General features: G+C 40.1%; 9 protein-coding genes across 9 annotated transcripts; 7 read left to right on the top strand and 2 right to left on the bottom strand.

The window, feature by feature from the left end:
- Nucleotides 1-1,554: 1,554 nt before the first annotated feature.
- Nucleotides 1,555-6,187, top strand: LOC307137079 (serine/threonine-protein kinase pim-2-like; the record flags this gene model as incomplete). The annotated part of the gene is made up of 7 exons (XM_079834559.1): nucleotides 1,555-1,894; nucleotides 2,156-2,377; nucleotides 2,895-3,040; nucleotides 3,207-3,585; nucleotides 3,812-3,988; nucleotides 4,171-4,259; nucleotides 4,506-6,187. 7 exons carry the CDS (start codon nucleotides 1,555-1,557, stop codon nucleotides 4,515-4,517), a joined length of 1,365 nt encoding a protein of 454 aa, XP_079690685.1. The 3' UTR covers nucleotides 4,518-6,187.
- A 10,959-nt stretch (nucleotides 6,188-17,146) lies between these two features.
- LOC307137078 (serine/threonine-protein kinase pim-2-like) lies at nucleotides 17,147-21,854 on the top strand (the record flags this gene model as incomplete). Its single annotated transcript, XM_079834558.1, has 7 exons — nucleotides 17,147-17,486; nucleotides 17,748-17,969; nucleotides 18,486-18,631; nucleotides 18,798-19,176; nucleotides 19,401-19,577; nucleotides 19,760-19,848; nucleotides 20,095-21,854. The coding sequence occupies 7 exons, from the start codon at nucleotides 17,147-17,149 to the stop codon at nucleotides 20,104-20,106; spliced, it is 1,365 nt and encodes a 454-aa protein (XP_079690684.1). The 3' UTR covers nucleotides 20,107-21,854.
- A 15,829-nt stretch (nucleotides 21,855-37,683) lies between these two features.
- On the top strand, nucleotides 37,684-45,706 carry LOC307137077 (uncharacterized protein; the record flags this gene model as incomplete). The annotated part of the gene is made up of 4 exons (XM_079834557.1): nucleotides 37,684-37,770; nucleotides 45,286-45,397; nucleotides 45,506-45,539; nucleotides 45,625-45,706. Coding segments are annotated over 4 exons (315 nt in total), but the record flags the coding sequence as incomplete, so codon positions are not given.
- A 1,992-nt stretch (nucleotides 45,707-47,698) lies between these two features.
- On the top strand, nucleotides 47,699-51,724 carry LOC307137076 (serine/threonine-protein kinase pim-2-like; the record flags this gene model as incomplete). Its single annotated transcript, XM_079834556.1, has 7 exons — nucleotides 47,699-48,038; nucleotides 48,300-48,521; nucleotides 49,038-49,183; nucleotides 49,350-49,728; nucleotides 49,953-50,129; nucleotides 50,312-50,400; nucleotides 50,647-51,724. The coding sequence occupies 7 exons, from the start codon at nucleotides 47,699-47,701 to the stop codon at nucleotides 50,656-50,658; spliced, it is 1,365 nt and encodes a 454-aa protein (XP_079690682.1). The 3' UTR covers nucleotides 50,659-51,724.
- Nucleotides 51,725-52,403: 679 nt separating this feature from the next.
- On the bottom strand, nucleotides 52,404-66,084 carry fam53c (family with sequence similarity 53 member C). The gene is made up of 5 exons (XM_079834687.1): nucleotides 65,786-66,084; nucleotides 57,539-57,744; nucleotides 57,348-57,405; nucleotides 54,835-55,679; nucleotides 52,404-54,061 (listed from the first exon to the last, which is right to left on the bottom strand). Exons 3-5 carry the CDS (start codon nucleotides 57,352-57,354, stop codon nucleotides 53,789-53,791), a joined length of 1,125 nt encoding a protein of 374 aa, XP_079690813.1. The 5' UTR covers nucleotides 57,355-57,405; nucleotides 57,539-57,744; nucleotides 65,786-66,084; the 3' UTR covers nucleotides 52,404-53,788.
- A 1,698-nt stretch (nucleotides 66,085-67,782) lies between these two features.
- slbp2 (stem-loop binding protein 2) lies at nucleotides 67,783-70,182 on the bottom strand (the record flags this gene model as incomplete). The annotated part of the gene is made up of 8 exons (XM_079834555.1): nucleotides 67,783-67,959; nucleotides 68,142-68,289; nucleotides 68,362-68,529; nucleotides 68,639-68,785; nucleotides 68,946-69,029; nucleotides 69,156-69,224; nucleotides 69,329-69,457; nucleotides 70,178-70,182. The coding sequence occupies 8 exons, from the start codon at nucleotides 70,180-70,182 to the stop codon at nucleotides 67,783-67,785; spliced, it is 927 nt and encodes a 308-aa protein (XP_079690681.1).
- On the top strand, nucleotides 70,175-73,887 carry zmat2 (zinc finger, matrin-type 2). The gene is made up of 6 exons (XM_079834858.1): nucleotides 70,175-70,212; nucleotides 70,620-70,710; nucleotides 70,932-71,055; nucleotides 72,427-72,500; nucleotides 72,801-72,946; nucleotides 73,199-73,887. The coding sequence occupies exons 1-6, from the start codon at nucleotides 70,195-70,197 to the stop codon at nucleotides 73,340-73,342; spliced, it is 597 nt and encodes a 198-aa protein (XP_079690984.1). The 5' UTR covers nucleotides 70,175-70,194; the 3' UTR covers nucleotides 73,343-73,887.
- A 5,739-nt stretch (nucleotides 73,888-79,626) lies between these two features.
- On the top strand, nucleotides 79,627-92,966 carry lcp2a (lymphocyte cytosolic protein 2a). The gene is made up of 21 exons (XM_079834857.1): nucleotides 79,627-80,001; nucleotides 80,316-80,378; nucleotides 81,987-82,033; nucleotides 82,721-82,792; nucleotides 83,565-83,602; nucleotides 83,689-83,729; nucleotides 83,818-84,010; nucleotides 84,093-84,190; nucleotides 84,287-84,332; nucleotides 86,206-86,274; nucleotides 86,406-86,434; nucleotides 86,735-86,754; nucleotides 89,224-89,358; nucleotides 89,436-89,457; nucleotides 89,576-89,588; nucleotides 89,710-89,803; nucleotides 89,938-89,978; nucleotides 90,068-90,135; nucleotides 91,698-91,772; nucleotides 91,874-92,023; nucleotides 92,109-92,966. The coding sequence occupies exons 1-21, from the start codon at nucleotides 79,867-79,869 to the stop codon at nucleotides 92,232-92,234; spliced, it is 1,575 nt and encodes a 524-aa protein (XP_079690983.1). The 5' UTR covers nucleotides 79,627-79,866; the 3' UTR covers nucleotides 92,235-92,966.
- Nucleotides 92,967-94,451: 1,485 nt separating this feature from the next.
- Nucleotides 94,452-96,212, top strand: foxi3a (forkhead box I3a). The gene is made up of 2 exons (XM_079835051.1): nucleotides 94,452-95,111; nucleotides 95,220-96,212. The coding sequence occupies exons 1-2, from the start codon at nucleotides 94,559-94,561 to the stop codon at nucleotides 95,741-95,743; spliced, it is 1,077 nt and encodes a 358-aa protein (XP_079691177.1). The 5' UTR covers nucleotides 94,452-94,558; the 3' UTR covers nucleotides 95,744-96,212.
- The last annotated feature ends 13,492 nt before the right edge of the window (nucleotides 96,213-109,704 follow it).

The raw sequence follows: 109,704 nt of genomic DNA, 5'->3' as shown, positions 1-109,704 counted from the left end.
TCTGTGGTGAATAAAATTGCTTATAAATCTCTCAATATGCGATGTTATTGGCATTTTTTGGAATAAATCTTTTTATCAACTTGTTTTCTTTCAATTAGGACAGGTTTTGTATTTCTTTTTGTAACAATAGGCCTAATTGTGAACTTTTTCACTCAAACACTGAGGTGCATAAGCTCAGATCACTGAGACCTATGCTCAGTCAAAAAGAAATAGAAAATCTGTGAAGGAATCAAGTTGGCAAAAAGATTTAACCCAATATTTGGTGATAATATAATTGAGAGATTTACAAGTAAAAGGCTGGCCATTTTTGAACGGGAACACCAAATTAGGTAGCCTAATGCATTTTCAACACAGCACAAGGGTTTATTGTATTTGAGTTAGCTGCCCTTTCAACCGCTGTGCCACTGCATGCAGTTATGATCTGCATTGTAAGAGTACTTTTCACCACATGATGGCATACTTTCCTCAATTTACATTATAATGGCTTTTAGTCAGTTTTTGTAGGGGAGAGCCACAAACAGCCCGGAGGATCAATGATGAAGAGTATCCAGAAAGCTTTGAAACATTAAATGTTAATTATTTACCAAAACCAAAATGAGTAAAGATGTCGCAAGGGCAATATCTCACTAACTATAAGACTTTGAGACAAAAAGTTCAATTAGACAAATTACTTTCTTTAGTAGTGGTTTCATATGTTGGTTTCAAACACTAAAACATAAAAGGATAATAACTAACACTGGTGGTGGATGAGGGGAGACCACCGATATGATTGCAAAACACTTCTTGTATACAGTAGCCTAGTAAAAAGCGCTATAGGTTAATGCCTCATTCATTCATTCTATAATTCCAAATAGGCTATCATTATATTTTTATAATGGCTTTTGGGTAAATACATCCTGGAATGCATTCATACAAGAGTACATTTTTGTGTTTTACATGTCATTCGGTGGCCTCAAAAAGTATTTGCTGAGTTCAGCCACACTTAAAATGTATGCCATTGCATTATCTGCAAACAGATTCTCATTGTTCCCAGAAACTAACTTCACTTCTCTGAGCCATTCATTCTTGCATTTACTTTTAACCAATTAGTGAATGTGTAAAGTCAAGATCACACAAGTTTCCTATTGAGTGTCTACATCCGTGGGCAAATATTTTGGGAGCCATTGCACAAATTAAACATGCCTTAATGCTTCCTAGCTATACAAAATTATTAGGCCTACATTAAAAGTTGTGCCCTATTAAACGTTTAAAATGAAACCTGTAATAATAATATTAGGCCTAATAACAACATATTAATTTATGCAATAAGGCCTATTATACATTTTGAATCACACAAAGATTAATAAATAAAAAATGGTGAAACAATATATGAAAATATGAAATTTTAAAAAGTGATGTTCGGAGGCGAGAATAGAATAGAACGAATAGAACGTTGGCGCGGGACTATATAAAGCATGAAATTCACCTGTTCACTTTGTAGCGAGTAAGGAGTTGTGTTATCAGCAGTGTTCACCGTGTGTTTGCAGTTGTTGATAGCGTTTTATCGTGTTCATTATGGGACAGCGACAATTTCGTAAAGTGAACCCGGAGGGAGGAGGTGAGTGTGTGCACGGGGTAAATCCCTGTACGCCACTGACACCCACCGACCACAAGGCGGAGCACCATCCTCGTCCTGACGAGACGCCTGTGGTTACCGGTGAGGGAGACGGGCAGGAGAGAGGGGAGGACAAGACAAAGAAGAAGAGGCAGAAAAAGAGGAGGTTTCGAAAGTTTGTTGCCTCTTTATTTTGTTTGTCTCGTCCCGAATCCACCAACGCTCAGGGTGAGCAGCAGGTGGAGCAGGGTGAGGTGGAAGAGGACACTGATGAACCCCCATCCAGGAGCTGTACTGATGGTAAATGACAAGCAAAACATCAAAAAGTCTCTTTATCATTTACACACAATATTTATATATGCCTTATTACAATCATAAATACAAATGCAGATCAATGACTTATTTTCCAAGACATGTGATAAATAGATGAACCATAGTTTGAAGATTAATCTGTCAAGAAACCAAATGATTCTCCAAAATGAAAAGGGCATATGTATGTGTATCAATATTTTATTGATATTATTTGATTAAAACAAGTTTTTGGTTGATATTCCTCTTTAGGTCAGACTTCTCTAGTACAGGACGTCATATATACTGCAGAGGACAATGATCATCAGGAACCTCCTTCCAGTAGTCCTGAAGTCTCCCCTGCTACTGCCGAGGACCAGCAAGTGGAGGACCTCCGGCCTCAAGATCAGGACAGTCTAGCCGGTCTGTCAGTGGGTGAGATTTCACCACATCTGCTGAGACAGCTGGACTGTGATGAGATCATGAGGATCGAGGGTGAGTTTACTGTCATAACCCAAAATAAAACACGCACAATATATTATTTAAGGTGTATATGTATAAACGAAAGTTTATGTTTTAAATAATGCAGCTGTAACATTTCTTTTAGTTTTTTTCCCCCAAACGTACCCATTAAGCACAGCCAGACTTTTTGCATTTAATGATGTAGCCTACATCTTAATTGAAATGCTTTTGTCATTTAAAATAAATAAATAAATAAAATATTATTGTGTGAGAGATTAATATTTTATTTTAACATAACTTATTGTACTGAAACCAATACCCTGTGCACTAAAATGTCTCAATGTAGACTTTGGTGAGCTTAATAGGTACGTTTACCCTATTTCTCAATTAATATTTGATTAAAAGTCATTCAAAGTATATTAATTATATGAGAATTAGAAACAATGTTCAAATATTTTTAACAGCATTTAGAATAAATATGCCACACTGTAGCACACTGCTTTATTAAACAATACAAAAATAAAAAATAATTATAATGATTTTTTAATAGACCACATTTTCTGGAAATACACTATCGGCAAGAAGATGGGGAAAGGAGGATTCGCCACTGTTTTTAAAGGGATCCGTTGTAAGGATGGCCTTCAGGTTGCTGTGAAAGTCACAGCAAAGACAAAGAACACGCCTTACATCCACCTTGTAAGTAGACTGCGCTGTCTATATCATCTCCTCTTAATCACTGTTTGCAATTTATAATATTTTAGATGAATGTAAATCACAAATATTTCAATAGATAAACAGACTCAAAATCCTCATTTGAGAAACCACTTCCATCTGAGTATCATGAAAATTGTCTGTCTTCTAGCCTGACCATCCCAGACCAGTTCCTCTTGAGGTGGCCCTGACAGCCAAGGCCAATGAAGGCCCCAGCTGTCACCACATCATAAAGCTACTGGACTGGCAGGACCGTCCCAACGAGTACGTCATGGTCTTGGAGCGCCCATTGTCCTGCATGAACATGCACCGTTTTTGGAAGCATCACGGCAGACTCTTCAGCGAGGTGTTGGCACGTCATTTTATGTGTCAGGTGATTGGCGCTGCTGCCGTCTGCTGCTCCCGGGGGGTCTTCCACCGGGACATCAAGATGCCGAACCTCCTGGTCAACACGAAGACCCTGGAGGTCAAGTTAATTGATTTCGGCTGTGGGGACCTCCTGAAAGCCTCATCCTACGAAACTTACTCTGGTATGTATCTTTCAAACTTATAGTTAGGGACTTAAACTCAAGTGTCCAGTTACACCATGTCTTAATCAGATGAGACACAGCGAGATATTAACAATGCACTAACAACATTCTCAGCATAAAATTTTTTTTTTGTTGACTAAAATTAAATGCCATTTCAGTCAGAGTAAAGTAAAAAAACATGCAGTGGTAAAGCAAACTTTGACACGTGACAAACTCTTTCCTCCAGGAACCAGAAGGTACTGCCCTCCGGAGTACTTTGAGAAGGGCGAGTACCATGGGAAGGAGGCAACAGTGTGGTCGCTGGGGGTGCTGCTGTTTGCCATGATAACCAGCACATTCCCGGATAGCAGCAATATAAATCTGATGGATGCTGGTGTCTGGTTCCAGCCGGGCTTCTCAGATGGTGAGAATTTCATTACAACACAGAAGGACAATGGAACTCTTAAACATGTAAAAGAGAGAAAACAGTGGCTTTATAGAATATGTTCTTATGGATGATGCAGGATTCTCCCGCAGTTTTACAGCTTAGAGAACAAGTGTAAAGTTGAAGGTAATAATAAGACATCTCTCCATCTTTCTGCACAGATTGCTGCAGTTTTATCCGGGGTTGCCTGAAGAGCAAGCCAGAGCAGAGGCTTCATCTGGACGAGATGCTCTCCCAGAACTGGTTCAAGGTACTGAGTCTAAGAGAAGTTAAATGAGTTTGAAGATATATTGACATTCTCTTGTTGTTGTTGTTGTTTTTTCTTGTCTTTTTGTTTGTTGGGATTGATTATCTGAATATAGAAATCAGCTTCCTTTCAATACCTGCTTCAACTGCTTCATATAGTCAATCCTCATCCATTGCAGATGACAAGTTGTATTTGTATACCTTATGAAAAATGTTTGTCTAATTTGTACAATTTCTAATTATGTTTCAGATCCCCGTGTAGGTCATGAAGAGGGTCAGCCTTGCGTCTGGCGGGCTGACATCAGTGGCCACTTCATCCCTCCAGCCTTAGCGCCTTGCGGGGCTGGCAGGCCTTGGTTGCGTCTGGCGCCTTGGCTTGAGGCAGTAGGTCTAGCGTCTTGCGGATCTACTCGTCTAGGGATATGTACATATTGTAAATAGTTCGTTTAGTTTAAGTTAGTCTTTCCATCCCTCCAGCCTTAGCGTCTTGCGGGGCTGGCAGGCCTTGGTTGCGTCTGGCGCCTTGGCTTGAGGCAGTAGTTCTAGCGTCTTGCGGAACTACTCGTCTAGGGATGTGTATATATTGTAAATAGTTCGTTTAGTTTAAGTTAGTTAAGTTAGCCTTTCCATCCCTCCAGCCTTAGCGTCTTGTGGGGCTGGCAGGCCTTGGTTGCGTCTGGCGCCTTGGCTTGAGGCAGTAGTCTAGCGTCTTGCGGATCTACTCGCCTAGGGATGTGTTTGGCAAATGGTTTATTTAGTTTTAGTTAAGTTAGTTATGTACTACACCATCCAATCATATTTTAGTAATGGAGTCACACTCAGCTGTCCAGAGGTCCCTGTCAAGCCGTCTCACAAGTTCCTTGCACTGCCACCTTAGAGGTTCCTGTTCCTTGCATCCGGTGTTCCAGAGATCCGTCAGGGATGCATCAGATTTCACTCATGGCCACAGAGCTCACTTTCTCCCCCGCCTTGGGCACAGAAATCCTGTCGGGCCACTCCAGAAATGCCAGTGAAGGCCATAAGGTTCCTGTCACTGCTGCTCCAGAATCTTCTGAGGCCCCACAGAGATTCCTGACTTGAAAGTCCCAGGACACCCTTTTCACCAACCAGAGCTGGTGTCTAAGGCTGCTCCAGTCCCAGAGCTCCTCTCTGAACCTCCCTGGTCACAGAGATTCCTCCCAAAGCCGCTCTGGTTAAAGAAGTTTTTGACTTGACTGCATCAGAAGATCCTTTCACGGCCCCAGTGTTTTTGTCACTGGTGTGATTGCTCCAGGAAAATAGTATACCTGTGTGCCACATTAAACCACAATGTTTGTGAAAATAATCACAAAATGTGTTCTTTTATTGGGAAAACTTATAATAATATAATAATAATGTGAATTATTCCGATTATGCTTCAGTTCTACAGAGGTTAAGTATCTAATTTTACCAGTTTGACCAGGTAAATAATAATACCAGATAAGTAACATCTCAAAGAGGAGTTATACTATGTGACCCTCCATTAACTATTTGAAGCTCAAAGTATCAGCGTGTGATAACAGTCAAATTTGAGTAAAAACAGGATTTGAAAAGGAAATAAAACTGGGTTGGTGGCCGATATGTTTATAAGAAACTACAACCAAATCAACATACAAAACGACCCAATTTTCCATATGTTGTAATCACTATGATCACAATGTGTAATTGCTTTTAAGTGCTCATTGTTTCGCTAACCGTATGATCTGTATTATCTTTGAACTGTACAGTTGTGGTAAATGGACATTACTTTGACACAGTCACCTCTGAGAACAGATTACTCTTAATTGTAACGTAGAAACATGCATTTTCTGTAAAGCTGCTTTAAAACAATTTGCATTGTAAAAAGCGCAATGTGAACTGAAAAATATGTGATATCACTGAAACTGTAGACTAAAGACTTACAAACCGTCCACTGCACTTTACGTTCCTATTGTTACTGCGTAACAACCTGTAATAAACCTTGCACATTATACCTCTTTATATATACATATTATATATTTTATGTTAACCACTTATTTTTAAGTCTACAGTTTATCTCACTTATCATATCCACATATTTTTTTATATTTTTATTTTTATCTTATTTCCTATTTTTATCTTTTACTTGATTTATTTATAATTCTACTTATGTTAATACTTTTTATTCTAATTTTATTCTATTTCTATTTTAATTTCTTGTAACTGTTATTTGCACTGTCCATGGAGCGGACCTGTTTACATTTCACTGCCAGTTGTATATTGTGTATATAACTGTGTATGTGACAAATAAAACTCTTGAATCTTGAATCTTGAATCTTGAAAATCTAAACAAAGGGTTTCAACTTGCATGCCATACAACGTACCTCAGTGGGAAATTTACCGTCAAAAGGCATGTGACATTCCATTTTATAACGTGATGTTTTATTAACAAAGTTCGGGAGGAGCACGTTCAGATAATTGACACAAGTGGAGAGCACTCAGCTAATCAACAAGAGGTATATATACGCAGCAGTCTTACCTCCATTCGTTGACAGTCTAACAGCATCCCTCCACCACCCTTTCTCCACACTTTTAGTTCGAACCACTTACATACACTGGGGGTACTCTAGGTTCGGGCCAAATACGCATTAAAATTTACTCTCCATAAATGATATGCAAGTGTGAACTCGTGAACCAGGAGGATATTTTCACTCAGTTGCATTTATGTTATATTGCCATTGTGCAAATAAACAGCAAAGATTAATTTTAAATGAGGGAGAATGCAACAAAATCTTGCATCTTGAAAAAAATCCTATAATTTTGCTATCGTTATGTTAATTATTCCAGTTTTACACAACTCATTCGGCTTAGTATGTCAACTCGCTGTAATTTCAAATAATTTCAATCACTGTCAGATCAGTCCAGAGGAGCAGATTCATCATTACCTGACATTTCCTGGCAGAATGTCACTCGTGTGCAATCTGGGGCTATGGTGAGTTACTGGTGCTCAAACACAGTATATGAAACATGGACATTATTCTTACGGTACTCAATCTATCTAATCAATTAATCTATCTATACAAAAGTTAATCATTTTATTCAGCAAGGATGCATTAAATCAATTAAAAATTACAGTAAAGACATTTGTTGTAACTGGGGTGGCTATAATGATGAGCAAATTGATGTTTTATAAACAAATTTCGGGAGGAACACATTCAGGAAATTAAAACTGTTAAGTGGAGCAGACCCAGATAATTAAACCTAATTGAACACAAGAGGAGCTCATTAAAAAAAAATCAACGATAGGAGGTGTATATAGACAGCCGATTTACCTTCCTGTCGTTGACTGTTTCTTAGCATGGACTTCTACAGGCGCAGAGATGTTTGGGGCTGGGCCCACAGGTCTCCTCTCAGCCTCTCAGCTCATTCCTCCTCCAGTTCCTAATCCTTTGCATTTTCAGTGGCCTCCAGCTCCCACCGCAGATGCTAGCGCGAGCTTGCTAGCGGTCCAAGCTCCAAGTTATCAACAATTTACTAACACTCATTCTTTTCAGTGGCCTGCAGCTCCAGCAAACGCAGGGCTACCTCTACCAGCAGCACAAGAGCATACGTCTCAGATGCATCCTTCTCTTTCTCATGCCCCTAACATTTTTTCCTTCCAAGCTCCAGACGCAGCCCCGGTTCCTCTCTCTTCCAACCGCCAACTGCAAACTAAATCTTCATTCTCTCTCCTCACAGCAACACCGATGCCTGTCCCAGCTAACGCTGTTTCCTCTGAGCTGCCTCCAGTGGCCCAAAACAGGGCACAGATCCTGGCAGGTTTGGACATTGATTTGTCATCACTCTCTCTGTTTCCTGTGTCAGACATAAACCGTCAAATAGACTGCGGGGACTTTTCAGTCACTTTAAAAAAAACCCAACCCACATTCATCCCGCTTACTTTCTTTTCCTGAATTTTCGATTGCTTTTTTCCGTTTCACGGACATCATATGTTCAGTTTTCCCCCAAAGGCGCCGCGAGCTGAATGATTATCTGGCAATCATAGCCGAGCTCGCGCTGTCCTATGGAGGAGGTCATTTTTACACATACCACAAACTCTTCTCTGAGAAGTGTGCCGTGCGGCTAACCCAGTGGAACCAGTGCGCTTACTGGGTCGCTCTCGACACGGACCTCCACAGCAGGATGTTCTAGGCTGCAGGAATATTTCGCGTGCAGTCGGCAGGTCTATAGCACATGCTACTGTGTTATGTTCTAAGATTAACCCTTCCCTTCCCTGCCCGGTTGTGATAGGAAGTTTGGTTCTTTTCCGCGAACCGGTTCTTTCGGACAGTTCGTCCAATGAACCGGATCAAAATCGGTTCACCAGTTCTTTTGCGCTCAAACGTAATGACGTCATTTCACAAGGACGTAATTACGTCATGTCTATTGCGGGCTGGATAAACACACTTTACACATTAAAATATATAAAGTCAGTAATCATAACATCAGTCAGATAAAATATCATCATAATCTGATAGTTTATTACAAAGTTTTACACCTAAAGCATCCAAACAAATGCAGTGTTGCAAACGATCTTTACAGTTATAAAATCAATAAATCAGTTTTCATCAGTGCAGAAACCACGATCCACTTACTATGTTTTTGTAATTAAATAAATACGGTTCGCCAGATTTTCTTCTCCTTCATGTCGGAGTCGTTTCACAGACACGCGCTCATATCAGCTGATGTTCGTTCGGTTCAGAGAGACTCGCCGTGCAGTCAGTCGCTCAGTATCATCAGCTCATTGGTTCTCAATCGGACATGTCCGAAATAAACAGTTCTCGGTTCAGTGTACTGCTGATCCGAAAACCGCAGCAACCGATTCTTGACTCAACAACGAGAACGAAATTGAGATTCGAGAACCGCTAGAGCGATTCAAAAGGAGTCGCTTGCTTCACCTTTGCTGTAGTTTGATTAGGCTCCATCATTTTTATCTTTATCACCTTGTTTACAAATTAAATACAATGGAGTCCTAACAAAGTTAGGCAGAGTGTTCTTCTAAATTAAAACCTATTATAAGAGACAGTCAAGCTGCATATGGTAACTTAACCTCTGTCTAAAACTGCTTTGCACCTTGTTTTTGCTATCATTATTTAATTATTTTGGATAAAGCACTATAACTTTTTCATTTACAAACAACAGGCAATACCTGTTAAATATAGTGTGTAAGACAATTACAGTGTGTAAGTGCACTTTTCCAGCAATTGTTCTTTTTAATATGTGTGTATTATTTGAACTGTGAATGTGTCCTCAATAAATAAATAAAAATAAAATAAATAAATACTTCAATCATAAATAGTCAATCACATCCTCATACAGTGATAAGATGAACTTGAAATGATGAAAACATATTTCCACAATGTGTTAGAAATTCTACTTCGCCGTTCGGTTGTAAAAGCAGCCCCAAGATTTTCGACATACTATCGAGAAAATGGATCGGATCATTCTCATCGCACCTACTTTTCTAGGTGACTCCCACCGTTCTAAACACAAACTCCTATCACTGCTAGGTCACTTAAATTTCGCAATGCGCATCATTCCGCAAGGCCGCCCTTTCATCTCACATCTTCTCTCACTTGCATCTTCGGTTCACGCGCTGGAGGACCAAATTCCAATAACCACGGCGTGTCGCGACAAACTTAGGCTATGGATAACATTCCTAAACCAGTGGAACGGCTTGTCTTTTCTATAACAATCTCGTTTCTTCCCCTGTTGACATCCAACTTTTCACAGACGCAGCCTCTTCAATCGGCTTTGGGGGATTCTATCAAGGACGCTGGTTCGCGTCTCCATGGCCACCACAGTTCCAAGATATGCTACAGTCCTCAGCTCTGTTTGAGCTTTACCCTCTTGTAGTCGCGGCTTTTTGTGGGGGAAAGAATGGATGGCTAGTAGCATATTTGTGCACTGCGATAACGAGGCAACAGTCCAGTGCATTAATAAAGGCCGCTCTCATTCACCTGCTCTAATGCCCTTTCTAAGACGTCTCATCTGGATCTCTGCTTGTGATCAATTTATTATTACTGCAAAACATGTCCCAGGGTCCGAAAACCTAATTGCTGACTCTCTGTCTCGTTTTCTGTTTCAGAAATTCAGGACATTGGCTCCAGAGGCGGATATTTTCCCAACTCCAGTACCTCACTATTCAGAACTGATATTTCCATAAATCACCCGCTAAAACCCCTCTTGGATGCATCACTCAACAGTATCCTCCAAGCAGTTTCCCCCAGAACAATCCAATCATATGTGACAGCTTGGAGATGTTTTAAAGCTTTCCACTTCTCATATAGCTTGCAGTTCCCTGATTTTTCTCTCCTCTCAATTACCTCTTTTATCTCCTATCTCAACAATATTAAGAGTTTCCAAGTTGAGTCCATCAAAGGCTACCTGAGCGGTGTTCAATTTTTCCACAAATTAATTTATGGCACTTCATCTCCGGAGATCAAAAACTCCCAAACCTCCCTCCTGATCAAAGGAATTCAGCGATCACAACCCACCCGCCCTGACAGTAGACAACCCATAACTCTAGATTTACTCACAAAATGCATTCATACCCTTCGTACAGGATATCAACCCCTTGACACAGCCCGCACTCTGGATACCATGTTTATCTTGGCTTTCTTAGGCTTTCTTAGATGCTCAGAAATCGCAATCACCTCCAAATTCGACCACAAAGTCCACCCCACTGTTTCAGACTTATCAGTACTTGACGATGAAACCATATCATACTTAATCAAGCGAAGCAAGACAGACCAAGTTAAAAAAGGCCATTTAGTCTACATTTTCAACATCTCCTCCCCAATTCAACCATTCCAAACTGTTCTTGCATACCTCCAAATGAGGAGATTTCAGGCTAAATCTCTGTCTGAACCCCTCTTTGTAGACTCCTCTAACAAACCCATCACACGATTCTGGTTCCAAAAGCAGCTCAAATCTGTTCTCCAGCAAACAGGCATCTCAGCGCAAAACTTTTCTAGCCACTCCTTCCGCATTGGGGCGGCAACAACTGCAGCGCAAAAAGGACTCTCCCAGCAGCAGATCCAAGCTCTCGGGAGATGGTCTTCTCACGCTTTTCAAAGCTACATTAGGACCGACCGATACCACACCAAGAAAGCTTACCAAACCCTTATTAAATAACAACCCTTATAAAAACCCTATCCTATCTTTCTCTTTTTTCCATCTAGCGAGGCTCACCTGTTCAACACAGCGAGTCTTGATCTCCTGTCGAACACTGCAAGAGTTCTCCTGGATAGTGGCTATTTCCTTTTCCCTATTTTTCATCTGGCGAGGCTCACTCATCCGACACTTTGAGCTGATTTCCGTCGGATGCGTGGAAGCCTTCCAGGCCAGCTTCCATCTTTTTCTTTCCCTGACTAGCGAGGATGCCTTTCCGATGCCTTGAGAATTGTTCTCCCATCGGATGCCGCGAGGACCCTCCAAGTCGCTATCAATCTTTTTCTCTTTCTATCCAACGAGGCTTGCTTGTCCGATACCGTGAGTATTGATCTCCTTTCGGACACCACAGAGCTCTCCAGGTCTATGTCTATCCATTTTGCCTTCCGCCGCCCAGCGAGGCTACCCGAAACCGCGAGTATTGATAACCTTTCGGATGCTGCAAAAGCTCTCCTGGGCGAACTTGCATGCTTTACCCTCCACCTGTCCGCCAGCGAAGCTTACCCATCTGATACAGCGAGTATTGAGCTCCCATCTGATGTCGGCGAGAGCTTTCTGGCCGGGTGTTCCAATTCTCCTTTACCGTGCCGTCAGCCGATAGGACCCACTCCCCTGAAGCCAGAAAATGCTCCTGGTGGAGGCTGGGTGGGCCCCCTCGGTCAGTCGTTTCTTTTTAAATTGTGTCGCCCCGTCTATCGGTCAGTAGGGCTCACCTGTCTGTCGTCACGAGTATTGATCTCCCCGCCAGATGCGGCCTGAGCCTTCCCGACCGGCCGTTTCAAACAACGCGCCCTCCGTTTACAGCCAGTAGGGTGTCCCTCTGGTTGGGCGGAATAAATCATGTGCTCCTCTTTTTCGACCGGTAGGGCTTTTATTCCCCGTCCAATACAGCGAGCATTGGCCTCCCATTGGATGACGCAAAGGCCTTCCCGATCGGTCACCCCAAATTCTGTCTGCTCCACACTTACCAGCCAGTAGGGCCCGTTCCGCCAGGTGCTATGAGCTCCCGTCAGAGGCAACACGGGTCCTCACGGCCAGGTAGTTCCTGACCATGCTGCTTCTCATTTGTTGGCCGGTAGGGTTTTTCCATCTGATACAGCGAGCATTGGCCTCCCATTGGATGTTGTAAAAGCCTTCCCGACCAGTTGCCGCTCCTCATTATCGGCCGGTAGGGTTTTTCCATCTGATACAGTGAGCATTGGCCTCCCATTGGATGTTGTAAAAGCCTTCCCGACCAGTCGTTCCAAACCATGCTGCTCCTCATTTTCGGCCGGTAGGTTTTTTTTTCATCTGATACAGTGAGCATTGGCCTCCCATTGGATGTCGTAAAAGCGGGGGGGGGGGGGGGGGTTGGTTGGTGGCTGTCCTCTGTTTTTGCATTTTGGGGGGTACTCTGGGTTCGGGCAAAATTCCGAGCCCGGAGCCCTCCCCCGGACAGCACGCCAAATACGCATTATATTTACTCTATTTAATTTGATGTAAGTGTGAACTCGTGAAAGAGCCTTTGATGAATAAATCCACAATGGAAAACTCAGAAGATCGCAGGAGAATAAACCCAACCACATTAAGACATTGTCAATACCAGGCAGGGAACAAAGGAAATCTCAGGGCTTAAAAACATGTGGAGTAATCAGGGAGAACAGAAACAAACCCGGAAAAGTGCGTTCCTAAACTGACAACAGTCCAACAGAGCAGGGAGGGTGGGGGCTCTGGAGGTGTATGAGGGGCTGGCAAAGATCATGAAACAAGTTGGTGGCAGGAGAAACCAGGGGGAGGAGCCAGGAGCAAGTGTAGTCATGCAGGGGAGGGAGGAGCCATGGTGGAGTCTTGGTTGACAAACAAGCGGCAACCTCCCGCAGTTTCTTTTGAAGCCAATATGGAAGTGGCATATACTGCAATTCATCGACTAGCCGCTAGGGACAGGCTCCAGAAGGGAGCAGAATCTCATTGAGCCCCATGTTAAAATGGCCAACTTTACAGCAGATTAAAACATGTTTTCAGCCTGGTACAAATTGTGGTTTTGGTCTATACGGCTCATTTTGCCCTTCATGACAACTGTGAGGGGGGTGAATTTTTTTTATAACTCATTCGTTTACATTATATAAAGCCTTAAAGTTCTGCATAATTAAGGGCGTGGCCACTTCGAGTGACAGGTGGATAGCCATTTATCTGCTGTCTGTTAGTCATCGCGTCACTTCAGCTCCGCCCACGTCCCGCCCTTTTGCCCATTTTCTGTTATCCGGGAGTGACGCGCGATGACGCGTTGTCAAGATGGCAACAGCCATCTCGTTCATACTTTACGCTTCAGAACGGCTCATCAGAATCCTATGGGTGACGTCACGGACACTACGTCCATATTTTTTTACAGTCTATGTTGACAACACAGACCCAGGTAGAGCTGAAGAGCCGATGAGCCGCTGCGACATTGATGGCCCTGGAGACCGAGGCCTAGCTGCAACGACGAGAGTCCGAGGTGGAGCCAGGGTGCCAGAGGACTGAGGCGTAGCCTGTGGGACTGAGGTGGAGCTGGAGGGAAACGGAGCAGAAGGGATAGAGAGACGAGCGCAGTGGACAGCTCAGAAAGTCTGTGGAGCTGGCAGAGAGACGTCTGACCAAGGCAGAGCCAGAGGGATGCGGGAGGCTGGCCAGATTCTACATGTAGCTCAGGTTCCGTGGGTATGGTTTGCTCAGTCCTCTTAGCTGGCTCATGAATTGCGGCAGGCTCAGGCTCACTGTCTGTTGTGGGCTCAGGCATTCGCTCCATGCAGTGGTGGGCTGGACTCTGAATCTGGAGTGGGGCTTGTGATCTGTTATTCCCCATCATCCACTCCACAAACGCGGTGGATTTCCCCCAAGGACTGACACCGGGCAGGCCTGCTTTGGTTTCTGCATTCAAGCTGGTAAAATAAAAGGTGCGGAGAGCTGTCCGGAAAATCTGTTTAGCACGGCAGTTGTAGGAATCCTCGGGTGTGGTCCTCAAGAGATTGCTGCTCTTACTCCAGGCAGAGCAGCTGGACAGCTAGTATGTCCATAACTACTCAATTTGTGGGTCTGGCATTCTGTAACAGTGGTGGCTACAAGCCTACGATGATGCGCAGAACAAAGTAGATGAAAACAAATGAGTCTTTAATTAATAAATCCACAATGGAAAACTTAGTAGATTGCAGGAAAATAAACACAACCACATTAACTAAGTCATTGTCAATACCAGACAGGGAACAAAGGAACATTTTTAACTGAATTTAAACCATGTAACTTAAAATGATGAAACCCTTCTGACTTTGTGATTTAAAGATGGAAGAGCCGATCTCTCGGATCACACTACAGATAAACATCCCGGTGCTGTCTCTGTCTCTCAGTCTGCTACTGCTCCTCTTGGGAGCACTGGCCCTTTTGACCTTCAAACGTACGTATAGCTATGAATCTACAAAACATTTGTTTAATGACATTCCTATGAAGAGTTAGTTAAATTGCGATGTACATCATACAAGGAAATATGTATTTTCTGATTCAGGTGGCGTTTATGGGAAAGCATTTGACAGTGGGTGGTAAGTATGTGATTCACTTCGAGAATACTATAATGCTCTTTGAAATGCAGTGTAATCACAATGATTGCTGTGTTTTGAACTTCAGTTTCTCAAAGGAGCCCCGACACATTATATATGAAATACGCACAAGAAGACCAGTGGAGGAGAACATCTACACCCTGGAATAGAAAACAAAAACCACCTGATTCTCGTCGTTACTCATATACAAATTGGGTTACACAGTCTTGAATATTATTCAGTTTTTGTTTTGAGAAAGGGATTGTTCAATCACAAATTAGTGGAACTGGTGGTCACATTCTCAAAATGTGTATTTTGTAAGTGCCGGTAGATAATGACAACTTTCATTTTTGTATAAAGTATCCCTTTAAGTATGAAAAATGTTTTTTGTTCCTTCACATATAACATTTCAAATAATAATAAAAAAATACATCTGGAATATTTACTAGTGATTTTGTTCATTTGTTGTTGTTGTCACATTGGATTTAAACTTAATGACTTTGCTCACACAGGGAGGGTATAACAACTTCCAAAAAATAATCTTTTTTAGGGTGGGGGCTGGATGGTTTGACCTTGTTACATCTGTGGTGAATAAAATTGCTTATAAATCTCTCAATATGCTATGTTATTGGCATTTTTTGGAATAAATCTTTTTATCAACTTGTTTTCTTTCAATTAGGACAGGTTTTGTATTTCTTTTTGTAACAATAGGCCTAATTGTGAACTTTTTCACTCAAACACTGAGGTGCATAAGCTCAGATCACTGAAACCTATGCTCAGTCAAAAAGAAATAGAAAATCTGTGAAGGAATCAAGTTGGCAAAAAGATTTAACCCAATATTTGGTGATAATATAATTGAGAGATTTACAAGTAAAAGGCTGGCCATTTTTGAACGGGAACACCAAATTAGGTAGCCTAATGCATTTTCAACACAGCACAAGGGTTTATTGTATTTGAGTTAGCTGCCCTTTCAACCGCTGTGCCACTGCATGCAGTTATGATCTGCATTGTAAGAGTACTTTTCACCACATGATGGCATACTTTCCTCAATTTACATTATAATGGCTTTTAGTCAGTTTTTGTAGGGAAGAGCCACAAACAGCCCGGAGGATCAATGATGAAGAGTATCCAGAAAGCTTTGAAACATTAAATGTTAATTATTTACCAAAACCAAAATGAGTAAAGATGTCGCAAGGGCAATATCTCACTAACTATCAGACTTTGAGACAAAAAGTTCAATTAGACAAATTACTTTCTAGTTTCTAGTTTTTTTAGTAGTGGTTTCATATGTTGGTTTCAAACACTAAAACATAAAAGGATAATAACTAACACTGGTGGTGGATGAGGGGAGACCACCGATATGATTGCAAAACACTTCTTGTATACAGTAGCCTAGTAAAAAGCGCTATAGGTTAATGCCTCATTCATTCATTCTATAATTCCAAATAGGCTATCATTATATTTTTATAATGGCTTTTGGGTAAATACATCCTGGAATGCATTCATACAAGAGTACATTTTTGTGTTTTACATGTCATTCGGTGGCCTCAAAAAGTATTTGCTGAGTTCAGCCACACTTAAAATGTATGCCATTGCATTATCTGCAAACAGATTCTCATTGTTCCCAGAAACTAACTTCACTTCTCTGAGCCATTCATTCTTGCATTTACTTTTAACCAATTAGTGAATGTGTAAAGTCAAGATCACACAAGTTTCCTATTGAGTGTCTACATCCGTGGGCAAATATTTTGGGAGCCATTGCACAAATTAAACATGCCTTAATGCTTCCTAGCTATACAAAATTATTAGGCCTACATTAAAAGTTGTGCCCTATTAAACGTTTAAAATGAAACCTGTAATAATAATATTAGGCCTAATAACAACAATAACAACATATTAATTTATGCAATAAGGCCTATTATACATTTTGAATCACACAAAGATTAATAAATAAAAAATGGTGAAACAATATATGAAAATATGAAATTTTAAAAAGTGATGTTCGGAGGCGAGAATAGAATAGAACGAATAGAACGTTGGCGCGGGACTATATAAAGCATGAAATTCACCTGTTCACTTTGTAGCGAGTAAGGAGTTGTGTTATCAGCAGTGTTCACCGTGTGTTTGCAGTTGTTGATAGCGTTTTATCGTGTTCATTATGGGACAGCGACAATTTCGTAAAGTGAACCCGGAGGGAGGAGGTGAGTGTGTGCACGGGGTAAATCCCTGTACGCCACTGACACCCACCGACCACAAGGCGGAGCACCATCCTCGTCCTGACGAGACGCCTGTGGTTACCGGTGAGGGAGACGGGCAGGAGAGAGGGGAGGACAAGACAAAGAAGAAGAGGCAGAAAAAGAGGAGGTTTCGAAAGTTTGTTTCCTCTTTATTTTGTTTGTCTCGTCCCGAATCCACCAACGCTCAGGGTGAGCAGCAGGTGGAGCAGGGTGAGGTGGAAGAGGACACTGATGAACCCCCATCCAGGAGCTGTACTGATGGTAAATGACAAGCAAAACATCAAAAAGTCTCTTTATCATTTACACACAATATTTATATATGCCTTATTACAATCATAAATACAAATGCAGATCAATGACTTATTTTCCAAGACATGTGATAAATAGATGAACCATAGTTTGAAGATTAATCTGTCAAGAAACCAAATGATTCTCCAAAATGAAAAGGGCATATGTATGTGTATCAATATTTTATTGATATTATTTGATTAAAACAAGCTTTTGGTTGATATTCCTCTTTAGGTCAGACTTCTCTAGTACAGGACGTCATATATACTGCAGAGGACAATGATCATCAGGAACCTCCTTTCAGTAGTCCTGAAGTCTCCCCTGCTACTGCCGAGGACCAGCAAGTGGAGGACCTCCGGCCTCAAGATCAGGACAGTCTAGCCGGTCTGTCAGTGGGTGAGATTTCACCACATCTGCTGAGACAGCTGGACTGTGATGAGATCATGAGGATCGAGGGTGAGTTTACTGTCATAACCCAAAATAAAACACGCACAATATATTATTTAAGGTGTATATGTATAAACGAAAGTTTATGTTTTAAATAATGCAGCTGTAACATTTCTTTTAGTTTTTTCCCCCAAACGTACCCATTAAGCACAGCCAGACTTTTTGCATTTAATGATGTAGCCTACATCTTAATTGAAATGCTTTTGTCATTTAAAATAAATAAATAAATAAAATATTATTGTGTGAGAGATTAATATTTTATTTTAACATAACTTATTGTACTGAAACCAATACCCTGTGCACTAAAATGTCTCAATGTAGACTTTGGTGAGCTTAATAGGTACGTTTACCCTATTTCTCAATTAATATTTGATTAAAAGTCATTCAAAGTATATTAATTATATGAGAATTAGAAACAATGTTCAAATATTTTTAACAGCATTTAGAATAAATATGCCACACTGTAGCACACTGCTTTATTAAACAATACAAAAATAAAAAATAATTATAATGATTTTTTAATAGACCACATTTTCTGGAAATACACTATCGGCAAGAAGATGGGGAAAGGAGGATTCGCCACTGTTTTTAAAGGGATCCGTTGTAAGGATGGCCTTCAGGTTGCTGTGAAAGTCACAGCAAAGACAAAGAACACGCCTTACATCCACCTTGTAAGTAGACTGCGCTGTCTATATCATCTCCTCTTAATCACTGTTTGCAATTTATAATATTTTAGATGAATGTAAATCACAAATATTTCAATAGATAAACAGACTCAAAATCCTCATTTGAGAAACCACTTCCATCTGAGTATCATGAAAATTGTCTGTCTTCTAGCCTGACCATCCCAGACCAGTTCCTCTTGAGGTGGCCCTGACAGCCAAGGCCAATGAAGGCCCCAGCTGTCACCACATCATAAAGCTACTGGACTGGCAGGACCGTCCCAACGAGTACGTCATGGTCTTGGAGCGCCCATTGTCCTGCATGAACATGCACCGTTTTTGGAAGCATCACGGCAGACTCTTCAGCGAGGTGTTGGCACGTCATTTTATGTGTCAGGTGATTGGCGCTGCTGCCGTCTGCTGCTCCCGGGGGGTCTTCCACCGGGACATCAAGATGCCGAACCTCCTGGTCAACACGAAGACCCTGGAGGTCAAGTTAATTGATTTCGGCTGTGGGGACCTCCTGAAAGCCTCATCCTACGAAACTTACTCTGGTATGTATCTTTCAAACTTATAGTTAGGGACTTAAACTCAAGTGTCCAGTTACACCATGTCTTAATCAGATGAGACACAGCGAGATATTAACAATGCACTAACAACATTCTCAGCATAAAATTGTTTTTGTTGACTAAAATTAAATGCCATTTCAGTCAGAGTAAAGTAAAAAAACATGCAGTGGTAAAGCAAACTTTGACACGTGACAAACTCTTTCCTCCAGGAACCAGAAGGTACTGCCCTCCGGAGTACTTTGAGAAGGGCGAGTACCATGGGAAGGAGGCAACAGTGTGGTCGCTGGGGGTGCTGCTGTTTGCCATGATAACCAGCACATTCCCGGATAGCAGCAATATAAATCTGATGGATGCTGGTGTCTGGTTCCAGCCGGGCTTCTCAGATGGTGAGAATTTCATTACAACACAGAAGGACAATGGAACTCTTAAACATGTAAAAGAGAGAAAACAGTGGCTTTATAGAATATGTTCTTATGGATGATGCAGGATTCTCCCGCAGTTTTACAGCTTAGAGAACAAGTGTAAAGTTGAAGGTAATAATAAGACATCTCTCCATCTTTCTGCACAGATTGCTGCAGTTTTATCCGGGGTTGCCTGAAGAGCGAGCCAGAGCAGAGGCTTCATCTGGACGAGATGCTCTCCCAGAACTGGTTCAAGGTACTGAGTCTAAGAGAAGTTAAATGAGTTTGAAGATATATTGACATTCTCTTGTTGTTGTTGTTGTTTTTTCTTGTCTTTTTGTTTGTTGGGATTGATTATCTGAATATAGAAATCAGCTTCCTTTCAATACCTGCTTCAACTGCTTCATATAGTCAATCCTCATCCATTGCAGATGACAAGTTGTATTTGTATACCTTATGAAAAATGTTTGTCTAATTTGTACAATTTCTAATTATGTTTCAGATCCCCGTGTAGGTCATGAAGAGGGTCAGCCTTGCGTCTGGCGGGCTGACATCAGTGGCCACTTCATCCCTCCAGCCTTAGCGCCTTGCGGGGCTGGCAGGCCTTGGTTGCGTCTGGCGCCTTGGCTTGAGGCAGTAGGTCTAGCGTCTTGCGGATCTACTCGTCTAGGGATATGTACATATTGTAAATAGTTCGTTTAGTTTAAGTTAGTCTTTCCATCCCTCCAGCCTTAGCGTCTTGCGGGGCTGGCAGGCCTTGGTTGCGTCTGGCGCCTTGGCTTGAGGCAGTAGGTCTAGCGTCTTGCGGATCTACTCGTCTAGGGATATGTACATATTGTAAATAGTTCGTTTAGTTTAAGTTAGTCTTTCCATCCCTCCAGCCTTAGCGCCTTGCGGGGCTGGCAGGCCTTGGTTGCGTCTGGCGCCTTGGCTTGAGGCAGTAGTTCTAGCGTCTTGCGGAACTACTCGTCTAGGGATGTGTATATATTGTAAATAGTTCGTTTAGTTTAAGTTAGTTAAGTTAGCCTTTCCATCCCTCCAGCCTTAGCGTCTTGTGGGGCTGGCAGGCCTTGGTTGCGTCTGGCGCCTTGGCTTGAGGCAGTAGTCTAGCGTCTTGCGGATCTACTCGCCTAGGGATGTGTTTGGCAAATGGTTTATTTAGTTTTAGTTAAGTTAGTTATGTACTACACCATCCAATCATATTTTAGTAATGGAGTCACACTCAGCTGTCCAGAGGTCCCTGTCAAGCCGTCTCACAAGTTCCTTGCACTGCCACCTTAGAGGTTCCTGTTCCTTGCATCCGGTGTTCCAGAGATCCGTCAGGGATGCATCAGATTTCACTCATGGCCACAGAGCTCACTTTCTCCCCCGCCTTGGGCACAGAAATCCTGTCGGGCCACTCCAGAAATGCCAGTGAAGGCCATAAGGTTCCTGTCACTGCTGCTCCAGAATCTTCTGAGGCCCCACAGAGATTCCTGACTTGAAAGTCCCAGGACACCCTTTTCACCAACCAGAGCTGGTGTCTAAGGCTGCTCCAGTCCCAGAGCTCCTCTCTGAACCTCCCTGGTCACAGAGATTCCTCCCAAAGCCGCTCTGGTTAAAGAAGTTTTTGACTTGACTGCATCAGAAGATCCTTTCACGGCCCCAGTGTTTTTGTCACTGGTGTGATTGCTCCAGGAAAATAGTATACTTGTGTGCCACATTAAACCACAATGTTTGTGAAAATAATCACAAAATGTGTTATTTTATTGGGAAAACTTATAATAATATAATAATAATGTGAATTATTCCGATTATGCTTCAGTTCTACAGAGGTTAAGTATCTAATTTTACCAGTTTGACCAGGTAAATAATAATACCAGATAAGTAACATCTCAAAGAGGAGTTATACTATGTGACCCTCCATTAACTATTTGAAGCTCAAAGTATCAGCGTGTGATAACAGTCAAATTTGAGTAAAAACAGGATTTGAAAAGGAAATAAAACTGGGTTGGTGGCCGATATGTTTATAAGAAACTACAACCAAATCAACATACAAAACGACCCAATTTTCCATATGTTGTAATCACTATGATCACAATGTGTAATTGCTTTTAAGTGCTCATTGTTTCGCTAACCGTATGATCTGTATTATCTTTGAACTGTACAGTTGTGGTAAATGGACATTACTTTGACACAGTCACCTCTGAGAACAGATTACTCTTAATTGTAACGTAGAAACATGCATTTTCTGTAAAGCTGCTTTAAAACAATTTGCATTGTAAAAAGCGCAATGTGAACTGAAAAATATGTGATATCACTGAAACTGTAGACTAAAGACTTACAAACCGTCCACTAAACAAAGGGTTTCAACTTGCATGCCATACAACGTACCTCAGTGGGAAATTTACCGTCAAAAGGCATGTGACATTCCATTTTATAACGTGATGTTTTATTAACAAAGTTCGGGAGGAGCACGTTCAGATAATTGACACAAGTGGAGAGCACTCAGCTAATCAACAAGAGGTATATATACGCAGCAGTCTTACCTCCATTCGTTGACAGTCTAACAGCATCCCTCCACCACCCTTTCTCCACACTTTTAGTTCGAACCACTTACATACACTGGGGGTACTCTAGGTTCGGGCCAAATACGCATTAAAATTTACTCTCCATAAATGATATGCAAGTGTGAACTCGTGAACCAGGAGGATATTTTCACTCAGTTGCATTTATGTTATATTGCCATTGTGCAAATAAACAGCAAAGATTAATTTTAAATGAGGGAGAATGCAACAAAATCTTGCATCTTGAAAAAAATCCTATAATTTTGCTATCGTTATGTTAATTATTCCAGTTTTACACAACTCATTCGGCTTAGTATGTCAACTCGCTGTAATTTCAAATAATTTCAATCACTGTCAGATCAGTCCAGAGGAGCAGATTCATCATTACCTGACATTTCCTGGCAGAATGTCACTCGTGTGCAATCTGGGGCTATGGTGAGTTACTGGTGCTCAAACACAGTATATGAAACATGGACATTATTCTTACGGTACTCAATCTATCTAATCAATTAATCTATCTATACAAAAGTTAATCATTTTATTCAGCAAGGATGCATTAAATCAATTAAAAATTACAGTAAAGACATTTGTTGTAACTGGGGTGGCTATAATGATGAGCAAATTGATGTTTTATAAACAAATTTCGGGAGGAACACATTCAGGAAATTAAAACTGTTAAGTGGAGCAGACCCAGATAATTAAACCTAATTGAACACAAGAGGAGCTCATTAAAAAAAAATCAACGATAGGAGGTGTATATAGACAGCCGATTTACCTTCCTGTCGTTGACTGTTTCTTAGCATGGACTTCTACAGGCGCAGAGATGTTTGGGGCTGGGCCCACAGGTCTCCTCTCAGCCTCTCAGCTCATTCCTCCTCCAGTTCCTAATCCTTTGCATTTTCAGTGGCCTCCAGCTCCCACCGCAGATGCTAGCGCGAGCTTGCTAGCGGTCCAAGCTCCAAGTTATCAACAATTTACTAACACTCATTCTTTTCAGTGGCCTGCAGCTCCAGCAAACGCAGGGCTACCTCTACCAGCAGCACAAGAGCATACGTCTCAGATGCATCCTTCTCTTTCTCATGCCCCTAACATTTTTTCCTTCCAAGCTCCAGACGCAGCCCCGGTTCCTCTCTCTTCCAACCGCCAACTGCAAACTAAATCTTCATTCTCTCTCCTCACAGCAACACCGATGCCTGTCCCAGCTAACGCTGTTTCCTCTGAGCTGCCTCCAGTGGCCCAAAACAGGGCACAGATCCTGGCAGGTTTGGACATTGATTTGTCATCACTCTCTCTGTTTCCTGTGTCAGACATAAACCGTCAAATAGACTGCGGGGACTTTTCAGTCACTTTAAAAAAAACCCAACCCACATTCATCCCGCTTACTTTCTTTTCCTGAATTTTCGATTGCTTTTTTCCGTTTCACGGACATCATATGTTCAGTTTTCCCCCAAAGGCGCCGCGAGCTGAATGATTATCTGGCAATCATAGCCGAGCTCGCGTTGTCCTATGGAGGAGGTCATTTTTACACATACCACAAACTCTTCTCTGAGAAGTGTGCCGTGCGGCTAACCCAGTGGAACCAGTGCGCTTACTGGGTCGCTCTCGACACGGACCTCCACAGCAGGATGTTCTAGGCTGCAGGAATATTTCGCGTGCAGTCGGCAGGTCTATAGCACATGCTACTGTGTTATGTTCTAAGATTAACCCTTCCCTTCCCTGCCCGGTTGTGATAGGAAGTTTGGTTCTTTTCCGCGAACCGGTTCTTTCGGACAGTTCGTCCAATGAACCGGATCAAAATCGGTTCACCAGTTCTTTTGCGCTCAAACGTAATGACGTCATTTCACAAGGACGTAATTACGTCATGTCTATTGCGGGCTGGATAAACACACTTTACACATTAAAATATATAAAGTCAGTAATCATAACATCAGTCAGATAAAATATCATCATAATCTGATAGTTTATTACAAAGTTTTACACCTAAAGCATCCAAACAAATGCAGTGTTGCAAACGATCTTTACAGTTATAAAATCAATAAATCAGTTTTCATCAGTGCAGAAACCACGATCCACTTACTATGTTTTTGTAATTAAATAAATACGGTTCGCCAGATTTTCTTCTCCTTCATGTCGGAGTCGTTTCACAGACACGCGCTCATATCAGCTGATGTTCGTTCGGTTCAGAGAGACTCGCCGTGCAGTCAGTCGCTCAGTATCATCAGCTCATTGGTTCTCAATCGGACATGTCCGAAATAAACAGTTCTCGGTTCAGTGTACTGCTGATCCGAAAACCGCAGCAACCGATTCTTGACTCAACAACGAGAACGAAATTGAGATTCGAGAACCGCTAGAGCGATTCAAAAGGAGTCGCTTGCTTCACCTTTGCTGTAGTTTGATTAGGCTCCATCATTTTTATCTTTATCACCTTGTTTACAAATTAAATACAATGGAGTCCTAACAAAGTTAGGCAGAGTGTTCTTCTAAATTAAAACCTATTATAAGAGACAGTCAAGCTGCATATGGTAACTTAACCTCTGTCTAAAACTGCTTTGCACCTTGTTTTTGCTATCATTATTTAATTATTTTGGATAAAGCACTATAACTTTTTCATTTACAAACAACAGGCAATACCTGTTAAATATAGTGTGTAAGACAATTACAGTGTGTAAGTGCACTTTTCCAGCAATTGTTCTTTTTAATATGTGTGTATTATTTGAACTGTGAATGTGTCCTCAATAAATAAATAAAAATAAAATAAATAAATACTTCAATCATAAATAGTCAATCACATCCTCATACAGTGATAAGATGAACTTGAAATGATGAAAACATATTTCCACAATGTGTTAGAAATTCTACTTCGCCGTTCGGTTGTAAAAGCAGCCCCAAGATTTTCGACATACTATCGAGAAAATGGATCGGATAATTCTCATCGCACCTACTTTTCTAGGTGACTCCCACCGTTCTAAACACAAACTCCTATCACTGCTAGGTCACTTAAATTTCGCAATGCGCATCATTCCGCAAGGCCGCCCTTTCATCTCACATCTTCTCTCACTTGCATCTTCGGTTCACGCGCTGGAGGACCAAATTCCAATAACCACGGCGTGTCGCGACAAACTTAGGCTATGGATAACATTCCTAAACCAGTGGAACGGCTTGTCTTTTCTATAACAATCTCGTTTCTTCCCCTGTTGACATCCAACTTTTCACAGACGCAGCCTCTTCAATCGGCTTTGGGGGATTCTATCAAGGACGCTGGTTCGCGTCTCCATGGCCACCACAGTTCCAAGATATGCTACAGTCCTCAGCTCTGTTTGAGCTTTACCCTCTTGTAGTCGCGGCTTTTTGTGGGGGAAAGAATGGATGGCTAGTAGCATATTTGTGCACTGCGATAACGAGGCAACAGTCCAGTGCATTAATAAAGGCCGCTCTCATTCACCTGCTCTAATGCCCTTTCTAAGACGTCTCATCTGGATCTCTGCTTGTGATCAATTTATTATTACTGCAAAACATGTCCCAGGGTCCGAAAACCTAATTGCTGACTCTCTGTCTCGTTTTCTGTTTCAGAAATTCAGGACATTGGCTCCAGAGGCGGATATTTTCCCAACTCCAGTACCTCACTATTCAGAACTGATATTTCCATAAATCACCCGCTAAAACCCCTCTTGGATGCATCACTCAACAGTATCCTCCAAGCAGTTTCCCCCAGAACAATCCAATCATATGTGACAGCTTGGAGATGTTTTAAAGCTTTCCACTTCTCATATAGCTTGCAGTTCCCTGATTTTTCTCTCCTCTCAATTACCTCTTTTATCTCCTATCTCAACAATATTAAGAGTTTCCAAGTTGAGTCCATCAAAGGCTACCTGAGCGGTGTTCAATTTTTCCACAAATTAATTTATGGCACTTCATCTCCGGAGATCAAAAACTCCCAAACCTCCCTCCTGATCAAAGGAATTCAGCGATCACAACCCACCCGCCCTGACAGTAGACAACCCATAACTCTAGATTTACTCACAAAATGCATTCATACCCTTCGTACAGGATATCAACCCCTTGACACAGCCCGCACTCTGGATACCATGTTTATCTTGGCTTTCTTAGGCTTTCTTAGATGCTCAGAAATCGCAATCACCTCCAAATTCGACCACAAAGTCCACCCCACTGTTTCAGACTTATCAGTACTTGACGATGAAACCATATCATACTTAATCAAGCGAAGCAAGACAGACCAAGTTAAAAAAGGCCATTTAGTCTACATTTTCAACATCTCCTCCCCAATTCAACCATTCCAAACTGTTCTTGCATACCTCCAAATGAGGAGATTTCAGGCTAAATCTCTGTCTGAACCCCTCTTTGTAGACTCCTCTAACAAACCCATCACACGATTCTGGTTCCAAAAGCAGCTCAAATCTGTTCTCCAGCAAACAGGCATCTCAGCGCAAAACTTTTCTAGCCACTCCTTCCGCATTGGGGCGGCAACAACTGCAGCGCAAAAAGGACTCTCCCAGCAGCAGATCCAAGCTCTCGGGAGATGGTCTTCTCACGCTTTTCAAAGCTACATTAGGACCGACCGATACCACACCAAGAAAGCTTACCAAACCCTTATTAAATAACAACCCTTATAAAAACCCTATCCTATCTTTCTCTTTTTTCCATCTAGCGAGGCTCACCTGTTCAACACAGCGAGTCTTGATCTCCTGTCGAACACTGCAAGAGTTCTCCTGGATAGTGGCTATTTCCTTTTCCCTATTTTTCATCTGGCGAGGCTCACTCATCCGACACTTTGAGCTGATTTCCGTCGGATGCGTGGAAGCCTTCCAGGCCAGCTTCCATCTTTTTCTTTCCCTGACTAGCGAGGATGCCTTTCCGATGCCTTGAGAATTGTTCTCCCATCGGATGCCGCGAGGACCCTCCAAGTCGCTATCAATCTTTTTCTCTTTCTATCCAACGAGGCTTGCTTGTCCGATACCGTGAGTATTGATCTCCTTTCGGACACCACAGAGCTCTCCAGGTCTATGTCTATCCATTTTGCCTTCCGCCGCCCAGCGAGGCTACCCGAAACCGCGAGTATTGATAACCTTTCGGATGCTGCAAAAGCTCTCCTGGGCGAACTTGCATGCTTTACCCTCCACCTGTCCGCCAGCGAAGCTTACCCATCTGATACAGCGAGTATTGAGCTCCCATCTGATGTCGGCGAGAGCTTTCTGGCCGGGTGTTCCAATTCTCCTTTACCGTGCCGTCAGCCGATAGGACCCACTCCCCTGAAGCCAGAAAATGCTCCTGGTGGAGGCTGGGTGGGCCCCCTCGGTCAGTCGTTTCTTTTTAAATTGTGTCGCCCCGTCTATCGGTCAGTAGGGCTCACCTGTCTGTCGTCACGAGTATTGATCTCCCCGCCAGATGCGGCCTGAGCCTTCCCGACCGGCCGTTTCAAACAACGCGCCCTCCGTTTACAGCCAGTAGGGTGTCCCTCTGGTTGGGCGGAATAAATCATGTGCTCCTCTTTTTCGACCGGTAGGGCTTTTATTCCCCGTCCAATACAGCGAGCATTGGCCTCCCATTGGATGACGCAAAGGCCTTCCCGATCGGTCACCCCAAATTCTGTCTGCTCCACACTTACCAGCCAGTAGGGCCCGTTCCGCCAGGTGCTATGAGCTCCCGTCAGAGGCAACACGGGTCCTCACGGCCAGGTAGTTCCTGACCATGCTGCTTCTCATTTGTTGGCCGGTAGGGTTTTTCCATCTGATACAGCGAGCATTGGCCTCCCATTGGATGTTGTAAAAGCCTTCCCGACCAGTTGCCGCTCCTCATTATCGGCCGGTAGGGTTTTTCCATCTGATACAGTGAGCATTGGCCTCCCATTGGATGTTGTAAAAGCCTTCCCGACCAGTCGTTCCAAACCATGCTGCTCCTCATTTTCGGCCGGTAGGTTTTTTTTTCATCTGATACAGTGAGCATTGGCCTCCCATTGGATGTCGTAAAAGCGGGGGGGGGGGGGGGGTTGGTTGGTGGCTGTCCTCTGTTTTTGCATTTTGGGGGGTACTCTGGGTTCGGGCAAAATTCCGAGCCCGGAGCCCTCCCCCGGACAGCACGCCAAATACGCATTATATTTACTCTATTTAATTTGATGTAAGTGTGAACTCGTGAAAGAGCCTTTGATGAATAAATCCACAATGGAAAACTCAGAAGATCGCAGGAGAATAAACCCAACCACATTAAGACATTGTCAATACCAGGCAGGGAACAAAGGAAATCTCAGGGCTTAAAAACATGTGGAGTAATCAGGGAGAACAGAAACAAACCCGGAAAAGTGCGTTCCTAAACTGACAACAGTCCAACAGAGCAGGGAGGGTGGGGGCTCTGGAGGTGTATGAGGGGCTGGCAAAGATCATGAAACAAGTTGGTGGCAGGAGAAACCAGGGGGAGGAGCCAGGAGCAAGTGTAGTCATGCAGGGGAGGGAGGAGCCATGGTGGAGTCTTGGTTGACAAACAAGCGGCAACCTCCCGCAGTTTCTTTTGAAGCCAATATGGAAGTGGCATATACTGCAATTCATCGACTAGCCGCTAGGGACAGGCTCCAGAAGGGAGCAGAATCTCATTGAGCCCCATGTTAAAATGGCCAACTTTACAGCAGATTAAAACATGTTTTCAGCCTGGTACAAATTGTGGTTTTGGTCTATACGGCTCATTTTGCCCTTCATGACAACTGTGAGGGGGGTGAATTTTTTTTATAACTCATTCGTTTACATTATATAAAGCCTTAAAGTTCTGCATAATTAAGGGCGTGGCCACTTCGAGTGACAGGTGGATAGCCATTTATCTGCTGTCTGTTAGTCATCGCGTCACTTCAGCTCCGCCCACGTCCCGCCCTTTTGCCCATTTTCTGTTATCCGGGAGTGACGCGCGATGACGCGTTGTCAAGATGGCAACAGCCATCTCGTTCATACTTTACGCTTCAGAACGGCTCATCAGAATCCTATGGGTGACGTCACGGACACTACGTCCATATTTTTTTACAGTCTATGTTGACAACACAGACCCAGGTAGAGCTGAAGAGCCGATGAGCCGCTGCGACATTGATGGCCCTGGAGACCGAGGCCTAGCTGCAACGACGAGAGTCCGAGGTGGAGCCAGGGTGCCAGAGGACTGAGGCGTAGCCTGTGGGACTGAGGTGGAGCTGGAGGGAAACGGAGCAGAAGGGATAGAGAGACGAGCGCAGTGGACAGCTCAGAAAGTCTGTGGAGCTGGCAGAGAGACGTCTGACCAAGGCAGAGCCAGAGGGATGCGGGAGGCTGGCCAGATTCTACATGTAGCTCAGGTTCCGTGGGTATGGTTTGCTCAGTCCTCTTAGCTGGCTCATGAATTGCGGCAGGCTCAGGCTCACTGTCTGTTGTGGGCTCAGGCATTCGCTCCATGCAGTGGTGGGCTGGACTCTGAATCTGGAGTGGGGCTTGTGATCTGTTATTCCCCATCATCCACTCCACAAACGCGGTGGATTTCCCCCAAGGACTGACACCGGGCAGGCCTGCTTTGGTTTCTGCATTCAAGCTGGTAAAATAAAAGGTGCGGAGAGCTGTCCGGAAAATCTGTTTAGCACGGCAGTTGTAGGAATCCTCGGGTGTGGTCCTCAAGAGATTGCTGCTCTTACTCCAGGCAGAGCAGCTGGACAGCTAGTATGTCCATAACTACTCAATTTGTGGGTCTGGCATTCTGTAACAGTGGTGGCTACAAGCCTACGATGATGCGCAGAACAAAGTAGATGAAAACAAATGAGTCTTTAATTAATAAATCCACAATGGAAAACTTAGTAGATTGCAGGAAAATAAACACAACCACATTAACTAAGTCATTGTCAATACCAGACAGGGAACAAAGGAACATTTTTAACTGAATTTAAACCATGTAACTTAAAATGATGAAACCCTTCTGACTTTGTGATTTAAAGATGGAAGAGCCGATCTCTCGGATCACACTACAGATAAACATCCCGGTGCTGTCTCTGTCTCTCAGTCTGCTACTGCTCCTCTTGGGAGCACTGGCCCTTTTGACCTTCAAACGTACGTATAGCTATGAATCTACAAAACATTTGTTTAATGACATTCCTATGAAGAGTTAGTTAAATTGCGATGTACATCATACAAGGAAATATGTATTTTCTGATTCAGGTGGCGTTTATGGGAAAGCATTTGACAGTGGGTGGTAAGTATGTGATTCACTTCGAGAATACTATAATGCTCTTTGAAATGCAGTGTAATCACAATGATTGCTGTGTTTTGAACTTCAGTTTCTCAAAGGAGCCCCGACACATTATATATGAAATACGCACAAGAAGACCAGTGGAGGAGAACATCTACACCCTGGAATAGAAAACAAAAACCACCTGATTCTCGTCGTTACTCATATACAAATTGGGTTACACAGTCTTGAATATTATTCAGTTTTTGTTTTGAGAAAGGGATTGTTCAATCACAAATTAGTGGAACTGGTGGTCACATTCTCAAAATGTGTATTTTGTAAGTGCCGGTAGATAATGACAACTTTCATTTTTGTATAAAGTATCCCTTTAAGTATGAAAAATGTTTTTTGTTCCTTCACATATAACATTTCAAATAATAATAAAAAAATACATCTGGAATATTTACTAGTGATTTTGTTCATTTGTTGTTGTTGTCACATTGGATTTAAACTTAATGACTTTGCTCACACAGGGAGGGTATAACAACTTCCAAAAAATAATCTTTTTTAGGGTGGGGGCTGGATGGTTTGACCTTGTTACATCTGTGGTGAATAAAATTGCTTATAAATCTCTCAATATGCTATGTTATTGGCATTTTTTGGAATAAATCTTTTTATCAACTTGTTTTCTTTCAATTAGGACAGGTTTTGTATTTCTTTTTGTAACAATAGGCCTAATTGTGAACTTTTTCACTCAAACACTGAGGTGCATAAGCTCAGATCACTGAAACCTATGCTCAGTCAAAAAGAAATAGAAAATCTGTGAAGGAATCAAGTTGGCAAAAAGATTTAACCCAATATTTGGTGATAATATAATTGAGAGATTTACAAGTAAAAGGCTGGCCATTTTTGAACGGGAACACCAAATTAGGTAGCCTAATGCATTTTCAACACAGCACAAGGGTTTATTGTATTTGAGTTAGCTGCCCTTTCAACCGCTGTGCCACTGCATGCAGTTATGATCTGCATTGTAAGAGTACTTTTCACCACATGATGGCATACTTTCCTCAATTTACATTATAATGGCTTTTAGTCAGTTTTTGTAGGGAAGAGCCACAAACAGCCCGGAGGATCAATGATGAAGAGTATCCAGAAAGCTTTGAAACATTAAATGTTAATTATTTACCAAAACCAAAATGAGTAAAGATGTCGCAAGGGCAATATCTCACTAACTATCAGACTTTGAGACAAAAAGTTCAATTAGACAAATTACTTTCTAGTTTCTAGTTTTTTTAGTAGTGGTTTCATATGTTGGTTTCAAACACTAAAACATAAAAGGATAATAACTAACACTGGTGGTGGATGAGGGGAGACCACCGATATGATTGCAAAACACTTCTTGTATACAGTAGCCTAGTAAAAAGCGCTATAGGTTAATGCCTCATTCATTCATTCTATAATTCCAAATAGGCTATCATTATATTTTTATAATGGCTTTTGGGTAAATACATCCTGGAATGCATTCATACAAGAGTACATTTTTGTGTTTTACATGTCATTCGGTGGCCTCAAAAAGTATTTGCTGAGTTCAGCCACACTTAAAATGTATGCCATTGCATTATCTGCAAACAGATTCTCATTGTTCCCAGAAACTAACTTCACTTCTCTGAGCCATTCATTCTTGCATTTACTTTTAACCAATTAGTGAATGTGTAAAGTCAAGATCACACAAGTTTCCTATTGAGTGTCTACATCCGTGGGCAAATATTTTGGGAGCCATTGCACAAATTAAACATGCCTTAATGCTTCCTAGCTATACAAAATTATTAGGCCTACATTAAAAGTTGTGCCCTATTAAACGTTTAAAATGAAACCTGTAATAATAATATTAGGCCTAATAACAACAATAACAACATATTAATTTATGCAATAAGGCCTATTATACATTTTGAATCACACAAAGATTAATAAATAAAAAATGGTGAAACAATATATGAAAATATGAAATTTTAAAAAGTGATGTTCGGAGGCGAGAATAGAATAGAACGAATAGAACGTTGGCGCGGGACTATATAAAGCATGAAATTCACCTGTTCACTTTGTAGCGAGTAAGGAGTTGTGTTATCAGCAGTGTTCACCGTGTGTTTGCAGTTGTTGATAGCGTTTTATCGTGTTCATTATGGGACAGCGACAATTTCGTAAAGTGAACCCGGAGGGAGGAGGTGAGTGTGTGCACGGGGTAAATCCCTGTACGCCACTGACACCCACCGACCACAAGGCGGAGCACCATCCTCGTCCTGACGAGACGCCTGTGGTTACCGGTGAGGGAGACGGGCAGGAGAGAGGGGAGGACAAGACAAAGAAGAAGAGGCAGAAAAAGAGGAGGTTTCGAAAGTTTGTTTCCTCTTTATTTTGTTTGTCTCGTCCCGAATCCACCAACGCTCAGGGTGAGCAGCAGGTGGAGCAGGGTGAGGTGGAAGAGGACACTGATGAACCCCCATCCAGGAGCTGTACTGATGGTAAATGACAAGCAAAACATCAAAAAGTCTCTTTATCATTTACACACAATATTTATATATGCCTTATTACAATCATAAATACAAATGCAGATCAATGACTTATTTTCCAAGACATGTGATAAATAGATGAACCATAGTTTGAAGATTAATCTGTCAAGAAACCAAATGATTCTCCAAAATGAAAAGGGCATATGTATGTGTATCAATATTTTATTGATATTATTTGATTAAAACAAGCTTTTGGTTGATATTCCTCTTTAGGTCAGACTTCTCTAGTACAGGACGTCATATATACTGCAGAGGACAATGATCATCAGGAACCTCCTTCCAGTAGTCCTGAAGTCTCCCCTGCTACTGCCGAGGACCAGCAAGTGGAGGACCTCCGGCCTCAAGATCAGGACAGTCTAGCCGGTCTGTCAGTGGGTGAGATTTCACCACATCTGCTGAGACAGCTGGACTGTGATGAGATCATGAGGATCGAGGGTGAGTTTACTGTCATAACCCAAAATAAAACACGCACAATATATTATTTAAGGTGTATATGTATAAACGAAAGTTTATGTTTTAAATAATGCAGCTGTAACATTTCTTTTAGTTTTTTCCCCCAAACGTACCCATTAAGCACAGCCAGACTTTTTGCATTTAATGATGTAGCCTACATCTTAATTGAAATGCTTTTGTCATTTAAAATAAATAAATAAATAAAATATTATTGTGTGAGAGATTAATATTTTATTTTAACATAACTTATTGTACTGAAACCAATACCCTGTGCACTAAAATGTCTCAATGTAGACTTTGGTGAGCTTAATAGGTACGTTTACCCTATTTCTCAATTAATATTTGATTAAAAGTCATTCAAAGTATATTAATTATATGAGAATTAGAAACAATGTTCAAATATTTTTAACAGCATTTAGAATAAATATGCCACACTGTAGCACACTGCTTTATTAAACAATACAAAAATAAAAAATAATTATAATGATTTTTTAATAGACCACATTTTCTGGAAATACACTATCGGCAAGAAGATGGGGAAAGGAGGATTCGCCACTGTTTTTAAAGGGATCCGTTGTAAGGATGGCCTTCAGGTTGCTGTGAAAGTCACAGCAAAGACAAAGAACACGCCTTACATCCACCTTGTAAGTAGACTGCGCTGTCTATATCATCTCCTCTTAATCACTGTTTGCAATTTATAACATTTTAGATGAATGTAAATCACAAATATTTCAATAGATAAACAGACTCAAAATCCTCATTTGAGAAACCACTTCCATCTGAGTATCATGAAAATTGTCTGTCTTCTAGCCTGACCATCCCAGACCAGTTCCTCTTGAGGTGGCCCTGACAGCCAAGGCCAATGAAGGCCCCAGCTGTCGCCACATCATAAAGCTACTGGACTGGCAGGACCGTCCCAACGAGTACGTCATGGTCTTGGAGCGCCCATTGTCCTGCATGAACATGCACCGTTTTTGGAAGCATCACGGCAGACTCTTCAGCGAGGTGTTGGCACGTCATTTTATGTGTCAGGTGATTGGCGCTGCTGCCGTCTGCTGCTCCCGGGGGGTCTTCCACCGGGACATCAAGATGCCGAACCTCCTGGTCAACACGAAGACCCTGGAGGTCAAGTTAATTGATTTCGGCTGTGGGGACCTCCTGAAAGCCTCATCCTACGAAACTTACTCTGGTATGTATCTTTCAAACTTATAGTTAGGGACTTAAACTCAAGTGTCCAGTTACACCATGTCTTAATCAGATGAGACACAGCGAGATATTAACAATGCACTAACAACATTCTCAGCATAAAATTGTTTTTGTTGACTAAAATTAAATGCCATTTCAGTCAGAGTAAAGTAAAAAAACATGCAGTGGTAAAGCAAACTTTGACACGTGACAAACTCTTTCCTCCAGGAACCAGAAGGTACTGCCCTCCGGAGTACTTTGAGAAGGGCGAGTACCATGGGAAGGAGGCAACAGTGTGGTCGCTGGGGGTGCTGCTGTTTGCCATGATAACCAGCACATTCCCGGATAGCAGCAATATAAATCTGATGGATGCTGGTGTCTGGTTCCAGCCGGGCTTCTCAGATGGTGAGAATTTCATTACAACACAGAAGGACAATGGAACTCTTAAACATGTAAAAGAGAGAAAACAGTGGCTTTATAGAATATGTTCTTATGGATGATGCAGGATTCTCCCGCAGTTTTACAGCTTAGAGAACAAGTGTAAAGTTGAAGGTAATAATAAGACATCTCTCCATCTTTCTGCACAGATTGCTGCAGTTTTATCCGGGGTTGCCTGAAGAGCGAGCCAGAGCAGAGGCTTCATCTGGACGAGATGCTCTCCCAGAACTGGTTCAAGGTACTGAGTCTAAGAGAAGTTAAATGAGTTTGAAGATATATTGACATTCTCTTGTTGTTGTTGTTGTTTTTTCTTGTCTTTTTGTTTGTTGGGATTGATTATCTGAATATAGAAATCAGCTTCCTTTCAATACCTGCTTCAACTGCTTCATATAGTCAATCCTCATCCATTGCAGATGACAAGTTGTATTTGTATACCTTATGAAAAATGTTTGTCTAATTTGTACAATTTCTAATTATGTTTCAGATCCCCGTGTAGGTCATGAAGAGGGTCAGCCTTGCGTCTGGCGGGCTGACATCAGTGGCCACTTCATCCCTCCAGCCTTAGCGCCTTGCGGGGCTGGCAGGCCTTGGTTGCGTCTGGCGCCTTGGCTTGAGGCAGTAGGTCTAGCGTCTTGCGGATCTACTCGTCTAGGGATATGTACATATTGTAAATAGTTCGTTTAGTTTAAGTTAGTCTTTCCATCCCTCCAGCCTTAGCATCTTGCGGGGCTGGCAGGCCTTGGTTGCGTCTGGCGCCTTGGCTTGAGGCAGTAGTTCTAGCGTCTTGCGGAACTACTCGTCTAGGGATGTGTATATATTGTAAATAGTTCGTTTAGTTTAAGTTAGTTAAGTTAGCCTTTCCATCCCTCCAGCCTTAGCGTCTTGTGGGGCTGGCAGGCCTTGGTTGCGTCTGGCGCCTTGGCTTGAGGCAGTAGTCTAGCGTCTTGCGGATCTACTCGCCTAGGGATGTGTTTGGCAAATGGTTTATTTAGTTTTAGTTAAGTTAGTTATGTACTACACCATCCAATCATATTTTAGTAATGGAGTCACACTCAGCTGTCCAGAGGTCCCTGTCAAGCCGTCTCACAAGTTCCTTGCACTGCCACCTTAGAGGTTCCTGTTCCTTGCATCCGGTGTTCCAGAGATCCGTCAGGGATGCATCAGATTTCACTCATGGCCACAGAGCTCACTTTCTCCCCCGCCTTGGGCACAGAAATCCTGTCGGGCCACTCCAGAAATGCCAGTGAAGGCCATAAGGTTCCTGTCACTGCTGCTCCAGAATCTTCTGAGGCCCCACAGAGATTCCTGACTTGAAAGTCCCAGGACACCCTTTTCACCAACCAGAGCTGGTGTCTAAGGCTGCTCCAGTCCCAGAGCTCCTCTCTGAACCTCCCTGGTCACAGAGATTCCTCCCAAAGCCGCTCTGGTTAAAGAAGTTTTTGACTTGACTGCATCAGAAGATCCTTTCACGGCCCCAGTGTTTTTGTCACTGGTGTGATTGCTCCAGGAAAATAGTATACCTGTGTGCCACATTAAACCACAGTGTTTGTGAAAATAATCACAAAATGTGTTCTTTTATTGGGAAAACTTATAATAATATAATAATAATGTGAATTATTCCGATTATGCTTCAGTTCTACAGAGGTTAAGTATCTAATTTTACCAGTTTGACCAGGTAAATAATAATACCAGATAAGTAACATCTCAAAGAGGAGTTATACTATGTGACCCTCCATTAACTATTTGAAGCTCAAAGTATCAGCGTGTGATAACAGTCAAATTTGAGTAAAAACAGGATTTGAAAAGGAAATAAAACTGGGTTGGTGGCCGATATGTTTATAAGAAACTACAACCAAATCAACATACAAAACGACCCAATTTTCCATATGTTGTAATCACTATGATCACAATGTGTAATTGCTTTTAAGTGCTCATTGTTTCGCTAACCGTATGATCTGTATTATCTTTGAACTGTACAGTTGTGGTAAATGGACATTACTTTGACACAGTCACCTCTGAGAACAGATTACTCTTAATTGTAACGTAGAAACATGCATTTTCTGTAAAGCTGCTTTAAAACAATTTGCATTGTAAAAAGCGCAATGTGAACTGAAAAATATGTGATATCACTGAAACTGTAGACTAAAGACTTACAAACCGTCCACTAAACAAAGGGTTTCAACTTGCATGCCATACAACGTACCTCAGTGGGAAATTTACCGTCAAAAGGCATGTGACATTCCATTTTATAACGTGATGTTTTATTAACAAAGTTCGGGAGGAGCACGTTCAGATAATTGACACAAGTGGAGAGCACTCAGCTAATCAACAAGAGGTATATATACGCAGCAGTCTTACCTCCATTCGTTGACAGTCTAACAGCATCCCTCCACCACCCTTTCTCCACACTTTTAGTTCGAACCACTTACATACACTGGGGGTACTCTAGGTTCGGGCCAAATACGCATTAAAATTTACTCTCCATAAATGATATGCAAGTGTGAACTCGTGAACCAGGAGGATATTTTCACTCAGTTGCATTTATGTTATATTGCCATTGTGCAAATAAACAGCAAAGATTAATTTTAAATGAGGGAGAATGCAACAAAATCTTGCATCTTGAAAAAAATCCTATAATTTTGCTATCGTTATGTTAATTATTCCAGTTTTACACAACTCATTCGGCTTAGTATGTCAACTCGCTGTAATTTCAAATAATTTCAATCACTGTCAGATCAGTCCAGAGGAGCAGATTCATCATTACCTGACATTTCCTGGCAGAATGTCACTCGTGTGCAATCTGGGGCTATGGTGAGTTACTGGTGCTCAAACACAGTATATGAAACATGGACATTATTCTTACGGTACTCAATCTATCTAATCAATTAATCTATCTATACAAAAGTTAATCATTTTATTCAGCAAGGATGCATTAAATCAATTAAAAATTACAGTAAAGACATTTGTTGTAACTGGGGTGGCTATAATGATGAGCAAATTGATGTTTTATAAACAAATTTCGGGAGGAACACATTCAGGAAATTAAAACTGTTAAGTGGAGCAGACCCAGATAATTAAACCTAATTGAACACAAGAGGAGCTCATTAAAAAAAAATCAACGATAGGAGGTGTATATAGACAGCCGATTTACCTTCCTGTCGTTGACTGTTTCTTAGCATGGACTTCTACAGGCGCAGAGATGTTTGGGGCTGGGCCCACAGGTCTCCTCTCAGCCTCTCAGCTCATTCCTCCTCCAGTTCCTAATCCTTTGCATTTTCAGTGGCCTCCAGCTCCCACCGCAGATGCTAGCGCGAGCTTGCTAGCGGTCCAAGCTCCAAGTTATCAACAATTTACTAACACTCATTCTTTTCAGTGGCCTGCAGCTCCAGCAAACGCAGGGCTACCTCTACCAGCAGCACAAGAGCATACGTCTCAGATGCATCCTTCTCTTTCTCATGCCCCTAACATTTTTTCCTTCCAAGCTCCAGACGCAGCCCCGGTTCCTCTCTCTTCCAACCGCCAACTGCAAACTAAATCTTCATTCTCTCTCCTCACAGCAACACCGATGCCTGTCCCAGCTAACGCTGTTTCCTCTGAGCTGCCTCCAGTGGCCCAAAACAGGGCACAGATCCTGGCAGGTTTGGACATTGATTTGTCATCACTCTCTCTGTTTCCTGTGTCAGACATAAACCGTCAAATAGACTGCGGGGACTTTTCAGTCACTTTAAAAAAAAACCAACCCACATTCATCCCGCTTACTTTCTTTTCCTGAATTTTCGATTGCTTTTTTCCGTTTCACGGACATCATATGTTCAGTTTTCCCCCAAAGGCGCCGCGAGCTGAATGATTATCTGGCAATCATAGCCGAGCTCGCGCTGTCCTATGGAGGAGGTCATTTTTACACATACCACAAACTCTTCTCTGAGAAGTGTGCCGTGCGGCTAACCCAGTGGAACCAGTGCGCTTACTGGGTCGCTCTCGACACGGACCTCCACAGCAGGATGTTCTAGGCTGCAGGAATATTTCGCGTGCAGTCGGCAGGTCTATAGCACATGCTACTGTGTTATGTTCTAAGATTAACCCTTCCCTTCCCTGCCCGGTTGTGATAGGAAGTTTGGTTCTTTTCCGCGAACCGGTTCTTTCGGACAGTTCGTCCAATGAACCGGATCAAAATCGGTTCACCAGTTCTTTTGCGCTCAAACGTAATGACGTCATTTCACAAGGACGTAATTACGTCATGTCTATTGCGGGCTGGATAAACACACTTTACACATTAAAATATATAAAGTCAGTAATCATAACATCAGTCAGATAAAATATCATCATAATCTGATAGTTTATTACAAAGTTTTACACCTAAAGCATCCAAACAAATGCAGTGTTGCAAACGATCTTTACAGTTATAAAATCAATAAATCAGTTTTCATCAGTGCAGAAACCACGATCCACTTACTATGTTTTTGTAATTAAATAAATACGGTTCGCCAGATTTTCTTCTCCTTCATGTCGGAGTCGTTTCACAGACACGCGCTCATATCAGCTGATGTTCGTTCGGTTCAGAGAGACTCGCCGTGCAGTCAGTCGCTCAGTATCATCAGCTCATTGGTTCTCAATCGGACATGTCCGAAATAAACAGTTCTCGGTTCAGTGTACTGCTGATCCGAAAACCGCAGCAACCGATTCTTGACTCAACAACGAGAACGAAATTGAGATTCGAGAACCGCTAGAGCGATTCAAAAGGAGTCGCTTGCTTCACCTTTGCTGTAGTTTGATTAGGCTCCATCATTTTTATCTTTATCACCTTGTTTACAAATTAAATACAATGGAGTCCTAACAAAGTTAGGCAGAGTGTTCTTCTAAATTAAAACCTATTATAAGAGACAGTCAAGCTGCATATGGTAACTTAACCTCTGTCTAAAACTGCTTTGCACCTTGTTTTTGCTATCATTATTTAATTATTTTGGATAAAGCACTATAACTTTTTCATTTACAAACAACAGGCAATACCTGTTAAATATAGTGTGTAAGACAATTACAGTGTGTAAGTGCACTTTTCCAGCAATTGTTCTTTTTAATATGTGTGTATTATTTGAACTGTGAATGTGTCCTCAATAAATAAATAAAAATAAAATAAATAAATACTTCAATCATAAATAGTCAATCACATCCTCATACAGTGATAAGATGAACTTGAAATGATGAAAACATATTTCCACAATGTGTTAGAAATTCTACTTCGCCGTTCGGTTGTAAAAGCAGCCCCAAGATTTTCGACATACTATCGAGAAAATGGATCGGATCATTCTCATCGCACCTACTTTTCTAGGTGACTCCCACCGTTCTAAACACAAACTCCTATCACTGCTAGGTCACTTAAATTTCGCAATGCGCATCATTCCGCAAGGCCGCCCTTTCATCTCACATCTTCTCTCACTTGCATCTTCGGTTCACGCGCTGGAGGACCAAATTCCAATAACCACGGCGTGTCGCGACAAACTTAGGCTATGGATAACATTCCTAAACCAGTGGAACGGCTTGTCTTTTCTATAACAATCTCGTTTCTTCCCCTGTTGACATCCAACTTTTCACAGACGCAGCCTCTTCAATCGGCTTTGGGGGATTCTATCAAGGACGCTGGTTCGCGTCTCCATGGCCACCACAGTTCCAAGATATGCTACAGTCCTCAGCTCTGTTTGAGCTTTACCCTCTTGTAGTCGCGGCTTTTTGTGGGGGAAAGAATGGATGGCTAGTAGCATATTTGTGCACTGCGATAACGAGGCAACAGTCCAGTGCATTAATAAAGGCCGCTCTCATTCACCTGCTCTAATGCCCTTTCTAAGACGTCTCATCTGGATCTCTGCTTGTGATCAATTTATTATTACTGCAAAACATGTCCCAGGGTCCGAAAACCTAATTGCTGACTCTCTGTCTCGTTTTCTGTTTCAGAAATTCAGGACATTGGCTCCAGAGGCGGATATTTTCCCAACTCCAGTACCTCACTATTCAGAACTGATATTTCCATAAATCACCCGCTAAAACCCCTCTTGGATGCATCACTCAACAGTATCCTCCAAGCAGTTTCCCCCAGAACAATCCAATCATATGTGACAGCTTGGAGATGTTTTAAAGCTTTCCACTTCTCATATAGCTTGCAGTTCCCTGATTTTTCTCTCCTCTCAATTACCTCTTTTATCTCCTATCTCAACAATATTAAGAGTTTCCAAGTTGAGTCCATCAAAGGCTACCTGAGCGGTGTTCAATTTTTCCACAAATTAATTTATGGCACTTCATCTCCGGAGATCAAAAACTCCCAAACCTCCCTCCTGATCAAAGGAATTCAGCGATCACAACCCACCCGCCCTGACAGTAGACAACCCATAACTCTAGATTTACTCACAAAATGCATTCATACCCTTCGTACAGGATATCAACCCCTTGACACAGCCCGCACTCTGGATACCATGTTTATCTTGGCTTTCTTAGGCTTTCTTAGATGCTCAGAAATCGCAATCACCTCCAAATTCGACCACAAAGTCCACCCCACTGTTTCAGACTTATCAGTACTTGACGATGAAACCATATCATACTTAATCAAGCGAAGCAAGACAGACCAAGTTAAAAAAGGCCATTTAGTCTACATTTTCAACATCTCCTCCCCAATTCAACCATTCCAAACTGTTCTTGCATACCTCCAAATGAGGAGATTTCAGGCTAAATCTCTGTCTGAACCCCTCTTTGTAGACTCCTCTAACAAACCCATCACACGATTCTGGTTCCAAAAGCAGCTCAAATCTGTTCTCCAGCAAACAGGCATCTCAGCGCAAAACTTTTCTAGCCACTCCTTCCGCATTGGGGCGGCAACAACTGCAGCGCAAAAAGGACTCTCCCAGCAGCAGATCCAAGCTCTCGGGAGATGGTCTTCTCACGCTTTTCAAAGCTACATTAGGACCGACCGATACCACACCAAGAAAGCTTACCAAACCCTTATTAAATAACAACCCTTATAAAAACCCTATCCTATCTTTCTCTTTTTTCCATCTAGCGAGGCTCACCTGTTCAACACAGCGAGTCTTGATCTCCTGTCGAACACTGCAAGAGTTCTCCTGGATAGTGGCTATTTCCTTTTCCCTATTTTTCATCTGGCGAGGCTCACTCATCCGACACTTTGAGCTGATTTCCGTCGGATGCGTGGAAGCCTTCCAGGCCAGCTTCCATCTTTTTCTTTCCCTGACTAGCGAGGATGCCTTTCCGATGCCTTGAGAATTGTTCTCCCATCGGATGCCGCGAGGACCCTCCAAGTCGCTATCAATCTTTTTCTCTTTCTATCCAACGAGGCTTGCTTGTCCGATACCGTGAGTATTGATCTCCTTTCGGACACCACAGAGCTCTCCAGGTCTATGTCTATCCATTTTGCCTTCCGCCGCCCAGCGAGGCTACCCGAAACCGCGAGTATTGATAACCTTTCGGATGCTGCAAAAGCTCTCCTGGGCGAACTTGCATGCTTTACCCTCCACCTGTCCGCCAGCGAAGCTTACCCATCTGATACAGCGAGTATTGAGCTCCCATCTGATGTCGGCGAGAGCTTTCTGGCCGGGTGTTCCAATTCTCCTTTACCGTGCCGTCAGCCGATAGGACCCACTCCCCTGAAGCCAGAAAATGCTCCTGGTGGAGGCTGGGTGGGCCCCCTCGGTCAGTCGTTTCTTTTTAAATTGTGTCGCCCCGTCTATCGGTCAGTAGGGCTCACCTGTCTGTCGTCACGAGTATTGATCTCCCCGCCAGATGCGGCCTGAGCCTTCCCGACCGGCCGTTTCAAACAACGCGCCCTCCGTTTACAGCCAGTAGGGTGTCCCTCTGGTTGGGCGGAATAAATCATGTGCTCCTCTTTTTCGACCGGTAGGGCTTTTATTCCCCGTCCAATACAGCGAGCATTGGCCTCCCATTGGATGACGCAAAGGCCTTCCCGATCGGTCACCCCAAATTCTGTCTGCTCCACACTTACCAGCCAGTAGGGCCCGTTCCGCCAGGTGCTATGAGCTCCCGTCAGAGGCAACACGGGTCCTCACGGCCAGGTAGTTCCTGACCATGCTGCTTCTCATTTGTTGGCCGGTAGGGTTTTTCCATCTGATACAGCGAGCATTGGCCTCCCATTGGATGTTGTAAAAGCCTTCCCGACCAGTTGCCGCTCCTCATTATCGGCCGGTAGGGTTTTTCCATCTGATACAGTGAGCATTGGCCTCCCATTGGATGTTGTAAAAGCCTTCCCGACCAGTCGTTCCAAACCATGCTGCTCCTCATTTTCGGCCGGTAGGTTTTTTTTTCATCTGATACAGTGAGCATTGGCCTCCCATTGGATGTCGTAAAAGCGGGGGGGGGGGGGGGGGGTTGGTTGGTGGCTGTCCTCTGTTTTTGCATTTTGGGGGGTACTCTGGGTTCGGGCAAAATTCCGAGCCCGGAGCCCTCCCCCGGACAGCACGCCAAATACGCATTATATTTACTCTATTTAATTTGATGTAAGTGTGAACTCGTGAAAGAGCCTTTGATGAATAAATCCACAATGGAAAACTCAGAAGATCGCAGGAGAATAAACCCAACCACATTAAGACATTGTCAATACCAGGCAGGGAACAAAGGAAATCTCAGGGCTTAAAAACATGTGGAGTAATCAGGGAGAACAGAAACAAACCCGGAAAAGTGCGTTCCTAAACTGACAACAGTCCAACAGAGCAGGGAGGGTGGGGGCTCTGGAGGTGTATGAGGGGCTGGCAAAGATCATGAAACAAGTTGGTGGCAGGAGAAACCAGGGGGAGGAGCCAGGAGCAAGTGTAGTCATGCAGGGGAGGGAGGAGCCATGGTGGAGTCTTGGTTGACAAACAAGCGGCAACCTCCCGCAGTTTCTTTTGAAGCCAATATGGAAGTGGCATATACTGCAATTCATCGACTAGCCGCTAGGGACAGGCTCCAGAAGGGAGCAGAATCTCATTGAGCCCCATGTTAAAATGGCCAACTTTACAGCAGATTAAAACATGTTTTCAGCCTGGTACAAATTGTGGTTTTGGTCTATACGGCTCATTTTGCCCTTCATGACAACTGTGAGGGGGGTGAATTTTTTTTATAACTCATTCGTTTACATTATATAAAGCCTTAAAGTTCTGCATAATTAAGGGCGTGGCCACTTCGAGTGACAGGTGGATAGCCATTTATCTGCTGTCTGTTAGTCATCGCGTCACTTCAGCTCCGCCCACGTCCCGCCCTTTTGCCCATTTTCTGTTATCCGGGAGTGACGCGCGATGACGCGTTGTCAAGATGGCAACAGCCATCTCGTTCATACTTTACGCTTCAGAACGGCTCATCAGAATCCTATGGGTGACGTCACGGACACTACGTCCATATTTTTTTACAGTCTATGTTGACAACACAGACCCAGGTAGAGCTGAAGAGCCGATGAGCCGCTGCGACATTGATGGCCCTGGAGACCGAGGCCTAGCTGCAACGACGAGAGTCCGAGGTGGAGCCAGGGTGCCAGAGGACTGAGGCGTAGCCTGTGGGACTGAGGTGGAGCTGGAGGGAAACGGAGCAGAAGGGATAGAGAGACGAGCGCAGTGGACAGCTCAGAAAGTCTGTGGAGCTGGCAGAGAGACGTCTGACCAAGGCAGAGCCAGAGGGATGCGGGAGCCTGGCCAGATTCTACATGTAGCTCAGGTTCCGTGGGTATGGTTTGCTCAGTCCTCTTAGCTGGCTCATGAATTGCGGCAGGCTCAGGCTCACTGTCTGTTGTGGGCTCAGGCATTCGCTCCATGCAGTGGTGGGCTGGACTCTGAATCTGGAGTGGGGCTTGTGATCTGTTATTCCCCATCATCCACTCCACAAACGCGGTGGATTTCCCCCAAGGACTGACACCGGGCAGGCCTGCTTTGGTTTCTGCATTCAAGCTGGTAAAATAAAAGGTGCGGAGAGCTGTCCGGAAAATCTGTTTAGCACGGCAGTTGTAGGAATCCTCGGGTGTGGTCCTCAAGAGATTGCTGCTCTTACTCCAGGCAGAGCAGCTGGACAGCTAGTATGTCCATAACTACTCAATTTGTGGGTCTGGCATTCTGTAACAGTGGTGGCTACAAGCCTACGATGATGCGCAGAACAAAGTAGATGAAAACAAATGAGTCTTTAATTAATAAATCCACAATGGAAAACTTAGTAGATTGCAGGAAAATAAACACAACCACATTAACTAAGTCATTGTCAATACCAGACAGGGAACAAAGGAACATTTTTAACTGAATTTAAACCATGTAACTTAAAATGATGAAACCCTTCTGACTTTGTGATTTAAAGATGGAAGAGCCGATCTCTCGGATCACACTACAGATAAACATCCCGGTGCTGTCTCTGTCTCTCAGTCTGCTACTGCTCCTCTTGGGAGCACTGGCCCTTTTGACCTTCAAACGTACGTATAGCTATGAATCTACAAAACATTTGTTTAATGACATTCCTATGATGAGTTAGTTAAATTGCGATGTACATCATACAAGGAAATATGTATTTTCTGATTCAGGTGGCGTTTATGGGAAAGCATTTGACAGTGGGTGGTAAGTATGTGATTCACTTCGAGAATACTATAATGCTCTTTGAAATGCAGTGTAATCACAATGATTGCTGTGTTTTGAACTTCAGTTTCTCAAAGGAGCCCCGACACATTATATATGAAATACGCACAAGAAGACCAGTGGAGGAGAACATCTACACCCTGGAATAGAAAACAAAAACCACCTGATTCTCGTCGTTACTCATATACAAATTGGGTTACACAGTCTTGAATATTATTCAGTTTTTGTTTTGAGAAAGGGATTGTTCAATCACAAATTAGTGGAACTGGTGGTCACATTCTCAAAATGTGTATTTTGTAAGTGCCGGTAGATAATGACAACTTTCATTTTTGTATAAAGTATCCCTTTAAGTATGAAAAATGTTTTTTGTTCCTTCACATATAACATTTCAAATAATAATAAAAAAATACATCTGGAATATTTACTAGTGATTTTGTTCATTTGTTTGTTGTTGTTGTCACATTGGATTTAAACTTAATGACTTTGCTCACACAGGGAGGGTATAACAACTTCCAAAAAATAATCTTTTTTAGGGTGGGGGCTGGATGGTTTGACCTTGTTACATCTGTGGTGAATAAAATTGCTTATAAATCTCTCAATATGCTATGTTATTGGCATTTTTTGGAATAAATCTTTTTATCAACTTGTTTTCTTTCAATTAGGACAGGTTTTGTATTTCTTTTTGTAACAATAGGCCTAATTGTGAACTTTTTCACTCAAACACTGAGGTGCATAAGCTCAGATCACTGAGACCTATGCTCAGTCAAAAAGAAATAGAAAATCTGTGAAGGAATCAAGTTGGCAAAAAGATTTAACCCAATATTTGGTGATAATATAATTGAGAGATTTACAAGTAAAAGGCTGGCCATTTTTGAACGGGAACACCAAATTAGGTAGCCTAATGCATTTTCAACACAGCACAAGGGTTTATTGTATTTGAGTTAGCTGCCCTTTCAACCGCTGTGCCACTGCATGCAGTTATGATCTGCATTGTAAGAGTACTTTTCACCACATGATGGCATACTTTCCTCAATTTACATTATAATGGCTTTTAGTCAGTTTTTGTAGGGAAGAGCCACAAACAGCCCGGAGGATCAATGATGAAGAGTATCCAGAAAGCTTTGAAACATTAAATGTTAATTATTTACCAAAACCAAAATGAGTAAAGATGTCGCAAGGGCAATATCTCACTAACTATCAGACTTTGAGACAAAAAGTTCAATTAGACAAATTACTTTCTAGTTTCTAGTTTTTTTAGTAGTGGTTTCATATGTTGGTTTCAAACACTAAAACATAAAAGGATAATAACTAACACTGGTGGTGGATGAGGGGAGACCACCGATATGATTGCAAAACACTTCTTGTATACAGTAGCCTAGTAAAAAGCGCTATAGGTTAATGCCTCATTCATTCATTCTATAATTCCAAATAGGCTATCATTATATTTTTATAATGGCTTTTGGGTAAATACATCCTGGAATGCATTCATACAAGAGTACATTTTTGTGTTTTACATGTCATTCGGTGGCCTCAAAAAGTATTTGCTGAGTTCAGCCACACTTAAAATGTATGCCATTGCATTATCTGCAAACAGATTCTCATTGTTCCCAGAAACTAACTTCACTTCTCTGAGCCATTCATTCTTGCATTTACTTTTAACCAATTAGTGAATGTGTAAAGTCAAGATCACACAAGTTTCCTATTGAGTGTCTACATCCGTGGGCAAATATTTTGGGAGCCATTGCACAAATTAAACATGCCTTAATGCTTCCTAGCTATACAAAATTATTAGGCCTACATTAAAAGTTGTGCCCTATTAAACGTTTAAAATGAAACCTGTAATAATAATATTAGGCCTAATAACAACAATAACAACATATTAATTTATGCAATAAGGCCTATTATACATTTTGAATCACACAAAGATTAATAAATAAAAAATGGTGAAACAATATATGAAAATATGAAATTTTAAAAAGTGATGTTCGGAGGCGAGAATAGAATAGAACGAATAGAACGTTGGCGCGGGACTATATAAAGCATGAAATTCACCTGTTCACTTTGTAGCGAGTAAGGAGTTGTGTTATCAGCAGTGTTCACCGTGTGTTTGCAGTTGTTGATAGCGTTTTATCGTGTTCATTATGGGACAGCGACAATTTCGTAAAGTGAACCCGGAGGGAGGAGGTGAGTGTGTGCACGGGGTAAATCCCTGTACGCCACTGACACCCACCGACCACAAGGCGGAGCACCATCCTCGTCCTGACGAGACGCCTGTGGTTACCGGTGAGGGAGACGGGCAGGAGAGAGGGGAGGACAAGACAAAGAAGAAGAGGCAGAAAAAGAGGAGGTTTCGAAAGTTTGTTTCCTCTTTATTTTGTTTGTCTCGTCCCGAATCCACCAACGCTCAGGGTGAGCAGCAGGTGGAGCAGGGTGAGGTGGAAGAGGACACTGATGAACCCCCATCCAGGAGCTGTACTGATGGTAAATGACAAGCAAAACATCAAAAAGTCTCTTTATCATTTACACACAATATTTATATATGCCTTATTACAATCATAAATACAAATGCAGATCAATGACTTATTTTCCAAGACATGTGATAAATAGATGAACCATAGTTTGAAGATTAATCTGTCAAGAAACCAAATGATTCTCCAAAATGAAAAGGGCATATGTATGTGTATCAATATTTTATTGATATTATTTGATTAAAACAAGCTTTTGGTTGATATTCCTCTTTAGGTCAGACTTCTCTAGTACAGGACGTCATATATACTGCAGAGGACAATGATCATCAGGAACCTCCTTCCAGTAGTCCTGAAGTCTCCCCTGCTACTGCCGAGGACCAGCAAGTGGAGGACCTCCGGCCTCAAGATCAGGACAGTCTAGCCGGTCTGTCAGTGGGTGAGATTTCACCACATCTGCTGAGACAGCTGGACTGTGATGAGATCATGAGGATCGAGGGTGAGTTTACTGTCATAACCCAAAATAAAACACGCACAATATATTATTTAAGGTGTATATGTATAAACGAAAGTTTATGTTTTAAATAATGCAGCTGTAACATTTCTTTTAGTTTTTTCCCCCAAACGTACCCATTAAGCACAGCCAGACTTTTTGCATTTAATGATGTAGCCTACATCTTAATTGAAATGCTTTTGTCATTTAAAATAAATAAATAAATAAAATATTATTGTGTGAGAGATTAATATTTTATTTTAACATAACTTATTGTACTGAAACCAATACCCTGTGCACTAAAATGTCTCAATGTAGACTTTGGTGAGCTTAATAGGTACGTTTACCCTATTTCTCAATTAATATTTGATTAAAAGTCATTCAAAGTATATTAATTATATGAGAATTAGAAACAATGTTCAAATATTTTTAACAGCATTTAGAATAAATATGCCACACTGTAGCACACTGCTTTATTAAACAATACAAAAATAAAAAATAATTATAATGATTTTTTAATAGACCACATTTTCTGGAAATACACTATCGGCAAGAAGATGGGGAAAGGAGGATTCGCCACTGTTTTTAAAGGGATCCGTTGTAAGGATGGCCTTCAGGTTGCTGTGAAAGTCACAGCAAAGACAAAGAACACGCCTTACATCCACCTTGTAAGTAGACTGCGCTGTCTATATCATCTCCTCTTAATCACTGTTTGCAATTTATAACATTTTAGATGAATGTAAATCACAAATATTTCAATAGATAAACAGACTCAAAATCCTCATTTGAGAAACCACTTCCATCTGAGTATCATGAAAATTGTCTGTCTTCTAGCCTGACCATCCCAGACCAGTTCCTCTTGAGGTGGCCCTGACAGCCAAGGCCAATGAAGGCCCCAGCTGTCGCCACATCATAAAGCTACTGGACTGGCAGGACCGTCCCAACGAGTACGTCATGGTCTTGGAGCGCCCATTGTCCTGCATGAACATGCACCGTTTTTGGAAGCATCACGGCAGACTCTTCAGCGAGGTGTTGGCACGTCATTTTATGTGTCAGGTGATTGGCGCTGCTGCCGTCTGCTGCTCCCGGGGGGTCTTCCACCGGGACATCAAGATGCCGAACCTCCTGGTCAACACGAAGACCCTGGAGGTCAAGTTAATTGATTTCGGCTGTGGGGACCTCCTGAAAGCCTCATCCTACGAAACTTACTCTGGTATGTATCTTTCAAACTTATAGTTAGGGACTTAAACTCAAGTGTCCAGTTACACCATGTCTTAATCAGATGAGACACAGCGAGATATTAACAATGCACTAACAACATTCTCAGCATAAAATTGTTTTTGTTGACTAAAATTAAATGCCATTTCAGTCAGAGTAAAGTAAAAAAACATGCAGTGGTAAAGCAAACTTTGACACGTGACAAACTCTTTCCTCCAGGAACCAGAAGGTACTGCCCTCCGGAGTACTTTGAGAAGGGCGAGTACCATGGGAAGGAGGCAACAGTGTGGTCGCTGGGGGTGCTGCTGTTTGCCATGATAACCAGCACATTCCCGGATAGCAGCAATATAAATCTGATGGATGCTGGTGTCTGGTTCCAGCCGGGCTTCTCAGATGGTGAGAATTTCATTACAACACAGAAGGACAATGGAACTCTTAAACATGTAAAAGAGAGAAAACAGTGGCTTTATAGAATATGTTCTTATGGATGATGCAGGATTCTCCCGCAGTTTTACAGCTTAGAGAACAAGTGTAAAGTTGAAGGTAATAATAAGACATCTCTCCATCTTTCTGCACAGATTGCTGCAGTTTTATCCGGGGTTGCCTGAAGAGCAAGCCAGAGCAGAGGCTTCATCTGGACGAGATGCTCTCCCAGAACTGGTTCAAGGTACTGAGTCTAAGAGAAGTTAAATGAGTTTGAAGATATATTGACATTCTCTTGTTGTTGTTGTTGTTTTTTCTTGTCTTTTTGTTTGTTGGGATTGATTATCTGAATATAGAAATCAGCTTCCTTTCAATACCTGCTTCAACTGCTTCATATAGTCAATCCTCATCCATTGCAGATGACAAGTTGTATTTGTATACCTTATGAAAAATGTTTGTCTAATTTGTACAATTTCTAATTATGTTTCAGATCCCCGTGTAGGTCATGAAGAGGGTCAGCCTTGCGTCTGGCGGGCTGACATCAGTGGCCACTTCATCCCTCCAGCCTTAGCGCCTTGCGGGGCTGGCAGGCCTTGGTTGCGTCTGGCGCCTTGGCTTGAGGCAGTAGGTCTAGCGTCTTGCGGATCTACTCGTCTAGGGATATGTACATATTGTAAATAGTTCGTTTAGTTTAAGTTAGTCTTTCCATCCCTCCAGCCTTAGCGTCTTGCGGGGCTGGCAGGCCTTGGTTGCGTCTGGCGCCTTGGCTTGAGGCAGTAGTTCTAGCGTCTTGCGGAACTACTCGTCTAGGGATGTGTATATATTGTAAATAGTTCGTTTAGTTTAAGTTAGTTAAGTTAGCCTTTCCATCCCTCCAGCCTTAGCGTCTTGTGGGGCTGGCAGGCCTTGGTTGCGTCTGGCGCCTTGGCTTGAGGCAGTAGTCTAGCGTCTTGCGGATCTACTCGCCTAGGGATGTGTTTGGCAAATGGTTTATTTAGTTTTAGTTAAGTTAGTTATGTACTACACCATCCAATCATATTTTAGTAATGGAGTCACACTCAGCTGTCCAGAGGTCCCTGTCAAGCCGTCTCACAAGTTCCTTGCACTGCCACCTTAGAGGTTCCTGTTCCTTGCATCCGGTGTTCCAGAGATCCGTCAGGGATGCATCAGATTTCACTCATGGCCACAGAGCTCACTTTCTCCCCCGCCTTGGGCACAGAAATCCTGTCGGGCCACTCCAGAAATGCCAGTGAAGGCCATAAGGTTCCTGTCACTGCTGCTCCAGAATCTTCTGAGGCCCCACAGAGATTCCTGACTTGAAAGTCCCAGGACACCCTTTTCACCAACCAGAGCTGGTGTCTAAGGCTGCTCCAGTCCCAGAGCTCCTCTCTGAACCTCCCTGGTCACAGAGATTCCTCCCAAAGCCGCTCTGGTTAAAGAAGTTTTTGACTTGACTGCATCAGAAGATCCTTTCACGGCCCCAGTGTTTTTGTCACTGGTGTGATTGCTCCAGGAAAATAGTATACCTGTGTGCCACATTAAACCACAGTGTTTGTGAAAATAATCACAAAATGTGTTATTTTATTGGGAAAACTTATAATAATATAATAATAATGTGAATTATTCCGATTATGCTTCAGTTCTACAGAGGTTAAGTATCTAATTTTACCAGTTTGACCAGGTAAATAATAATACCAGATAAGTAACATCTCAAAGAGGAGTTATACTATGTGACCCTCCATTAACTATTTGAAGCTCAAAGTATCAGCGTGTGATAACAGTCAAATTTGAGTAAAAACAGGATTTGAAAAGGAAATAAAACTGGGTTGGTGGCCGATATGTTTATAAGAAACTACAACCAAATCAACATACAAAACGACCCAATTTTCCATATGTTGTAATCACTATGATCACAATGTGTAATTGCTTTTAAGTGCTCATTGTTTCGCTAACCGTATGATCTGTATTATCTTTGAACTGTACAGTTGTGGTAAATGGACATTACTTTGACACAGTCACCTCTGAGAACAGATTACTCTTAATTGTAACGTAGAAACATGCATTTTCTGTAAAGCTGCTTTAAAACAATTTGCATTGTAAAAAGCGCAATGTGAACTGAAAAATATGTGATATCACTGAAACTGTAGACTAAAGACTTACAAACCGTCCACTAAACAAAGGGTTTCAACTTGCATGCCATACAACGTACCTCAGTGGGAAATTTACCGTCAAAAGGCATGTGACATTCCATTTTATAACGTGATGTTTTATTAACAAAGTTCGGGAGGAGCACGTTCAGATAATTGACACAAGTGGAGAGCACTCAGCTAATCAACAAGAGGTATATATACGCAGCAGTCTTACCTCCATTCGTTGACAGTCTAACAGCATCCCTCCACCACCCTTTCTCCACACTTTTAGTTCGAACCACTTACATACACTGGGGGTACTCTAGGTTCGGGCCAAATACGCATTAAAATTTACTCTCCATAAATGATATGCAAGTGTGAACTCGTGAACCAGGAGGATATTTTCACTCAGTTGCATTTATGTTATATTGCCATTGTGCAAATAAACAGCAAAGATTAATTTTAAATGAGGGAGAATGCAACAAAATCTTGCATCTTGAAAAAAATCCTATAATTTTGCTATCGTTATGTTAATTATTCCAGTTTTACACAACTCATTCGGCTTAGTATGTCAACTCGCTGTAATTTCAAATAAACTTTATTTTTACATAAACTGAGTCTGAATTGATCACACATACAATAAAAAAAAAATCTCTAAATGACAGAAATAGCCTGTCTCCAACCTTCAAGCTACCATCTTTACACAACTTATTTGAACAAATACTCGCTGTACAATACAGTATAACAATGTGCCTTCAGAATACAGTGGTTGCTTTCATTGTTTCTTTCTAAATGTCCCAAATACAGTGCATTAATAAATGTATACACATTTCAGTTTAGAGGAATGCATTGTACAGATAAAAAAAAAAAAAAGAGTCTGCAGAAAAAAAAGAAGAAAAAAAAACAGAACAACAGCTACAGTACACAATTAATTTCCTTGAGGAATCTTTTGATTAAGAGGAAGAAAAAAAACAGGCATCTTAAGGCTTATGTTGAATTAGATGGACCTTCGTCAGGAAGTATAAAGGTCTGCAGAGTAAATACTGCTATGTCATACTGCCCTTTTATATTTCAACTGAACAAAACACTGATATTTATAACCGTCATCCAAGAAAGTCTATTCTTACTATCAAAACAAGTCGAGAGGAAAGACGAGAAAAGAAAGAAGCGGGAAGCTGTTCGCCTCCGGTTCTGTTCTGTCCATTTGAAGATGAATTCTAAGAGGACGTCCGATACACATAAAACCTTTTTGAAATATTTGCATCCTTCAGACTGTCTCAGCAACTCATTCTGGAATGTACAATGTTGATGGGTCAGCGTCTGTGACTGCCTGCATATGATAGTAGTCGGCATGTCTTCATTAATGGGCGTCTACGCCTGCGCGCCTCGTGCGAGGGCAGCAGGGTTCCTGAGAGGCCTGCCAGTGTAAGGTAGCAGGTGGTGCAGAGCTGAATGCTGGCGGTGGAGGTGAGGGGGGGAAAGGAGATCTTCCCCGGATAACTTTCAGTTCTCCTCAATGAGAGTGATATCTAGTTCAGTACAATCCCTTTCAAACACACTAGTTTGTCCTCCGTCACGCTCTTCAGGGTCCTCCTCTTCTCTCTCCTCCTCCTCGTCACTTTCACTTAACGGCCCAATACTTGTCCTACCCAGGCCTTCAGCTGGTGAACATGAGCCTCTGAAGTCTCCAAAAAAAGGCTCAAGGCCCATACAGACGTCACCCCCACAGGCCAATCTGCCACGTTCCATATAACTAAGAGGGTCTGTGCTTCGAGTCTGAAAATTAAGGGATAAATAACAATGTTACTTCAGTTTAGTGACAGCAAAACATAAGTGTAAATTCTAAGATTGCCCCGCTACCTTTTGGGACACAATCATATATTGTTAAGAGTTTTAGGTTCCATGCACGGATGCCATATGTTGTTTCTGCTGTGAGCTGAACTAACGCTTACATTAGTGAAGACCCATTAATTATTTCTTGTGCTTTTTCAGGTAGGTCTATTTCATTTGTGTCTTTGTTCTACAGTAGTTTGTTTTCTTTGCTCTAAGCTTGACTTTTTTAGTATTAGGTTTTTTTAAATTATATTGAAAATGGTCATAAAAATTATGATATTGAAAATGTTATAACTTTTGTATATGCCTATCATAAAAAACAAAAATAACTATATTATGACACAAAATTACTCATGTTGTGATATAAGATTTTGGCCATATCACCCACCCCTATAAGCTACAATAGCTAGCTAGCACACACCTTTTAATAAAGATTACTGGGCATATGTTACAGCACCCAATTAAGCCAAGCTGATAAGGCTTATAATATTTTTAAACGAAACAATTTGTCAGTTGAAGTCGATTCTGTAAGGTCTGAATTTAGAGCTTGGGAACAGGAGTTACACGCTATTTGCAGTCACATTTTGTAATGTCTCTTTTTCTGTACAGTCTCCTTTTCCTCCTCAGAAAAAACATTCCTGTCAGACGTGCCATTTCAAAATCAGATATTTTAGTAACAGTAGCTGTAGTAACTGTAAGCAATAGCTAACGCATACCTGTGTCATTTTGGCGAAGTCTAGCACAGGCCGTGCGCATGGTCTGTCCGGGTCCCTGCGGCGCTTTAGGCCAGGTTTGAGCAGGAGAAGGTCGCAGGGCTGAGAATGGCACCGTGGAAGTTGAGGAGGAAGAGCACGGCGCACCGAAGACGGAGTGCTGCAGGCGGACGAGGGCGAGGCCGGCACCGCCGGAGGGTGAGACGTGATTTGTGGGGGCACCGGAGGTGGCGGCAGGAACTGGGCGGCAGCTTCTCGGATGAGGACAGGAGAGAGGGAAAAGCGCCTCTGTGGCGGAGGCGGCGGGTGGAGCGGCGAGGGAGAAGAGGAGCATGAGGATGGCGAGGGGAAGAAGCAGCAGCAGGCGCCGCCTCCGGCACCGTCACTCGGGTCCCAGGGGAAAGTCCACGGCAGTGGGGAATCTGGGGAGAGGGCCAGGCTGAAAAAGGTGGGGCTGGAAGAAGAATGCAGCGAGGAGTTTAACGAGGAGCTGGGGGCACGCAGTGGACACGGCCCCCCCGCGCCCCCTCCACTGTGGCATCGCCGGTTCACTGGTGTCCAGACCTTGGAGGCGCTTGGCCGCCAGGTGTACCGGCAGCGTGAAAGGTCCTCTGGTACAGACAGCGAACGACAGTGGCGTTTGGGGGGTGGCGGGGGGGGAGGGGGAGGCCCGGGAAAAGACAGGTCCGTCACAGAGGTGCTAGGGGCGAGCGGACGGTTCAGGGCATCCCCCTCCGGCAGGTGGCTTTCTGGAGGACCCAGGGGCACGGGGCCGGGGGGGAAGCTGGAGCTGAGCACCCCCTGCAGGCTGGCCTTCGAAGGAGGGCAGAGCTGCCAGTAACTGCTCTCTGAAAGAGATCAGAAATGGTTGTATGAGTGAATACACTTCTGCGCTCCTCAGCATCACTTTACAGCTAGACATTATTACGACATAAAATACATCAGTAATACCCCCTTATCAATTTTTAAACACTTTTACTTGTCTTAAAGCTACACTGTGTAACTTTTTTTGTTTATTCTTAGCTAAAAACACTTAGTTCTTTCAAAAATATGTGCTCATTAATGTATATTTACTTCTTTCAAGTAATAAAGTATTCTCGTAAGTTTATAATATGCCATTGAAAATACATACGGGTGAGGGGTTCAAATGCGGGTCGCCATGTTGCCCCTCCATCTTGAAAGTACATTAGCCAAAGAGGGACATACCCGTAAATTCAAGCTTCGCCTTTCGCGTTTTAACACTCTATGGCACCGAGGTCGAACTGGAAGCCATGTTAATATTGGACTAAATCGGCCACCGTAGGAGTTAAAACGAAATCGGAATTGAGAGGAACAGAAACTAATATTCACTGGATGGTCATATACATTTTCACCGCTAGATGGGAGAAAATATCACACAGTGTAGCAGTGTGGCAGATTGCTACCATGTAGCTAAATGGTACTACAGTACTATCATTACACCGTACAGGTAAACTCATTTACTTACTGGTCTGCTTTTACAGCCTCATTGTGTTTATACGTGTGCTCTTGCAAACTATTCCAACTTTCAGGGTAGAATGTTTTTTAAGTAAAGACTGAAAAAGTGTCGGAAGCTTAATGGTGGTGACGTTGAAGTCACGAGACAGTGGTGTATTGTGTTTATATGCTACGTTGAGCTTTTTTACTTCTGGGAACTGTATTTGGATTTCAAAACACATAAAGGTTGTGCTCATTTGTGAAGTATAGCATATTGTATGGCATATTTGTATAGCAAAATCTCAACCTGCACCTTTTACTGCAGTATGGTAAATGTTTTCTACTATGTTTATGCATGTTTTAACATGTACACAATACACACCATACATTTGATATGCATTTGTATAATGATGTTGTGACTTCCTGTATATTGTTCAAACGTGATTTTTTTTTTTCTCTTATGCTCACAAGGCTGTAGTTATTTGATCAAATATACAACCAAAACAACAATATTGGACTGTTTTCCATTTTAATATATTGTAAAATTGTATTTATTCCTGTGATGTCAAAGCTGAATTTTCAGCATCATTACGTCAGTCTTCAGTGTCACATGATCCTTCAGAAGTCATTCTAATATGCCGATTTGCTGCTCAAAAAACATTTCTTATTATTATTAATGTTGAAATATCAATGTTTATGTTATAAAATGCTTAAAATATTTGTGGAAACCAAAAAAAAATTCTTCAGGATACTTAGAAAATGCATTTATTTTGTAACAATGTAAGTCTTGACTGTCAATTTTGATATGAAAGTAATGTTTTTCCACAAAAAAAAAAGTACTGATCCCAAACGTTTTTATGCTGTAATTACAAGGTTCACCATACATTTGTGCAAGCTATTCTTTAGAAAACCAATGAATGTTATATTTATGGTTTTTATACGTTTGTTACGTTCACTTGAAACTCTTGAATAACCAAGAAACTGCACTTCAAATTAAGGAGCTATTCAAAGTGATAGATCAATGCTCCAGATACTCAAGAGAGGTCAAATAAGTTACATACCAGGCATCAATCCATCTGTGGGCCGGCTGGTTTCGGGGCTCTGACAATGAAGTAGAGACTGAAAGAAGGAGAAGGAAAAAAAAAAGAGGAATTGCATTAACAGGCAGATATTCTGAAGAGCTTGACAGAACCTACACATCTTAAATGTGAATTAAATCATATTGTGCTGAGATCTAAAACACAAGCTTTACCAGTTTGCTGTCCAGTGGTCGTTGTTGATGCTGGGACAACGTTGTTGATTAACATTTAACGAAACCATGGCATGGCAAATTGGAGGAGGAAGGAAAGGTGGGATAAGAGGCTGATGTGCACTAGATAAAACTGAAGCACTGTCCACCAAACATCCAGGACACGCTGCTCGCTCGGTCTTACTCAGGAACCATGATGACGTCCTCACCTGGGTCACAGAAGTCAGATAAATAATTAGATATGCTTATGATAAAATAAATAACATACAATATTATTCACGTTTATTTTGTTAAAAACATTACGATTGTATTTCCTTACGACCATTTCCTTATACCCTTTAAAATTAGATGGCTTTTTCTTCAGATGCTTTTAAATTACAGTATGTTGCCATGAACAGGAAAATGTGATTCCTCATGATTATGACCAAAGTCCCTATCGAGGAAAGTCTGTTTACACAACGGCCATATTTGCAACGCCTCCGGGCAGCTATTTCGGACATACAGACCAAGTCCCATCTATTTGAATGGAGGAATTCTGGAATCTCACAATGAAATAACATATTTCAAATCAGCAACAAAATCTGACATGAACAGTCCCATAAATGTTGTTTCTTATGCTCAAATAGAGTTAAAAAGCTTTTTTAGGCTAAACAAGCCAATGAGCATTTGCAGTCATAAGCGCAAGGAAAGTGGTCGTTTCTAAACTTGTGGGTGTTTATAAACCATGCAATGAAAATGATCCCTAAACCCTACCTACACTGTGACGTGGGCAATTCAGGTAACGCAGTGAAAAATGCCCTCTGTTTATAGCCTTGCCCACTGATCTAGTAACTCCTATTACTATCCTGCAGAGACCTATACTTGAGGAGAGTCTTAGGTTTCTATGGGAACCGGAGTGACTTTACCAATCAGCGATTGGCTCTTTTACTTTAGAAGGCAGGACTATTCCACCATATTGCACTTTGCAGTTTTGTCCATTCATAAGAAATAGGAGTGAACTGTCTTTCTATATCTATAGTCTTTGTTACGACCCCTAAAATAAATAAATAAAAATAAAATAAATAAAATGTATCTGAAAGCTAAATGACAGATTTTGTTGTTCAGGACAATTAGGATGTGCCGGTGAACTTGACAATCACCCCACCGCTATGATAGAGCACCACAATTTGTTTAGTATGCAAATGCTGTTTTAAGTGAATATTACGACACGTGTGAAGCACAAAGTTTTGTTTACAAAAGAAATATGTTTTAATTAACGCAATTAAATGTTACATTGCAGCCATGGAAACATTTGGATTTGTGCAGCATGAGAGGTACACAAGCCCATAAATGTAAGCCATTTGTCGGCTTTGTATTCGGTTTTGCGATCTGGTTTCCCCATTTTCCACAAATGTAACAATATTCCACTGGACATGGAATCGCTTTTCGCAAATCTTTGCTTACGTCTTCGCTCACAGGATTATAATATAAATGTTTCTTTCTTTCGTTCAATTTGAATTACTACACTGCAATCCTTTACTGTGGTTAAGTATAAAAACGCTGGAGATGAGATTCCTTTTTACTTGTAAAACAATTTGTGCTTGTTATTAGACTTGGTAAGGCACGTCGGCTTTATTTGTAAAGCACACTTCACACACGTCGAAGACATCAAGATATTAGACTACTTCCAGTGATATTCTGAGGTGGGCATTCAATGGACAATTTACTATCCCATGAGAGGATTTATGAATGGCAGTGCAGCACAACTGCTGGTAGGTCGGAATTCCGAATTTCATTCATACTACCCAAAGTACATTCAAAATCGATTTGACTCAGTATGCGATTTCGGACGCAGTGATGGTCTCTCAAAGCACAGAGCAGCAAATATGAGACATTTATCTTTGTGGGGAAATATAAAACAGATGTTTTTTTATTGTAATCCTTAACTTTTAGGGGTGTGACAAGATCTCATGCCACAAGATCTTGCGAGACTAAACAGTGACGAGATTTCTCGAACGAGGTAAAAAACGCTGTCTCGTGTCATATTGTCATGACCTGGTCATGACGGAGTGTGAGGGTGAAGTTAGGATAGAATATGCCAACGCTACGTTTACATTACACCTCCACTCTAGTTTTTCTTTTTATAGAAATAAAAACTTTAATTTAATTCAGGTGGATAACAGTCGCTTCAATGCCATCAGCTCATCCAACACAAGCTGTTTGCGTCGTACATAGTGCGCAGCACTGATCACGTAACGAGAAGACATTGAGTGTGTGTTATGAGTGTGTGTTACATGATAGTGGACTGGACCGTGGTGGAGGATTTGTTGCGCAGCAGAAGCGTCAGACTTATATTTTAAAATGTGCATTCAGCACCACCACAATTCGCCGTGAAATTGAAAGCAAAAGTAAATGGGAGCACGCATTCAAACGCGATTTCAATACGTTACCACTGTTTGCACTTTGACCATTGAGTACTTTGATTATGGTATTATGGTTATTGTTTGCACTTAATGATCACTGATCAATTTGTGGGAAGGAGTTCTGTTAATAGGTCAAAATAACCTCATGTGCTAAGGTCTGAAGAGACAATCAAACAAGAAAGAAGCCAGTCAGTTGAGTTTTTGGCAAAACCTTTACAGTGCTTGTTGTCTTTTACTGCATATGATAATTCATACTCAGAAAGTAGAACTGAAATTACATTCTTTACAAGATGATGAGTTAAAACATTTCAAATGCACCTGCAAATAATTTTTTCTAGTCATGCATTTCATCAGTGAGGATTTCTTAAAAATGCTATGTAAAAATCTCGTCTTGTCTCATTCTCTTAGACCCAATATAGTCTCGTCTCGTGAGATAAGTGTCTCGTCACACCCCTACTAACTTATATTATTTAGGTTACCATAATTTACTGATATTGATTTCAATGTTTTGCAGGCTGTAGTGTGTTTTTTCACTGATGGAAGTGCGAAAATAAACATGCACGTTTGTTACGAAATGGATGTTTGAGCCTCATTTATAATTTTTTATTTCAAAATGCATTTTATTTAGGTCTGCTGGTAGTTGGTCCATAACCACCAACCGTGGTGGTAAGAAAAAACTTGCACCATCACAGCCCTAAGGAAAATACAAAATGGTGGAACATGAAAAATGTTTAAACAAAAGTTGATAGTAAATGTTCCACAATTGCAGGGTCTCGTGCCAGTCTCTCAAGTTACTTAGCAGCTGAAAGTGTAAAGAATATTACAATTAGCAAAACTACAACGTATTCCTGATCTACTCTGAAAGAAAATGCTTTTACATTTCGTCGTGTCCCATTCAAAAATGATAAATCTAGAGTTGTAACACTTTGTCACGTTTGCAAGGAAGAGTATAAATCCTTGATAAGAGCCCTTCCTGTGCAACTAAATTTTGCAAAAGCACACACAGAAAAAAATGTATTCCTTAATTTTATTTTAGGTTAAAATGGAGTCTTTCCCTGATTAAATATATTTAAAAGGCTTTACCAACAGCAAAAGACGCTAAATGGAATAATCAAACAGCACTAGCCATCTCCTTCCTGAAAAATCATTAAACACACCATGAGTCCGGAATGAAATGGAAAAAAAAAAAAACTATACTTTCACCTTCATTACTTTCATAGTACAAACAGTCCCCTTTATAAAGCAGGTATGAGCCATCTTCATTAACTATGCATTGCCTACAGTGAGTGCACATATAATATTCCCTTTGATTAATAAGTCCTTAATACTAAATTGCTGACATCACACTTTTACACTGAAACAAACCAGGAATTTCTGGTGACTGACTTGCATGCATTTTAATTTAACAAAACAACACTGGAAAATATGCTCGCAAAAGAAATTATACCCAAAAAAAGAATTTTCCTCTTCAGATTTCTATAAATTGTAATACTGGCTTTATAGGGCATTCATGCTAATGTGTGTGAGACACATAAAGGAACAGAATATGACCGCATTTTTTATCATTATTTGAATATTCTTGTGCTAAACTCAAGTTATATTTCTCTTTTGAAGTATTGTCAGATTCTATTTTAATTAGACAAAAGTGATTGAAGTTCTCGCTTTCTAAAGGCGCTAAGGACTGTAACCCTGCAGGGCACAGGCCCAGTCTGCTAGTGGTCTCCCATTACAGCACACATGAATAGGGGCTGCTTGGTGACAGGTGTCTGGGAAAGCTGCACAGTCAAGGAACCGGCTGTTCCTCTGGCCTGATGCCACTGTGGGAACTCCTAAGAACACATCCTTCCCTGTCTGTGCTCACTGGGACACGAAGCATTAAAAACCCATCGTCCAACATGACTGTACTGATGTACAGATACTAGTGCATGTTATTAATAAGTAGGGCTAAGTAGGGCTGTGCAATTAATCGAATTTCGATTTCGATTTCGATTTTGCCTCCCAACGATCACCAAAATAGTACAATCGAGAAAAAACGATTATTTTGCCTTGCGTTCTGAATGAAACGCGCACGCGCTCATCCGCCCCTCCCGAAGCCACAAACTTTCTCAGATCGGGAGTCTCGTGTGCAGAATTTAAAAACTCGGCGCGAGTAAAGATGGCAGAAGGAGGGCAGTTACAGCAGCGTTTGGGGAGCAAAAAAGGCAAAACCAACTCCGTTGTCTGGGAACAGTTTGGCTTCGAGGAATCAGACGACGAGCAGAAACATGCTACGTGCAAGATTTGCTACATGGTAGTGGCTGCAACGCAAGGGAACATCACGAATTTGTTTTACCACTTGAAAATTAAACACAGAGTGACCTATGACAATCTAATAAAGAAACAAAAACTGACGAGAGCAGGGGTGCCGTGTAAACGTCCTTTTTTCCCCTCATATTTTTCAAATAATTCTCTCTTTGTAAACTTTGTTCAATGCATGCGAGTGCTGCCGTATGTTTGAATATGACCAGTCGTTTTCACCGTCGTCACCCGGGTTTTGTGCCAGAAGACGCGAATGAGAAGCCGCGCGCGCTGTGAGAAAATGTGTCTCTGTCCACTCATCCGAGAGCGCGCACACGTCTCACAGCGCGCAAATATTGAGTTCTCTTTCAAGTCTTGCTCTTGAACGGACAAACTCACACAAAACGTATGTCAACATGTCCATCTTGATGAGTATCCTAGCAGACATAGTCTGTATATGCCTTAAGTGAACTTTATACAGTCGAGAAAGACGACGCATATCCGATCCGGATTGAATAGCTTTTGTAAGTTTAATAGGATTCATCTTTAATTTATGCACTCAAATATGCAATGCTACCTTACATTTGATACATTTCTGTACCTGAAAACTAATGTTAGACGTACCTGAAAAGCATATCTAGCCGAACCATATTGTTGATCTTATTTATTTGTGATTATCATTTTTATGTGAATACTTTTATACTTTGATTTGAATATATGTTATATTATTTATTTTAATAGTTCAAAAAGTACAACAAATGTTACAATTTCAATTGAATTGTTGAAAGGTGTATTTTTAATAAATACAACACATTCCCAAAGTCATGTGAAATAATCGTGTTACATAATCGTGATTTCAATTTTGACCAAAATAATCGTGATTATGATTTTTTCCATAATCGAGCAGCCCTAGGGCTAAGTAAAAAATCCTAAGTATTGATACTGCAGTCGTTTTCAGTTGATGAATCAACAGGACATTGTAACGCGCCTCCCATACAATAAATCGCAATAAGCTTTGAGACGTTTGATATGAAAGTCTCAGATTTCAAATTCCGTCCATTTTATTAAGAAATTTAAACAATAAATACCATTTTGGCACTCTTTAATGGGGCATAACAGATCGCCACCTCAGATCAAGCGAAGCGAGAAGTGCACATGAACTGATCATCTCTTCAGCTGTACTACTAGTTACAGCAGGAAATAAACATGAATGAACATCAGCAGATATCACGAAACCCATATCACGTCTCATGAAATCTCATTTCATTTAATCTAATTTCAACAGCGGAAATACGTCAATAAAACAGCTTGTAACAATATCACGTTATATTTACCTCAGAAAAGCCATTCAATGACTAAACTCGTTATTCGGGTAAAAAAATTAATTTAAAAAAAAAGACTATCTAGAGGAGCATTTTGCTAAATATATGCACCATATCACACATTCATAATATTTTTTTTTTTACTGTTCTTCAGTATTTAATGTTTGTTTTTAAAAAAATCCATCAAGTTATGACAGCCACCATTTAAATGTTGATGAATTGGAGTAGAAACATTATTATGTCATTATAAAGTTAGTATTACGACTATTATTATTTAGAAAATTCATTGAGTGTAATTTAAATGTTGATATACAACTCAGTTAATATTAACCTTCAATAGTCTATAATAATGTTGTAACAACTGACTCCCTGATTAGTTTTTAGTTTTTCTTGAGAAAATTTGCCATGTACTGTATCTGATATACAGCTCTGGAAAAAAAAACATTGAGAAATCAATGTTTAAGGGTTACTTCACCCAAAAATGAAAATTGGCCCATGATTTACTCACCCTCAAGTCATCCTAGGTGTATATGACATTCTTCTTTCAGACGAACACAATCAGGGTTATATTAAAAATGTCCTGGTTCTTCCAAGCTTTATAATGGAAGTGACTGTTGGGTCATTTTTGAAGTCCATAAAGTGCATCTGTCCGTCATAAAACTCGCAGTTCAAAATGCTTACGCTACGTCTGACGACACTGCACACCAGTTACGCTCGTCAGATGTAGCGAAAGCATTTTGAACTGCGAGAGGCGCTACACCTTTCCCGTACGTTGAATACGGAAGGCGATTCACCAGAAGCTAGATAATTAACTTTATAAAGTTTTAAATATGGATGTTTTTCTTACACAAACGCATCGCTTCAGAAAGGCCTTTATTAACACCCACCCCAAAGCCGTGTGGAGCAGTTTTATGATGGACAGATGCACTTGTATGGACTTCAATAATGAACCAACAGTCAGTGCCATATAAAGCTTAGAAGAGACAGGACATTTTTTATATAACTCTGATTGTATTTGTCTGAAAATGTAAGAATGTAAAACAAATGAAGAATGTAATATACACCTAGGATGACTTGAGGGTTAGTAAATCATGGGCTGTAATTTTCATTTTTGGGTGAACTATCTCTTTAAGTGGTCTCTTAATTTGAGCTGTATATCGAATTGAATCGAGGAAATTTGTGTCAGTACCAATCCTATTAATAGGTCCTTAATACTTTTTTAACTGGGGTCCGGGGACGAAAATGAGTACTAGGGATGTCTGTGGAAAAAAAGTGTAAACAAAAACAGTGTAAATAAATGAAGAAACGTCGCTAGTAGTGACGTATCATGGTGGTCACGAGGATAGTCGGGTTCGGTTCTGCCGTTGCCTTGGTAACGCGCAGAGCGGTCGCGGCTGATGGAGGGGGGAGGGGGAGCCTGCCTGTCATCTCCATTATAAGCACATTAAGCGTGACATGTAGCACAACATATCATTCGTCTACGCTTCAATTCATTTGCAGAAATAAAAAATATGTGTGTATATATAAATGTATACATTTCATGTATACGCATCGCCATGAACAAAATAGAATAAAATCGCGCTGAAGGTCGGGGTAGGCCACTGGGTTACATTACTGAAGCGTGAGGTTTGCACGGGGCATTAGCCAAGTTTAGCCATTCTGAGCATGCATACACATTAAGAGTATATTGATTTTTGCACGCCGAAGGCAAGCGAATGAATCGAGACTATAAATAAGCATTGGTCGACATTAGGAAACAGAAAGCGGTTTCATATCGCGTGCACCGGTTGTACTCTATTTGCAGTTTGCTTGATTTTGCAGCTTACGCTAGCGTATAACACATTAAAACCCCAAACTCTAATTCTAGATTTCGCATTTTATAAAACCCCATTCATTTCATGATGATTAAAAATAACATGTTACATGTCAAGCCAATCAGGAACAGCCGAGCCGGGCTATAGCTAACGCGGAGCTGTAAACAGGCCTATTAAAGAAATAAAGGTTTAGACTGTCTTTCCGTTTCATACGGTACGTTCTGTTCGCCAATCTGCAAAAGCAAATTACTGCATTCCTGCCATGTGCTGCAGATTTGTTTACACGCGTTTATGAAATGCAATTCTGCCCCACGAGCCAATTTCTAGCTGTTAAGCCATGCACAATGAGCCTGACTGCAGCAAAACTACATATTATATGAAGAATACAACATTTCAACGAGGATGCACTGATGATTTTCGACGATAATGGCTTACCTTGAATCAACCGTGAGCAGTCGATAAAACCCCAGGCCTTGTATGTTGCTCGCAACCGAGAGATTCAGCCAAATCGGTACAACAAGCTAAAGCTGGTCGGCTTGCTTGTCTAATACACTGTCCCCCCTTTGGCCTGGAAATATACCTGTATACAATTCTCGACTGCTCGGTTTAACAAAAACATATCGTTAAAATAACATGCTGGGTCATACGCGAAGACCGATAGATGATTTAAAGGATCGTGTAGAATTGTGGATTGGTCTGCATTTGCACGCTTGGTCGATACAGACTGTCTTCTCAACGTCGCCCACTAGGGAAAATAAGTGCGTCCCTTCTATGGAGGAATTTGTAAATAACATTCAGGGCATACGGTCTCGGGTTCAGCTTACAACTGCTTTCAGACAAACGCCTGCAAGGAGCTGTATGAGAACTAGCAAATATTATTAGATGAATAAATGGACGATATAAAGCTCGGAGGTGCCAAACAATACAGACTCGACTCTCTTTGGACTGAGCCGAACCTGAGAATAATACGACTCTCGGAATTATGGGAATTGTAGTGAACTCTATAAAGGGATTTTCATTATTTGTGAATACTCCCCATCTAATTGAAGGCTTATTTGCAGGAAGGATATGCAATATCCTGAAAATAAAATTTATATCAGATTATTCACAAGATAAAATGGCAAACTATTACAGGCCTAAGATAGTCGCCATGAAGTGTTCAACTAACTTCGACATTAACAACTAAGTGCTAACATACCCACTCAAAATTGCATTGCTCATGTAGGGCCTAATAGTTTTTGCTTAAAAAGGTGCAATTATTTGAGCAAAGATACTTTAAGATGTGAGATTAAGGGGCCGTTTACACATGGTTTTAAATTCAAACGTATAAATCCTGAAAACGCAAACTTTTGAAAGCAGGTTTCAGCGTGCAAGTTTTAGAAAACGATACCGTTATAGTCTCCGTGTAAACTACAAAAACACAAATTTGTGAAAACGGTGACATTTGCATGCACATCACGTGTTCAGCCTATACGTTAAGTGTCATTTACAAATTGACCACCAACTACTGGCCTGGCAGCATAATACAATGTTTTTAGTCATTTTCGCGATGTCTTTGTGAGAATGGGGATAGTTTTGACAATGGTGTCGTTTGTATGAGAAATCTAAAATGAAAAACTCTAATTTTTAGTTAATTGTCGTCATGTAAACATACCCTTAAAATGGATAAAAGCATAACTATTCTAACAAGAGAGGTATAAGTTACGCTTTCAAATAAAGAGAACATTGTGCAGTAGAACCTTAAAAGGATAGTTCACCCAAAAATGAAAATTCTGTCATTTACGTTTGTAACCAAGCAGATCTCACTTTAACTACCATAGTACTTTTTTCCTACTATGGTAGTGAGATCTGCTTGGTTACAAACATTCTTTCAAATATCTTCCTTTGTGTACAGCGGAACAAAGAAATATACAGGTTTGAAACAATTTAAGGGGCGAGTACATTAGAATTCTCATTTTTGGGTGAACTACCCTTTTAAAATGGTCTGTAGAAAGTGTAGCAAACTAGTTAGTGACATATGCAGAGTCCGCTATTGCCAGTCCACATCTTTATTAGTTTTGCTTTCATTCATAGGAGGTCCACACAAAAAATAAAATAAATAAAACTTCTAAACTTCCTGTTTTTAGAAAAACAGTGACGTGACAAACAGGAGGGAAATGTAGTGTTAAGAACAAAATGAACCTGTGCTTTAGAAGGACGAGATTAAATAAATGGAAATTAGAAAGTGAGGAACAAAGTAGCAATAACAGGTACTTGGAAGTGTACAACATTTAAACATTCATCTAAAGAGGATGCCTTGATTACAAAATACATTGTGCACTACATACTGAACTAGGAGACAGTGATTCTAAAGTGTAATTCTAACATCTAACACTGCTGGTATAAGCTTTGCACCTGATCTGTGCAGACCATTCACATGATTTGACGAGACACTACGTAAATCTCCAGAAAGGCTCTTCATGCAGCAGAGGCGCCTGGTTTCGGTTGTGGTCAGTCTCAAGGAGAAATCGCAACCATCCTAGGACGTTTTCCTGTGCTGTTAGGTGACTACTAAAGGTATAGCCCAATCCAAGCTGAGAGGTTTGGCTCTGGTGGCATGGGACTCCAATCTGGACAGAATAATCCCAATTAGCACTGAAACCATCTGTACTTTACAAACAGACATTGTCTCTTTAAACATACTTTGACTTCTTACATTTGCAGAGAGGTGCAGCGTATTAGACACAGAAGACACTTACACAAAATTAGACATTGAGTATTCCACTTCAAATACTGAATATTTAGGTCTGACCTGAGAAGCATTAGAAGACACCCAAGGACCATCGGTTGAGAGCTCAGAAGGTTGGGAAAAAATAGAGTCTACCGACATTTCCCACTTTGTGCCCTCCTTGTCGCTGGCTTCGCACAGCTCTGTATTCATCTCCTCAAGTAAGCTCTGCCTAAGGAGTCAAAACTTGCAAATTAATAGAATCAGATAAAATAAAACATTTCAAATGTATTTGAAGACTCACAACTGATCAACAGGGTCTTGTCCTTCCATGTTTTTCTGGGAGGCAGATGGTGGGTCCCATGCATGAAGCGCTCGCCGCCAGAGCCGGACTTGCATATCCCAAGATCTGCGACTATATTTACGGTATTTGTTTGGAGTGGAAGGATGAATCCCTGGGACACGTAAACGCCTGGACAATGAAACGACATAATACCCAGAAAGGTTAGTTACGCTTTCAATACAATCACGAGAAATGGAAATTACCAGTTTGCAACTTAATAACTTCCACAAATTCTCACTTTGGAACCTGATCCTCATAGTTCTGGTAGCCACAGGTATTCTTCCCATACTGAATCTGTTTTTGCCTGCGCTTCAAAACTGCCTCATTAGTCTCGAAATGTGACGGGTCAGCATTGTGGGGGCACCACTGTACCCCTGATGGTGACCTAGAGAATGAGTTTTGGTCATTTAATCAGCCAAATAAACAGATACTTATAAATTAGTAGTAAAGTTTCTCTATTAAAAACTGTGCGTGTATATATAAAGAAGTTACATATAAATATATTTGTTACTTATACTAACTACACTAAGAGATATTTGCCAGACCTCCTGATCCCATCTACATCTTCTGTTCCAACAGCAACACTAGCTGTAGACATCTTCAGGATGCACCGCTCAAGTATGGAGGACCTGAAAAGGGAAGAAACAAGTTAAATGCCACGCTTTAAAATAGTGGTATGAGACAAAACTTCCACACTAAAACAGCCACCATAATCCCACACACACACACACACAACTAAAAATGGCTTAACAGACCTGCGAGGCTTTTGAACAGCTGAAGTCTTTTCTCCATTATGTGAAGCTGACTGTGGGGTTTTAGAGCAGCTAGGAGGGGATTTCACAGTTCACAAAACAACATTAGTCACTTTTGCAATTTGTAGCAAAAACTTAAGAGAACTTACCATGTTCCTCAATCTATAGATATTTACCTGACAAGACTATCATACACTGTACTGCAGCCTGGGAGAAGCCAAGGTTCTGGGCTACATGGAAGAGAGTGTGTTTTAGTCTTTAAGTCTTGGGCAACGTCTGTGGGCCACAAGTGAAGGGGCAGACCTCTAAAATACAAAACAGAGAAAATACAGCGTCCCCATATACGCTACAGAAACACATGATTATATTTTAAAATGAACAAGCAGAATTTTGAACACATACAACCGCGACTCAAAGGGGCTTTGAAGAAGGCTTTCTATGCGTGTTGTCATGATTTTGGCTACAGCCACACAACACACAGCGTTTGACAAAGCTTTTTATCAGCGACAGGTGTACAGGGGGCGGGGCTGTACAAATGAGACAGGTAAGGCTAGTAATCATTTAAAAAAAATAATCTGAATAAATTATTCATAATATCATAATGTAATAACGCGTTCGTATGCAAAATAATTGCGCTTTTATTATTAAAATGCCTAGTGTACAGTTTCTGTTCGTTCCCAAGGATCAAATTGTCAGTTTTCTCTGTTTTGAAACATACCTTAAAGTCTTCATAACAACAGCAACACACAACTATGGAAAATGCTCAGCTTTTTCGCAAATAAAAACAAACAGTTAATTTAACTTTTGTAGCGGTATGTATATGGAGTAAGCTGTCACAATCGAACCAGCAAATGTAAACAGTAAAACAATTCGTAAAAAAGGGTGAAAACGTTAAACTGAATAAAATATAAAACGTGTTTAGCCAACGATTATTGTAATTAATGTTTTTCTTTCCTTTTTGTCAGTGACAGACACTTTTGAAATAGCACAGCAGCACTAGTTTACGACAGCCACGCACTCTTTACGGCATCACGATAGCAAAATGGCGTCTGGCAGTGGGGTGAGAAATTTGCTACTTGTTTTGATTTCTTTCTTTGTTTAGAATTGCAACCTATCCGCGTTCTTTTGACATAATTTATGCGGGAATTCGGTTCTTAAACTCATATCTTTAAAAGTGTATAACGTTGTATACTGTAGTAGAAGATCAAAACTATCCGTGGAAGATTAAAACTATCCGTGACGCCAGATGGTTTTGTTTTGTCATTACACTAACAAAAACATAGATGTATTTTGATTATTAGAGGTTTTGTAATCTAACATCTCTAGTATTTTTGGTCAAACTATCAATATGGTCGTGTGGGTTTTTATTAATATTCGATCTTGTGCACAACTATGCGGTTGAATGAATACAGCTGATATTATTCCCTTGCTTAACATGTTTATAATATCTTCTGCTTGCTTTTGTAGTCTAAGAATGATTTTCGACGCAAATGGGACAAAGATGAATACGAACAGCTGGCACAGAAACGAATCACGGAAGAGAGAGATAAAAAAGATGGTAAGCAAATACAACGTTGTTACCTTTCAACATTTATTCAGGTTTATTGGGACACTTTTTCCAAGTCATCTCAATGGCAAAAAGTGTCCCAATAAACCCTGAGTTTGTGAAGTACAGAGTCAAATATACCCAGATACTGAAATGATCACGTTATGATTTAATCCAATTAAATAGTTTATGGCAGTATTTCCAATGTCATCCTTTGTTTTTTCATTCTCCAGGCAAGCCTGTGCCCCCCGTCAAACGGGAGCTTCTCCGCCACAGAGATTATAAAGTGGATCTGGAGTCAAAACTGGGGAAGACCATTGTCATCACAAAGACCACACCACAGGCTGAGATGGGAGGGTGGGTATCTGCTGTACAATTGACTGTAGAATGACAATGTCAATATGAGTTCATGAAAAAGTGATCACTGGCTATTTTTCCATCCATTGGATAAAATTGGAATATTGCGTGAAACATTTGAGAATAAAGCAGTTTCGATTCCCCATGTTTCGAAAAGAACAAAATCGTCACTTCATGGGAAATCAGTGCAAAATATCTGCAATCGGTGAATGGCATAAATTACTTGCACCTCAGAGTGCGCAGATGAAACGAGGGTTTTTTATGCACAATTTTCAACATTTTGCACATCTTGGTGTTTCCGTGCAGCATTTTATGCAATATAACAAGATTTACATAAAAATAGGTTGATGGAAACCATAGCTGTGTTGAAACAGGTTGCCCAGATTGTTGTTTTTTTTTCATTGGCTGGGCATTCTGCTATTTCTGTTGCTGTGCAACAGCGCCAGCCCACTTTTTCAGCGGGGTTGGTTCCGGAAGTATTTTTTCCATTCATTTTTCCCATAGGGATTTCAAAAAAGTCTTAATTAAAGGTGCGGTGTGTGAATTTTAGCGGCATCTGGCAGTGAGGTTGTGAATTGCAATCACCAACCGCTCACCCTGCCCTTTCGAAGCACATAGAGAAGCTACGGGAGCAGACACAGGACAAAGATGTCATCATCAGGGACCACAGAGATTGACTAGCACTCTGTAGAGAAGTTTGTCCATTTAGGGCCACTGTAGAAACATGATGCAAAATGGTGATTTCACTGTAAGGGGACCCGCAGTGTATGTAGATAGAAATGGCTCATTCTAAGGTAATAAAAACATAACGGTTCATTATGTAAGCTCTTTAAACACCACTGAAAACATAGTTATGTATATTATATGGCATTTCTGTCAATAGATTCTCATATATACTACACACTGCACCTTCTAAAAAATATATATTTTTAAGATTATTGCAAAATGCGAATATATTTTGAGAGTGTAGGAGACCGGCTTGATTACGTCATTTGCAGTGCTTCATGGGAGTGGGCAGAGCTAAAAAAAATATATATTTTGTGTTTTTCTTGTTTGGACTTGCTGATTGGTGGAATTTTCTGTACAGCATCATGGGAAATGTAGTTTTTCACCACAAATTCAGCTGTTTAACACAATCATGTTAAATCTAAGCTGAAATAATGTGGGCTGACAGCTTCAACAGAAGCAAATACTATCGATTAACAACCTCGTAGCTCACAGCAGGGCTGTCTTTAAAGGTTAATAAGTCATCATTAAAAAAATCAATTTCCCTATGGAGAATTAATGGAGTTTTTACTTCTGGAACCCAACTGTTGCACTCTTGTGTATTTGTCAATTAATAATATTTGTCAACATTTGTTTTTCTCTCAGGTACTACTGCAATGTGTGCGATTGTGTAGTAAAAGATTCCATAAACTTCTTAGATCATATTAATGGTAAAAAACGTAAGTATTGATGTCTTTGTTCTTTTCTTGTATTTTATACAGCTTCACTGAATGCAATATGTAAATTCCTATTTGTACTCTGCACCTGTACAAATCCCTATATGCAATATTTAAATGAATATTTATACTATCTGTACGTACTTAATGTATCTTTGTATACATTTTTTATTATTATTCTGTACATGTTACCCTTTTAATTCCTTGTCTAGCTGTTGTATTTCTGTAGAAGTCAAAGTCTTTGTAAGCACACTTGGCCAGTAACATTTTCTAATTCAGTACATTTATTTTGCCAATTCATAGATCAGAGAAACCTGGGGATGTCCATGCGTGTAGAGCGTTCTTCACTGGACCAAGTTAAAAAACGCTTTGAAGTGAACAAGAAAAAGATGGAGGAAAAGCAGAAGGAGTATGATTTTGAGGAACGAATGAAGGAGTTGCGAGAGGAGGTCAGTGTTGAAACTGAATCATCATTTAATTTACTGACAGGTGACATGCAAATAAGTGTCTTGAAATCCGGTGCATCTTAACTCATGATTATGAAATTGCGAAATGCATGTTTTCTGTAACTTATGTTGGTAACTGGTAACCATAAACCCAAGACCAAATTTCAACTTTTTTTTCTGGCAAGAGTATATCAGTACGTACTTTGAATTTATAACTTGTTGTCCTGTATTGTTGTTTTTTATTCTGTTGTTAAGGAGGAGAAAGCAAAAGCCTACAGAAAAGAGAAACAAAAGGAAAAGAAAAGAAAGGCAGAAGAAGACCTCAACTTTGAAGATGACGACGAAATGGCTGCTGTGATGGGATTCTCAGGTTTTGGATCCTCGAAAAAAGGCCACTGATCACTAGTTTCAAAAGTTTTCTCACCAAGGCCTTCTCTGAATGGGTTTCCCTGAATTGTATGAACATTTTCAAGAACTTCAATATTCCTTCACTGGACTAGACAGCTTTTTATTACACACTCTGTTAAATCCTCCAGATTGATTCAACACAAGGTAAAAACCTATAGTAGGTTAACCTGTTTTTGGCCCTTCATCATAGAACATCAACTCCATCACTCTAAATTAATCTTTGTTATAATAATTCAGTTTTTGTTGTAAGTTCATTGTGTAAATAGGGCTGCATTATGCATATATGTTTTTATGAGTTGTGTCTGAAGTAACCATTTTACCCTTTCCGCACAATGAAACGGAAAAAGTTAAAATTAAAACATCACCTTTTTTTGAAGTCAAGACTTCATGCTTCCATTCTTTAATGTCTTTGTAGAGTCTGTGTAGGGAAGTGCGTTGCTTTAAAAAAAAAATTATTATAAGGAGAATGATAGATTGTGATTTGTGGTTATTTTACATTAAAACTTTGTCTAACAATCATAAAAAATGGTAATGTTACAAAAAGTGTGTGTGTATGTTAGTTAGTTAATACTGGTCAAAAGTTTGGAAATATTACTATTTTTAATGTTTTTGAAAGAAGTCTTTTATGCTCCTGTCTAGTCTCTTATCAAGCCTGCATTAATTTGATCAAAAATACAGAAAAAAACAAGTTTATTGTACAGTAATATTGTAAAATATTACAATTTAAAATAATGGTTTTCTATTTTAATATACTTTAAAATATATATATATATATTTTGTGATGCAAAGCTGAATTTTCTGCATCATTACTCCAATCTTCGGTATCCCATGATCCTTCAGAAATCATTCTAATATGCTGATTTGATACTCGGTTATTATCAATCAAAGAATCCCAGAGTCTTGTATCATGGGTTATAAAAAATATTAAGCAGCACAACTGTTTCCAACATTGATAATAAATCAGCATATTAGAATGATCTCTAAAGGACCATGTGACACTGAAGACTGGAGTAATGGCATTATTTTAAATTGTAATACTTATTTTTAAAAACACTGAAAATAGTAATGTTTCCAAACTTTTAACCAGTTATATATACACTCACCTAAAGGATTATTAGGAACACCATACTAATACTGTGTTTGACCCCCTTTCGCCTTCAGAACTGCCTTAATTCTACGTGGCATTGATTCAACAAGGTGCTGAAAGCATTCTTTAGAAATGTTGGCCCATATTGATAGGATAGCATCTTGCAGTTGATGGAGATTTGTGAGATTAGATTAGATTAGATTAGATTCAACTTTATTGTCATTACACAAGTACAAGTACAAGGCAACGAAATGCAGTTTAGGTCTAACCAGAAGTGCAATAGCAGCAAGTGCAGGATATACAACGTTTGCATAAGTGCAGGACATGGATATGTACTGAATATATATAAATATATCTATAAATAGAGAGATGGTACAGTCATATGTACAGTCAATAATATACAGATGGTTATTACTATAAACAGAATTTACAGGTGGAAATGTACTATGAATATAATATAATATACAGATGGCTATTACTATAAACAGAATTTTACAGATAGAGGTATACAATGATATGTTAGGCTAAAATGAGGAATATGGCAGTGGATTAAGGTAGTGCAATAAATTATGGACAAAAGCTATCCGAAAAAAAGTGTAAAAGTGCAGTGGAAAGTGATTGCATATTACAGTTAGAAGTACGGTGCAAAATACAAATGTAAACAGTTGGTACTGTAAATAACAGTCGGCAGTGCAAATGAGCATCATCCAGTTACGGTGTGGTAGTGCAAAATGCATAAGTAAACAGTTGTTACTGTAATAAACAGTCGGTAGTGCAAATAACAAAGTGAAGGCAGATGTGAGGTAGGAGAGTTATCAGTATATGAGGGAAGTAGATCAACGGGGGTTTGAGTTCAGTAAGGAGACAGCTCTGGGGAAAAAACTGTTCTTTAGTCTCCTGGTCCTGGTCCGGTGGATCCTGAAACGCCTGCCGGAGGGCAGGAGAGAAAACAGTCTGTGGGCTGGGTGAGAGGAATCCTTGAGGATGCTGCGAGCTCGATGCAGGCAGCGTTTCCTCTGGATGTGCTCGATGGCAGGCAGTGGAGTCCCTGTGATGCGCTGGGCAGTTTTCACCACCCGCTGCAGTGCCTTGCGCTCCGCAACAGAGCAGCTCCCATACCACACTGCCACACAGTTGGTCAGGATGCTTTCTATTGCGCAGCGATAGAAGTTCACCAGGATAGCCGAGGAGAGCTGATTCTTCCTCAGTGTCCTCAGGAAGAAGAGGCGCTGGTGAGCCTTCTTGACCAAGCTGGAGGTGTTGGTCGTCCACGACATGTCCGCCGAGATGTGGATCCCCAGGAACTTGAAACTGGAGACACGTTCAACAGCCATTCCATTGATGTGGATGGTGTTGTGTGTGCCTCTTGACTCCTTCCTGAAGTCCACGATGAGCTCCTTCGTTTTGGTGGTGTTGAGGAGCAGGTTATTTTCTGTACACCATGTGGCCAGGTGCTGGATCTCCTCCCTATAGGCAGTCTCATCGTTGTTGCTGATGAGCCCAATCACCGTAGTGTCGTCCGCAAACTTGATGATAGAATTAGATCCATACACAGGCTTGCAGTCGGCGGTGAAGAGGGAGTAGAGAAACGGACTTAGCACACAGCCCTGTGGTACACCAGTGTTAAGAGTGATGGATGTGGAGCAGGTGAATCCTGAACGAACATTCTGGGGTCTGTCAGTTAGGAAGTCCAAAATCCAGTTGCACATTGAAGTGTTGATGCCCAGGTCTCCAAGTTTGGCGATTAACTTGGATGGGATGACAGTGTTGAATGCTGAGCTGAAGTCAACAAACAGCATACGTGCGTAAGTGTTTTTATTGTCCAGGTGAGTGAGCACAGAGTGCAGTGCCATGGAAACGGCATCCTCTGTGCTCCTATTGCTGCGGTAGGCAAACTGGTGCGAGTCCAATGTGGATGGTAGAGAGTCTTTTAGGTGTTCCAGGACCAGCCGCTCAAAGCACTTCATGACGATGGGTGTGAGTGCTACAGGGCGGAAGTCATTAGGGCACCTCGGGTTAGAGTGTTTTGGCACTGGCACAATGGAAGTGCGTTTAAAGCATGAAGGTACAGCTGCTTGGGCAAGAGACAGGTTGAAAATGTACATCCAGGACACGAAGCTCCCGTTCCACCACATCCCAAAGATGCTCTATTGGGTTGAGATCTGGTGACTGTGGGGGCCATTTTAGTACAGTGAACTCATTGTCATGTTCAAGAAACCAATTTGAAATGATTCGAGCTTTGTGACATGGTGCATTATCCTGCTGGAAGTAGCCGTCAGAGGATGGGTACATGGTGGTCATAAAGGGATGGACATGGTCAGAAACAATGCTCAGGTAGGCCGTGGCATTTAAACGATGCCCAATTGGCACTGAGGGGCCTAAAGTGTACCAAGAAAGCATCCCCCACACCATTACACCACCACCACCAGCCTGCACAGTGGTAACAAGGCATGATGGATCCATGTTCTCATTCTGTTTACGCCAAATTCTCTACCATCTGAATGTCTCAACAGAAATCGAGACTCATCAGACCAGGCAACATTTTTCCAGTCTTCAACTGTCCAATTTTGGTGAGCTCGTGCAAATTGTAGCCTCTTTTTACTATTTGTAGTGGAGATGAGTGGTACCCGGTGGGGTCTTCTGCTGTTGTAGCTCATCCGCCTCAAGGGGAAATTAAAATAGAAATAGAATAATACTTTTTATTCTAATTTTATTCTATTTCTATTTTAATTTCCCCTTGTGTTCTTGTAACTGTTATTTGCACTGTCCATGGAGCGGACCTGTTTACATTTCACTGCCAGTTGTATATTGTGTATATAACTGTGTATGTGACAAATAAAACTCTTGAATCTTGAATCTTGAATCAAGGTTGTGCGTGTTGTGGCTTCACAAATGCTTTGCTGCATACCTCGATTGTAACGAGTGGTTATTTCAGTCAAAGTTGCTCTTCTATCAGCTTGAATCAGTCGGCCCATTCTCCTCTGACCTCTAGCATCAACAAGGCATTTATGCCCACAGGACTGCCGCATACGGGATGTTTTTCCCTTTTCACACCATTCTTTGTAAACCCTAGAAATGGTTGTGCGTGAAAATCCCAGTAACTGAGCAGATTGTGAAATACTCAGACCGGCCCGTCTGGCACCAACAACCATGCCACGCTCAAAATTGCTTAAATCACCTTTCTTTCCCATTCTGAAATTCAGTTTGAAGTTCAGGAGATTGTCTTGACCAGGACCACACCCTAAATGCATTGAAGCAACTGCCATGTGATTGGTTGATTAGATAATTGCATTAATGAGAAATTGAACAAGTGTTCCTAATAATCCTTTAGGTGAGTGTATATAATATACTTGCATACACTTCTTTTGTAACAGCAATTTGTTTTTATGATATCAGCAGAATATTAATTAACCTTATGTAAGCAAACACAGTACATTTCAAGTAGATGCATTCATACATTAAATACATTTAAGAGGATCTGTAAATACTGTTATTAACAATTAAACACAATAATAATTCTGGGGACTAATTACCAAAACTAAAGTGAAGGAAAAGTTTTATATTGATTTATATAGTAAATCACCACCTGATGGGGCTATTGGGTCCCATGAATTTACTATTGCAAGTGGGGGAAAAAAAACTTAAATCAACAGTCAGCATTTGACATTCAAAATGATGTCTCGTAGACCTTGTCAATGAAAAATATATCTTGTCAATTTAAAAGATAAATATTCCAACAAAGACCAAAATGTCTATTCATAAAGGGAAGCAGCTCAGCTGTGTGGCCTTATAGTTCAGATTCAGAGACATAAGGTGACGTGGCCAAAGGCTTCAGGCCTTTCATTTGCCTATAAATGCAACATTGCCATTGTGCACAGTTAAAGAGGAAATATTGCATGTCAGTTTTATCAGAAATGAGGAAAAACTGAGCACCAATGACGGGTTTGTGATCTCAAAGACAAACGTGAGACCATAGACTGTCACTGAGTTATAAACAATCTTAACCATCAGTCACAAAATGCTCAAATAATTTAAAATCAGCAATAATGGCCAAAAGAAAGAGTGTCTAAAGAGCCATTGCAAATGATAGTTTCCACTAAAATAAATTCAAGTTAGGTTACAGCTGAATTCAGCGTGGGAGAACCTTTAAACATCACTGACGTATAAACAACAGAATGACATTACCTCGAATCAAGAACCCAAAAAGATTTTAATACACCCACTTTACCAGCCTCTACTGCCTAAGCAGCCAGGAAATGGAAATAACTGTGTGACAAGGCAGGGGTATTGTATGTGTTTGGTTGTATGACATCAAATGAATGTAATATAACTATCTGAACATCCGTTTACAGGTTTGTGAATCAAATACACATTACAGCTTCATCAAAGTAGATATTCAGTGATGGAAGAGAGATTTACGGAGATATTTCCATGAAAGACCCAAGAACAGGAGCAACTGAAAGCTTGCAACTCATAGTTTCCAGCTGTGGGTGTTAAATGCAGTTCAGGGACTGAACCAGACATCTTGTTTGCAGGTCACAATCAGCAAAAAAAAAAAAAAACGTTCTTTTTGCAAATTAGGTATTTCGTAATTTCCCACAAAACAATTTGGGTGCTTATTTTGAAATGAAGCTTACAAAACTTGCGCAATTTAACCGGTATTCTTAAAAAAAAAAGTGCAATTGTCAAAAAAAAAAAGATGGTATACATTTATGGTTAAATTAATATGATACAAATAGCTGGTAATTATCAATCAAAATGCACATGTCATTTGTGTTGTAAACTTAGCTGTCCATGTGCATGTGTTATCATTTCTGCTTGCAAATTAAGCAGTCATGATAGCAAGTGTACTGCTCATACAGTGATTTTGCACTGTGACCGGCAAAGGTTCATTGTTTAAAAAGTTTAAATTGTTAAAAGTTATTTATCAAAATTCCAAACCATATTTTTTTAATCAAATGACGTGGAACAGGCCGGTTTAAAAAAAACATGAGGCCAAATAAATAACATTGTTTGGTAGTGTCCAAATATTTATAGTCTAGCCTACATCAATCTGAGTGGGTGAGGATGAATTATGATATATATAAAGAAATATCTTGTTTTTTTCATGAAGGGGCTGTACTTCCCCTATTTGTCACAACAATCATTAACAGGAAGTCTATGGGGAAGTGGATGTCATTCTTTCTTTTCATACAGCGCTCAGGCGAATCCGGGGTGTTGGGTTTTTAGTATTTTTTGAAAATGTTGGTAGAATTTTAGTAATAGTAAATCTTCCCCGCCTACATTTGAAACTATCAAATTGTCTATTTTTTGTTGTTTTTTCTTTGATTGATTTTTCTTGATTTGACACCAGTCTCCTCGTGTTCTCGGTGGGCATAGCGTCAGACACAGTGTGAACTCGCTGTGAGAGTGGCACATTTTTTTTTCAATGCTTAAAGACATCTTAGATTTGATATTCATAAGCAAGTGTAGTACATTTGGAATAATGAGTTTTGACAGTATTCCATCCAAATCGGAGGTTCTGAGCTGGGATTCACAACGGTTAGCAGACTTTCTGAGGAAAGTAAGTTGCTTTCTCTTTTCATCTTTCAATGTCAAATCACATGAATTGAAATTGAAAAAGATATATATCTGTTGTAATCGACGCATTATTAAAATGTTTATTCTATAGACCGTAAGCACACATTTAATGCCATTTAAAAATTGATAAATGGGAGAAGTAGAAGTAGCACCAATGAAACTAAAATAGCATTGAATGTACTTTTATAGACTTATATTTGATATTAAATATTTAATTTGTTTATTCATAGGAGATATGTGTATATGTGTGCGATCCTGTATATTCAACTGACATCATTTCCTTTTCATTATCTTTAGCGGAATCTAACTGGATGTGATAAGGTCATAACACGACATAACATCAGTGGACAAAGGTTCCTGGTATGTACCATTTAGAATTCGGACACTGGTTTTGCTGAGTCACAACCTAACTTTTGCATTAGAAAACAGAAATAACCATTTTCAGCCTTTTTTCTACACTTTTCAGTGTTTTTAAAAATAAGTATTACAATTTAAAATAATGCCATTACTCCAGTCTTCAGTGTCACATGGTCCTTTAGAGATCATTCTAATATGCGTCATAATTTTGTATATCATCAAAATTTCGTACATTTCTCGTCCTATGCAGTGTGATTTTATTTTATGTGTTTTTTTTTTTTTAACTATTTGTAAAATTGTGTAAATAGTTATGTTCTTTAAGGAGCCCAAACCAAAATTTCCCTTTACAAGTTTGTGGTCTGACTCAATGTGGCATCATTGTTTCCCTTGATCCAACAATTCAGGAACTGCTGTTATTAGAATCTAAAACTACCAAGAAATGTTAGAACTCATAATCACTCAAGAGTTAAATAATTTATATATATCGATTATGGAACAGGTATAGTTCATTTATGTAAGTGACAATAGCAAAATAAAGTAAACTGTGACATACTATACCCAAAAAGTCTTCTAAAAAATTGATAAAAATTTGAACTATTCGAAATTTTTCAGAAACTTTGACCTGACCATGTTTCGCTTAAGTGTTTTTTCTTTAATTGCTAATGCTACCTTTTACACCACAGACTGAACAAAAGTTAGCATTGCTTGGTACTTGTTTGACCTAAACTGGTATTATCTAATTGTGTACTTAAATTTAACAGCTGACAGCTGATTGGTCGATTGTTAAACCATTACATACCTTCATCAAAGTTATCTGACATTATTAAGATTAATTTGTTCTGACACAGTTCTTGTCCTATTTTATTACCATTTTCTAAACTATAGAGTGTGTGTGAGTGTGTGAGTGTGTGTGTGTGTGTGTGTGTGTGTGTGTGTGTGTGTGTGTGTGTGTGTGTGTGTGTGTGTGTGTGTGTGTGTGTGTGTGTGTGTGTGTGTGTGTGTGTGTGTGTGTGTGTGTGTGTGTGTGTGTGTGTGTGGACTGGTAATCATCACGTTATGGGGACAAGATGTCCCCACAAAGATAGCAATATCCGAAATCCTCATCCTTGTGGGGACATTTTTAGGTCCCCATGAGGAAAACATCTTATAAATCAGACTAAGTGATGTTTTTTGAAAATGTAAAATTGCAGAATGTCTCCTGTGAGGGTTAGGTTTAGGGGTAGGGGCAGTGTAGGGGGATAGAATATACGGTATGTACAGTATAAAAACCATTACGCCTATGGAAAGTCCCCATAAAACATGAAAACCCAACATGTGTGTGTGTGTGTGTGTGTGTGTGTGTGTGTGTGTGTGTGTGTGTGTGTGTGTGTGTGTGTGTGTGTGTGTGTGTGTGTGTGTGTGTGTGTGTATATATATATATATACACTGTATACACACACACACACATAGTATACATATATTAAGCAAACAAAAACTATATGTTTGATGTGATTAATCAATGTGACAGCACTAATATATATATATATATATATATATATATATATATATATATATATATATATATATATATATATATAATATAAATAAAATCAGGCTGTATTTTTATTTTAGAGTATGACTGAAAATGACCTTCAAAAGTTCCCCAAGCTTCATGCGCCGTAAGTACTGACTGTGTATTTTTTTCTGCTTATTTTGTGTGTGTTTGTTTGTTTTTCTTAGTCTGGGTAAATCGCTAATACTTTAGACAACTTTAGAATTTATTTGGCATAAAGTGTAATTTATCATATCCACAGTATTCAAAGACACTATTTCTTTATTTAAAAATGTATTGTGCAGTAAGTAAAAGTATTGTACAGATTAACAGTGCACAAACAGGTAGAAACGTGCAAGAACACCATCGATGACATAGTGACTTAGAGGAAACACTGCACAGGAAAGATAAACCAGAGAAGCAGATGTGGCAGGAACCATCGCGTTGATGCAGAAATTCTTTTGTAAAGCATGTTTGGTGCTAAATGTTTGAAGCCCCCCACACCTCAATAAAACTTAAATAAGCAGATGTTATTGATTTTTCCCCTAATTTTTGCATTAGATACATCACAGTGACTTCATGGTAATATGATTGTTGTTAATTTAGTAAGCAGTGTCAAGTGCACAGAAAATAGGCCAGAAAAATTATGTTTCTGTTACCACATCCTGCCTGCCTGAGCTGAACTCTCAGACATTATACATAACGCAATAATTACATGCTGTTCTTACACATAAAATGCCTACTAATCAATAACATGCCAGCAGTGTTAGTTACACTTTGAGGATTTGAAACTGGTGTTTCCTAATATTTGCAGGCTTATCTCCAAGATTTGTCAGGAAATCAACAAAGAGAAGAAAAGATTCTTTTCACCGATTCCAGCAATAAGGCCAGTACTCTACCATATACTCTACTGTTAAAAGTTTGGGGTTATGTTTAATGTTTTTGAAGTCTCTTATACGCTCACCAAGGCTGCATTTATTTGATCAAAAACAGTGAAAACAGAAATATTATTACAATTTAGACTAACTGTTTTCTATTTTAATATATTTTAAAATGTAATTTATTGCTGTGATGTCAAAGCTAATTTTTCAGCATCATTACTCCAGTCTTCGTTGTCACATGATCCTTCAGAAATCATATTAATATGCTGATTTGCTTCTCAAGAAACATTTAACATCAATTTTGAAAGCAGTTGTGCTGCCTACATTTTTTTCCAGGTTTCTTTTATGAATAGAAATTTCAAAAGAACAGCATTTTTAAAAATAGAAATAATTTTGCAACATTATAAATGTCTTTTATTGTTTTGATCAATTTAATGCATCCTTGCTGAATAAACATATTTTTTTTTAATGGGTTAGTTCACATAAAATGTATCATTATGTCATCATTTACTCACTCTCATGTGGTTCCAAACCCTTTCTTCTGCTGAACATAAAAGGAGAATGTTATTTGAGAAACTCTTTTTTTTTTTGCTTTTACATTGAAAGTCAAAGGGGACCTCATTGACTTTCATTATGTACAAAGAAAAAACAATAACTGATACATTTTTTTAAATAAAAAGTCTTTCAGGTTTGGAACCACATGAGGGTGAATAAATGACCATATAGTGCATCTACTGTCAGTATATGCGACTAATTATCCTTATTGATTTTTAACAGGCCATCACAACCAGTTCCCAGCTTCCCACAACCAGCAGGTATGATTTAAAGTAGAATATATCCAATGCTACAAGTTTGCTTTTAAAGACATTGTCTAGAAGTTGCCTGCTCTTACTATTTTCAGTTGACCAATATGAGGATCAAGCGTGGGACCCTGAAGAGTTTGTAAGTCTCTTATTTGTGTCTTAAAGTGTTTTGAAGTGATCAGCATCACATCTGACAGGCAGAACGCATATATTCTTTCCTCATTAAGGACAGTGAAGACGACTACGAGGATCCTACCGAGGATAATAATTCAGAAGATGGTGATGCTAGCGGTGGAGACTATGAGTCCCCGGAGGAGGGGTCAGACAGTGATAATGGCTATGAGCCTCCTCCATGTGAGCCTAAAGAAGACGCGGCCCAGATCTGTCCCGCTAAACCCATGGAAAACAGTGATTATATTGGTACGCAAAAGTGGACACTTTTCCATCCTATTGCTGTCTCAGTCCTTTGGAAAAGTCATGATGGGATTCCTTGATTTATCAGATAATAACCGCACACGTGGAGTGAGCAGAAGCCAACCGCCTGTGCCTCCGGAGCGCCCGGGCCCCGGACCCTCTCTCCCTCCTGTGGAGCGGCAAAATGTGAGTCCTTCCTATTTCCAAATATTATGTGTCCCACTTTATCTCTAATTTAAATTTTTTGAATCTTCTTTGCAATAAACTCTTTATATTCTGTAGGTTGGACTACATCTGAGAGAAGAGCGGCCCCTAAAAAGACCCCCAGGTAAAGCCCAAAGTATGCTTAATTTTTTTTATGCACACAGTAGAAAGCACAGCCTTGAAAAGTATACTTCTTTTGACTCCTACGTGTACACAGGCATGCATATGCGCAGTTTTGAGCACTCTCTCTCGCAATGAGTTACAACCCATGTAAATACTGCAAAAAAATGTAATGCGCATGTGCGACCTGGTCATACAAAGTACAACAAATCCGGCAGTGTGCGTATAGTACAGTACAGTACACGCATACTCCTCTGATGACAAAATGTGCACTGACCATCGCATACGCGTCAAGAGTGAAGTATACTTTGGGCTTAAGAGAGTATATTTATTCTCAGTGAAAGCTAATCTGGGTGTGATGCAGGGACGTCGTTAGGCCTATTTTAGGGGGGGCTGAAGCTACCCCAAAATGTTCCTAAGCCCCCCTAAATGATAATAAGAACAACAATAACAATTTGATTTATCAATAACCGTATCATTCATATTTAGACGCAACAAATGATATATATCCAGCTACAAAAAAATAGCAGAAAAGTCGGAAGTTGGACAGAAGTACAAAGAGTCGTTGTGCTATCAAGATGATGCACCGCGTCTCGTTGCATTGGTGTGAACTGTGGCAGCTTTCAGAGCGTTGCAGACCGGAGCACTACTGCAAGTAAACGTAACGTAAAACGTAAACTAGGTGGGTTGTCGTTAACTGAAATAAAAATAAAAACGAGGCATTACAAATAAACGATAACTAACCAAAACTGTAATGTGTGTTTGGCCAAACTAACTAAAATAAAATTATAGATTAAATGTCCTTAGTTTTCGTCTTTATCAATGTTTTTCATAGAGCAAATAACGTTCAGCTGCATTTCCTTTCCCTGCGGCTCTCACTCACGCTCTCTCTAAAACACACGCGCGCCCCCCACACACACACACACACACACACACACACACAGCCCCTCCCTTCCGTGCACACCGGCGTCTTCATGAACGAGTGTTCGACGTTGAAAGCAAGTTCGCGAAAGGTTGATATCTCGTGAACACCTTTACACAATCACACATTAAAAAGTGGTATAAAAATATTTTTAATTCAGAATATAATTTTGTCAGTGTGTTAATGTCGACCCGAGAAGCGATTGCTACTTTAGAAAGTTAACTAGTCGCAAGTTTGAGGTAAAATGCACTTGGGTTGTCGATGTCAAAACACTATAAGCTGTGATTCAAATATTAAATAATTTTATGTTTTCTGCTTCATGAGTGTGTGTGTGTGTGTGTGTGTCAGATGAGTAGGCTATTGTATAAGGTAAATTTAGTATAGGGTGTGAAAATTGTACAGCTGTGGTATTTGTATAGGTTTAGCTCAATTTAGGTTCAGGTTTAGCTGTATATTTGTATTTTGGCTCAAAAATGGGTTGAATACATGCGGCTCTGTGTAATTAAATAGCATTCTGTGGACAACTTATCTTATATAGAGAGGAATTAGATATAGTATGCTATTACTTTATCATACATTTACATGAGCAGACAGATACCATTTAAGTCATTGCTTATAGTAACTCATCAGGAGCAAAGTCTGACCTAATAAAATTCCCCCATGCAGCTTTGATTTGTCTAAAAGCTAACATTACACTAACTTTTCTTTAACAGAGTAGAAATGGAAGAAGAGGATATGTCTGTCACGTTTTACTTGTTAACATCTTGGTTTTCTTGACTGGTTGTTAAGTGTAGCTCTAGATGTGATTGCAAAGATTTTGCAAACGCAAGTTACAAATACCCTGGGGGCTAAGCCCCCCCCCCTGTCTTCCAATCCTAGTGATGTCCCTGGTGTGATGTTATTGAATTTATCCCCCTTTTCTATATGTGATTTCTACCGTCCCGTGTTCCTGTAGCACCTGCTGTAGACCGCAGCAAAAAGCCAGGAACTCTGGACCGAAGCCACCCTCCTCCACCTGTAGCAGGTCACTGCCACTCACACACTTATTTCTTAGTGCTTTAAAGCAAATCATAAAGGCTAAAAGGTCTTTGACTATTTCTTTCTAATAAAGGGTTGTATGCTTTATCAACCTTTAAACTATTTGTGTCTTCACAGGTGGAAGGGGCACTAGCTCGCTTGACAGAGTAAGTTTGATTTGTCTGATGTTTTATGAATCAATAAACATATCATTATTAGGTATATTAATCAATAAATATTTAGCATCATATATATATAATTAGAATTATTATTACTAACAACATAATAATTAATGCCAATGATGTTATTATTATTCCACTATATGCTTGAAATATAAATTACCTTTACCCCCTAAAATATAGTCTATTTCAAAGTTCCATTTTGACTAAAAACAATAATTTTATATTTTAATATCTCTGTGATAAATGGTTCTGTGATGGTTCTCTAATCATTTATTTTTTCTGCAGGCTGTCCTACCGCCAAGAAGGTACAGTGATTTAATTTAGTTAACTTTTGTTTAATAGTACTGCATGTGCAGCTTTAGTATGACAATATTTAGTGTCATAATTGACTATTTATTAATAGTAACTACTATTTATCTCTTATTGGTTTGTTTACTTTATAGCATGATCACAATGAAATTACTGAATGACATCAATTACATCTGTGTACATAGAATATGCTACATTTATATTTATATAAATGTATAGGTATTTAGACATTTTATTATACATTTACATACATGTATATGTATACATTTATACATATACATGCATAGGTATTATGTATTTATAGGTCATACGGCATGTTCCATCTTTTGTTGATCCTGGAACAACATTCCTGTCCAAAAACATAGTCTTAAAGGGATAGTTCACCCAAAAATGAAAATTTGATGTTTTTCTGCTTACCCCCAGGGCATCCAAGATGTAGGTGTCTTTGTTTCTTCAGTAGAACACAAATGAAGATTTTTAACTCCAACCGTTGCCGTCTGTCAGTCGTATAATGCATGTGAATGGGGTCCAATTCTATTAGAGTAAAAAAAACATGCACAGACAACTTCAAATTAAACCCTGCGTCTCATGACGACACATTGATGTCTTAAGACACGAAACGATCGGTTTCTGCAAGAAACCGAACGGTATTTATGCTATTATTTCACCTATTATCAGACGAATGTCATCAGCTCTCCAGACCGCCATAACTTCCTGCGAATAAGGTCAAAATACCGGCACGATCATAGAAATATATACGTAGATTTCTCATTCGACCGATCCGCGCAGGCACTAATGAGGCATCTATGTATATATCTATGACAGCGCCAGTATTTTGACCTAATTCACAGGAAGTTATGGCGGTCTGGAGAGCTGATGACATTCATCTGATAATAGGTGAAATAATAGCATAAATACTGCTTGGTTTCTCGCAGAAACCGATCGTTTCGTGTCTTAAGACATCAATGTGTCATCACGAGACGCAGGGCTTAATTTGAAGTTGTCTGTGCATGTTTTTTTAATAGAATTGGACCCCATAGACATGCATTATACGACTATCACACTGCAACTGTTGGAGTTAAAAATCTTAATTTGTTTTCTACTGAAGAAACAAAGACACCTACATCTTGGATGCCTTTGGGGTAAGCAGAAAAACGTAACATTTTCGTTTTTGGATGAACTATCCCTTTTACCCTATCTCTACCCCTAAATCTAACCCTGCCCATAATTTATCCCTAAAATCAGAGGGAAATGATAGATGTATAAGAATGGGTAGAAGTGTCTAACCCAGGGGTCTCAAACTCGCGGCCCGCAGGATGATATTTTGTGGCCCCCTTCTTGATATCAAAGTTTAGTGTTAGTGCGGCCTGCGCGTTGCTCTGAAAAGCACCTTTTTGCTGAGTCGTTGCGTGTGCAGCGCTTGCCACTTGCCACGCTTGCTGCCTCCTTTGTGTGTATGTGTGTGTGTGAGAGGGAGAGAGAGAGGGAGAGAGAGAGAGAGAGTTGGCTCGCCCCTCCCTCATGCAGTATAATTGGTTGACACCGCTTGATTGACAGGAACAGACGAACGAAGCTGATCACACAGTTGAAACGAAAGTGGTCTAACAGCGTTTGTCAATGTCAAAATGATTGAGATGGCCAATCAAATCAAAGTAGGCGGAGTTTACATTCTCTTTTGGCTCGTGCACACTGCGCAGTCTTCACACACAGACGAGTGCGTCAATCTATCGCTTAATGCCGTTGCTGAGAAAGACTCTATTGTTTCCGGTGAAATCACAAAACAAAATGCAAACGTGTCCATGGTCTTATTATACAATCATTGATGAACATCTTTGATTATAATGAAGAAAAACTACATGAGAGCGGATTAGAAGCCGGAACCTTTGACACGGTGGACAAAAATTCTACCACCAGACCACTAGGGAATTTGAACATTTTCGCGGATCTATGTATTTATTCACTCACTCATGCGAAGAATATCGGGACTATTATTTAAAATAAAATTAAAATCATTCATTATTTCATATTACATGATTTAATTTCTATAGGCTATATTTAGTTCAAATTCAGAGGAACAGTTCATGTTCAGAAGAAAGATTCATGTTGAAGAACTGTTAATAATAAAGATTGAGAAGATTGGATCAGTTGTGCTACTTTTTTTTGGAATACTTGAAACACTTTTTATGTGTAATACTTGATGCGGCCCAGCCTGACCCAGAGTCTACCTCCAGCAGTCCCCAGGTAAAATGAGTTTGAGACCCCTGGTCTAACCCTTGTTTTAAGCCTAAACGTGTCCCTCAAATCTGATTGGTTGATTGGAATGTTGTTCCAGGAACATGTTCTACTTGCTGAAATCACATTCATAGCAGCGGTCAGGGCAATTACTATAAATCTCTGTTATGTCATTAAAGTATGATAGGTTTGTTATCCATTTTTCAGGATGTCATATGCTTTTTATCCTACAGCATTAATGCTGCTCCTCTCAGACTCCCTGCAGTGGAGTTGCCAGGAGACCCAATAAGGATTCCCAAACCCTCACTTCCTCCACCAGGGGTGCGCAGAAGTGCCTCCTCAGTTACGCCAGGCTACTCTCAAAACAGGTCAGGTTCAAGAATTTAAAGCTACACCATTCTATTCACAGAGCTGCCAATGTAACCTGTATTTCTTTTTCCAACAGGAATCTTGACCACAGAAACGAGGTAATCACAATAAGCACGCACGCACACACACACACACACACACACACACACACACACACGTAGGCCTAATCGTTTTGCAATTCACTCACTTAATGTTACTGTTTTTTCTCTTCAACAGTTTCACGATGACAGTAAGTCATTTTCTTATTTTGTGTATTTGCATATTTTGATAAGAGAGCCAGCTTTAACACCAATAAATAATTAGTAAAGAAAGCACAAAAGCCCAATGTTTGAATACTCACGGTTTTACAGCTGCCAGGCACAGCTCCAACACATTTCCACTGCACGCCAGGAATCCTTCACCAAGACCACCAGGAACCCACGGACAGGCCTTTCAAACAGACAAGTGTGTATTCAATTGAGAACACTGCTGTGGGTGGTCAGATTTGATATTACTTAAGAACATGCTGCCAAATTAATACTGAAAAAAGTGCAGATCCTCCATTATATTTGACTATTTTTCTGTCCCATTTCACACAGTGTTAGCCCCAGCCGATCACTACCAGCAAAACTGCAGGAGGGTAAGCACGCATTACACTAGTTTGATTTGTCTTACTATATTTAGTCAATGAAAATAACTAATTACACCCGTTATGTTGTATAATAAAAGCAATGAACGATCACCGGAGAAGTGCGAGAGCAGTGCCACCACAACAAACAGACATGGGCGGCATGCAGGTACAGTACTTTGAAATGCTTCAGCTGCTGACTAGGGTTGCCAGGTCAGCACAAACTGATTCTTGAGATAAGGGACAAAACATGTCCTAAACACAAAAGCCCTATTTATGTTCAAAAGTAAGAATTTCAACAAAATAAAAATACTTAAAAAGATAAATCTAAAGGAAATTTGTATACTAGGGGCATTCATTGCTTATGCTTTAATTATTTAACTATACTTAAAACATATGTAGGTTAACCTGTCCTCAGCATGAGGTCAAAGTGTAAAACTTATAATTCTGAATAAATCAGGCAGTGTCATGGGCAGCTTTAACACTGAAGACTTCCCTATGTATAGGACAAATAGTCCTGGAAGTTATAATTTTTTTTATATTTTAAACAAGCAATATTGAAGTTTCTGCGGCCACAGCTTTAACATGTCAACTCCGTCACCGCAAATTAATTTGAAATTAATTTTTCAAATTAATGATGTCTGATGGTTGACAAGTGCTCTCAAAAAGTCTGTATAATGTGATTTAATATTTTTGCATATGCATATGAGGAATTCTTCTAATGTTGTTTCATTATTCTATTTACATATATAGATACTGTATATTTAGCCCCAGCTGGACCTTTGTCAACACTGTCAGTATTTAAGGTTTTTGTTCATTTTGAAAGAAATTTGTTATTCTTTGTTCAGTTTATTGTGTAAAAATGTTAAAACATCATTGAATTGGTAATATATAAGAGAATGTACTATTTTATGACTTAGCTCCTTTACTGAATACCAATATTACATAACTGAAGACTTTACACTGTTTTTGGATGGATTCCATTAAATCTGCATGCTTTTTTGTGCGTCTGACGGAGTTGACACAAATTAAGTAATGAAGTGAATCAATGTTCATTTTTAGAAGGGAAAAAAAAAAAACATTTTCATAAAAACCTGTTCCCTTACATGGTTCATTGCATCAGTGCACCAAAAAACAACCTGCCCAACTGTTAATCAAAACCAGCCCAATCCAGGATCCCCCAGTAAAAATATAGACTCAAAAAACTACCCACGGCAACAGAGTAAAAGTAGCCCAATTTTTGGCAACAAAAAATTAACTTGGCAACACTGCTGCTGACGAACAATCACACCACTACAGACCAACCAGAAGAGGGCGCCCTTGTATTTCCGTTGAGCTGCTCCATGAATGACTGAGTCTACTTTCACTGGGGGAAAAAAAACTATTTTGAAACGATTTTCACTCAGAAATTGCTTGTAAATTTCACAAATAATTACAAAGAAAGGTATGTAACACTGAATTAAACATGAATTTAACAGTAACACGAACAAAAGTATTTTCTTGTAAAACGTAGGCTACTCCAGGAATTCAAAACATTCCTTTTTTTTTAGTTTATAGTGTATTTTTACTTCTCCAAGGTGCCAGTGGCTTTATTACAGTGTAGGCTAGTTATAACAGCCTGTTCGATGCCACATTTTACTCATGTCACTATTAGGTCTTTTGTGAAATGTTTAAAAGGCAAACATTTCTCATTAGTCGTGCCCTAATATCTCATTGTTTCTCCATTTATAGGACATGGATCCAGCTTGGTATATGGGTCAGATCACCCGCGGTGAGGCAGAGAGCTGTCTGAGAAGAGTTAACAGGGTGAGGCTTTGTGCTCTTAACCTCTCATTGAAATTGTATAATAAAAATGTCATTCTCAGGTTAAAAAAAGGTAATTTGTTGAAATGTTGCCCCCTTGTTAGGATGGGACGTTCCTTGTGCGAGACAGCTCAAATCGATCCTCTAACCAGCCTTACACACTCGTGGTCCTGTACCAGGACAAAGTTTACAATATTCAGATCCGCAGACTCCGAGATGGCTTCATGCTAGGCACTGGGATGAAAGCCTCAGAGGTAACTGTTGTTGTTTTGTATGTCTTCAATCATAGCTACATGCTTAATGAGCAACGCTTGTAACACTGTTCATTGTCTTTGGCAGACTTTTGAGCGGGTCGCCGACATTATTAACCAGCACAAACACATGCCGCTCCTTCTTATTGATGCTAAGAACCGAGAATCAGGCCAACAGAACCAGTGTGCTCTGATTTATCCAGCTCGATATTAAACATGTATTCTACATGACTAATTCACAGTAACTACTTTTGCTTTTTCATTTCATGATTGCATTTTTTTTTTCCCTAACTCAACTTCTTCAAATCAACACAATTCATAACTGTCAAAAACTCTCAGGTGTGTGTAAAAATGTCTCTGATGGTCTATAAAATATTGTAAAGTTTTTAAATGCATAGCTGCACATTGCATAGTACTGAACATATGTCCATATAAACTAAAAGAGTAGCCTACTTTATCAATATTTTTTTCACCGTTATAGTTATTTCTCCAACTAATCAGTCTGGTTACTTTTTAGTTTGAAATTTTCCAGGATGTCCCGTTTAGTTGTTGTTAAATTAGTGTGATCATGAAATATGAAATGTATATTGACAAGACAATAAAGATTATAATTCTACAAGTGTGAGGAACTCATTGAGGATTAATGGCACTGTCAACAAGGATTCGTGTTTGGGCGTTTCTTTCTGTGAAATCTTTCTGTTCACCTGCCATTAATAATTTGAAGACTCAAGGTGAAGTGCAGGACACAGTTTCCCCTAAATGATCTCACGTCTATCAAACTGTCTCCGAGTTTACAACACATCGGTGTACAAAAGGGGATTCGGTTACATTACTTAGGAATGAAACCTCAAAACAACAGGTTACAATAATAATGCTGTTTGGGGAAGACTGTCGGATTCATGGGTGCTTTTGTTTGTTAAATGGGTTCTGGATAACAGCCAATATTAATAAAAAATAAAAAAAAGACAAAGTGATCTTTGCCAATTTCCCTTTTCCCCCAAATAATCTGCTTTGAGAGTCAAGTTAGGGCAGACTGCAATTGAAGTGGCAGCAACACTTACGGTAACACTTTATTTTACAGTGACCTCCTTATAACACGTTACATGTACATAGAAATAACAGTAAATAATGCATAATTACACACAACTAACCCTAAACCAAACCCTAATCCGACCATAACTTTTAACAGTTAATTAATATCACTCAGTATTTAAATATATAATTACACTGTAACGCTGACACCTTAAAAAAAGTGTAACTACACTTGCAGTGTCATTGTTACATATGTTACATGTAGTTAAAATAGTAATAACTATAAATTATGTATAACTAGGCCTACATGCAACTAACCCTGAACCAAACCCTATAGGAAAAAGCAACAGATGTAGGCTACATGTATTTATTTAATATTACTCAGTAGGCTACTTAAATAGCAGTGTAACAAATACAACTTAAAATAAAGTGAAAACATGATGGTAAATATTTTAGACGTCACGGGACCAACTAGAAAATGAGCGAAATCGGTGTGTGGAACTTTTTCGTCCTCGGGAGTTGGATTCCTTTTCGCCCGCGAAAATTAGCCGATTTACGTTAAATATGAGCGCGCGTTAAAGGTAAAAGGCAGGCCTACTCACTCATTGCGGTTTTGATGTAACTTCAAAAACAGGTTTTAATCATCTGGCCACTATAGCTGGAAAAACGGATCAGACGGTTAAATAAAACAGACTACAAAGTCAGACTAAACAATTAATCTCGCGCGATCAGGCCACGGCTCCGACACGGCAGGGAGTCACTGCGTGTGGAGGAATGGGTGGTGCGCGTGCACTGTTTAAGAATGTAAATTACGTTTGAGACCCAATGGCTCAAATTGAAATCGCATTATCTCAAGTGAAATGTAAACAAATGAACCAAGCCTAAGGCATGATGTTTATAATGCCACAGCAACCTTGTCAGCAAATTGGACACGATTGATTTAATTAGGCTACTTATTTTTTTTTTTATCTACCAAATAATTTTCTACCCCTTTTACTTTAATAGCTTATTAAAACACAATAATCTCTGCTTGTATTGTAGTGTTAAATATGCTATGATTAGTTGAATTGTGGTAAATTGTGCACATTTGAAACTGATCCAGAACTGTTCCAATATATCTAAATTCAACATGTTTGCTATGTGACATACACAAGTTTTTGTTTTGTGATATAATGATATGAAAGTTATTTTAATTTAAGGAATTTAAGTGAATCAACCCATGAGTGACTCATGAAACTTAAGATATTTCACTGATATATCTAACCACCCATCCATTCCCCGAGGTGCCACCCCCGCCCCCAAACAAATGAGGGCTGAGGTATGACCGTGACAGCCAATCAGAGCAGAGAGGGTGTTACAAAACTTGTATAAATACTTCAGGTGAGACAGGTGTCAGGTTGTGATGCACCTGACCAATCCACCTGTGTGAGAGAGAGGCAGCAGAACAGTAGTAGGTAATTTCTCCCAGAACGACAGAACAAACAGAAGGGGAAAAGGGAGGAAAGCATGACGTCATTTGTTCCACAAGCCCTTTCACCCCAGTTCCACAGCATGGGGCAGGAGTCCCAAGAGTTCAGCCTGTATGGTGACAACTACTACAGCACTCAGTCTGTGCCTAGTCCACAGCAAACCCTGCCGTCCGCGTACGATTTCGGAGAATACGCCGGACAGACCTCCAACCCTTACCTGTGGTTCAACGGGCCCGGGCTCAATCCGGCTCCCTGTCTCAGCGGAGGGCCTCAGCACTACGGGATGACGAAGCCCTACATGGCTGCAGGTGGAATCGGAGGCTCAGACGGCAGCATCAGCTGGTTCTCCCTGCCTTCCCAAGAAGATCTGATGAAACTCGTGCGGCCCCCATACTCTTACTCAGCACTCATTGCGATGGCAATACACGGAGCCCCAAGCCGCCGTCTCACTCTTAGCCAGATCTATCAGTATGTGGCTGACAACTTCCCCTTCTACAACAAGAGCAAAGCCAGCTGGCAGAACTCAATCCGGCATAATCTCTCGCTCAACGACTGCTTCATGAAAGTGCCCAGAGATGACACCGATCCAGGTTAGAACATGCTCAAACTTCTTCTTTTAGTGTAACTGCTTGGGTTTTAGTTAAGTTTAAGTTCATTTTTAACTGCCAAAATAACATAAAGTTACTTCTGTTGAACAGGTAAAGGCAACTATTGGACCCTTGACCCAAACTGTGAGAAGATGTTCGATAATGGCAACTTCCGTCGCAAAAGGAAGAGAAAGTCTGACTCTTTGGCCGAAGACGAGGGTAAAGGCTATTCTGGGTCGGACTCTGCTCTATCAAGTCCTAAGGAGCCCAGCGACACGTCCGAGAGAGGGAACTCTCCAGTCTCCACAGACCTGACACCGTGTCTCAAAGGCTTCCTAAGTCAAATGGGTGATGTGGCTTCAGGCTCAAGAGAGGCTCTTCTCCCATCTCCCCTGGCATTGCCTTTGAGCCAAAGATCTTCTCCGACTGGGGCGTATGACTCGTACTCGCCGAGCGCAACCGTGCCGCAATGGGAAACCCACATCCCTCCCCCTGTCGCATCCAACATCTCCACTTCACCCGCTCCATACACAGACAGCTATAATGACACTATGCTCAACCAGTACACCAGCCAGCTCTATCCAGTGCTGGGCTCCTCTGACTTGCTGTATCCACGGGAGGGAACAGAGGTGTAGCACTGGTCATAGCACCATCAGGTATGAACTGTGGCCGCAGGCACTTGAGGGAGCGGTCGGCCTGCATCGTGAGCCAACTTCCCACCGCAGTGCCTGGTTCAGCAGGTCCGAGTGGACACGGAGGAGATTCCCTCTATCTGACAGTTGTGTGAACGCTCTCTCACACGCTATTCTCAGACTCAGACTTGCTGACATCATTTAATTCATGTTGCAGCTAAAAGACAACACTAATCGCCCTGGGCTACTGCTCCCAGTACCGTTGTGGTTTTTGTTTTGTTTTTGCAACACATATTAATTCTGTAAAATTGAAGCCTGGAACATGCATAAATGCACTGACTTTTGGCATGAATATGAATTTGTCCATTGTTCTATATTTTGTATTTGTGTTGTTTGAATTATATATTTTGTGATTGTAATATATACTGTATTTGCCTAAATAAACATGCATATTCACAATTGCTATACCATCCTTATTGCTATCATATTTATAGTCATAGGGAAAGTTCACCCAAAATGTGCTGTTATTGTATAAAATCTTAAACTTAAGAAAAATAGGGCAACACTTTAAAATAAGGTTTCATTAGTTGAAATTAGTTAACATGAACTAATAATGAAACGCATTTCTACAGCATTTATTAATCTTTAATGCTAATTTCAGCATTTACTATAAGTAAAATCAAAAGTTGTATTTGTTAACATTAGTAAATGCACTGTGAATGAACATAAACAAACAATGAAGGACTGTATTTTTATTAATTAACATTAACAAATACAGTAACAAATTTGCTCATGGTTAGTTCATGTTAGTTAATGCATAAACAAATGAGACCTTATTGTAAAGTGTTACCAAAAATAGAAGTCTTGCTTTGGCATGAACTAACTGAAATGAAATAAGTGGAAGCACTGAAGTTATCAAAACTGATAAACTGTATACAAATAAATAAAATAAAAAACACATAACAAAATTCTTAAACTAATACTAAAATATAAAGTATTAAGAAATAATGCTAAAAAAAACCAACAAAAAAAACGATCATGTATTTTCAAATCTGGACTTTCTTTCTTCTGCTGAACACAATAGAAAAAGCTTTGTTTTCTTTTTTTCCATTCCATGAGAGTCAATGGGGTTCAGTGTTGTTTTGGAACCCATTGCAATTCATTATATGGACAAAAACAGATTAAATATTCTTCAACATATCTTCCTTTATGTTTCACAGAACAAAGTCATACAGGCTTATAACAACATAAGGATGAGTAAAGGATGACAGGTTTGTTTGCTTTTTAAGTGAACTGTCCCTTTAAGTCCCTTTCACCTATATTTCAGTTGCATTACATAACAATGAGCGGAACATTTTCCATTATAAATTAAAGACTGAACCAAAAGCTAAATTAAAACCATGAAATGGAGAAAGAAAGAATACATTTCCTGAATGTTCAATACAACGGCAGAGATGCATCACAAAACTTTCACCTATATTTCAGTCGGATTCATGCTTATCAAGATGTGAACATCAACGCTTAGGCTGAGTCAAAGTTAGATCTACCTGCTATCTGCCAATAGAGTTAGTGATCCATCCCACATAAAGGAGACGTAGGGAGGGAGATCACCAAAGGAACCGTTAAACAACATGCCTTAAACACAAGAAGAAACAGCCATCATTTGCAGCAAGAGAGCAAGACGTAATTATCAGTGCTTTTGGCTGACTTAAGTCCATTCAATCTGATCCACACTAAAGAGGAGGTCAGGCAAGAGAAAAGACTGCGAAAGGGACAATAAACACAAATGCCTAATGTGTGAAAAGGCAAGAACACTTCAAGCCTAGAGACCAACATGTGATTGTCACCTCAGTTGTCAAAACTACCTGCAGTCTGTCATTACAGCCACTGACCCAAAGTAAAAGAAAGGTGAGGGGGAATACAGCTAGAGGAACCGTTAAACAACAAACCCTAATCGAGAGGAAAAGACTGGTTTGACAGCCAGAGGGACAAAAAAAGTTATATGAAACAAAACTTGTTCCTCAGGGTCTCAAAATCTTTGGTTAAACAGCTACTCAGATGAAACACAATATTCCTCACAAGACTACAGATCTTTGTTGAAATCATGCAGCCAAGTCATTTATTTGCAAACATATATCTGGTAAAAAAAAGAATTTCCCTAGTTTAATGCAAGTTAAACTTGATCCACAGCATTAACACAAAAATGAATTTCCACTATCATTACGTTGAGGCACTTGAAAAATTGAAGTAAATTGGAGTTTTTTAATTTTTAATTTTAATTTTTAATTTTTACAATTCTTTTAGGATTTTGCATTATGCTGTCATCGCAGCAAAGTTAAATTTACATCAAATGTAATGTTTCTCCAGACTTAAATCACTTACGTCTTGTGGCTATATTACACTGTAAATGCTAACGCTCAAAATAATTAATTGGTTTGAGTAGGGTAAACTTAATTAAACAAATTAGCTGATTTTTTTGTAAATTAGCAAATTATTTGATTACTCAATCAAATTAACTTTTATGATCATTTAGAACTTTCTTTTTCTTTTGAGTTCTCAAAACTGACACATTTTCTGAAGTAATCTGAGTTTTACCACCTTGTTTCTTGTAATTAAGACTAACTTTTAAAAATTTAAAATTTAAAGAAAATAAATTGTTCTATTTCCCAGCATGCTTTGCTGTGGCACTCGAGAGTAAAAGCTAAAATTAAGTTTTTTTTTGTGTTTTTTTTATTTTTTTGTTGTTGTTGTTGTTGTATTTATTTATTTATTTATTGGGGGGGGGGTAGTTGTCTTTACTGTTTTGCTATGCTAATTTAGAATAGTTTCTGTGGTGTTTTTTTGGGAGGGTTACCATCATGGTGACGAGTGGAGCATGAGCTTGGTTTGAGAATAGCTCAATATTGTAACTGTATTATAATAGCATACTCATTCTGCAGTTGTTATGCTATGCTAATGCTATCAAATCAGTGTGTTACCAATTAGCAAGTTAGCATATATTGAATTAGCTAGTTAAATGTCACATGTTTTTTAGGCCAAACATTTTTTGTCAAATACAGCAAACATCTCCTCGCTATCCGCTAGCTGCCTGTCCCCTGAACACACTGTAAAAAAAACCGCGGTCTATGTGGTCCGCGTAAGCTCCACAAAAGGTTTATTCTTGTCGGCTATTGGCTGGAGCACTGTTTGTTATACTTCGTTGTCCAGACTGCCCACGTTTGTGGAGCTAACGCGGACTACAGAGACCGCGTTTTTTTACAGTGTGTTCAGGGGACTGCCAGCTAGCGGATAGCGTGGAGATGTTTGCTGTATGTGACAAAAAATGTTTTGGCCTAAAAAACGCGTGACATTGCTTAGAGCACCTTAAAGGTAAGCCAAGTTTCCACTGCTAAAATATTTAAGTTGAGATTACATGATAATTTAAAGTTAAATCTATGAATTAGCTTACTAAAATATTTCAATTTATGAGCACAAAGTAAAAATCTGCCAGTTCTGTTTACTTAAATATTTTTTGAGTTTTGCCAACTTATTCGGGTTCACAGTGTATTGAAACACTGAGGGGCCTGCATGCACCTGGTGCAATGTGGCGCCAGGCGCGACACAAGTGTTTTTTGCTAGTTTCAGCCTGATGCAGTTATCATTTTCACGTCCTGCGCCACATTCTTTAAAAAGCAAATGCATTTACACCCATCTGTTCGCCCATGAGTGTGCTTGTCAGAAAACGGGGTGTGTTCAGGCACACAATATTTTTTGTGTTATTTAAAGAACATGCTAGTAATATGAACCTATAGCCGGGTGCACAATGCGCCTAAACTTTGCTTATAACACACACAGGGACACGCAGCAGCACATAAAAATGTTTAAATATTAAAAATAAAAAGATTCCTCTCTGGAGAAGCGTTCAGTTTTTCCGCTTACAAATTTTGCCGTGTGAACAGCAAATCTGTCATGGCATGAGAGCAAATGGCTTTTAAAGGGAAAGGGAGGATTGAATCTGATTGATTTATTGTGTGTTACGCCCAAAACACACCCATGACCGATTAAGAGAATAGGGACAACCATTTTAGACCATATGTTGGGCTCGCCGACCATTTTTCCCGTCGTTAAACTAGCAAAAGTGGATTCGGACACGCCCTAAGTCCTCCTGCGTAGTGCACTTTAGACCATGCGCTTAGATCGTTAAAATAGGGCCCTGAGTATTTAAACGTTTATAGAAACTTTTACAATTATTTTTGTGGTAACAATATGCCATTAGTCCTGTTCATTGAGCTAAATACTGCCGAAAGGTTAGCTTGACTTCATCATGAATGGACTGATTTGAATGGGACTGATTGTGCTGTGACATATTATACGTTATATCTTGCAAAACAACCAACTCGTTTATTCCCTCAGGCAGTGAATTTATAGATTGGCATTGACTAAAAAGCAGAATATAGATCACATAGAGTATGTGACGCACTGCTTGGTGTGTGTTTTCTTAAATGCAAGATTTGGGAGTGCAGATAAAAAGAAAGCAAATTTGAATAGTAAATTTAAGCAGTTTGGACCAGTTGGTTTACATGAGTGTTCTGTCCCCACTCCCAGTGCTCATGAAAGAATTCAAATAAGCACAGAAATGCTGAGGTTACCTGCTGACTAATTACAGCCGTGGGAATCGTCTTTCAGCCCGCTCCCTCATACCAAACAGAGGGAAACTGCAATGCTCTGCTTCCATTGGCTCATTTGGATGAGGCATTTGTAGGTATGGCAGAAAATAAAACACTGATGTGAAATAGGAAGATCATTCCTTTAGATTTGAGAGAAGTGAGTCAGCTGTTCACTGCTGGTTTCAGCAGGGTTTCACCTTTCAGTTCCCTAAACCTGTTCCATCCTCTTACCTCCCCCTACACAATACAGAGGGGTTAAAAGTCTCTGACCTCAGCGAAAATCTGAGACTTCGAAATAAACAGTACATTTTAAGAGTTTGAAGAATATGCAGTGAAGAAGTGTAAGATGTATAAGATTCTGTACTGGGTCACTAATCAAATAATTTGTAGAGAGGTTTGTACCAAAAGGTCTTTGGATGTTCTTGCTTCCATTGCAACACATTCTAATGTTAATATTTCAATTTTTCCTATTAACTTGACTGATGCTGATAAATCAATTTAATGAAAATACACAATATTTTAAAAATGCCAAATTGAAGCATTCTTAGTATCTGTATAAAATAAAATAAATACAAACCTGTCAAACAGGCTACATAAATATACACTTTTAAAAAAAGGTTCTATATGGCACCAAAATGGTTCTTGGCTCGTAATAGGGGAACCTTTTTAAGTGCTATATAGCACCAATTTTGGTGCTTCAGCGGTTCTTCAGAGGTTCTTCAGCGGTTCTTCAGAGGTTCTTCACCGGTTCTTTGACTATATAGCACCACTAACTAAGGTGCTATATAGCACCGGTACCATGTACAGAACATGTTAAGAGATGGTGCTATATAGCTCCAAAAGTGGTTCCTCTATGATTACGACGAAGAACCATTTTTGGTGCCATATAGAACCTTTTTTTTTTAGAGTATGGAGGGATAAAAATGCCCAATTATATTTGCACAAAAAGGGCTCAGATATTCTTGCTTCCATCACTAAAAATGCTTGTTTGTTTGGGTCAAATATGGACAAACCAACCTTTGGGATTAATGTAAGTCTTTTTACACAACCCATGCAGAATCTGTGAAAATGTGATCATACAAAATAAAATATAAAAATCTTTTTTATTTAGTACTGTCCTGAATAAGATATTTTACATAAAAGATATTTACATTTAGTCCACAAGACAAAAAAAACAGCTGAATTTATAAAAATGACCCCCTTCAAAAGTTTATGAACCATTGAATCTCAATATTGTGTGTTGTTACCTGGATGATCTACAACTGTTTTATTGTTTTGTGATGGTTGTTCTTGAGTTCCTTGTTTGTCCTGCAGTTAAACTGCCCAATGTTCTTCAGAAAAATCCTCCAGGCCCTGCAAATTCTTACATTTTCCATCATCGTTCACCCTGTAGAGAGTATCCTATCTATACAATATATTGCCAAAAGTGTTGGGTAAAAATAATTGAATTCAGGTGTTCCAATCAATTCCATGGCCAAGGGTGTATAAAATCAAGCACCGCATGCAGACTGCTTCTACAAACATTTGTGAAAGAATAGGTCACTCTCAGGAGCTCAGTGAATTCAAGCATGGTTCTCAGATAGGTTGCCACCTGTGTAATTTACATTTACATTTACATTTATGCATTTGGCAGACGCTTTTATCCAAAGCGACTTACACTGCACTTATTACACAGGGACAATCCCCCTGGAGCAACATGGTGTAAAGTGCCTTGCTCAAGGACACACTGGTGGTGACCACTGGGATCGAACCAGCAACCTTCTGCATATCAGTTCCATGGTTTCACCCACTGGACCACCAACTCCAACTCCGTAATAAGTCCATTTGTGGAATTTCCTCACTACTAAATATTCCACGGTCAACTGTTACAACAAAGTGGAAGCAATTAGGGTAGGCCACATAAAATCACAGAGCACAATGTACAGAAGACTTCATGTGGCCTTCAGATTAGCTCAAGAACAGTGCGTAGAGAGCTTCATGGAATGGGTTTCCATGGCCGAGCAGCAGCAGCCAAGCCTTGCATCACCAAGTGCAATGCAAAGTGTCGAATGCAGTGGTCTAAAGCAAGCTGCCACTGAACTCAGTAGAGACGTGTTCTCTGGAGTTACGAATCACGCTTCTCTGTCTGGCAATCCAATGGATGAGTCTGGGTTTGGCGGTTGCCAGGAGAACAGTACTTGCCTGACTGCATTGTGCCAAGTGTAAAGTTTGGTGTTGGGGGATTATGGTGTGGGGTTGTTTTTCAGGGGTTGGGCTTGGCCCCTTAGTTCCAGTGAAAGGAACTCTTAATGCTTCAGCATACCTAGACATTTTGGATAATTTCACGCTCCCAACTTTGTGGGAACAGTTTGGGGATGGCCCCTTCCTGTTCCAACATGACTGCACACCAGTGCACAAAGCAAGGTCCATAAAGACATGGATGAGCGAGTTTGGTGTGAAGAAACTCGACTGGCCTGCACGGAGTCCTGACCTCAACCTGATAGAACACCTTTGGGATGAATTATAGATGAGACTGCGAGCCAGACCTTCTAGTCCAACATCAGTGCCTGACCTCACAAATGCGCTTCTAGAAGAATGGTCAAAAATTCCCATAAACACACTCATAGACCTTGTGGAAAGCCTTCCCAGAAGAGCTGAAGCGTTTATGGCTGCAAAGGGTGGGCCAACGCCATATTAAAGGATTAATTCACTACAAAATGAAAATTTCCTGATATTTTACTCACCCCCATCTCATCCAGGATGTTCATGTCTTTATTTCTTCAGTCGAAAAGAAATGAAGTTTTATATTCATTTAAAAAAAATTTTTTTGAAAATGATGATCGTTTCACTAGATAAGACCCTATTCCTCATCTGGGATCACGCAGAGCCTCTGAAGCCCTTCATTGATTTGGACCTTCAACATTTTGGTTGCCATGGAAGTCTATGATGGGCAGAGAAATCCTGGAATGTTTTCCTCAAAAAACATAATTTCTTTTCGACTGAAGAAAGAAAGACATGAACATCTTTGATGAGATGGGGGTGAGTAAAATATCACGACATTTCCATTTTGAAGCACTGTAAAAAATCCAACTCACAAAAATATTGACTAATGTTTTAGTTAACTGCACAATTAAATGAAAAAAAGTTGGCTTAACCAGTGAAAAGAAGTTGGTTCAACAATCGTTGGACTAACCTTGTACATTCGATTTGTAAATGCAAGTTAACAAGCATACAAGTTGCAACAAGTGAACAATGCATTCTGGGTGCATCATGCAAAACTCATCCATGGCTCCCAGAATGCATTGCGGCATGAAGCATGTCATCATTGTTGAGATTCATAGCCTGATTCTGATTCTGAATTCTGACTGAATCTCACAGGAGGTTTTAAACCTTATTCAGCTTTTCCGATTAAAACAGTGCTGGATCTTATCTAGAATCACAATAAAACAAAGTAAATAGTATATTGCTCATATTAAACGCAGTCATAAAAGCAGTAAATTAAACCATTATAAGGATTATATTCTTATCATCGAGCAGCTGACAGCATCAGATTGTGTTTTCTCTTGCTTTTCTTGCATAGCAAACTCAGTTATAGCAGCCAGAGAAACACTAACATTAAAAAGTCATCAAACTGCCCAACTAAAGAAAACACTGATCACCATGACGGTGACATCAACAAATAAAAAATAAATAAACACAAAATAAACAAAACTATAAAAACTCAATCACCTGAACAAAAAATCTTAAATTGGGAGACATGTGACCTTACTCAGTTAATTGAGTTAAGTGAACTACTTTGTTTAAAAGTTGGGTAAACTCAAAAAAGCTGTGCAGCAAGTTGCCTTACAATTTTAAGATGTCAACTTTTCTTTTTATTACAGTGAGTGAACTAATCCTTTAAACCCTACGGATTAAGAATGGGATGTCATTAAAGTTCATGTGCATGTAAAGGCAGGCATCCCAAAACTTTTGGCAATATGTGTGTGTATATTCAATCTTTATTCACCCCATATTAGAGTCTGATATGGCTTTAACATATTAAAATGGAGGGAGGGGGGAAACAGTGTACTTTTCATTCAATTTTATTTTCAAGTTTAGATTTAATGTAAGCTGAAAAAAATTATTTTGAACCCACATGGAAGGAACCTATATGAGGATAGGCACATTTATGAAACCTATATGCTGTTTATATGCACATATATGCTGCATATATACAGCATATATGCACATATATGATAATATATATGCCACATATATGCGTATATATGCCACATTTAGGCAAAATTGAGGTGCATATACAGGCCAGGTCTCCTGTATTGCGTCTTTATATCCACATATAAGCCCTATACATACAATATATGTCTCCTATATAGCTCATGGCAGGATCTGGTCATTTTGTTGCTCATATCTCACTTTGGCAACTGTCATACATGACGCCTGGCTCATATTATCTATTATCAATGCAATAACTAAGAACTAACTAAAAAAAAATTATGCAAGAACTTATGTATGTGCGAACACGTGAAATTGGTATCCCATGTAATTGGCATGTAATGGAATTTAACTATGGCAGTTAGGTGAGAGGAGATGGAAAGCTATGTCTACACGTTTTCCTGAAACATTTACAAGGTCGATTCTTTCTTGTATGAAGATAGTGGAAAAGAAGGAAATGTATAACAAATTTTTAATTTTTATTTTGTCAATCAAGCCTTTTTTCCAATTTCAAGTCACTTCCAGATTCACATTACAGCTCATACACATCCACACATTCACCGTTACATCCACCAAATGCAATGCAAAGTTTTCTGTATGGTCTTAATGCAGTTTCTAGATGAATATGGCTGAATAGGTGCACATATAGGTGAACATATAGGTGAACATATATGTGCATATATGCACACATATATACGTGCTTATATGTACCTATATAGGTATATGTATGCACATATATATGTACACATATATGTACATATATGTGCATATATGTACATATAATATAGGAAAATGGCCAATTTTATGTATGTCACATATATTAAAAACCTATTTCAAAACCTATATGTTTATATAGGTTCTTTCCATGTGGGAAGCATTTTTGTGTTTCTACACACAGCAAGACAAAAGTTTGTAACATTAGGAGTTTGATTTGTATTTAAATGATATTTTAAGTATATAGGCCTATCCCACTATTAAGCAATAATCTAATAATGAACCATAATGATGCTCACAACTTGAATGAATACCCTATTTTACCAGTGTAAATGGTCAAGATTTATGGCCCTGCGGCAGCGCATGACAACATAGGACACACTGATGTACAGATATGCCAATCATGTCTGCCTGTAACATCCAGTCCCTCCCTCCAGCCCTCGATTCCTCAAGTGTTTATTGTCAAAACACACGATTCACTGTCTCCCTACAACAAATTGACTCTACATAGATGTGTCACTTTGATCTAATCGATTGAATCTATCAACACAGAGTGTGCTGTGTGTTTATAGCCAGGTGCCTGGGCTGCTGTCTCCTGCGCTGATCTAGATCGGATTGCCTGTGGCTTAATGTAAGTGATACTGTAAAAATACTGTTTATGTTGCATATAGTTCAATTAACCAATAAAAATGTAATTGCTATATCTGTCATGTGCTGAGAGATATGCGGCTTTTACTTACTGTGGGCATTTTTGAAAGCTTTGTATATTTTAGTATTCTGACATATTTGATGGAATTATTCAGATTTCATACAAACATTATGCCATTGACTGCAGTTAACTTGAAATATCTCTGTCAGTTAAATTTTGCTGCCCTGCTCATTTAAATCCACTTAAAGTTAACATCTCAGTCTTGGCGTCTGTGCATGACAACAGAGACCTCGTGATCACCAGAACATCACAGATCGGCTGATAAACCTGGCATGTGCCGCTCACACACACACACACACAGATCTGCAGACCCTAGAAACCTCGCCCTGCCTTCATACACGTTCCTTCATCTCCATGCACACACACAATAGCTTCAATGCTGTCTGGCCTTGTTGAGGGGGCTATTCTATTGAGATCCAAAGAGCTGTCCCTTGTCCAACGACGCTGTAAGTGTGCCTACTGTTTACTGACACATGCCACATCAATGGGCCAGTGTTGCTTGTAAACACAAGGCCTGATGGGGAGATAGACTAAGACAACTTGATTAAAAATGCCCTACAGCCCCATCAAGTGCAGGTGTGTGGAGAAAACCTGTTGTATCATCTGAGCAGATGTTCCTGAGGAGATGTCCATGGTCAGTGGAAGAAACATTCTGCAGCTGGAAGAGCGAAGGAAGGAAAATCGATTTAAGCAACAAGTGTTTTCTGTTCTGTAATTTATTCCTGAAAGCAAAGCTGAATTTTCAGCATCATTACTCCAGTCTTCAATGTCACATGATCCTTCAGAAATTATTCTAATATGCTGATTTAAAGCTGAAGAAACAGTTGTGCTTTTTTTTCAGAATTCTTTGATAAACAGAAAGCTCAAAAGAGCATTTTATTTGAAATGTGTTGTAACTATCTTTACTGTTACTTTTGACCAATTTAATGCATTCTTGGTAAATACAGTTTTTTACGATTGTTTACACACTAAAATAGAAATTTCCACACAATTTGCAAAATTCTACTCCAATGAGCAAAACACCTCCACAGATTTGCACAACATTACACACAAGGTCTGCTTCACCCTTTTTGCAAAACATTACACACAGTGATTTGTAAAACTCTACACACATTTTCACACCTTAGACAGAGATAAGGATTGTGAGGTTACTTCCTTGTCATTACAAAGCCCCGGATTGCCAATGACCACACTAATGAACGAATTGGATAATCACATCCACCAGGTGTGGAAGCACACATTTGTTGAAAACGTAGCACTCAGGCTTTTACAGTAGTTTTTCTTCAGAGTAAAAGTTTATGTACATCATGCTTTTTATTTGTCTACAGATTTTATTTGTTTTATTGATTTCATTGTTGGTTGATTACTGTAACTGATTATGGTAAGAAATACTCTTAGTAAGTATTGAAATAAATACTTGAAATATTCAGTCTGCAGCATCAAGTGTTGTGCAGTGCAGTGAGGTTATAGTAGGCCTACAGTATTTGTCTACATTCTCCTATCTCAAAACAAATCATGAATAATGTTGTGAGTTTCTCACTATTTTTTGTCACCTAAATGATCTCTTACATACAGTAAGAATGTCTGGCTAAAAATCTATTTTTTTTTTTTTACAAATGTGTTTTTTATTTATCACAGCAGTGTGAAACTGGCTGCAATAGTGTATGATCATTGATGACTGTGTTGGTTAAATGAAAACAAATAGCATTTTCACAAATATGTGTATATGTTTTGACTGAAGTGTGTATGTTTTGACTGAAGTGTGTCATTTTGCAAACAATCTAGGAATTTTGCTAATTGAGTGTGGTGTTTGGATAATTGTGATTATATTTTGACAAAAATAACTCTGTTTTCAAAATTGCGTGTAAACAATTGAAAAAAACTGTAAAAGTATTAATGTTTTTTTGTAAAAAAATCACTCTTTTAGCTTAATTTAAATGTAAGAACAATAAACAATTAGGATTTATTCTTGGCATTATGTCATTGAGCATGTCTAAGACATGTGTTTTGACTGTTTGTGATTGAATATGGAGTTGAACTGTTTGTATTCAGGGAGCTTTGCATGGTTTCTATTGCTCATTCATTATCTGAGATGGTTTCTGTCACATTCAGCAGGCTGCTTGTCGTTCCTTATTCTGAGCAAAATAGCAGAAACCCCCAGTAATTCTTGGAAAATGTCATGTTTATTGATGAGCGCACTTCAACATTCAGTTACAGCTCATGTCTGTGCAAAACTGTTACATTCACCATGACGGTTTTCACGTGTCACAGCAATCCAATGCATGAGTTGCCTAAGGACAATGTGTGTGAGTGTGTGTGTGTGTGTGTGCATACCTGATAAACCGCACATTGTGAGGACCCAACAAAATAAGGGGAAAAGGATATAGTTTTTGTAGTATAAAAATAATTGTGTCTATGGAATAGGTGTGTGTGTGTGTGTGTGCTTGATTTAGCATAAGGAACAGGCAGTTCTCACTGTCTGTCTGACATGGCTTGTATTCCAGATTCTCTTTTAAAATAATTACAGTGGTAATTTGCATGTAAATATGGAGGGAAAATAGGTGCTGGAATGGAGAAGGATGAGCTTGATTTTCTGTCTGAACCCCTGCCAAAGAAAATTACATTCAATTATTGAATGTACGTTCAATATTTTAAAAGTAAGAATGCTCATGGCACTTGTACCAAAAGATTATTTTAAATAAAATAATAAAATTGAATACAGTACAAAAAACACATTTATTTATGTATTTATTTAAAGACACAATAATCATCATATATACAGTGAGGAAAACAAGTATTTGAGCACTCACCACTGCTATTTTGCAAGTTCTCCCACTTAGAAATCATGGAGGGGTCTGAAATTGTCATCGTAGGTGCATGTCCACTGTGAGAGACATAATCTAAAAAAATAATAATCCAGAAATCACAATGTATGCTTTTTTAACTATTTATTTGTATGATACAGCTGCAAATAAGTATTTGAACACCTGTCTATCAGCTAGAATTCTGACCCTCAAAGACCTGTTAGTCTGCCTTTAAAATGTCCACTTCCACTCCATTTATCATCCTAAATTAGATGCACCTGTTTGAGGTCGTTAGCTGCATTAAGTCACCTGTCCACCCCATACAATCAGTAAGAATCCAACTACTAACATGGCCAAGACCAAAGAACTGTCCAAAGACACTAGAGACAAACTTGTACACCTCCACAAGGCTGGAAAGGGCTACGGGGAAATTGCCAAGCAGCTTGGTGAAAAAAGGTCCACTGTTGGAGCAATCATTAGAAAATGGAAGAAGCTAAACATGACTGTCAATCTCCCTCGGATTGGAGCTCCATGCAAGATCTCACCTCGTGGGGTCTCAATGATCCTAAAGGCCAATTTATACTTCTGCGTCGAGTGTACGGCGTAGGCTACGCGCGTAGCCGACGCCGTCGTGAGCATTTATACTTCTGCGCTATTGTCCGCGTCAATGTGCAATTACACATGCAGACGCTAGTAGGCAGTGTCCTCGGGCATGTTGGTGTAATCAAGACAACAGCTAAAGAAGAAGCAGCTTGTGTAGAATCTGTACATTCATGTCGGAATATCAGCAGCAGTGAGAGAGCGGCTTTTCTTGCAGCTTGAGTTGTTGTATCTAATACAAATTAAGCATCTCTAGTTGATTAGTAGAGTTAAATAAGGCGATCTGGCGCTGGAATGTGT

The sequence above is a fragment of the Gobio gobio genome, assembly GCF_949357685.1.
Source record: "Gobio gobio genome assembly, chromosome: 14".
Classification (NCBI taxonomy): domain Eukaryota; kingdom Metazoa; phylum Chordata; class Actinopteri; order Cypriniformes; family Gobionidae; genus Gobio; species Gobio gobio.
This window is presented reverse-complemented; position numbering and strand designations above follow the sequence as displayed.

What these genes read in the sequence shown, in the direction of transcription:
- fam53c (XM_079834687.1), bottom strand. An exon ending in ACTTCGCCAAAATGACACAG is followed by an intron (nt 54,062 to 54,834) that starts GTATGCGTTAGC and finishes CTTAATTTTCAG; the next exon opens with ACTCGAAGCACAGACCCTCT.
- foxi3a (XM_079835051.1), top strand. Translation starts at nt 94,559, where the DNA reads ATGACGTCATTTGTTCCACAAGCCCTTTCACCCCAGTTCCACAGCATG. An exon ending in CAGAGATGACACCGATCCAG is followed by an intron (nt 95,112 to 95,219) that starts GTTAGAACATGC and finishes TCTGTTGAACAG; the next exon opens with GTAAAGGCAACTATTGGACC.
- zmat2 (XM_079834858.1), top strand. An exon ending in CCACAGGCTGAGATGGGAGG is followed by an intron (nt 71,056 to 72,426) that starts GTGGGTATCTGC and finishes TTTTTCTCTCAG; the next exon opens with GTACTACTGCAATGTGTGCG. An exon ending in TGAAGGAGTTGCGAGAGGAG is followed by an intron (nt 72,947 to 73,198) that starts GTCAGTGTTGAA and finishes TCTGTTGTTAAG; the next exon opens with GAGGAGAAAGCAAAAGCCTA.
- lcp2a (XM_079834857.1), top strand. Translation starts at nt 79,867, where the DNA reads ATGCTTAAAGACATCTTAGATTTGATATTCATAAGCAAGTGTAGTACA. An exon ending in TTCCCCAAGCTTCATGCGCC is followed by an intron (nt 82,034 to 82,720) that starts GTAAGTACTGAC and finishes TAATATTTGCAG; the next exon opens with GCTTATCTCCAAGATTTGTC. An exon ending in GCCCCTAAAAAGACCCCCAG is followed by an intron (nt 84,333 to 86,205) that starts GTAAAGCCCAAA and finishes GTGTTCCTGTAG; the next exon opens with CACCTGCTGTAGACCGCAGC.